Here is a 144,179-nt window from a genome sequence, read left to right as displayed (position 1 = left end):
TATTTGCACTAAAGCACAGCACTAGTGTTCTTAAAAGCTCTAAACCAGTGATTATGTGCATTGAAGCTATAACATGACTTGGTCTGCAAAAAACCTCTAACACATAAAAATCTGTCTACTGCATTGCAAATAAAATTTCATTTCATGATAAAGAAATATTTTTCACCTACTTCAGCTTTACTCTTAAAATTTAATAAACCAACTTTCTCTCACTGAGAGAGAAGCTTTTCACCATCTCAGGCCTTGCTTTCTCTTTATTTGCACTAAACACAGCACTAGTGTTCTTACACGCTTTAAACCAGTGATTATGTGCATTGAAGCTATAACATGACTTGGTCTGCAAAAAACCTCTAACACATAAAAATCTGTCTACTGCATTGCAAATAACATTTCATTTCATGATAAAGAAACATTTTTCACCTACTTCAAGTTTACTCTTAAAATTTAATAAACCAACTTTCTCTCACTGAGAAAGAAGCTTTTCAGCATCTGTGGCCTTGCTTTCTCTTTAGTTGATTAGTTGCACTAAATACAGCACTAGTGTCCTTAGAAGCTCTAAACAAGTGATTATGTGCATTGAAGCTATAACATGACTTGGTCTGCAAAAAACCTCTAACACATAAAAATCTGTCTACTGCATTGCAAATAAAATTTAATTTCATGAAAAGAAACATTTTTCACCTACATCAAGTTAACTCATCAAATTTAATAAACCAACTTTCTCTCACTGAGAAAGAAGCTTTTCAGCATCTCAGGCTTTAATTTATCTTTATTTGCACTAAACACAGCGCTAGTGTTCTTACAAGCTCTAAACCAGTGATTATGTGCATTGAGGCTAAAACATGACTTGGCCTGCAAAAAACCTCTAACACATAAAAATCTTTCTTCTGCATTGCAAATAACATTTCATTTCATGATAAAGAAACATTTTTCAACTACTTCAAGTTTACTCTTAAAATTTAATAAACCAACTTTCTCTCACTGAGAAAGAAGCTTTTCAGCATCTGTGGCCTTGTTTTCTGTTTATTTGCATAGTTGCACTTCAGACAGCATTAATGTTCTAAAAAAGCTCTAAAACTAATGAAGTTCTTACATGACATTGAACATGACTTTAACATGTGCTTTGAAGAACGAACATGACTTGCTCTGCAAAAATACTCTAACACATGAAAATCTTTCTCCTGCATTGCAAATGACATTTTATTTAATGAGAAATTAACATTATTCATGTACTTCAGCTTTACTCTTAAAATTGCATAAACCAACTTTCTCTCACTGAGAAAGAAGCTTTTCAGAATCTGTGGCCTTGCTTTCTCTTTATTTGAACTAAAACACAGCACTAGTGTTCTTAAAAGCTCTAAACCAGTGATTATGTGCATTGAAGCTATAACATGACTTGTTCTGCAAAAAACCTCTAACACATAAAAATCTGTCTACTGCATTGCAAATAAAATTTAATTTCATGATAAAGAAACATTTTTCACCTACATCAAGTTTACTCTTAAAATTTAATAAACCAACTTTCTCTCACTGAGAAAGAAGCTTTTCAGCATCTCAGGCATTGCTTTCTCTTTATTTGCACTAAACACAGCACTAGTGTTCTTACAAGCTCTAAACCAGTGATTATGTGCATTGAGGCTAAAACATGACTTGGTCTGCAAAAAACCTCTAACACATAAAAATCTGTCTTCTGCATTGCAAATAACATTTCATTTCATGATAAAGAAACATTTTTCACCTACTTCAAGTTTACTCTTAAAATTGAATAAACCAAATTTCTCTCACTGAGAAAGAAGCTTTTCAGCATCTGTGGCCTTGCTTTCTGTTTATTTGCATAGTTGCACTTCAGACAGCATTAATGTTCTTAAAAAGCTCTAAAACTAATGAAGTTCTTACATGACTTTGAACATGACTTTAAAATGTGCATTGAAGATCTAACATGACTTGCTCTGCAAAAAACCTCTAACACATAAAAATCTGTCTTCTGCATTGCAAATAAAATTTCATTTCATGATAAAGAAAATTTTTTCACCTACTTCAAGTTTACTCTTAAAATTTAATAAACCAACTTTCTCTCACTGAGAAAGAAGCTTTTCAGCATCTCAGGCCTTGCTTTCTCTTTAGTTGATTAGTTGCACTAAACACAGCACTAGTGTCCTTAGAAGCTCTAATCCAGTGATTATGTGCACTGAAGCTATAACATGACTTGGTCTGCAAAAATACTCTAAAAGATGAAAATCTGTCACCTGCATTGCAAATAACATTTAATTTCATGATAAAGAAACATTTTTCACCTACTTCAAGTTTACTCTTAAAATTTAATAAACCAACTTTCTCTCACTGAGAAAGAAGCTTTTCAGCATCTGTGGCCTTGCTTTCTCTTTAGTTGATTAGTTGCACTAAACACAGCACTAGTGTTCTTAAAAGCTCTAAACCAGTGATTATGTGCATTGAAGCTATAACATGACTTGGTCTGCAAAAAACCTCTAACACATAAAAATCTGTCTACTGCATTGCAAATAACATTTAATTTCATGATAAAGAAATATTTTTCACTTACTTCAAGTTTACTCTTAAAATTTAATAAACCAACTTTCTCTCACTGAGAAAGAAGCTTTTCAGCATCTCAGGCCTTGCTTTCTCTTTATTTGCACTAAACACAGCACTAGTGTTCTTACACGCTCTAAACCAGTGATTATGTGCATTGAAGCTATAACATGACTTGGTCTGCAAAAAACCTCTAACACATAAAAATCTGTCTACTGCATTGCAAATAAAATTTCATTTCATGATAAAGAAACATTTTTCACCTACATCAAGTTTACTCTTAAAATTTAATAAACCAACTTTCTCTCACTGAGAAAGAAGCTTTTCAGCATCTCAGGCATTGCTTTCTCTTTATTTGCACTAAACACAGCACTAGTGTTCTTACAAGCTCTAAACCAGTGATTATGTGCATTGAGGCTAAAACATGACTTGGTCTGCAAAAAACCTCTAACACATAAAAATCTGTCTTCTGCATTGCAAATAACATTTCATTTCATGATAAAGAAACATTTTTCACCTACTTCAAGTTTACTCTTAAAATTTAATAAACCAACTTTCTCTCACTGAGAAAGAAGCTTTTCAGCATCTCAGGCCTTGCTTTCTCTTTATTTGCACTAAACACAGCACTAGTGTTCTTACATGCTCTAAACCAGTGATTATGTGCATTGAAGCTATAACATGACTTGATATGCAAAACAATTCTAACACATAAAAATCTGTCTTCTGCATTGCAAATATTTAATTTCATGAAAATCTATCTTCTGCATTGCAAATAACGCTTAATTTCATGATAAAGAAATATTTTTCACCTACTTCAGCTTTACTCTTAAAATTGCATAAACCAACTTTCTCTCACTGAGAAAGAAGCTTTTCAGCATCTGTGGCCTTGCTTTCTCTTTATTTGCACTAAAACACAGCACTAGTGTTCTTAAAAGCTCTAAACCAGTGATTATGTGCATTGAAGCTATAACATGACTTGGTCTGCAAAAAACCTCTAACACATAAAAATCTGTCTTCTGCATTGCAAATAAAATTTAATTTCATGATAAAGAAACATTTTTCACCTACTTCAAGTTTACTCTTAAAATTTAATAAACCAACTTTCTCTCACTGAGAAAGAAGCTTTTCAGCATATGTGGCCTTGCTTTCTCTTTAGTTGATTAGTTGAACTAAATACAGCACTAGTGTCCTTAGAAGCTCTAAACCAGTGATTATGTGCACTGAAGCTATAACATGACTTGGTCTGCAAAAATACTCTAACACATGAAAATCTGTCTCCTGCATTGCAAATGACATTTCATTTAATGAGAAATTAACATTATTCATGTACTTCAGCTTTACTCTTAAAATTGCATAAACCAAGTTTCTCTCACTGAGAAAGAAGCTTTTCAGAATCTGTGGCCTTGCTTTCTCTTTATTTGCACTAAACACAGCACTAGTGTTCTTAAAAGCTCTAAACCAGTGATTATGTGCATTGAAGCTATAACGTCTCGGTTACGTATGTAACCCTCGTTCCCTGAAGGAGGGAACGGAGACGTAACGTCAGTGTGACTGACTAATGGGAACTCGCTCGAGAGCCCAATCATCTTCGAGTGTTAACAAAACAAGCCAATGACAGTTGGCGTGCGTGTTTCGCCACGCGCACCCCGCCCCGCAGTGCGGGTATAAAAGGAGAGCGCGTGCAAACGCACATCAGTTTTTCGCTGAGGAGCCGAGACTGTGTGCCCCGGCCGTACAGCGGTGGTACAGCAACTATGGCGACGGGACGTTACGTCTCCGTTCCCTCCTTCAGGGAACGAGGGTTACATACGTAACCGAGACGTTCCCTATCAGTCAGTCACGTTCGATGTAACATCAGTGTGACTGACTAATGGGATCCCTTGGAAAACGCCACTATTGCTGACCCCCTCCAGTGCCCTGCGGAAGCCGGCAAGTCCCCCCATACCAGTTGGGGTGGAAGATAGGACAAGGCTTAGGCAGGGATGCCAGCCACTGCTGTTCCGTACAGTGGGTATGGATAACACTGGGAAAGCGTACCACAAGTAGGGGAACGCTACGGAAGCCACATCCTGCGTAAGGAGGTACCACGTGGCAATTACACATATGGACTGACCAAGGGCAGAACTACATATGGAAGTCTCTGAGGTAGACTCAGCCAGCCTGGGGTGAGATAACAACACAGCAGAGACGGCAGAAGGTCTCTGCCAGGGAAAGACACGGGCTCACCGTGAGGGGAACCGTACCGTGGAAGAATACACATGTGGGACCACCCGAAGGGGAATCACTACACACGGGCACCTAGCCCAGCACAAGGGCTGACCTTGGGCAAACACACGAGTGCTGGACCTGGCGTCTGGCGTTCCGCCACGCCTGACTGCCGAGGGTGCGGGAGGAACTTCAACAGGGTTCGCCATGGGGAACTGAACTGAGAAGCAACAAAGCGCACGTATCCGGTCCGTAGAGGGGAATGGCGCAGCAAGCGGGATTGACACCGAGCAGTGTCCCAGTGCTACTGGCCGTCTGAGCCAAGTACACGGGAGGACACGGGCTCTACACGGAGATTATAAAATCTCGCAAACGTGTTAGGTGCCGCCCAGCCGGCAGCTCTACAAATGTCTGCTATCGAGGCGCCCCGCGCCAACGCCCAAGAGGAAGCAATGGCTCTTGTAGAGTGTGCTCTCACACCGAGGGGGCACGGTAAGCGCCGGGCCTGATAGGCCAAGACTATAGCCTCGACTATCCAGTGGGCAAGTCTTTGTTTGGAGACAGCCTTCCCCTTCTGCTGTCCCCCGAAGCAGACGAAGAGCTGGTCTGAGGTCCTGAAGCTCTGCGTGTGGTCCACGTAAGTGCGCAAAGCGCGGACGGGACAAAGCAGAGCAATGGCTGGGTCTGCCTCCTCCCGGGGCAGCGCTTGCAAGTTCACCACCTGATCCCTGAAGGGTGTGGTGGGAACTTTGGGCACATAACCAGGCCGGGGTCTCAGGACAACGTGAGAGTCATCCGGCCCGAATTCTAGGCACGAATCGTCGACCGAAAATGCCTGCAGGTCCCCTACCCTCTTGACCGAGGCCAATGCAGTGAGGAGCGCTGTCTTCAACGACAGAAACTTAAGCTCTACTAACTGCAGAGGCTCAAAGGGCTCCTCCCTCAAGGCCAACAGCACCAAGGGGAGATCCCAAGAGGGTACCAGATGAGGGCGCGGAGGATTTAACCTCCTCGCCCCTCTGAGGAACCTGACGACCAAGTCGTGCTTCCCTACAGACTTACCGTCTACTGCATCGTGATGTGCGGCAATAGCGGCGACATACACTTTGAGGGTGGAGGGAGACAGCCTTCGCTCCAACCCATCTTGCAGGAAAGAAAGCACGACCGCGATCGGGCATCCCCGGGGGTCTTCCCGGCGGGAAGAACACCAATCGACGAACAGGTTCCACTTCAGCCTGTAAGCGTGTCTTGTAGACGGGGCTCTAGCTGAAGTGATTGTGTTTACTACCGATGGAGGTAGCCCACCTAGAACCTCCGTGTCCCGTCCAAGGACCATACGTGGAGATTCCACAAGTCTGGACGCGGGTGCCAGAGGGTGCCCCCTCTCTGAGAAAGGAGATCCCTCCTCAGAGGAATTTGCCAAGGAGGGGCTGTCGCGAGGAGCATGAGTTCTGGGAACCAAGTCCGACTGGGCCAGTACGGCGCCACCAAGAGGACCTGCTCCTCGTCCTCCCTGACTTTGCACAGGGTCTGCGCGAGAAGGCTCACTGGGGGAAACGCATATTTGCGTAGGCCCCGAGGCCAGCTGTGTGCCAGCGCGTCCGTGCCGAGGGTACCCTCGGACAGGGAGTAAAACATTTGGCAGTGGGACGTGTCCGGGGAGGCAAACAGGTCTACCTGAGCGTCCCCGAAGTGTCTCCAAATCAGCTGGACTACCTCGGGGTGGAGTCGCCATTCTCCCGGAAGGGCGGGCTGACGTGAGAGCTCGTCGGCTGCACGATTGAGCTCGCCAGGGATATGAACGGCGCGAAGCGACCTCAGATGCTTCTGACTCCAAAGGAGAAGATGGCGAGCGAGTTGCGACAGGCGACGGGAGCGTAGACCACCCTGGTGGTTGATGTACGCAACGGTCGCAGTGTTGTCCGTACGGACCAGTACATGCTTGTCGTGTAGCAGCCCTTTGAAGCGGCGCAGCGCAAGCCATACTGCTAGCAACTCGAGGCAATTGACATGCCACTGCAACCGGGACCCTGTCCAGAGCCCTGCAGCTGCACGCCCGTTGCACATGGCTCCCCAGCCCATGGCAGAGGCATCTGTTGAGACAACAATGTGCCTGGATACTTGCACTAGGGGAACTCCTGCCCGAAGAAAAGCAAGATCCGACCACGGGCCGAAGGTCTGACGGCAGGACGGGGTAACTGAGACCCGGTAAGTGCCGCGTCGCCATGCCCATCTCGGGACCCGGTCGTGAAGCCAATGCTGAAGCGGTCTCATATGAAGCAACCCGAGCGGCGTGACAGCGGCTGCGGATGCCATATGCCCCAGGAGCCTCTGAAAGTGTTTCAGTGGAGCCGCTGTCTTGCGCTGGAAAGACTCCAGGCAGTTCAGCATCGACTGAGCACGCTCTACTGAGAGACGTGCTGTGAGGTTGACCGAGTCCAACTCCATACCGAGAAAAGAGATCCTCTGCACAGGGGAGAGTTTGCTCTTTTCCCAGTTGACCCGAAGCCCCATCCGGCTGAGGTGGCCAAGCACCGTGTCCCTGTGATCGCACAACAGTGCTCGAGACTGGGCCAGTATGAGCCAGTCGTCGAGGTAGTTGAGAACGCGAATGCCTGCTTCCCTTAATGGAACAAGGGCTGCCTCCACGACCTTGGTGAAGACACGAGGCGACAGGGATAGCCCGAAGGGGAGGACTTTGTACTGATATGCTCGTCCTTCGAACGCAAAGCGGAGAAACGGTCTGTGTCGAGGCAGGATTGAGACATGAAAGTACGCGTCCTTCAGGTCGATCGCTGCGAACCAATCGAACGGACGGATGCATTGAAAAATGAGTCTTTGCGTCAACATCCTGAACGGGAGCTTGTGAAGGGCCCGGTTCAGGACGCGCAGGTCCAAGATTGGTCGTAACCCACCGCCTTTCTTGGGTACAATGAAGTACGGGCTGTAAAACCCCGACTTCATCTCGGCTGGAGGGACCGGCTCTATCGCGTCCTTCGCCAGCAGGACCGCGACTTCCGCACGCAAGAGAGGGGCATCCTTGCTCAACACAGAGGTGAATCGAACGCCCCTGAACTTGGGGGGACGCCGGGCGAACTGAATCGCGTAGCCAAGTCTGATGGTTCTCATGAGCCAGCGAGACGGCCTGGGGAGCGCTAGCCAGGCCCCCAGAAACCGTACAAGCGGGACCAAGGGAGCCACGGACGTACCCGCGGCGGGGCAGCGAAGTGGAGCGCAGGGGCCCGCCTCGGAAGGCAGTGCGTTCCGAAGTGGGGTCTGAGTGTGCAGTGCGACACTTACCTGGCTCCAAGGCTGAGCAGGGGGCGCGGGAGAAGGCATCGCGTCCTCGGACCGGACCCTGCTGCTCATAGGCGAAAGGAGAGGGGGACGGGAGTGTGGAGACGGGGTCTCGTGCACTGCCATCCTCGCCCTCTTGGGACCCGGAGAAAAAGGAAACTGCTCTTTTTTTGAGGTTTTGGGTACCACTGGCTGGAGAGCCAGTGGCGGAACAGAATAAAAAGGGAACAAAAGATTCTCCACCCGGCCCTCCTCCGGGGGAAGGAGTGGTGCAGTCACCATCTCCTGAAGAGCAGGATCCAGAGACTCCGGGTCGCCCGTCTCAGGGCCGCCGCTTGCCCTGGCGCTTCACAGATTTGGCAGGGGCAGAGACGAGCTGCGCCGCTTTCCTGCGGCCAGCTCCACGCTGCGGCCGTTGTGAAGGCTGCTGCTGGGGCCGAGCTGGAGCGGAGGTGGAGGCCGCAGGAGGGCGCCCTCGGCGACGAGCAGACGGAGGAGCTGCAGCCGGCGGTGGGGTGGAGACAGCAGCGGACCGCCGGGGCAGGATGTGTCGAAACGCCTCTGTCTGCTGCTGTGCGGCGGAGAACTGTTGGGCAAAGCCCTCCACCGCTTCGCCGAATAGGCCGGCCTGGGAGATCGGGGCGTCTAAGAAACGGTGTTTGTCAGACTCCCTCATATCCGCCAAGGTCAGCCATAAGTGGCGCTCCTGGACCACCAACGTGGACATCGTCTGACCCAGGGCCCGCGCCGTGACTTTCGTCGCCCGTAGGGCAAGGTCCGTCGCTGTGCGCAGTTCCTGCAATCCGGCTGGGTCAGCACCACCCTCGTGCAACTGCTTTAACGCCTTGGCCTGGTGGACTTGCAGGAGGGTCATGGCGTGCAGGGCGGAAGCGGCCTGTCCAGCAGCACTGTAAGCCTTGGCCGTCAGAGCGGACGAGAACTTACAGGCCCTGGACGGAAGGCGTGGATTACCCCTCCAGGCGGCAGCGCCCTGCGGGCAGAGCTGCATTGCAATGGCGCGCTCAACTGGGGGGATCTCCACATACCCTTGGGCCGCCCCACCGTCGAGGGTGGTGAGGACGGAGGAGGCACTAGGTCTGTTTCGGGCAGAAAAAGGTGCCCTCCAAGACCTAGTCACCTCCTCATGCACTTCCGGGAAGAATGGAACCGGAGGCGGTTGCCTGCGATCGGCCTGCGCCCCCAGGAACCAATCGTCCAGCCTTGAGCGTTCGGGAGAAGGCGGAGGCCTCCAGTGCAGCCCGATGCTCTCAGCGGCCCGGGAAAGCATAGCAGTCAGTTCTGGATCTGACTCGGTCAACGCCACTCTTCCTGATGGAGGCAGCGCAGCCGAATCATCATCTCCAGAACCTAGCTCATCCCCCGATGCAGTGACCGACATCCTGTCATCTGCTGGAGCTCTGAACGAGATGCTGGGCCCCGCCCTGTCCGAGGACTCCACAAACTCGTCCGGAAACCCCAGACGGTGCGATGCGCTAGAGGAGTGAGAGGCCCGCGGAGACGCACTCGACGGGGAAGCTCTCACTGTGATCCTCAAGTCAACCTGACCATGAGCCGAAGTAGCCCTCCGAGAACCGGAGGAACTAGAACGGGGCATGGCAAGGGGGATACCCCCCCGCTTGACGAGGAGGTATCTGGAGCGCAGCATCGCGATGGTCATGTTCCCACACAGAGAACATGAGTCATCCACGAGCGCTGCCTCAGCGTGCTGAAAGCCCAAGCACGAGACACAGCGATCGTGACCATCAGATGAAGCCAGGAACCGGCCACATCCAGAAACACACGAGCGGGAAGCCATCTTTAAAAAGACGCCCGTCGCTCGTGGAGCTCTTTCAGAATTTGCTCTTTTTTGAAAGAAATTCTCTTTTAGAAAAAGTGTTGAAGCGCCCAGGAGAGGTCGCAGCGCGACCGCAGAATGAGAGCTGTAGCACGCCGAGATGAAGCAGCAGCACTGGATCGCAACCTCCGCTGACGCGCCGTAACACCAACACTCATCAAGCTGTCTTGTACACTCTCGGAGATTCGCAGCAAGGCTCGGCTCCGAAGCGAAAAGCTGATGTGCGTTTGCACGCGCTCTCCTTTTATACCCGCACTGCGGGGCGGGGTGCGCGTGGCGAAACACGCACGCCAACTGTCATTGGCTTGTTTTGTTAACACTCGAAGATGATTGGGCTCTCGAGCGAGTTCCCATTAGTCAGTCACACTGACGTTACGTCGAACGTGACTGACTGATAGGGAACATGACTTGGTCTGCAAAAAACCTCTAACACATAAAAATCTGTCTACTGCATTGCAAATAACATTTCATTTCATGATAAAGAAACATTTTTCACCTACTTCAAGTTTACTCTTAAAATTTAATAAACCAACTTTCTCTCACTGAGAAAGAAGCTTTTCAGCATCTCAGGCCTTGCTTTCTCTTTATTTGCAATAAACACAGCACTAGTGTTCTTACACGCTCTAAACCAGTGATTATGTGCATTGAAGCTATAACATGACTTGGTATGCAAAAAATTTCTAACATGTAAAAATCTGCCTTCTGCATTGCAAATATTTAATTTCATGAAAATTTATCTTCTGCATTGCAAATAACGCTTAATTTCATGATAAAGAAATATTTTTCACCTACTTCAGCTTTACTCTTAAAATTGCATAAACCAACTTTCTCTCACTGAGAAAGAAGCTTTTCAGCATCTGTGGCCTTGTTTTCTGTTTATTTGCATAGTTGCACTTCAGACAGCATTAATGTTCTTAAAAAGCTCTAAAACTAATGAAGTTCTTACATGATATTGAACATGACTTTAACATGTGCTTTGAAGATCTAACATGACTTGCTCTGCAAAAATACTCTAACACATGAAAATCTTTCTCCTGCATTGCAAATGACATTTTATTTAATGAGAAATTAACATTATTCATGTACTTCAGCTTTACTCTTAAAATTGCATAAACCAACTTTCTCTCACTGAGAAAGAATTTTTTCAGAATCTGTGGCCTTGCTTTCTCTTTATTTGCATTAAAACACAGCACTAGTGTTCTTAAAAGCTCTAAACCAGTGATTATGTGCATTGAAGCTATAACATGACTTGGTCTGCAAAAAACCTCTAACACATAAAAATCTGTCTACTGCATTGCAAATAAAATTTCATTTCATGATAAAGAAACATTTTTCACCTACATCAAGTTTACTCTTAAAATTTAATAAACCAACTTTCTCTCACTGAGAAAGAAGCTTTTCAGCATCTCAGGCATTGCTTTCTCTTTATTTGCACTAAACACAGCACTAGTGTTCTTACAAGCTCTAAACCAGTGATTATGTGCATTGAGGCTAAAACATGACTTGGTCTGCAAAAAACCTCTAACACATAAAAATCTGTCTTCTGCATTGCAAATAACATTTCATTTCATGATAAAGAAACATTTTTCACCTACTTCAAGTTTACTCTTAAAATTGAATAAACCAACTTTCTCTCACTGAGAAAGAAGCTTTTCAGCATCTCAGGCCTTGCTTTCTCTTTATTTGCACTAAACACAGCACTAGTGTTCTTACACGCTCTAAACCAGTGATTATGTGCATTGAAGCTATAACATGACTTGGTATGCAAAAAAATTCTAACACATAAAAATTGTCTTCTGCATTGCAAATATTTAATTTCATGAAAATCTATCTTCTGCATTGCAAATAACGCTTAATTTCATGATAAAGAAATATTTTTCACCTACTTCAGCTTTACTCTTAAAATTGAATAAACCAACTTTCTCTCACTGAGAAAGAAGCTTTTCAGCATCTGTGGCCTTGCTTTCTGTTTATTTGCATAGTTGCACTTCAGACAGCATTAATGTTCTTAAAAAGCTCTAAAACTAATGAAGTTCTTACATGACTTTGAACATGACTTTAAAATGTGCATTGAAGATCTAACATGACTTGCTCTGCAAAAAACCTCTAACACATAAAAATCTGTCTTCTGCATTGCAAATAAAATTTCATTTCATTATAAACATTTTTCACCTACTTCAGCTTTACTCTTAAAATTTAATAAACCAACTTTCTCTCACTGAGAAAGAAGCTTTTCAGCATCTCAGGCCTTGCTTTCTCTTTAGTTGATTAGTTGCACTAAACACAGCACTAGTGTCCTTAGAAGCTCTAAACCAGTGATTATGTGCACTGAAGCTATAACATGACTTGGTCTGCAAAAATACTCTAACAGATGAAAATCTGTCACCTGCATTGCAAATAACATTTCATTTCATGATAAAGAAACATTTTTCACCTACTTCAAGTTTACTCTTAAAATTTAATAAACCAACTTTCTCTCACTGAGAAAGCAGCTTTTCAGCATCTGTGGCCTTGCTTTCTCTTTAGTTGATTAGTTGCACTAAACACAGCACTAGTGTCCTTAGAAGCTCCAAACCAGTGATTATGTGCACTGAAGCTGTAACATGACTTGGTCTGCAAAAATACTCTAACACATGAAAATCTGTCTCCTGCATTGCAAATGACATTTTATTTAATGAGAAATTAACATTATTCATGTACTTCAGCTTTACTCTTAAAATTTAATAAACCAACTTTCTCTCACTGAGAAAGAATTTTTTCAGAATCTGTGGCCTTGCTTTCTCTTTATTTGCATTAAAACACAGCACTAGTGTTCTTAAAAGCTCTAAACCAGTGATTATGTGCATTGAAGCTATAACATGACTTGGTCTGCAAAAAACCTCTAACACATAAAAATCTGTCTACTGCATTGCAAATAAAATTTCATTTCATGATAAAGAAACATTTTTCACCTACATCAAGTTTACTCTTAAAATTTAATAAACCAACTTTCTCTCACTGAGAAAGAAGCTTTTCAGCATCTCAGGCATTGCTTTCTCTTTATTTGCACTAAACACAGCACTAGTGTTCTTACAAGCTCTAAACCAGTGATTATGTGCATTGAGGCTAAAACATGACTTGGTCTGCAAAAAACCTCTAACACATAAAAATCTGTCTTCTGCATTGCAAATAACATTTCATTTCATGATAAAGAAACATTTTTCACCTACTTCAAGTTTACTCTTAAAATTGAATAAACCAACTTTCTCTCACTGAGAAAGAAGCTTTTCAGCATCTCAGGCCTTGCTTTCTCTTTATTTGCACTAAACACAGCACTAGTGTTCTTACACGCTCTAAACCAGTGATTATGTGCATTGAAGCTATAACATGACTTGGTATGCAAAAAAATTCTAACACATAAAAATTGTCTTCTGCATTGCAAATATTTAATTTCATGAAAATCTATCTTCTGCATTGCAAATAACGCTTAATTTCATGATAAAGAAATATTTTTCACCTACTTCAGCTTTACTCTTAAAATTGAATAAACCAACTTTCTCTCACTGAGAAAGAAGCTTTTCAGCATCTGTGGCCTTGCTTTCTGTTTATTTGCATAGTTGCACTTCAGACAGCATTAATGTTCTTAAAAAGCTCTAAAACTAATGAAGTTCTTACATGACTTTGAACATGACTTTAAAATGTGCATTGAAGATCTAACATGACTTGCTCTGCAAAAAAACTCTAACACATAAAAATCTGTCTTCTGCATTGCAAATAAAATTTCATTTCATTATAAACATTTTTCACCTACTTCAGCTTTACTCTTAAAATTTAATAAACCAACTTTCTCTCACTGAGAAAGAAGCTTTTCAGCATCTCAGGCCTTGCTTTCTCTTTAGTTGATTAGTTGCACTAAACACAGCACTAGTGTCCTTAGAAGCTCTAAACCAGTGATTATGTGCACTGAAGCTATAACATGACTTGGTCTGCAAAAATACTCTAACAGATGAAAATCTGTCACCTGCATTGCAAATAACATTTCATTTCATGATAAAGAAACATTTTTCACCTACTTCAAGTTTACTCTTAAAATTTAATAAACCAACTTTCTCTCACTGAGAAAGCAGCTTTTCAGCATCTGTGGCCTTGCTTTCTCTTTAGTTGATTAGTTGCACTAAACACAGCACTAGTGTCCTTAGAAGCTCCAAACCAGTGATTATGTGCACTGAAGCTGTAACATGACTTGGTCTGCAAAAATACTCTAACACATGAAAATCTGTCTCCTGCATTGCAAATGACATTTCATTTAATGAGAAATTAACATTAGTCATGTACTTCAGCTTTACTCTTAAAATTGCATAAACCAACTTTCTCTCACTGAGAAAGAAGCTTTTCAGAATCTGTGGCCTTGCTTTCTCTTTATTTGCACTAAAACACAGCACTAGTGTCCTTAGAAGCTCTAAACCAGTGATTATGTGCACTGAAGCTATAACATGACTTGGTCTGCAAAAATACTCTAACAGATGAAAATCTGTCACCTGCATTGCAAATAAAATTTCATTTCATGATAAAGAAACATTTTTCACCTACTTCAAGTTTACTCTTAAAATTTAATAAACCAACTTTCTCTCACTGAGAAAGAAGCTTTTCAGCATCTCAGGCCTTGCTTTCTCTTTAGTTGATTAGTTGCACTAAACACAGCACTAGTGTCATTAGAAGCTCTAAACCAGTGATTATGTGCACTGAAGCTATAACATGACTTGGTCTGCAAAAATACTCTAACAGATGAAAATCTGTCACCTGCATTGCAAATAACATTTCATTTCATGATAAAGAAACATTTTTCACCTACTTCAAGTTTAATCTTAAAATTTAATAAACCAACTTTCTCTCACTGAGAAAGAAGCTTTTCAGCATCTGTGGCCTTGCTTTCTCTTTAGTTGATTAGTTGCACTAAACACAGCACTAGTGTCCTTAGAAGCTCTAAACCAGTGATTACATGTGCACTGAAGCTATAACATGACTTGGTCTGCAAAACAATTCTAACACATAAAAATCTGTGTTCTGCATTGCAAATAAAATTTCATTTCATGATAAAGAAACATTTTTCACCTACATCAAGTTTACTCTTAAAATTTCATAAACCAACTTTCTCTCACTGAGAAAGAAGCTTTTCAGCATCTCAGGCCTTGCTTTCTCTTTATTTGCACTAAACACAAGCACTAGTGTTCTTACATGCTCTAAACCAGTGATTATGTGCATTGAAGCTATAACATGACTTGATATGCAAAACAATTCTAACACATAAAAATCTGTCTTCTGCATTGCAAATATTTAATTTCATGAAAATCTATCTTCTGCATTGCAAATAACGCTTAATTTCATGATAAAGAAATATTTTTCACCTACTTCAGCTTTACTCTTAAAATTGCATAAACCAACTTTCTCTCACTGAGAAAGAAGCTTTTCAGCATCTGTGGCCTTGCTTTCTCTTTATTTGCACTAAAACACAGCACTAGTGTTCTTAAAAGCTCTAAACCAGTGATTATGTGCATTGAAGCTATAACATGACTTGGTCTGCAAAAAACCTCTAACCCATAAAAATCTGTCTACTGCATTGCAAATAAAATTTCATTTCATGATAAAGAAATATTTTTCACCTACTTCAGCTTTACTCTTAAAATTTAATAAACCAACTTTCTCTCACTGAGAGAGAAGCTTTTCACCATCTCAGGCCTTGCTTTCTCTTTATTTGCACTAAACACAGCACTAGTGTTCTTACACGCTTTAAACCAGTGATTATGTGCATTGAAGCTATAACATGACTTGGTCTGCAAAAAACCTCTAACACATAAAAATCTGTCTACTGCATTGCAAATAACATTTCATTTCATGAAAAGAAACACTTTTCACCTACATCAAGTTAACTCATCAAATTTAATAAACCAACTTTCTCTCACTGAGAAAGAAGCTTTTCAGCATCTCAGGCTTTAATTTATCTTTATTTGCACTAAACACAGCACTAGTGTTCTTACAAGCTCTAAACCAGTGATTATGTGCATTGAGGCTAAAACATGACTTGGCCTGCAAAAAACCTCTAACACATGAAAATCTGTATACTGCATTGCAAATAAAATTTCATTTCATGATAAAGAAACATTTTTCACCTACTTCAAGTTTACTCTTAAAATTTAATAAACCAACTTTCTCTCACTGAGAAAGAAGCTTTTCAGCATATGTGGCCTTGCTTTCTCTTTAGTTGATTAGTTGCACCAAATACAGCACTAGTGTTCTTACACGCTTTAAACCAGTGATTATGTGCATTGAAGCTATAACATGACTTGGTATGCAAAAAATTTCTAACATGTAAAAATCTGCCTTCTGCATTGCAAATATTTAATTTCATGAAAATGTATCTTCTGCATTGCAAATAACGCTTAATTTCATGATAAAGAAATATTTTTCACCTACTTCAGCTTTACTCTTAAAATTGCATAAACCAACTTTCTCTCACTGAGAAAGAAGCTTTTCAGCATCTGTGGCCTTGTTTTCTGTTTATTTGCATAGTTGCACTTCAGACAGCATTAATGTTCTTAAAAAGCTCTAAAACTAATGAAGTTCTTACATGATATTGAACAAGACTTTAACATGTGCTTTGAAGATCTAACATGACATGCTCTGCAAAAATACTCTAACACATGAAAATCTTTCTCCTGCATTGCAAATGCCATTTTATTTAATGAGAAATTAACATTATTCATGTACTTCAGCTTTACTCTTAAAATTGCATAAACCAACTTTCTCTCACTGAGAAAGAATTTTTTCAGAATCTGTGGCCTTGCTTTCTCTTTATTTGCACTAAACACAGCACTAGTGTTCTTACAAGCTCTAAACCAGTGATTATGTGCATTGAGGCTAAAACATGACTTAGTCTGCAAAAAACCTCTAACACATAAAAATCTGTCTTCTGCATTGCAAATAACATTTCATTTCATGATAAAGAAACATTTTTCACCTACTTCAAGTTTACTCTTAAAATTGAATAAACCAACTTTCTCTCACTGAGAAAGAAGCTTTTCAGCATCTCAGGCCTTGCTTTCTCTTTAGTTGATTAGTTGCACTAAACACAGCACTAGTGTCCTTAGAAGCTCTAAACCAGTGATTATGTGCACTGAAGCTATAACATGACTTGGTCTGCAAAAATACTCTAACAGATTAAAATCTGTCACCTGCATTGCAAATAACATTTCATTTCATGATAAAGAAACATTTTTCACCTACTTCAAGTTTACTCTTAAAATTTAATAAACCAACTTTCTCTCACTGAGAAAGAAGCTTTTCAGCATCTGTGGCCTTGCTTTCTCTTTAGTTGATTAGTTGCACTAAACACAGCACTAGTGTTCTTAAAAGCTCTAAACCAGTGATTATGTGCATTGAAGCTATAACATGACTTGGTCTGCAAAAAACCTCTAACACATAAAAATCTGTCTACTGCATTGCAAATAACATTTCATTTCATGATAAAGAAACATTTTTCACCTACTTCAAGTTTACTCTTAAAATTTAATAAACCAACTTTCTCTCACTGAGAAAGAAGCTTTTCAGCATCTCAGGCCTTGCTTTCTCTTTATTTGCACTAAACACAGCACTAGTGTTCTTAAAAGCTCTAAACCAGTGATTATGTGCATTGAAGCTATAACATGACTTGGTCTGCAAAAAACCTCTAACACATAAAAATCTGTCTTCTGCATTGCAAATAAAATTTCATTTCATGATAAAGAAACATTTTTCACCTACTTCAAGTTTACACTTAAAATCTAATAAACCAACTTTCTCTCACTGAGAAAGAAGCTTTTCAGCATCTCAGGCCTTGCTTTCTCTTTATTTGCACTAAACACAGCACTAGTGTTCTTACACGCTCTAAACCAGTGATTATGTGCATTGAAGCTATAACATGACTTGGTATGCAAAACATTTCTAACACATAAAAATCTGCCTTCTGCTTTACTCTTAAAATTTAATAAACCAACTTTCTCTCACTGAGAAAGAAGCTTTTCAGCATTTGTGGCCTTGCTTTCTCTTTAGTTGATTAGTTGCTCTAAACACAGCACTAGTGTCCTTAGAAGCTCTAAACCAGTGATTATGTGCACTGAAGCTATAACATGACTTGGTCTGCAAAAATACTCTAACACATGAAAATCTGTCTCCTGCATTGCAAATAACATTTCATTTAATGAGAAATTAACATTATTCATGTTCTTCAGCTTTACTCTTAAAATTGCATAAACCAAGTTTCTCTCACTGAGAAAGAAGCTTTTCAGAATCTGTGGCCTTGCTTTCTCTTTATTTGCACTAAACACAGCACTAGTGTTCTTAAAAGCTCTAAACCAGTGATTATATGCATTGAAGCTATAACATGACTTGGTCTGCAAAAATCCTCTAACACATAAAAATCTGTCTACTGCATTGCAAATAACATTTCATTTCATGATTAAGAAACATTTTTCACCTACTTCAAGTTTACTCTTAAAATTTAATAAACCAACTTTCTCTCACTGAGAAAGAAGCTTTTCAGCATCTCAGGCCTTGCTTTCTCTTTATTTGCACTAAACACAGCACTAGTGTTCTTACACGCTCTAAACCAGTGATTATGTGCATTGAAGCTATAACATGACTTGGTATGCAAAAAATTTCTAACATATAAAAATCTGCCTTCTGCATTGCAAATATTTAATTTCGTGAAAATTTATCTTCTGCATTGCAAATAACGCTTAATTTCATGATAAAGAAATATTTTTCACCTACTTCAGCTTTACTCTTAAAATTGCATAAACCAACTTTCTCTCACTGAGAAAGAAGCTTTTCAGCATCTGTGGCCTTGTTTTCTGTTTATTTGCATAGTTGCACTTCAGACAGCATTAATGTTCTTAAAAAGCTCTAAAACTAATGAAGTTCTTACATGACATTGAACATGACTTTAACATGTGCTTTGAAGATCTAACATGACTTGCTCTGCAAAAATACTCTAACACATGAAAATCTTTCTCCTGCATTGCAAATGACATTTTATTTAATGAGAAATTAACATTAGTCATGTACTTAAGCTTTACTCTTAAAATTTAATAAACCAACTTTCTCTCACTGAGAAAGAAGCTTTTCAGCATCTCCGGCTTTAATTTCTCTTTATTTGCACTAAACACAGCACTAGTGTTCTTACAAGCTCTAAACCAGTGATTATGTGCATTGAGGCTAAAACATGACTTGGCCTGCAAAAAACCTCTAACACATAAAAATCTTTCTTCTGCATTGCAAATAACATTTCATTTCATTATAAAGAAACATTTTTCACCTACTTCAAGTTTACTCTTAAAATTGAATAAACCAACTTTCTCTCACTGAGAAAGAAGCTTTTCAGCATCTCAGGCCTTGCTTTCTCTTTATTTGCACTAAACACAGCACTAGTGTTCTTACATGCTCTAAACCAGTGATTATGTGCATTGAAGCTATAACATGACTTGGTCTGCAAAAAACCTCTAACACATAAAAATCTGTCTTCTGCATTGCAAATAAAATTTCATTTCATGATAAAGAAACATTTTTCACCTACTTCAAGTTTACTCTTAAAATTTAATAAACCAACGTTCTCTCACTGAGAAAGAAGCTTTTCAGCATCTCAGGCATTGCTTTCTCTTTATTTGCACTAAACACAGCACTAGTGTTCTTATAAGCTCTAAACCAGTGATTATGTGCATTGAGGCTAAAACATGACTTGGTCTGCAAAAAACCTCTAACACATAAAAATCTGTCTTCTGCATTGCAAATAACATTTCATTTCATGATAAAGAAACATTTTTCACCTACTTCAAGTTTACTCTTAAAATTTAATAAACCAACTTTCTCTCACTCAGAAAGAAGCTTTTCAGCATCTCAGGCCTTGCTTTCTCTTTATTTGCACTAAACACAGCACTAGTGTTCTTACACGCTCTAAACCAGTGATTATGTGCATTGAAGCTATAACATGACTTGGTATGCAAAAAAATTCTAACACATAAAAATTGTCTTCTGCATTGCAAATATTTAATTTCATGAAAATCTATCTTCTGCATTGCAAATAACGCTTAATTTCATGATAAATAAATATTTTTCACCTACTTCAGCTTTACTCTTAAAATTGAATAAACCAACTTTCTCTCACTGAGAAAGAAGCTTTTCAGCATCTGTGGCCTTGCTTTCTGTTTATTTGCATAGTTGCACTTCAGACAGCATTAATGTTCTTAAAAAGCTCTAAAACTAATGAAGTTCTTACATGACTTTGAACATGACTTTAAAATGTGCATTGAAGCTATAACATGACTTGCTCTGCAAAAAACCTCTAACATATAAAAATCTGTCTTCTGCATTGCAAATAAAATTTCATTTCATGATAAACATTTTTCACCTACTTCAAGTTTACTCTTAAAATTTAATAAACCAACTTTCTCTCACTGAGAAAGAAGCTTTTCAGCATCTCAGGCCTTGCTTTCTCTTTAGTTGATTAGTTGCACTAAACACAGCACTAGTGTCCTTAGAAGCTCTAAACCAGTGATTATGTGCACTGAAGCTGTAACATGACTTGGTCTGCAAAAATACTCTAACACATGAAAATCTGTCACCTGCATTGCAAATGACATTTCATTTAATGAGAAATTAACATTAGTCATGTACTTCAGCTTTACTCTTAAAATTTAATAAACCAACTTTCTCTCACTGAGAAAGAAGCTTTTCAGCATCTGTGGCTTTGCTTTCTGTTTATTTGCATAGTTGCACTTCAGACAGCATTAATGTTCTTAAAAAGCTCTAAAACTAATGAAGTTCTTACATGACTTTGAACATGACTTTAACATGTGCATTGAAGATCTAACATGACTTGCTCTGCAAAAATAATCTAACACATGAAAATCTGTCTCCTGCATTGCAAATGACATTTCATTTAATGAGAAATTAACATTATTCATGTACTTCAGCTTTACTCTTAAAATTGCATAAACCAACTTTCTCTCACTGAGAAAGAAGCTTTTCAGAATCTGTGGCCTTGCTTTCTCTTTATTTGCACTAAAACACAGCACTAGTGTTCTTACACGCTCTAAACCAGTGATTATGTGCATTGAGGCTAAAACATGACTTGGTCTGCAAAAAACCTCTAACACATAAAAATCTGTCTTCTGCATTGCAAATAACATTTCATTTCATGATAAAGAAACATTTTTCACCTACTTCAAGTTTACTCTTAAAATTTAATAAACCAACTTTCTCTCACTGAGAAAGAAGCTTTTCAGCATCTCAGGCCTTGCTTTCTCTTTATTTGCACTAAACACAGCACTAGTGTTCTTACACGCTCTAAACCAGTGATTATGTGCATTGAAGCTATAACATGACTTGGTATGCAAAAAAATTCTAACACATAAAAATCTGTCTTCTGCATTGCAAATATTTAATTTCATGAAAATCTATCTTCTGCATTGCAAATAACGCTTAATTTCATGATAAAGAAATATTTTTCACCTACTTCAGCTTTACTCTTAAAATTGCATAAACCAACTTTCTCTCACTGAGAAAGAAGCTTTTCAGCATATGTGGCCTTGCTTTCTGTTTATTTGCATAGCTGCACTTCAGACAGCATTAATGTTCTTAAAAAGCTCTAAAACTAATGAAGTTCTTACATGACTTTGAACATGACTTTAACATGTGCATTGAAGATCTAACATGACTTGCTTTGCAAAAATACTCTAACACATGAAAATCTGTCTCCTGCATTGCAAATGACATTTCATTTAATGAGAAATTAACATTATTCATGTACTTCAGCTTTACTCTTAAAATTGCATAAACCAACTTTCTCTCACTGAGAAAGAAGCTTTTCAGAATCTGTGGCCTTGCTTTCTCTTTATTTGCACTAAAACACAGCACTAGTGTTCTTAAAAGCTCTAAACCAGTGATTATGTGCATTGAAGCTATAACATGACTTGGTCTGCAAAAAACCTCTAACACATAAAAATCTGTCTACTGCATTGCAAATAAAATTTCATTTCATGATAAAGAAACATTTTTCAAATACTTCAAGTTTACTCTTAAAATTTAATAAACCAACTTTCTCTCACTGAGAAAGAAGCTTTTCAGCATCTCAGGCTTTGCTTTCTCTTTATTTGCACTAAACACAGCACTAGTGTTCTTACAAGCTCTAAACCAGTTATTATGTGCATTGAGGCTATAACATGACTTGGTCTGCAAAAAACCTCTAACACATAAAAATCTGTCTTCTGCATTGCAAATATTTAATTTCATGAAAATCTATCTTCTGCATTGCAAATAACACTTAATTTCATGATAAAGAAATATTTTTCACCTACTTCAGCTTTACTCTTAAAATTGCATAAACCAACTTTCTCTCACTGAGAAAGAAGCTTTTCAGCATCTGTGGCCTTGCTTTCTCTTCATTTGCTTAGTTGCACTAAACACAGCATTTGTGTTCTTAGAAGCTGTAAACTAGCAATTCCGTTCATTGAAGCTCTTACATGACTTTCTCTGCAAAAAAAGCTCTAAAACATGAAAATCTGTCTCCTGCATTGCAAATAACGTTATTTCATGAGAAAGAAACATGCACAATAACATTTCATTTCATGAGATTGCAAATAACGTTTCATGTACTTGAGCTTTACTCTTAAAATTGCATAAACCAACTTTCTCTCACTGAGAAAGAAGCTTTGCAGCATATGTCGGCTTGCAATCTCTTCATTTGCACTAAACACAGCATTTGTGTTCTTACAAGCTCTAAACAAGTGATTCTGTGCACCGAACATCTAACGACTTGCTGTGCAAAAAATAGATCTAACATTAAAAACAAAATATTTGTGCATTGCAAATAACAGTTTCAACCAAATTTTGACTTCTGAAAAATATAAGTCCACATCTAATGTGATGGGAAGCTTTCTTAGAATGTTAGAGTATAATGTTCTATCAATAAACATTTTAGAAAGTTTTTAGAGAATGTTATCCTTCCTTTTATCAGAATATCCTGGGAACCAAACTAAAATTTGGTGCTGAAACCATTCCCCAAACACGAAACATTTCTAGATGGGTTATTTTTAAATGAAACATGGCAAATATTGCGTTGGTTTAATCAATGGAAATGCATACAACACTATAATAAGAAAATACAATACACACACACACACTAAAAAATAGTTTTTAATGCCAAATTTAGTCTTTTACATGTAGTCCTTCCAAACATGTAGTCAAAGAAGGTGTGACCAAACCTTTTGGTGTTGATGTCCCCTCCCAGACTGTTTGTTGCATCCAAGAATCTCTGCTTTGATGTCACGGTTTGCTTCATCAGCGAAGGGGATTTTATGTCTTCAGAGTGGCATGGTAAAAGTTTTGGTCCTATTAGACGCTACAATATCAAATTAGTTGTCCTCCAATTCCTTTGTCCTCATTTTCTTAACTTGTATCCTGGTTAGTTAAAATTAAACACTCAAGTGTTTAATAAACTTTTTACACAAAAAATTGTACCAAATAAAATAAAATAATCAAAAATAAAAATAATGACACAACCAGGTGCTTCTAAAATGGTAGAATACTTCTGCAGAGATAATGGTCTTCCACAACTTATGAACTGCACAACATTTAAGAAACAAAATGGCTAAAACTAGATAAGTGATATTTAATATCAATCTAGTTCATGTGCCAATGGGTTGGCTAAAGAGGGAATGATGAAGACGTAGGTTATAATACGTTTCTGTGCAGGCAGTCTTGCAATTAACATAAATTGTAATTAACATAATAAAGACAAGGATGTAAAAAGTATTTTTGGCAGATTGGTTTTGATAATTGTTACGTTATGTGTAATTGTGTTTTATAATGTTTGTATTCTGTTGGATGTTTTCTCTTTTTTTGAGTTTCAAAAGTTTTTTCCCTTTTCTTTCTTTGTTGCTTAGTTTGGAATGTGGTAGAAATGTAGGAGAGACCTGCCTTTTTGGTTTAAACCTCATTTTCATGATGTTTATGTTTAGAGTAGTTTAGGTAAGGTTGGTTGTATTTATTTTTCTTTTCTTTGGGGTAGGTTATTTATATTGCTGTTTTATTTGATTAGATTGGTTTGTGTTTGTTATTTTGGCTTTGGGTCTCTCTTAAAAAAAATGCCACTTCATTAATTCCTTTAATATTTAATTGTATTGCTTTAATGTTATTTTTCTGGTTGGGCTGTGGGTCCCTTTAGGAGATCCACTAATTATTGGTGTTTCCTTTCTTTTTTTTGTAATACACAATAAATTTACTTTATAATTTATTGTGATTTGTTTGGGTTCTTTTTTGATCTGACGGCCTGCCGGAAGTCTTTTTGTTTTTTTTAATTATTTATTGCGTCTACCCCTAGCGGCCGTAATAAAATGGGGGCTCGTCCGTTTGACTGTTTCAATCTAATTTATTCTTTATAGAATTTCCCTTGCTGGTGAGTAAACCTTTGTCTTTTTTCTGATTGGCGGTTTTTATTTGTAAAAGGGGGAGTGTAGGGTAACTATGGAGTTTAGTATTGAGGATTTTAAACAGTTTCCTACTGTAGAGGCGTTAAATATATGTCGTAAATCTGACTTAATCCTTGTCGCAGATTATTATGATATAGCCATCTCTAAAGCGGACACTAAACAGGCAATAAGAGAGATAGTGCCGGAGAATTTAGTGGCGGTGGGGGTTTTGATAATTGAACCGAGTCGAGGGATGTCGACGCTGTGTTGGTGACTGACGGAGATGGGGCAGGGGCTTCAGCTCAATTTTCGATGGTAGATCCGAATTCATTGATTGGTCTAAATACAGTAGATCTTAAATTGGCGATACGACTTAAAGAGCAAGAACATGATACACAGCTACTGCGTGTCAGGCAGTGTGAACTTGAGGCTCGTCGCGTTTCGCCTAGACCGGTGAGTGGATTACAAGCCCCGATAGCATCTGTACCTAGCGGTCCTCCTGTGGATTCTCCTGTTCTACGTCCTTCAAGTACAGGTGAGTTTGACATCAGTAGACAGATTCGTTTAGTCCCTGCTTTTAGGGAAACTGAGATTGATTCTTATTTCAGTGCGTATGAGCGTATAGCTGTCGCTATTCATTGGCCAAGAGAGATATGGTCGCTCTTGTTGCAGTGCAGACTGACAGGTAAAGCTCAGGAAATTTCTGCAGCTTTGTCCATCGAGGAGAGTTTAGATTGTGATATTTTGAAGGCCTCGGTTCTTAGAGCTTATGAGCTTGTTCCCGAAGCTTATCGTCAAAAATTCCGTGGTCATTTAAAGGCCGCCAATCAGACTTTTGTTGAGTTTGCCCGTGAGAAGGGAGCTCTTTTTGATAAATGGTGTCAGTCCAGCAAGGTAAATGATTTTGAGCAACTTCGTGAACTTGTGTTATTGGAAGATTTTAAAAACACTTTGCCGGACAAAATTGTAGTACTTTTAAATGAGCAAAAAGTAAATATGATGGCGCAAGCTGCCATTTTAGCTGACGAATTCGTATTGACTCATAAACATGTTTTTGTTTCGTCGGTGTGTCGTGAATCTTCTCAATTTGGAGCTGAGAAAAATGTGAAAAACGTAAGACGATCATACCAAATCAAGCTGAGTCACGTGAGTGTTTTTATTGTCACGGGGTTGGTCACCTCATTGCTGGGTGTCCAGTTTTGAAAAAGAACCAGTCTCAAGAATGTTGGATTTGTTCGTGTTACCGGTCCGTCAGTTAGTTCTGAAAAGCCAGGAATTGATCCTGGATATGATCCATTTGTTTTCAGTGGGGTGATCTTTCTTACTGGACAGGAGAGAGATAAAGTTCCCAGTCATATTCTTCGAGATACTGGGTCGGCCCAATCTTTCGTACTTGGAAGTATCTTACCATTTACTGGGGATTCGTATCGTGGTTCCGATGTACTGGTTCAAGGGATTGAACTAGGAATAGTCAGAGTTCCTTTACATTATGTAAATATTCAATCTGATCTCGTTTCCGGATTTGTGAAAAGCGGCTGTTAATTTACTTGACTCGTGGCCCAAAGGTCTGTTGTTTATCTGTGAGGCAAAAGGATGCAATTTCTGAGAAACTAATTGCACTGAGAGGGAAGATGCCAAGTGAATTTGCTCGACAACCGCGGGGTTTGCATGAAATTGATAGGTGGAAAGCCACTGAACTGAGGCAGTTTTTACTGTACACAGGTCCTGTGGTTTTGAAAACTGTGTTGTCCCCCGAAAAATACCAACATTTCTTGTCATTGGCAATATCCATGTCAATAATGCTGGAGTCAGATGAGCGGACTCGAAATGCCTATCTACAATATTCTCAGGAACTAATCAAACATTTTGTCATGTGCTGTGCTGACCTGTATGGCAAGACCCTTGCTGTGTATAATGTACATGCACTAATTCATCTCCAAGAGGATGCCAGCCACTTCAACTGTTCCTTAAATGAGATTTCCTGTTTTCCATTCGAAAACTACCTACAACAAGTCAAAACACACGTGAGGAGCGGGAGAAGTCCCTTGGAACAAGTGACTAGGCGTTTGTCTGAAATCGATCAATCAGAAGTGGACAGTAGCCAAAGACACCCTAAAGTGTTTGTCTCTGATAAAGAAAAGGACAGTTGTTTTCTTTTGAGGGACAACAGCTTTGCTTTTGTTCGACAGAAAAATGTAGATGGGACTTTTGCTTGTGAAATTCTGCGCCAGCGTCACACTTCACCATTATTTCAACAACCGTGTAGCTCTGGACTTCTGAACATAGTGTGCATAGGAAATGGTCATGTCAGGATGAAAAATGCACTACTGCGAGAAAGGGGTCTGTTCCGGAAGGCGGCCTGCCTCCCACAAGAAGCTGGTGGTTTTGTCCTCATACCCCTTCGCCAAAGTCTGGAACACACACATTAAGGTTAATTTTGTATTTTTTTTTGCTAGATTCCATCAGGGATCATCATAGCTTATCACCAGTTTCCATCCGTTTGTTTTCTGTATCTTCCTCGGTGACTCCTGCATGTCCTTTCTTAATGCATCCATAAAACTCCCCGGGCCTCTCTTTGTCCTCTTGCCACAATATCCTACTCCCAATGTTACCCTCATAGCCCACGTCCAAACCCTCTCAACCTCTAAACTTTGAACTAAAATGTTAAAAACTTATCCCAGGTCATGTACACGAGGGCAGTTTGGAGGGAGGGTACCCAAGAGGAGGAGGGTGTAGTTCCTGACAGTTGGATCGACAGAGAAATGAAAACCATCAGATGGCTACGTAAAATGAGTGTCACAAAAACAGAAAAAGCTATAAAGGACAAAATTAACCCCCAGGATGACTGGATGACATTCTCATTAATCAAGATAAAAATGACTTCAGTCAAGTTTTGCCTAGATTAATAGAAAATTTAATACATTACCATGTCAAAATATATATTTTTTTAAGGTGAATTTGAAACTAATTATAATTTCTAGATAAGCGTCGTGAATGTGACGCCTACAACCTGACCAGCCAGGCAGAAGAGGATGATGAGGTGATTACATCAACAAGGAAGCGCACTAAAAAAGGAATTCCAGAGGGTTTTGTTAGAAATGGTATGTTTCTCATTACTTTATACATTTGAAATAAAATTGGTTGATACAAATTGGGCCTGAAATTTGAGACATCAATGTTTATGATTTTTTTTTTGTGCGCAGAATTAACGGATTCGGATGAGTGTCAGGGGTAATGGGTTTCTCTTAATGAATTTATAATTCCAGTTTCAAAATGAATCAAAGCTGCAGCCCATTGAAGACACCAACATGTTGCACAACACTTGTGAGTACTGATGACAAATTAAGAAGCATGATAATGTGAGTACAACATGAGTCACAGGATCATTCATGCATTTCAGCCCATGAAGATGGAGCCATGTCTGGCCCAGTGGAGCGTGCGGACAGTCCCTGGGGCAGTGAAATGTCCACTCCTAGTGAGTATTTACTTTTTATTTACCAACCATCGAGTAGTTTCCTCACTGCTTTTTAATTAAGCATAGTAATGACTCAAGTGTTTCATTATTAATTTAGTATATGCAACATGACCGTACTAAATAGGCTGACTCATTTCATTTTTCATTTTCATTTTATTAAGGATAACCCCTTGAGATGAAACATCTCATTTTCGAGGGGGTCCTCAAAATAACGTCAAACAATTACACACAATTACAAACTCGCACATAAAGCTCTTCGGCACATTCAACCAACCAGTCCCTCCTCTATCCAAAACATATTCATATAAACAATATAAAATACTTTCAAAGTATTACAGGAGAGAACCTTATTTGGAAGAAGAAAAAAAAAAAAAAGTCATATAGAGAAACTTTTGCATTGATCACAGGATTGTAAATGAGTTAACAGGGCTGACTTAAAAAGTGAAAAGGAAGAGATGGACCTTAAGGAACAAGGTAAACTGTTCCAATCAGAGGGAGCTTTAAATTTAAAGGCACGTCTTCCAACTTCTTTTAAAATATTTGGGACAGAAAAAAATAGATGCTCAAGGTGTCTGAGGCCATAAGTTGATCTATATGGGACTAAATATTGCTTCAAATAAAAAGGATAATTAAAAAAGATACATTTATAAACAAACTGAAACCAATGTAACTGTCGTCTGGCCTTAGGTGATAAAAGATTCAATTGTTGATACATATGACAATGATGAGTTAGAAACGGACATCTCAACACAAATCGACAGAGACTGTTATAAACAACATTTAAGGGTTTCAGGCATAATTCTGTTGTACTCATATAAACAAAATCAGCATAATCAATAATGGGAAATAATAGCTGAGTTACAAGTCTTAATCTAATCGGTAGTGAGAAACAATTAATTGAACGATATAATAGTTTTAAATTATAGTTTACTCTTCTCACTATGGATTCAATATGAGACCTGAAGGAGAGGCTAGAATCAAGCCAAAGGCCCAAATATTTAAATTTCTCAACATTCTCCATAAGTGTACCATCTGAGAATTTAATTGATAAACTATCGCCCTGGTTATGTCGGGCAGACCAAGTGGGAAATAACATACTATACGATTTACTTTTATTCAATATAAGTCCATTTTCTGAAAAGTACTTTTGAATAGTATTGAAATCGAATTGCAGTGAGGATTGAATCAAGTTAATGTCACGTTTTGAAGAATAAATAACTGTATCATCAGCATACAGGAGAATTTGACTATCAGAGCACATTTGAGGGAGGTCATTAATAAAAATTGAAAATAAAAGAGGGCCTAAACAAGAACCTTGAGGAACACCCTTTTCCATTATCATGAACTGAGAGAGAGAACCATTAACAATTACACAGTGGCGTCTGCAATGAAGATATGAATTAAACCATAAAATGGACTGTTCAGAGAGACCAATGTTATATAATTTATCCAGGAGAATATAGTGATCAACCAGATCAAACGCTTTGGTTAGATCTATAAATATTGCTCCAGTGGACAGATTATTACCTAAAGAAAATGTAACATCATTAACAAATTTTGTAAGAGCAGTAGTGGTGGAAAAATTGGGTCTAAAGCCTGATTGATGTGGAGAAAAAATTGAAAACTCATTAATATATTTAAACAGTCTCTTGAAAATAATTTTTTCGAATACTTTTACTACATTACTAATAATTGAAATTGGTCTGTAGTTGTTAGGATCTAAAGGATCACCACTTTTGTATAAAGGTGTTATTTTAGCACACTTCCACATAATTGGGACTTTACAAGTAGATATAGATAAATTAAATAAATCACATAATGGGTATCCTAAAACATGAGAAGCAATTTTAATAAACTTTATTTCTAGACCATCTACACCGACTCCACTTCCAGATTTAATTTCGGAGATTGCCTGCTGTACCTCAATAGGAAGAATTGTGGTAAATGAAAAAGAACTGTTTGCAACATTACTGTTTACAAAATTAGAGTAACAAAAATCAGGTGGACGTAAATTACAAACAGAAGAAAAGTGTTGATTAAAAGCATCAGCTACAGAAGTTGGATCGCTAACAATATTATTATTTATTCTTATTTTTACTAGGGAACTCTTATTAGATTTATTCAACAGACAATTGAGTTTTTTCCAAAAATGTTTCGGATTTTTAAAATCATTTGATAAAGAGTTTTTATAATAGTCAGATTTGGCATTTCTAGTTCTAACAGTACAAACATTTCTTAATCGCTTATATTCAGTCCAATCTGCTAAATCTTTTGTTAAGTGGTATCTTTCCCAAGCCTTGTCCCTTTGCTTAAAAAGATATATTAAGTCACCGGCAATCCATGGAAGATGTCTACCCTTCACTTTAACTGATACCCAAGGAGCATGTTTATCAATAATTTTTGATACCTCAGTATAAAAAAAATTCCAGGCATTATCAACATAAGGGATTAATTCCATCCTATTCCAGTTAATACATAACAAATCTTGAGTGAACACATCATTATTCATATTTTTAAATTGTCTTACCTTAATTATTTTAGGTGGTAGACGAGGTAACCTTATTTTCCAGGTACAAAAAATAACTGAATGGTCACTGAAACAGTCAGATAAAACACCTGAATCAACAATTCTATCAGGGTGCGTGACCAAAATCCAATCTAAGAGAGACCTGGAGTTCCCCTCCACTCTGGTGGGTTCCCGTATTAATTGAATAAGATTTAGACTTTCAAATTGATTCCTCTCTTTCAGAGAGGACCTATCAAGCCAGTTCCGATTAAAATCTCCCAGTACTATAATTTCGTCAAAACAATTTAAAGAATTAATAGTACTAAGGATATTATTAGTTGATTCGGATAACGAATTCGGGGGTCTATATATATTTCCTATAATCAATCGTTTGTTTTGATGAAAACATATTCTAACAAAGAGGCATTCAAAGTGTACGGGGCTTTCATTTGCAATAATAAGTTCAGAAGATAGGTTTGTGGAAACATAAGTAGCAACTCCTCCACCACGACTGCCTCTGTCTGCTCTATATACATTATAGCCATCAAGACTTATTTCATCATCACTCATGTGTTTCAGACTCTGCAAGTCAAACCTTGGATGGCCTTGTGGAAGCCTGCTCTGGCTCGGAGAAATACGCTGCCAGATCTCGGCTCAAGGAAATGTCCAGTGAGTACTTTATCCATTGCACCAACCAAAAGTCTATTCAGGACAAAGTGTTACTCACTGCTTAAGAAACAAGTTTGGTAATGATTTCTTTTATAGGCTTAATGACATTTTTCAGACTTGTCTGGCTTAGAGGAGCAGAGTGTGCCAAATTTCGTACCTTTTTGTTTCATTTCGATAATTGTACATCTTTGAATATTCTTTGTTTTCTTCGCTCTCAAGATGCAAGCACAGCACTTCGAAGCAGAGACCTGTCGACACCCAGTGAGTATTCATTGCATCACACTTTAAACAGTCACTTTTGTATTTTGTCAGGCCTTGTATAAATGTAAGAATATTCTGTGTTTTTCAGGATCTCGCCATGCGTGGGATGGCTATCGCTCCAGGTAAAGAAGCAGGACAGGGCACAGCGTCAGTAGTGGCTGGCTTCTACTGGTTGGCCTCTAGCCCTTATTTTTGGTCAACCAGTAGGGGTTTGTCTGTATCAGTGTTAAAACATGGCATGTTATTGTCAGTTATAAATGTATGGCCAAGTGATTCAATTTAAATGTTACTAGGTCCAGCAGTGGATCCACCATAAGGTCCTGGCACAGTGATTTTGAGAGGCCGACCTTCAGGTCCAGAGATGATGGGTCCAGGCACAGTGATGGTGCGAGTCACACAGTCTTCATATCACTGCTATATTACATGATGTTTTATTAACAAGGTTCGGGAGGAGCGCGTCAGATACTTAGCCTAATTAACACAGGAGGTTCCCACTCAAGTTAATCAATGTTCGGCTACAAATACAGCTGACTTACCTCTGTTCATTCGACGGATAATCAGCATCTGGTTCGCCCGTTCTAAAACGTCGCTATCATGTCTTTGAGACAAACTGCATCATCAGGAGATTACTCTAACTCTCTTTCGACCCCATCGCCGCAGCCAGCCGGCCCCAGGACAACTTCTCCCCCACATGGCAACGCAATCGAGCCCCAGGCTCCTTCTCGCGGACGTTCTTCAGCGCGAGTAGCCACTCGCCTCCCAAGACGTCCAGGCCTACACTCGCCGTCTCCGGCGAGAACCCCAAGCGACTCCCCGGCTTCTTCCTACCGTTCAACCGGGCCAGCGATTCCGCCTATAGAGAAATGGACCGTGACGAGCCTAAGGCAGGCGCTGACCAGCTCCGACATTCATCCTGCACGCAAGTTAAACAAAACAGAATTATATGACTTATACAAAAACCTACATTCATCTAACCCTCCCTCCAAAACCACCCCAGCACCAAAAGCCGCAAAAAGGCAAAACAAACCTACAGTCACGCCTCGCCGGACTCCTCCACCTTCTTCCAGCACCAAGCCCAGTTCTCCTCGGGCTTCATACCAAGGCGCCCCTCCTAGCACCGAGCCCACAGCTCAAGCAAGCGCCTGGGCGCAATGGCTGACCCATACGGCCCCTCAGCCCGCCCCTGTTAGCTCTGAGCTCGCAGCTCAAGCAAGCGCTGGGCCGCACTGGCCGCCTCACACGGCCCCACAGCCCGCCCCTTTTAGCTCTGAGCTCGCAGCTCAAGCAAGCGCTGGGCCGCACTGGCCGTTTCACACGGCCCCTCAGCCCGCCCCTTTTAGCTCTGAGCTCGCAGCACAAGCAAGAGCTTGGCCATTCTGTCAGCCTCACACAGCCCCGCAGCCCGCTCCTTTCAGCTCGGGGTTCGCAGCCCAAGCAAGCGCTTGGCCACACTATCCGCCTCACATGGCGCCGCAGTCCGCTCCTTTTAGCTCGGGGCTCGCAGCCCAAGCAATCGCTTGGCCACACACGCTGCCAAACTCAACCCCGCCCCCAGCCCCCTCAAGCTCTCACCTCCAAGCGAAACCTCAATACTCACTCTTCACCGCTACTCCAATGCCTGTCCCACCAAAAGCTATCGCCTCGGAGCCCCCCCAAGTGGCTCACAACATCCGAGCTCAGATTTTAGCAGGTGCGGACGTCGACCTTTCCTCACTACTTTCTCTCCTGCCAAATGCCGATTCTCACAGACAGATAGATTGCGGGGATTTCTCAGTCACGCTAAAGAACCCGAACCCCCTTTCATCTCGAATACTTTCTTTTTCCGAATTTTCCATTGCCTTTAGCCGTTTTACGGAAATCATCTGTTCAGTCTTTCCTCAAAGGCGACGTGAACTCAATGACTACCTGGCAATTATAGCCGAGCTCGCTTTATCCTATGGAGGGAGACATTTCTATACCTATCACAAACTTTTTTCCGCAAAAAGCGCCGTTCGAATTGCACAGTGGAATCAGTGCCCTTACTGGGGTGCACTCGATCCAGATCTCCACAGCAGGGTGTTCCTAGGCTGCAGGAACATTTCGTGTGCGGTCTGCAGGTCGGTCGCTCACTCCACCATGACTTGCCCACGAATAAATCCTGCCATAACCCCATGCCAAGAGCCCACCAGTACGAAATCCTCCAGTTACGTCCCAAGATCCGCAACTGCCGTAAATCCAGAGCGATCAACGGGTAGCAGGCAGCCATGCATGGCTTTTAATTCTGGGAGATGCAACAGACAACGCTGCCATTACCTACACATCTGTATCTTTTGCGGCGGAGCCCACGCTCGCATTGTTTGTCTCGTATATAAAGCTGTGAATAAAAAATCTAAAAATTATTTATCGACTCCAGTGAACATTTCTCGTCTGGCTACCGAACTCGCCCAACATCCAGACAAAGAATTCTCCAATTATCTCCTGTCTGGCCTCAGTCACGGTTTTAACCCCGGCGTTGAATCCGCGCTTACCCAAAATTTCATTTGTAATAACCTCCAATCCGCCCATGCCGAGCATGACGTTGTAAACGACCTTATCAAAAAAGAAGTAAAAGCAGGCTTTATGATCGGGCCTTTCGACAAACCCCCCTTCGAAGTGTTTCGCGTCAGCCCCATTGGAGTGGCTATAAGAAAATGTTCGGGTAAAAAACGCCTAATTATCGATTTGTCATCACCTCACAATTCCACGGTTCCAAGCATCAATAGTTTGATTCCTCTCGACGAATTTTCCCTCAAGTACCACGATATAGATCAGGCAGCCGAATTAATTAAAATCGCGGGACGAGGAGCCTGGCTCACAAAATTAGACATCACTTCTGCCTTCAAAGTAATGCCTATCCATCCGGATTCATGGCATCTGTTTGGGGTAAGATGGCTTGGGAAATTCTATTTCGCAGTCCGCCTAACTTTCGGATGCAAAAGCAGTCCCAAAATTTTTGACATGCTATCAGAAGCTGTTTGCTGGATTTTGTCGAACAATTACGCAATTCCACACCTCATCCACCTTCTAGACGATTTCCTCGTCATTTCATCCCCCGACGCCATTCCAGCCGCCCACATCCTCACAGTCCAAAAAGTTTTCTCCGAGCTCGGGATACCCATCGCTCATGAAAAAACTATGGGCCCGCGACATTCATAGAGTTCCTCGGCATCAATCTAGACTCAGCTAAATTCCAGTTCTCTCTGCCTAAGGAAAAGGTAGATAGAATAATCTTAGTCTCCTCTACCCTCCTCGTTAAATCCAGCTGTTCCAAACGCGAACTCTTGTCCTTGCTCGGACATTTGAACTTCGCCATGCGCATCATTCCCCAAGGTCGCCCTTTCATCTCGCATCTCCTCCTACTCGCTTCTTCGGTTCACTCGCTCGAGGATCGCATTTCCTTATCCCACGCTTGCCGCGACGAACTCAGGCTGTGGACCATGTTCCTTAAACAATTGAACGGTCTTTCCCTTTTTTATAATAACCTCGCCTCGTCTCCCGTCGACATACGATTATTCACAGATGCAGCTCCCTCAATCGGCTATGGAGGCTATTACCAAGGTCGCTGGTTTGCATCTCCATGGCCCCCCCAGCTGCAGGGCTCACCGCAGTCCTCTGCTTTCTTTGAGCTTTACCCCCTCGTAGTGGCAGCCTTCTTATGGGGGAACGAATGGTCTTCTAAAAGTATCTTAGTGCACTGCGACAACGAAGCAGCCGTCCAGTGTATTAATAAAGCCCGTTCTCACTCTCCCGCCCTCGTGCCTCTCCTAAGGCGCTTAATCTGGATCTCAGCATGTGACCAATTCATAATAATTGCCAAACATGTTTTAGGCTCAGATAACCAAATCGCTGACTCTCTGTCTCGTTTTATGTTCCAGAAATTCAGGACGCTGGCTCCAGAGGCGGATCAATTCCCAACTCCAGTACCTCACTATTCAGAATTAATATTCCCGTAACTCACCCGTTAAAACCCCTCCTCGACGCATCGCTGGACACTGTCCTCCAAGCAGTTTCCCCCAGAACCCTTCAGTCTTACATGACAGCTTGGAAAAGCTTCAAGTCTTTCCACCTCTCATATAACATGCCGTTCCCCGATTTTCATCTCCTCCCTCAACGTCAAGGGCCTCCAAGTCGGGTCCATAAAAGGTTACTTAAGCGGCGTCCAATTTTTTCACAAACTGTTATACGGCTCTCCCTCGCCCGAAATAAGCAATTCACAAACCTCTCTGCTGATTAGGGGAATCCAACGATCCCGGCCTACCCGTCCCGATTCCAGATTACCCATTACGCTAGACATTCTCACTCAATGCATCCACGCCCTCCGCACAAGTTACAAGCCTCTCAATACCGCTCGCACACTCAAAACTATGTTCATTCTAGCTTTTTTCGGGTTTTTGAGGTGCTCAGAGCTCACCATCTCCTCCAAGTTCGATTCAAACACCAACCCCACCATCTCAGACTTGACAGTACTCGACAGCGAAACCATTTCCTTCCTAATCAAACAAAGTAAGACAGACCAAGCAAAGAAAGGCCATTACATCTACATTTTCAACCTCCGTTCCCCAATCCAACCATACCAATCCGTCCTTGAGTTCCTCCGTCTTCGCAGGCCTCGTCCACCCTCGAACCGCTATTTTTAGACGACTCCAAAAAACCCGTCAGTCGTTTCTGGTTCCAAAAACACCTCCGAGCCGTTCTGCAAATGGCAGGCATCCCAGCAAACAATTTTTCCAGCCACTCCTTCCGAATCGGGGCAGCAACTTCAGCAGCCCAAAAAGGCCTCTCCAAGCAGCAAATCCAAACTCTAGGAAGGTGGTCTTCAGAAGCTTTCGAAAGCTACATCAGGACTAACCAGTTCCATATCAAAGAAGCCCACCAGACCCTTATTGGCCAACAAACCATTTAAACGCAACCACCTCCGCAGCAGTAATCCATTTTTCACCTCAAATCCACACCAAATCCATCCAATCACCGGCGAGGCTTACCCGTCCGTTGCGTGAGTACTAAACTCCCTATAGACACCGCAAGCCTCCCGGCCAGATAACCCTATCTTTCCCATTATTTACGCTCGGCGACACTTACCCGTCTGACGCAGCGAGTACTGACCTCCATTCAGACGTCAGCGAGAGCCTCTCGACCACATGATCGTACCTTCCCGCCTTTTTCGGCGACGCATGCCCGACCGACGCTTCGAGTAATTCGTTCTGCGTAATAGATTTTGTTCTCTTGCTATAACGGCGATGTTTTTTTCCTACGCGCGCCGCGAGTATCAAACTACAACTTCAGTCTGGCACCGGTGAGGCCTAACCATCCGATGCAGTGAGCATTGATCTCCCATCGGATGCCGCGAGAGCCTCCCGGTCAGATAATCCTAATTTTCCCCCTTTTACGTTCAGCGAGACTTACCCGTCCGACGCAGAGAGTATTGACCTCCAAACAGACGTCGACAAGAGCCTCCCGATCACATAAACTTTGCCCTCCCGACCTTCACTCGGCAAATCTTTCCCGACTGACACCGTGAGTCTTGAGCTCCTGTCAAATACAAGAGCTTTCAGAATACGTTTCTCTTGCAATACCGGTGACGTTTGGCCTACTTGCGCCGTGAGAATCAAACCACCGTCAAAAATTCTAAAACTCTTGCAATCTTGGCCTTCAGTCTGTCACCGGTGAGGCTTAACCATTCTGACGCAGTGAGTATTGATCTCCCATCGGATGCCGCGAGAGCCTCCCGGTCAGACAAACCTTACATTTTCCATCCTATGGCCTGCGAGGCTTACCCGTCCAACACTGTGAGTCTTGATCTCCCGTCGGCATCAGTAAGAGCCTCCCGACCACTCATCTTTACCTTTCTGTCTTACCCGTCCGACACAGCGAGTCTTGATCTCCCGTCGGACATCGGCGAGAGTCTCCCGGGCCGCCCTACTTAACCTTCCGTCCGACGGTCAGCGAGGCCAAGCCGTTTGATGCCAAGGGTCTCGTCCCGCCCGCCGAACGCTGTCCGAACCCCTCAGCCAAAACCTCACACCTTTTACCCCGCCTGGCGAGGCTTACCCGTTCGATGTCTCGAGTCTTGATCTCCCCATCGGATGCTGCGAGAGCCCTCCCAGTACTGGTTTTCCTTTTCTCCCTTCCCGCCCGGCGAGACTTACCCGTCTGACACAGCGAGTCTTGATCTCACGTCAGACGTCGGCGAGAGTTCTCCCGGCTGGGCTCCCATACTCGACGCCCGCAAGCGAGGCTCATCCATCCGATGCCGTGAGTCTTGATTTCCCGTCGGATGTCGTGAGAGCGTCCTTGCCGGGCGTCCCAAACTCTTTTTATCTTGTCAGGCCGATAGGACCCACTCGTCCGACATCCGGAGTCTTGATCTCCAGTCGGAGGCTTCATGGGCCCTCTCGGTCAGCTACCTGCCCTCCGTCCTCTGCCTAGCAGGGGCTAACGGCCAGCAGGTCAGGGCCACAATGACGCTGCTCCTCCTCCTTCGGCCGGTAGGGCTCACCCGTTCCAACCCAGTGAGCACACTGTCAAGCATTCGGTTCGAGCCCTCCCGACCTAGCACCAACCACGCAATCCACCAGCGGCCGGTCGAGCCTACCCATCCTATGCCAAACCGCTCCCACGGAGCATGCAAATTTGGCCCATCATACAAGCGACTCTCAAAACTAGCTCCCGCCAGACCTCAGTGCGCATTTGGGGGGTTCTTAGTCTGGCGGCTGTCTATTACTATTGCTTTTTGGGGGGTACTCTGGGTTCGGGCCATTCCTGAGCCCGGAGCCCTTCCCCAGGACAGCACGCCAACTACTCATTACCATACACGCCAAATACGCATTAACTTACTCGTGCTAAATATATGTAAGTGTGAACTCGTTTTCGTACTTGTTTTATTAACAAGGTTCGGGAGGAGCGCGTCAGATACTTAGCCTAATTAACACAGGAGGTTCCCACTCAAGTTAATCAATGTTCGGCTACAAATACAGCTGACTTACCTCTGTTCATTCGACGGATAATCAGCATCCCTCCTCCACCCCTTCTCCACTCAAGAAGGTATCACTAGAGTTCTCACCACACTATGGGGGGTACTCTGGGTTCGGGCCATTCCTGAGCCCGGAGCCCTTCCCCAGGACAGCACGCCAACTACTCATTACCAATTTTGCTATTCAGGTGGTGATCCTATCACCCTGGCTGCCTGTTACGGTGCACACATTGCTTTGATTTTTTTTTTTTTTTACAATTAAGGAAACAGTTTTCATCTAAGTACTTTGCATTTCAGCAAGTTTTATAGATGTTCCTCTAATCATTATAATATTGCAGATTTGTTATTTCTCTTCAAACAAATCTGTTAAGTTTCATTATTTGATAAATTCTAAAACAGATTTTTTTGTGGTGCAGATGCAGTGACTGAGACTGGGAGATGGGCCTTTCCATTGCCTTGCGGTGGTAAGTATTGATCTATTGGCAGTGGAGAAGGCATTTTTAATAGTACCACCTTCTCTCTTCCTGCACTGTTCTCTCTGTTCGCAGAAACTGCTTTTCAATTATAGCCGTGGCTTGGTTTCTATCATGTCAGATGATTACATTTCTTTGGACTTTTGTTTCTTTCTCCAACATTGCTGTACTAATAACAAACACTGAAGCTGATTACAAAAACAATTGTGAGCTAGCTAACCTTGCTATTCTAATTGGAGCATTGTAATCATCAACAAATGTGTTTATTTATTTCAGTGTTCCAGAAAAAGGTCCTGAGCCTACTGGTCGACATCCGCCATCGCCTCAAGGAAACGCAGCCTGCCTCTTCAGCTGTCCATATAGAGAGGATGGACACCATGGAGGACTTTGAGTTACAGGAGCAAAGCCTCTCTGATGCACAGGCCTTTGATACCCTGGTAGGTTTTACAAGTCTTAAAGTAATGGATAGCCTAGAATAAAATAATACAGTGCACTCGCACACTGTTAGATCCCTCTGGGAAGTGACAGTCAAGTTTATTATGAACTTATTCCAACAGGTGCTGCAAATTTCAAGAATTGGTGGGCGGAACACCAAGGACTGTGCCCACAAGTTTTGGACCGGTATCTACAACATTTTTTTGCATGTTCTCATTTGGCTTCTTTCTGAGCATGTCCGAATAGGTGAAAATTAAATGAAAATACAAGTTCACAACCAAATGCATTGTGAGATAGACCAGCTGTGCTTGACAAAGAGATAAGTAGAGGGATGAAAGGAGGACCACCCTAGGGGACACTGATCAAGTAGTGTAAAGGGTTAATTGCATGTGAAATGTTGTTCCTACATACAGTGTTATGCCTACGTTTAGACACCCATGCTAAAGTTGTCTAAAAAGAGGAATAAAAAAAATCATCTTGTGGAAATTGATCTTAATGCCTTAATTAAAAAAGAGGAAAACTCCAACCTTTAAGGACACCATTTTTCTTTGTGAATGACTATGTATCGTAAATAAAGAAATGTTCTTCCTTAAAATACAGGGTGCATAAGTCAGGACACCCCTATGTTAAATTCCCATAGAGACACAGGCAGATTTTTATTTTTAAAGGCCAGTTATTTCATGGATCCAGGATAGTCTGCATCCTGCTAAAGTTCCCTTGGCCTTTGGAATTAAAATCGCCCCACATTATCACATAGCCTTCACCATACCTAGAGATTGAGAGATGATCTTATGTAAAGTACCCCATGCCAATGCAAATCAAACCAGCTATTAGGCTAACTGAAATAAAACCATGCCAATCTCTAGATATGGTGAAGGGTGTGTGATAATGTGGGGCGATTTTAATTCCAAAGGCCAAGGGAACTTTAGCAGGAAACACAAAAAGCTTCCATTCAACATATTTAATGTGTGTAAGATGGAAGAAAATAAAATCCCAAAATGTAAGGAGCACCTTTCAAATTGAAATAAAATTGCAAGGGGTCAAAAGTATGTTTTTTATTCAGATTACATTCAGAAATGTAACCAAGTAAAAATACAGTCATCTTAAATTGTACTTGAGTCAAGTACAAAATACTTAAGTACTGTAATCAAGTAAAATTACTCAAGTATTTTACACTCCTGCAAATGTATTTAATGGATATTACATTTATTTTTACATTTATGCATTTAGCAGACACTTTTGTCCAAAGTGACTTACATTGCATTCAAGTTACAGTTTTTACATTTGTTATTATATATATTATAGTTATATCATATTAGTGTGTTTAAAAAGTTTGCAAAATAATGTATTTTAGATTACAACATTTCCAAATGTTACTAGTGTATGAACTACTGGGTTATTGATGTTAAAAGTCAAAATCTGGTGTATGTTGTACTGTTGTATGTTGTCCTTGAACTTGTGTTTAAAGAGAGTTTGGGATTAGGTAGTAGTTTGGTGCTCTGATATAATCAAAGGCCACACTTTGCCTGAAAACCACTGGTATTTAGCATAAGCAAATTTTTTTTTGTACCAAAATAAGACATTTCTCAATGAAAAAGATTCTCAAAAAAAAAAAACTTCATCATCACATAACTCTGACATTCTGGTGTTATATCATACCAGCCATATGTAGACACCTTTATTAAGCTATAATGATCAGGGTGTGTAGAAAGACTGGGTGAGAGAAAGCAAATGTGTGCAACACTCTGGAGCAGAGGCTGAGGAGAGTACCAGTAGTTAATGCAGAATTAGAGCATAAAATACTTGAAGTACTTACTCCACTTCATAAACTTCACCATGTTCATAAACATTAAGCCATGGACAAAGAGGCATTCTGCATTCCCAATTTACATCAGACTCACAGGGGATATATACACTGAACTATGATAATAAAACATTAAAACAACTGTTCCCACACTTTATGTAAATCTTGAAAATGATTGAGCACATCTCTTTAACTTAAACTGCCACTCACAAGAATGAGGTTTGGCACCTTTAAGTCACTAGTAGGTAAAGTCTATGCTCATAGCATACTGCAGTCAAGAGTATCAATTGTACATTTGCAATCATTCTGGATTAGCACCATTTGTATAGTGTTTTTTTTGGTTGCCAATGGCATTGGTTATGATAAAAGTAATGCAGTTAATTGGCCACCCGATGAAGGCACTAACATCTATCATGCAACACATACTTGGTGAATCTGCAAACACCTACATCATCAGTGCTTTTCTTTCTGAATACTCTGCATAGAGTTTTGCATAATGTACATGCAGTCCATATCTTCTGAATTTACAATGGTGGCTGCTAAGACTCTTTACTCTGCACAACTGGTGTCAGTGTTGGTGTTGTTGGACCAGGTTTGACATAATACAGCGCTGGCTGATTCTGTGGTTTCAGCTGGGTCCTCATATGCAGTTGATTCTCTCTCAGACTGAGCTGTTGTAATCTCTGGAGGGTAAGGAGGAGGTGGGAGATCAAACCATGTGGGTCGGCTGTAAAAAAACAAAAAAGAAATCTTCAAACATTAGATATAAGATAATGGTTGAAGGACAAAGCAAATTATTCATTATAGCCCTGTTTCCACCGCAGGAACTTTCCCCAGGAACTAGGGACTTTGGGCTGGTACTCTGTGTTTCCACCGTTTTAAAAGTATATCAGGCGAGAATGTAGTTGTTTAAAACTCAAATCTGTGGTTTATTTATAAAGACACCGCGTATTTGGAAATGTGCTTCACCGATTTCAGAGACTATATCTATCTATCTATCTATCTATCTATCTATCTATCTATCTATCTATCTATCTATCTATCTATCTATCTATCTATCTATCTATCTATCTATCTGTCTGTCTGTCTGTCTGTCTGTCTGTCTGTCTGTCTGTCTGTCTGTCTTTTTGTCAAATCAAGGATCCAAACAGTCATCCAGTTTCAGATCAATCTAGGAAATCGTTTCAAGGCCCCTTCTGACGGACATCGAGCAAGATTGGACGTGTATCCAAGAGGCATTCTTGGTGAGCACAGATTCTGCCATTGGCTGGCACCACGGGACATACAGGGAGCGATGGATCCAAGGGCGAACATGGCCGATACATGCACTCAAAGCCATCAACCTTCCCTGGGATGAAGCTGGAACCACTGCAGCCAATTGAAGTATTTATATTATTACAGTTATTCTCAGTCTCTTTGGTGCATTTCTCAAATGATCCTTAATATTTGCAAAGAAGTATGTACATTTCTCAAAACAATTTGTACAAACAGCACCACACAATAGATTACCTGCATAAGCCTGTAACTTACTCAAAATCTGTAGTTACTCTCAAAAGTATTTGTCAATGAACATATCAGTGCCATCAGAATGAAAAGTCCTTGTGTCATTGTTCTCTAACAAGATAGTCAAAATGCTTAGTCATGCTGTTAATATAACAGTGCACTCTTTTAGTGTTACCTGATGTATACTATGGCAACAGTTTGGATGACAGTCACTGTACTGAAATGCAGAAGGCTGCACATCTCATGTATGCCATATATGCTTTCAAAAGTACAAATTTACACGTTACTGTACGTGGGATATTGATTGAAAGAGACGGTTTCGAATTGGTTGAATAATTGAGGATATGGTCGATCTCCCAATATTTAGCTGCACCCTTCAGCCATTGTAAGGCCATGATTGACAACATGGTCCACAATGGTGGCTTTTATTTAATCTGATATGCACCTCTGTCCTTGACCTCTTCTGCCTCTTCCTCTGTTTTGCCTCTGTAAACTTCCATGCATCCTTACTCCTCTTCTTTCTCTTGTCTGTTGACCCTGATCGTTTTCTGGATGTTCATCCATCGTCAGAATTTGTAACTTTTGTGTTGTCCTCTGTCTATATGCTTTCCAATTGAAGGTTCATGAGATGCACCTTTGAGAACTGGTATATAATTGGTTGATCTATATTCTCTTTATTAGTCAAGATTCAATTGCACAATTCATGGCAAATTTACAAAAAGTCTAATAGAAATGTGTAGAAAATATGTTTAACAGTTTATGACAACTAGATCAACCATTTTGAATCTAATGACTTACACGATGAAATAATGACTAGATGTTTTGAGGAGAAAGACTATAGCACATAGAAATAATAAATTTTGAGCAACATGATATTGGCAACTGAAAATGTAGGAAACCGCAGACAAATGTATATAATCCGTTGCATGAATGTACCTAAGCAATCGCAATTTGTTCAAAATAATTAGAAACTACTTTTATGATGTGCACAATTGACTAGATTATGTGGAGGTTGAACAAGTAGTTTTGAAAATTTAATTTCTGATCTGAGAAATGCACCAAAGTGACTGAGAAAAACTGTACTGAAAAAAGGTAAATGCTATAATACATTCTCATATAGATCATCCAGCTATGCCCAGATATCAGATTTACCACATTGTAGAGTACACTGTTGGTTAGAGCATCCATTGTGAGACTGCACCAGACAGCCAGCTCCTTAACCTCCTGTCTGTAAGCAGACTCGTCACCGTCCTGGATGAGGCCAATCAGTGTGGTGTCGTCTGCGAACTTCAGGAGCTTGACAGAGGGGCCTTTAGATGTGCAGTCGTTGGTGTAGAGGGAGAAGAGCAGTGGGGAGAGAACGCAGCCCTGAGGAGCTCCAGTGCTGATGGTTCGAGTGCTGGATGTGAATTTGCCAAGCTTTACTAACTGCTGTCTGTCTGTCAGGAAGCTGTTGATCCACTGGCAGACGGAGGTGGGGACGGAGAGCTGAGTTAGTTTATTTTGAAGGGTTTCCGGGATAATGGTGTTAAAAGCAGAGCTGAAGTCCACAAACAGGATCCTCACATAAGTCCCTGGTCTTTCCAGATGCTGCAGGATGAAGTGCAGTCCCATGTTGACTGCATCATCCACAGACCTGTTTGCTCTGTAGGCAAACTGCAGAGGGTCCAGTAAGGGTCCAGTGATGTCCTTCAGATGAGCCAAAACCAGTCTTTTGAATGATTTCATGGCTACAGACATTAGGGCCACAGGTCTGTAGTCATTAAGTCCAGTAATTTTGTGTTTCTTTGGGACGGGGATGATGGTGGAGCATTTGAAGCATGAGGGGACTTCACACAGCTCCAGTGATCTCTTGAAGATCTGTGTGAAGATGGGGGCTAGCTGATCAGCACAGATTTTTAGGCAGGCTGGTGACACACCATCTGGACCAGGTGCTTTCCTTCTTTTGTTCTTCCTGAAGACCTGGCACACATCATCTTCGCTGATTTGAATTGTAGGTGTGGGGGAGAGAGGGGTTGCTGGAGGTGTGAATGGTTGTGTGGAGGGGTGTTCTGGGCGGGTGTGGGGTGATTGTTCAAAACGACAAAAGAACTCATTTAAGTCGTCTGCCAGGTGTTGATTCTCCAGAGTGCTGGGGGGTGGTGTTTTGTAGCTGGTGATGTCCTTCAATCCTAACCACACTGAAGCAGGATCACTAGAAGAGAATTTGTTCCTGAGCTTGTCAGAATAATTCCTCTTTGCCACTCTGATCTCCTTTTCCAGTGTGTATTTGGCCTGTTTGTGCAAGACTTTATCCCCCTTTCTGTGAGCATCTTCTTTGGCCTGACGGAGCTGTCTGAGTTTGGCAGTGAACCATGGTTTGTCATTGTTGTAGAATAGATGAGTCCTGGTAGGAATGCACATGTCCTCACAGAAACTGATATAAGATGTTACAGTCTCTGTGAGCTCATCCAGATCATTTGCAGCAGCTTCAAAAACAGTCCAATCAGTCAGGTCGAAACAGGCTTGTAAATCCCGCTCTGTTTCGTTAGTCCATCTTTTAACAGATCTTAATACAGGCTTTGCAGACTTAAGTTTCTGCCTGTAGGATGGAATAAGATGAACCAAACAGTGATCAGAGAGTCCTAAAGCTGCTCGTGGAACAGAGTGATATGCGTCCTTTATTGTTGTGTAACAGTGATCCAATATATTACTGTCTCTGGTGGGACATGTGATGTGCTGTCTGTATTTTGGCAGTTCACGGGAGAGATTTGGTTTATTAAAGTCCCCGAGAATGATTAAAACAGAGTCTGGATGTTGTTGCTCACTCTCTGTGATCAGATCAGCGAGTTTCTGTAAAGCTGTGCTCACGTGCACTTGCGGTGGAATGTAGACACTCACGAGAATGAACGAGCAGAACTCCTGCGGCGAATAGACGGCTTGCAGTTAATGAAGAGCGTTTCTAGATCTGAGCAGCACATCTTCTTTAACACAGTTACATCTGTACACCACCTCTCATTGATGTAAAAGCATGTCCCGCCGCCGCGCGATTTCCCCGTTGATTCTGTGTCCCGATCTGCTCTGATCAGCTGGTAATTAGGCAGATGAATCGCGCTGTCCGGTATGTCGCCATTCAACCAGGTTTCCGTGAAACACAGAGCAGCAGAGTTAGAAAAGTCCTTGTTTGTCCGGGAGAGCAGAAGGAGTTCGTCCGTTTTGTTGGCTAGGAGCGGAGATTCGACAAATGGATGCTAGGTAACGCCGTTCTAAATGCGCGCTGACGAAGTTTCACGAGCGCGCCAGCTCGCTTTCCCCGTCTGCGCCTCCTCCTGTAGCGTTTGACCAGAGCTACGGCTTCACCAACTACAATGTCCAGCAAAACGTCCGAAAAATCAAAAACCGGTAGAAGATTTTGTGGTGTGTTCTGCCGAATGTTCAGCAGATCGTCCCTGGTAAAACTGATCTTATTTGAAAAACAAAAAACAGGAAAAACAAACAAAAACAATACGAACACTGAAGAGCAACGCACAATAGCTGCCATCAGCGATGCCATTTTGTCTCAATTTTTGGTGCGGATGGGTGGCAGGCCAATAATTTATTTGAATCAGCAGATTCAGGTGACGTTTCAGCTCATCCGCACATCTCTAAGACCATGTGTTATTTGCTACCTTTAAATTAAATAGTGATATCCTACATTTCAGCTTTGTATTAGCCATTGGCCACCTTACTCTCTAAGATATTGGCATCGGCCATCAAAAAAATAAAGAAAATAACGTTGGTCAACCACTATTCTTAGCATTTGTTTTTGTAAGCATACCCAAAATCCAGTACAGCCTGCGAGTATGATGGTGGCAAGTCTATCGCAGTTCTTGGATATTGTGAAAGAGAGAGCATCTGGAGACTATGGGCTGAGTTGAATGCCTCTGTTGAGGATGAACACTGCTGTGAAAGTTCATGGCTTCCAGGATGGGCATGACCTCTGTCCAGTATGACAAGCCGGGAGAGCAGGAGTGGTTGGTGGCAGGCACCTCTGTAGACCCCTTGTGGCAGCAAGACACTTCGCTTTCTCTGATGGTGCAGGACAAGGGCCAGCAATGCCACTACCAGGACAAAGATGATGGCACTGCCTATAACTGCATACATGATACTGGGGTAATAGCGTAGTCGATAGTCCAGTGTCACAAAGTCTTGTCCAGGGGATTCTGAGAGGAATAAAAAATAATTTTAGATTTTTTTAGGAAAATTCCTATCACTGATATTACTGGGTTAATTTTTTTTAATTTTTTTTTTTCCCAAAGGTTTTAATATTACATTAAATGTAGAAAAAGATCTGACATTATTTAAAAAAAGAAAAAAAGAAAGCTGTACCCACTATAAATACAAACTAAACAGTAAGTGATTTGTGATAAATGAGACTGAAGTTGTGTTAAAAAAGTAATTATCTGGATTTAAATAAGTAAAAAAGTAAAAAAAAGTCACTATCTGGATTTAAATAAGAAAAAACTAAAAGCTGCAGTCCGTACCTTTTTTTTTTTTGGTTAAAAATGATCTGAAATCGATTTTTGAGCAAGTACATAACCAGCCAGTATTCAAAACTACCTCCTTACCTAAGCCCGATTCACAACGGTAAGCCTACAATAATGTTATCTAATTTGAGTGGTACCGGGGGAAAATCGAGCATGCCGCCATGTTATTACGTCATGTCTGTAAACATAAAGAAGTTGTCCCGGCTAGTTAGGATCCTGCAGGTGGCAGATCGTTTATAGCCTTTTCTAACAGCAGCTGGAATAATTAAATTTATAATTTTGATGGCAGATTGTAATCCAGAAAGGATTATGTGTTTATGAAACACGTGACTGAAAGTAGATTATATTCCAGTTTTAAATGTGCATCTGATTACGCAGCCTACGTGGGATTACACAAGATTTGTATTTTAAAGAGAACCAGTTCTAAGGAAGGATAATTAGCTTTTTGGGTTAAAAGAATTTTATATGAAATTCAAATGGTACTATATGAAAATCTTGAAATCTATATGTTAATACATACGCTAATAATATTATAACAATAATAATTTGCACAGCTTGATGTGATATGTGCTAACCGATCATTAGATTTAATCACCATTTGTAGTGCGATTTATTGTAATGCATTTTCCTCAGTTGGTCAGAACAAAAGTGGCAGACTTGTTATTAACTTGTTCAGATGACAATATCCAGTGAAAATTCTTATTTGGGTCATATATTCCAAGAAATAGGCTAGAATCTGTGATTCTGAAGTACATTATCAACTTTCGATTTTGAAATGTGCAGTGTTCGAAGTCAAAGCCTTTTGGAAAATCTATTTGTGGTGGTCAGTTTTGATATTGTGGTGGGCGCCACAAATAAATCAATGTATGGGAAACACTGTAGTCTCATAGTTTAAGTGTAAATTCTGCAGATTACATCATTGTCCACACTGTAAAAAATTGCTTTTAAAAAACGGCCATATTCTGACAGTAAGATCCTGTTTTTTCATTACAACAGTAAAATCCCATAGAAAATTATGAATTCTGGATAATATTTGTTGTTTTCGAGAAAGAAAACTTCTGCAGTCCTGTGAAGTAACAGCGCTCAGAGTCGACACTCAGAGGCTTTTTTTCAAAGCATAAATGGCTGCCCACTGCTTCGGGTGTGTGTTCACGGTGTGTGTGTGTTCACTGCTGTGTGTGTGCATGTTGGATGGGTTGAATGCAGAGCACGAATTCTGAGTATGGGTCACCATACTTGGCAGTATGTCACTTCACTTCACTTCAAATCACACCCTAAACCCTCATTCACTATTCCCTACATGAGTTTAATAATATAGTCCACCTGACAGAGAGAATGAAAACTAATGAGTGATTTCAGCCAATGATGAACAGCTGCCGTGAACAAGCAGAATCACTGGAGAAAAGAGCAAGAAATTAAACTACAACTGTGATTTGAGTCCTTGATGATTTTAACAGCTCTACTTTTGCAGCGTTTGAGGTAGATGTCCTGCAGAGAGGGGAGAGCAGACCCTGAGATGCGCTCAGCTAAGCGCACAACTCTCTGTAGTGCTTTGCAGTCCTGATTGGAGCTGTTTCCATACCACACTGAGATGCACTGAGTCAATACACTTTCTATGGTCCCTGAATAGAAAGTTTTTAGGATTGCTGGTGAGACCCTGAATTTCCTCAGCTGTCGCAGATGGTACAGTCTTTGCCTGGCTTTCTTAACCTGTGTTTGGATGTGTGTAGTCCAAGTCAGGTTCTCGTAGATGTTTACACTGAGGTACTTGAAGCTACTCACCCTCTCCACAGGGGTCCCACTGATCATAAGAGGAGTGTAGGGCTGCTGCTGTCTCTTCCTAAAGTCCATGATCAGCTCTTTAGTTTTGCTCACATTCAGAGAGAGACAGTTGTCCTGGCACCATGATGTGAGTCTCTCTACCTCGTCCAAGTATGCGGTCTCATCGTTGTTGGAGATGAGGCCCAGAACCACAGTATCATCAGCGAATTCGACAATAGATGTGGAGCTGTGAGAGGACACGCAGTCATGCGTGTAGAGAGAGTAAAGCAGGGGACTCAGGACACAGCCCTGTGGGGCTCCTACGTTCAGGGTGATGGAGTTTGAGGTGAACTGGCCAACTTTCACCACTTGAGATCTGCAGGTGAGGAAGTCTTGAATCCAGTCACAGAGTGAGGAGTTTAGGCCGAGGTTTGTCAGTTTAGAAGCCAACTTGATGGGGACTATAGTGTTGAAAGCTGAGCTATAATCAATGAATAGCAGCCTTACATAATTTCCATTGTTGCTGTCCAAGTGTGTGTGGGAAGAGTGGAGGACGTGAGAGATGGCATCATCCGTAGATCTGTTTGGGCAATAGGAAAACTGAAGAGGGTCCAAAGTATCAGAGATGGAGGAGCAGATGCGGCTCTTTACAAGTCTCTCAAAAACCTTCATGACTATAGATGTGAGGGCAACAGGGCGATAATCATTCAGGCAAGAGGGTTTATTGTTCTTTGGCACAGGGATAATGATGGATTTTTTAAATGCGGTGGGAACCACGGCGGTAGCAAGAGTCTCATTAAAGATGGAAGTGAACAAAACAGCGAGCTGATCGGCGCAGGACCTCAGAACACGGCCGGTTATCCCATCAGCTCTGACTGTTTTCTTGACGTTCACTTTCTTTAGTGCCCTCCGAACCTCATCCTCCGACACGGTGATTACAGGATCGTCGCTGCTCTGCCTGCTGCTTCCTGACGCGCTGGTCGGCAGAGACGCGCCGCCGCCGTTGCTATCGAAGCGGCCGAAGAAGGTGTTTAACTCGTCGGCCAGCAACAGATCTGCTCTCACCTCCGCGGAGGATTTGTTTCCAAAGGCACAGATGGTCCTCAGTCCCTGCCACATCCGTCGAGAGTCATTGAGCTGGAAATGAGACTCAATTCTCTCTCTGTATCTGTGTTTAGCACAGAGGTGGGTATCAAGTCTTCAAATCAAGTCTTCAAGTCATATCCCAAGTCCTCAAAGAGTTCAAGTTAATGAGATAATTAAGTGACTAATTAAATGATGATTGTGCATTAGTGATGAACACCTGCTGTTATTGAGAATTACAGAGAATCAGATGTTGATGTTTTATTGGTTAAAATGATGCCACCATCATGGAGATCAGTGTTAGCTTTAGTTGGGCTCTTGGCCCTTGACTCCTGTGTTAGATATCTATCTGTAACAACGCATGTGTTGTTGTAAAGCAGAGAGGTCAGTGCTATACAGTGAATAGCTATTAGCTCTTTTTATATGGTGAGACAGTCATGATGAGCTGGCATGATTATAATCAAAATCACTATCGTTTCATTTGTATGTTAAAGTTTTCATAATCAATCCTGTGAAATCACAGCATGCAAAGAAAGTGTTGCTCTAATAGTTATGGTCAGTGAATTTCAAACATATCTAATGCATATAAAATATTGAACTTCATTTCTACTTAAACACACGGAAATCAAGAACCAGCATATGGATCTCAACAATGGTGACAATCAACAAAATGCTTCATGCTGCAATGCATGCTGGGTAACACCATTGTAAAAACTCCCATCGTGCTCTGTAGTATGAAAAATTGTCACCACTGTTGAGGATCGTATGATAAATGTTCATGTCTAAAAGTCTGAGCCAAAAAGAAAAAAAAAAAATGTCCCCCTCCCCAATACTAAAGCATTACTGTGGTTTTGTTTGTTTTGTAGTTTTTTTTTTGCCGATCAGTAGCACTTGAATGTCGATCAATAAACCAAAAAGAGACACCACTTCATGATGTTTGTTCATCATGAGTTATAAGCAGAAAGTGTAAGTTAATCTGCTAAGGTTTGTTCCAGCATTGCACAAACGATTGATGTGAAACAACATTGCATCTACATCAAAACAAATTGCTTTGAATTAGTAAAAGGGTCAAGAGACCAACTAAAGCAAACCTAGACCACAATTATGGTGGCATCGTTTGTGTTTTTTTTTTTTTTTTCAGTTGATTCCATCCAAGGCTGTGACTGAAGATATTTGTAGTTCTTAGGTGCATTCGACTTGAAGTGGCGCTGCGCAGAATGACATCAAAGTACCACGAGAGTGATAAGAGAGCAGACTGATCCTTAAGCTTTCGACTCTCTCTCGCGGTACTTTGATGTCATACACTGATCATTCTGCACAGCGCCGCTTCAAGTCGAACACACCTTATGTGTTCCTCTTTTCTTCAGTGATGTTGATTGTTAACAGCAGGTGTTCATCACTAATGCACAATCATCATTTAATTAGTCACTTAATTATCTCATTAGCTTTAACTCTTTGAGGACTTGGGATATGACTTGAAGACTTGATTTGAAGACTTGATACCCACCTCTGGTTTCTATCTTTAATTTTGAACTCTTTAGGCGCCATGTTTTTTTGGGAAAAATGCTGGATTTTGACATCAAGATTTCAAAAGATTGTGGCTTGAAAGGGCGTAAAGATAGAGATCTACTGTAAAATAGAAAAATGTTGGGCATGACTGAAAGTTTATGAGGGGTGTAAATATACTCATCTAATTGGCATATTATGACGTCATCAAGGAATTTCATAATATTCAGGAAATAGTAGATATTGAATTGATGTTTGAACTTATTTGCATGTTTTTTTGTCTTTTTATCCTCATTCCAAATGATCAGAAAAGAGGAAACCAACAATAAAACAGGAGAAAGTAAATTATTACTACATTACTTTTAGTAAAAGGAATATGAACAGTAGCCTACTTTTTGATCAGTTCGTCAGTAATATTCAGGAACTAATAGATATTGCATGGATGTTTGAACCTTTTTTTTTTTTTTTTTTGTCTTTTTATTCTCATTCCAAATGATCAGGAAAAGAGAAAGTCAACTGTAAAACCTGAGAAAGTAGTAAATTATTACTATATTTGTAGCTGCCTGTCAGTGGCAACTCTTATATTTCAGTTCATAATATGCACTTTACAGTTAAAAGGTCAATAAATAAGTAATATATATATATATATTTATTTCATATTCATGGACTAAAACCATAGGAAAATGGGGGAACCTATTTCTCTTTTGTTTAGCTTGGGAATTATTTAATTGTTGCTCTCCGGTGCGCTACAGTTAGTATAGCCTCACGACACGAGGCCCTGCACTAGTAACATGTTGTAAGAATTACGCCTGTAAGAAGTGCTAAGAAGTTATATTGGTTTTTTGTTTAAGAAGAAGAAACTGTAACCAAGTGTATTCCTCTTGAGTTAGAGAGGCCTATGAGGTATGTGTTTTATCGTGTAAATTGGTTTGCCGTATGTGAACATGTGTAAGTTACGTGACCGTGTGTTAATGTATAATTAGCCAATTAAGTGTATTTTCTTACGTTTTGAATGTGCACTTCATTTATTCGTTTTGCATGTATTTTTTCGTTTATTATTATGAGTAAACACCACTTTTAGAGGGTTAATTTAAGTTTATGTATTTATAAATATTTTGCTAATTTAAGGGTACATCAAGATATTTAAAGGTGAAGTCTTTATTATTTCATTTTTTTATTGAAGAACAAGTAAAAAGTGAATTTCTAATTAGGCTTAAGGTGTTTATGACACACATTTAAGTTTATCTTTAAAGAGTGAAGCAATTTAAGTTAATATAGCCTCTGAGCTTAAAGTTATCATCACTATCCACTTTTCTTCCGTTAAAGCTGCAGCTGTCACCTCTGTAGCAATGCCAAAGAAAAATCTGGCATGAAAATGAATGGAGAAGACTATTTGTTCACACTATACATGGATATACCACAATTAATGCTAAACAAATGCAATGTACAGAGAAGAAGAAGAATACCAATGATATCAATGTGTGTAATAATGAAAACTCTTTAAAGTCTGGTTTTAATTGCTGTTTTTGTTTTGTTTTATTTTTGTGACCAGACATTCTATTACAATTATGCAAATGTAAGATCAAAATAACACATTTAACTGATCTGGATATAAATGTGTTTAACTGTTGTTTAATAATTACTTTGTATATTGTATTAATTTTATATTAGTTTGAAGCTTATGTTGTATTATTTGAAAGTGATAGTGTGTGTTTTGTTGACATTTGCCTAATTTGAACAATATCTAGTCACAAATTCCGTTTGAGGAAAAAAAATGCGATGGGGCCCTATTAGGATTTTTTTTTTTTTATAATTTTGTTTTTTGTTTTTTTTTCTGACTAACGTAACTGTTTTGCAAGTTTGCCAGTTGGTGGCGATTACTATACATTTTTATATGATTGTTGTAAAAACACAGATTTGTAGAACAAAAGCACGAGGCTCCACTCCTAACATTCCCTCGGTGCATCGAGAGAAGATCGTAGAAAAAGGTATGAATTAGATTTTACCAATTCATTTAAATACTGAGACCGCTTTGTTTCTCCTCATCCTTTCATCACTCGACACATTCACTTTCTTGCCTCGCTTTCCTTTCTTCTCTCTTTCCATTCTTCCATATCGGACCTAAACATTCCCACACTCGTCGCTATTTTATACGTGAAGTCAGTCAGCTGTGGTACATGTCAGTTATAAAACAATTGGCGAACGTCAGTTTATTTGATGAATGTGAGAGTGGTAGAGTGTGGCGATTGGAGGACCGGTTGATGTGAGGCGGGGCAGGAGGAGTGTAAACATCGCCTGTGTTCTCACTGAGGTAGTCTTCCCTCAGTGTGACTGTAGATGTGCTCGGAGCACCGGATTATCCAAACAGAACGCTGCACGCGCGCGCTACCAACGCGTCACATCTCACCAAAGTGCATGACAGAACCAGAGCAGAGCGTGAACAAAACACCAACAATTGCCCGTTCCTGAGTCCTCCAGGCTGACAGGTGAGATCTGTGTAGGTTAGTTACACGTGTGTGTTTCACATCAGTGGATATATGCCATTTACTCGCATTAAGATTTCCTAATGCGATCAATGTAATGTGCTTGAAATTGTTCCTGGCACCTGTTTTCTTTCTTTCTTTCTTTCTTTCTTTCTTTCTTTCTTTCTTTCTTTCTTTCTTTCTTTCTTTCTGCGTGACTGTATGAGTAAGAATGATAAAAAACTTTTAAATCAGAAAATTCTTCTTCTTGATCTTTTATTTTATTGAGCTGTAAGTGTGTTAAACTCAGGTACATTCACCTGTCATCAAATGCAGTTTACTCAAGAGATATCTGTCTTTCAACCGGAAATACTAAAATGAAATAGTAATAATCAAAAGGGAAAAAAATAGAAATTTAATTTCACTTTTCAGTGGATTCTGAGTTCATTAGGTGTGAGTGAGTATTTATTTATTTATAGGACTAGGACTGCTTGACTAATGTGTGATTTTAAAAGATATGCGAGAGATCCTTCATGCAGATAATCCAGAGTGCCAAAAGAACAAGTCCCCCATTCATTGTGTTAAGGGACTTGTGTGTGTATGTGCGCATAGATGCATAACGTGTGCACAAATGTGTTTATGCAGTAATAACATCACAGATGAATGTATTTTTATTCAAACCTTTAAACTAAACAAACAGGTTCAAACTGTTTGGACCTGACCTTTATTGAAGCTTAAAAAGGGAGCTTATTTTTGCAGGTTTTTTCATACTTTGATTTGGGGAAATGGTGGATTATGAATTATTCTGTGTCAGATGGAGACCCTTCTGTGATATCCTCCCCCACTCGTGTCATATCAGAGCCGGGAGTCAAAGGTTAGCCGTGAAGGCAGGTGTGATGGGGGTGAAATTAAGGCTGGGGGGTTGGTGTGCTCAGTCAAAATCAATGTAAAGTACATCCCCAGGGAATCCCCAGCATGCTGTCAATTCCTCTGCTATAATAAATAAATAAAATAAATAATAATGCAGGTACCTATGTTTTGAATGGGGGAGTTATATTCGGTTTAATTGTATTGAATATATACGCTGTTACATATAAGAGGAGCAATGACTGAAGGTGAAGACTGGATAATTGGGGTAGGCTTGTGTTTTTGGATACTATGAGCATCATAACCCACTCACATGCATTCTGAACACATTTCCATTTCTGAAGATTTGTTGGCTCACAGAAGACTACTGAGGAGGAAGAAATTAGACTAATTAAAGTGAAAAACAGAATGCTGAAAAATAGTGGATAGATGCTGTGAGAGAGAAATTTCAAACAGCTTAAGGGTTGTTAGAAGTGAAAAGATGAAGGAAAGAAAGGCCGAGAGACAAACAAATGTGTGTGTTTTTAGGCTTGCGTAATCCTCCTGGGAACACGCCTGTGCTGCCAAAGTGCCATCCAACTCCTTTCTCTCTGCGCTCTTCATCATTCCTTTCTTCCTCCCCCATCTCCATCTCCATAGTCTAGGTAGACTTCAAATAAATTTGGTCATGACAATGGGTAAAGATGGCATCTTGCTCTTTTAGCTGTCAGATCTCTCCTCTTCTGAAGTGCTAAAATCATTCCCGTGTGGCACACTGACACAGGATTTCCCATCGCAAGATGAGCGCCTCAGAGCTGGACTCCTAGACACTAGATATCTGTTTGTGTGGTGTTCTGCTGTGTTTAACTGAATCGCTGCGCACTTTTAGCAATGAATTGATTCATTCATATGCAATCTTGTTTTTATTGTAAAAACAAGTACACTTCCTAATTGAATGCTACCCTAATTCAGGAATTTGATATTCAGTGATAGCGATTCCTTTAGCGATTCAGTGATAATGTAACAAGTAATAAATGTACAAAATCAGCCATTTAAGCATGCTGGCGCATGATCAAATATCCACACATTCTGCAAACATATGTATGGTCTCAGGATGAACAAATAGGGACTAGGAAAATCAGACATGTTCCATCCAGGCCATTGCTGTGGCATAAACCCTATTTTAAAGTGGGATAGATGCAGCGTTTTGGTGAAAATAACAAACAGCTCTCTTCTTCTCTCACCGGCTGCATCATTTGAGCATTGCATCGTTTGATAATTGTGATTGTTGTGAGTGAATTCCAGGTCTGCGTGAGGACTGTTGACTTGTCTGGCTTAGCTGTGAATTCTTTGAATGAATGCAGAGGTGCCCAGTGTTGTGTTGTGTAAAGTTGGTTCTTCAACACACGCTCCCGGAATCAAACGATGTGAATCAGTGTGTTCACGCTACGGTTTGTGCATTGTGCAGCCGTTAGTGGAAAGATGAACATTCTGATCCATAAATCACACACTGGAAGAAAGAGGGCTCTCCTCTCTCCTCATCACTTGTTGGCAGTCCTATCCAGCCCCATCCCAACCCCAGAGGCATGAAACCTCTCCTCGCCTCAAAGCCACCATTTCCACTCCAGACTCTAATAGGCCTTTAAGGTAGCTTTGTGAGCATCTTTGTGTGCACTGTCGGAGATCGCAGGGCATTAATTTCACTCTTGAGCATGTAAATAAGCGAATGTGTGGGAGCGTAGAGCCATTACTCACTTCATCCGAGAGAGCTTCATCACCCTCGCCTTCTCTTCACGGACATGCATGAGAATCTCAGCAGCGCACACAATGCCAGCTCTCAGAATGGCACCCTATGCCCATCTCCGTCGGCTTCCGGAGGGCCTCCATCTCTGTCTGTCTCTCCCCCTTCCCATGGCCGCTGGGGGAACACAGGGGCACGTTGTGTTTACCTCCGGCTGTGGCCAACGGAACACAAAACAATCCCGTTCATTGCCTGTTTGTCAACCCCGAGGCTTTTGAAAGCCAACGAAAAAGAGAGATGAGAAAACAATTAAAAGACCCTCTTGAATGCTGCACTAACATTTTCCCAACTCAGGGAGCCTGTGAACAGGGATGGAGCCTCTAAACTGCTCCATTATTTCTCAGTACTTGGCATGATGCTAGAGCTGCTTGTGTTTGAATGGACGACTCCACACAGAGGCCTTTTGTGCGGAAACTTGGCTCAGCACACATGCACTGCTTAATTAAGATCTATCTATCTATCTATCTATCTATCTATCTATCTATCTATCTATCTATCTATCTATCTATCTATCTATCTATCTATCTATCTATCTATCTATCTATCTATCCGATCAGGTCAACTGATGGCCACGTTCCTTCATTATAAAAGTAATAATGTAATGGCAAAATAGTGTTAAATATACCACACAAGGCTGTTTTGACATGTTCACATGCTCAAAAAATATTGTCTGTTTTTTTTATGACTTAAACATTACATACATATAATAAACTGAGTTGAACAATCTTAAATTGATTTCATATTTTGAATTGATCTTTTATACAGATAAATTCTAATTTTCAATCATAATGGTTTAAAAAAAGTGAAAACATAAGCTTTTCCTAAGTGATTTAGTTTTTTTAACATTTGTGCATCAGCGTTAAAATAATATCACATAATGGTTCACCCAGCTGAAAACACAAAGCAGAAATGACATGTATGGCTAGATACTAACAGCATGCACCAGCACAAACCCTCTTTTGGTGTTAAAAAACGATTGTCAGGTTTTATTAAAGACGCACAGTGAAAAATTAGCACTAAAAAGCCAGGAAAGTTATTTTTGCTGCATATGCACTTGTAGAATTTTCCCTTCGCAAAAATGTGAAAGTAGAGTATTTAAATGAATCGTGCAACATAATTTACTAAGGTTTGCACTAGTCAATATACTGGTCTTTGTTCCATTATTTAAAGGGATCACCCAAAAATGATAATTCTGTCATTAATTACTCACCCTCATGTTTTTCCAAACCCTTTGTTCATCTTCAGAACACAAATTAAGATATTTTTGATGATATCTGAGAGCTCTCTTAACCTCCATAGACAGCAACACAACTGAAATGTTCCCAGACCATAGCAAGGATATCTGTAAAATAGACCATGTGACATTCGTGGTTTAACCGTAATTTTACGAAGCTATGAGAATACTATTTGTGCACAAAGAATAAAAAAATAATGACTTTATTCAACAATTCTTCTCATCCCATCTGCAGCGGGATATTTTTATTATCTTTGTTTTCTTTGAGCAAAAAAAGTATTCTCGTAGCTTCATAAAATTACAGTTGAACCCTTAATGTCACATGGACTATTTTAACAATGTCCTTTCTACGTTTCAGGACCTGGGAACATTACAGTTGCGTTGCTCTCTATGGAGAGTCAGAAAGCTCTTGGATTTCATCAAACATATTTTAATTTGTGTTCTGAAGATGAACAAAGGTCTTACAGGTTTGGAACAACATGAGGGTGATGACAGAATTTCATTTTTGTTTGAACTATCCCTTTAACACCCTAATTCACAAATTCATCTACCCATCCAGTCCTGATGGATAATGGTAAATGAACTTGACTTGCTGTCCTCGATGGGGTCTCGAACCCGAGGCTCACAATGACTGTTGCTTATATAGGCTCGTAATGATGATTGACAGCACTGAATGATTAGACTCCTCCCAAACCAACGTTTAAAACCTTTTATTAAGTGCCTGTGTTGTTAGTAGATCACCTGCACTTGATTATCATCGAAATGTGTGAAGTCATTATCCAAAACCATTACAGATTTACTTGAATTGTTATTTCAGAATAGATTGAGATTTCTAGAAAAAAAGCATAATCTTTCAGATATACATGCATAGTCCATAAATATCCATGGCCTGTTTACACTTAGCCACTTCTCACGTCCTCTTTGATTGGATAGCTATTCAATCACAAAAAGACCAGGGGCTTCATGTATAAAACTTAATTTCTTCCTAAAAGTGTGCGTATGCACAAAAGCCCGATTTTGCTTAAACACTAAAGTTTTCAGGTTTGTAAAAGTGCATACTCCAAAACCTGCTCCAGATTCACTTTAGAAATCCTGGTCAGCGGAGGACTGCATCCTCATCCCGTTTCCTCCTAAAATAACCAGATATGGAGCTTACAATGCCTAGTTTTACTATGCAGACCCTTATCTTTAATGCATATTCTATATTCCATTCTGTCTGTGTTGCTAAGCCATACACATTGTCAGAGCTAAGTGTGCATCATTGATCATTGAAGTGCAAAAATATGAATTCTGCTATGTAGAACACAATGTAAAGAGGAATTATCATGCAGTCAAGTTCAAAAGAAAAACAGAGTTTAAAATCCTTTTGGGCGTACGAAACGTTAGGGTTAGGGCCCAGCTGTAAATGTGCCAAAAATAAACGTACTGTATACATATAAATGTGCATATTCTGTTTACCTACTGTTGAAATCTCTATTTAAAAAGCCCGACATGATACACACTTTAGCTAGCAAAAAGTAAAATAAAAAATTAGATGGAGCAAAATTGAAATTTCAACTATATTACCACTATTTTAGGCATTATGGTTGATGTAGTCCTTATGAACACCACCCTATAGACTACAGCAGCCTGCACTTCAACTGAGTGCCGCAAAATGTAAAAATTTGATTATAATTCAACAATGTTCGATCGCGTCTCCTGCCTTCCTAAATGCAATTTAGCGCTTTCAGCTCAAGCCAGCAGACATGAATGGCTTTGAGTATTTGCAGTATAGTGATTGTGAAGTGAGGGGCAGTATTTCACGAGCGACAGGGCTCTGTTGCACTTCTGTACACTGTAAAACCCAACAAGTTAGGGTAACTCAAACTGTTTGAGTAAACAAATTCCCCTTGGTTTAAACCATGTAAGTGTTAAAACTTGCAGTTAAGTAATTAAGTGATTAATTAAGTGCTGATTGAGCATTAGTGATGAACACCTGCTGTTAACAAACAGAATCACTGAAGTAAAGAGAAACACCATCGCCTTAGATGAAATCAACTGAAATAAAATGCATTAAATCTCTCAAAATCTGATTAACGTTTGGAAAGCCCTTCATATTAGCTGACTGTTACTATAATCAATACAACATCCATTTAAGTAAAGATCAGACATACAACCAGTCTATGTCCACTCTCAAGAAAATTAGTTCATAACAGATGATTGCCATTATAAACACGTAATAATCAACTACTGATCACTTTCTCTGGGCTTTTGAGCTGCAGCAAATATGCTAGAGGAACACATGCTTACAACAACCAGAGAAAAAGAAGATACAAATAAACTCAAGGGTCAAGAGCCCAACTAAAGCAGACACTGATCTCTAACATGGTTACTTCAAATTAAAATAAATCAACATCTAAACCTTAGTTAATTCTCAATAAGATCTTCTGTAGATGTCTGACAGAAATAAAGTCAGTCTGGTTATTAATAAGTGGAGCTGGTGATGCTGATTGTTTAGATCTTGAGATTTAATGTATTTTATTTCAGTTGATTTCAGTTAGTTGTTGTTCTTGTGTTTCTCTTTCTGTCAGTGATTCTGGTTGTTAACAGCAGGTGTTCATAACTAATGCAATCAATCAGCACTTAATTAATCACTTAATTACTTAGTGAACAGCTGAAATAAGTTCAGAGCACTCATAATTGTTAGTTTAAAAAAACTTAAATGGTTTAAGACTTAGGCCCGGTTTCATAGACAGGGTTTAGCCTAAACTAGGATTAGGCCATAGTTCAATTAGGACATTTAAGTCATTTTTATAAACATGCCTTAGAAAAAAGCATTACTGGTGTGCATCTTCAGACAAAACAAAGGCACTGACATGTTTTAAGATCAGTTAGTGCAAGTTTATTTCAGTTGAAACAGCTCAGATTTACATTTTAGTCAAGGACTAGGCTTAAGCCTGGTCTGTGAAACCGGGGGAATAAGTTTCATCAAACGGTTTGAGTTACCGTGACTAGGGCTGGGTATCGTTCAAAAAATGTTCGATATCGATACCGATACCTTGAGTTCGATAACGGTTCCTGAACAATACTTTTTTCGATACCAATTTTATGAAAACAGTTTTAACAAGATTACATTATCTCCAAAAACTTTTTTTGAGATAATGATTTTTTTTTGTTGAGATTTTTTCAAAAAATTTTGAGATTTTTTTTTTTTCAGCTTGTTGACATGTATACAGACTCAAAGACTCATCTACTGAGCCACTGCACAAAGGAAGAAAATATAGCCAACACAATAAATCAGTACAAATAATTTTAATAAAGCTCAAATAGTTTTCAGTTTACACTAGTGCGTGCTCGTTTTAAAACGCATAGCTCAGACAGAATCATCATTTCTATTCATTTATTCTAGGTTGTTAAAGACTTCAAGAAATGTAAAATCTTTATCCACTTTCATAAGAGGATGTTTTATTTTCTTTCACAATATGTTTTATTGTTATTAAATTCTATGTTGTAGTATGTCTAATTATTTGAATGCATAAAAACGACTTAGTTTATTCAAATTTATTTTTCCTCAGAAATTCTGTGTTCTGTATCTGGTTTTCAAATGAAGGCATAAAACATTAATTTCATTTTTCTTTTAAACTATTGAAAATAAAACTTTATTTATTTATTTTGGCAAACAAAATTTTACTATTAAAATTAAAACATGGAAGAAATGTTGTGTGATCATTAATTAAAAAATAAGAGTTTTAATAATTGTAATAGTAGCCTAGTAGTAGTAGTATGTACACTCTGCTGAACAATATTAATTTATTTCTGCCTCAGTGTCTTCCAAATTAATCCGAACTTTTATTTTGACGGGTTTTCACACACTTCAGTTGTGTGTGTATATGATATGACGCAAGTTTTTCTCAAATCAAACGGTAAAATGCTCATGAAGTGACTCTCAGAGCAGCTCTAGAGCTCTTGTTCATGTGTACACCCTGGGCGAGACCCCTTTCGAGCGACCCCCCCCCCAACCAACCCCCTCCCACACACACAAAAAAATAACAAACATAGTTCTGCACAAACAGTTATATTTTATTATAACAACATAAGTGATAATCTCTCAACTGCACAAATCCTTCATTAGAAAGCCAGACTTAAGAGAATTAAGTTATTAACTATTGCAATTTAAACAGCAAACACACTTTTTAAGGTGCACAATTTCCACCTTCAACATTGCCAAAGGACAATGAACACAATTCTGCACAAAATATGAGTATAAGTTCTCAGAACTTAAATAAATATACACTATATTAATATGCCAAAAATATATACAATCAGATATATAAAAAGTAACAAAAGCAGAGAGCAACAATATTATTATCAACAAAAAATATTAAGAATATTATACAAATAAAATATAGAATAAATATTCTAAATAGCACAAATTCTTCATCGCACAAATGTGAAAAAACACTAAAGAGGGCATAGGCCCAGAACAGAAAACAAACTAAAACCTGACCTTTCTGGCCTTCCTTGATGCAAAATCATCAATGATGTCATCGTATGCAATCCGCTCCCTATTAAGTGATTGATACTGATGACGGCAAGCAGAGGTGGGTATCAAGTCTTCAAGTCATATCCCAAGTCCTCAAAGCGTTAAAGTTAATGAGATAATTAAGTGACTAATTAAATGATGATTGTGCATTAGTGATGAACACCTGCTGTTAACAATCAACATCACTGAAGAAAAGAGGAACACATAAAGTGTGTTCGACTTGAAGCGGCGCTGTGCAGAATGATCAGTGTATGACATCAAAGTACCGCGAGAGCGATTCGAAAGCTTAAGGATCAGTCTGCTCTCTTATCACTCTCATGGTACTTTGATGTCATTCTGCGCAGCGCCGCTTCAAGTCGAATGCACCTAAGAACTACAAATATCTTCAGTCACAGCCTTGGATGAAATCAACTGAAAAAAACAAAGAAAAAAAAAAACCACACACGATGTCACCATAATTGTGGTCTAGGTTTGCTTTAGTTGGTCTCTTGACCCTTTTACTAATTCAAAGCAATTTGTTTCCAACTAGTTGCAATGTTGATTTACTGCAATCGTTTGTGCAATGCTGGATCAAACCTTAGCAGATTAACTTACACTTTCTGCTTATAACTCATGATGAACATCTACGACAAGATGGCGGCGCGAACACATCGCGAGGCTCAGCGTCTTACCAGATTTTGGAAAATAGTGTTAATTTACCTGGTTATTTCACTCGTGTTCGCGCGATCCAGTTATGCGAACTACAGCTATAGTAAACAATCACTTTTGGACATTAACAAACAGTGTTCCAACATAGTTTTAGATCATCCTTTCGACTTCAGCGAACTCCCGCCGGAGCTACTGAGATCACCGCGGACAAGCGGATCACTCGTACCGACCGGAAGTGCTCAGCGTCGGCGTCGAGACCGTAAACAAAGACGGGGAAAGCGTGGAGGGCTGCGTGCTAAGCTAAGGCTAAACCCACATCGACCAGCTCTGCCCAGCATCTTCCTTGCCAATGTACGGTCTCTGATGAACAAGATGGACGAGCTAAAGATCTGGACCCTCACACAGAAATGGCTTATGGACTGTAATGTTATGTTCTTCACTGAAACATGGCTCTGCAACGATGTCCCAAACAGCGTGGTGCATATGGATGGACGCTCTCTCTTCAGGGCTGACAGAGTAGCAGCAACCTCTGGTAAAAACAAGGGTGGTGGAGTATGCATTTATGTAAATAAATCATGGTGTAAAGACTCTGTCATTGTTGATACCTACTGCTCTGCTGAGCTGGAGTTCCTGATTATCAAGTGCAGGCCATTCTATCTACCACGTGAGTTTACTTGCATTGTTGCTGCTGCAGTTTATGTACCTCCGGACGCTAATGCTAACGTGGCTATGAAAGAACTCTGTGCTGCTATTAGCAAATTACAAACCCTGCACCCGGATGGAGCCTTTATCGTTGCTGGGGACTTCAATCACTGCACTCTTAGATCTGTTCTCCCTAAATTTAATCAAAATGTCTCCTGCACTACAAGAGGACATAAAACATTGGACCACGTTTATACTAATGTGAGTGATGCCTACAAAGTCACACCCCTTCCCCAATCAGAAGCCCTGGATGAACAGAGAGGTTCGCCTCCTGCTCAAAGCAAGAGATGCAGCCTTCAGGTCTGGAGACCAAGAGGCTTACAGCTCAGCCAGAGCCAACCTGAGGAAGGGTATCTGCCAGGCCAAACTCACACACAAACAGAAGATTGAAGATCACTTCAATTCTTCAGACCCCCGGCGTATGTGGCAAGGCATACAATCTATCACGGATTACAAACCACCTAACTCTGTGCCCCCCTCCAGCTCTGCCTCCCTCCCAAACGAGCTCAATCACTTTTATGCTCGTTTTGATCAAAATAATAAGGAGATCTCACTCAAAGCTGAGCATCAACCCAGTGAACTGCCTCTCACACTCTCCACATCAGATGTCTACTCCACTCTGCGTAAGGTGAATGCACGGAAGGCAGCTGGCCCTGACGGAATACCTGGTCGTGTGCTTAAAGCCTGTGCGGAGCAGCTAGCTGAGGTCTTCACGGACATTTTCAATCTGTCCCTGGCCCAAACAACTGTCCCCACTATCTTCAAAACCTCCACCATCGTACCAGTACCGAAACACTCCACTGCCTCGGTCCCTAACGACTTCCGTCCTGTTGCACTCACCCCCATCATTGCCAAGTGTTTTGAGAAACTGGTTGCATCCCACCTAAAATCCTGTCTCCCTGCTACACTGGACCCATTTCAATTTGCCTATCGCCACAATAGGTCAACAGAGGACGCCATCTCAACAGCGCTTCACTCTGCCCTCACCCACCTGGACAGTCAAAACACACATGTGAGAATGCTGTTCATGGACTTCAGTTCTGCATTTAATACAGTAGTCCCCTCCAAGCTGATCTCCAAGCTCAGCCAGCTTGGAATCAGCACACCCATCTGCAATTGGATTCTAGATTTTCTGACTAACAGACCTCAGTCCGTCAAGTTAGATAACCTCTCCTCCTCCATCATCACCCTGAACACCGGCGTGCCACAGGGCTGCGTACTGAGCCCTCTCCTGTACTCCCTCTTCACCCATGACTGTGTTCCTGTTTATGGCTCCAACACCATAATCAAATTTGCAGATGACACCACGGTGGTAGGTCTGATCAAGGATGACGATGAATCAGCCTACAGGGATGAGGTGCAGCACCTGGCTGTATGGTGTGCCACCAATAATCTACAGCTAAACACCCAGAAGACAAAGGAGATCATTGTGGACTTCAGGCGGACTAGGAGTCATGCACACACACCCATCTACATCAACGGAGCTGAAGTGGAACGTGTGTCGAGTTTCAAGTTCCTTGGCATCCACATCTCTGATGACCTCACCTGGTCCCATAACACCTCTACTCTGGTCAAAAAGGCACAGCAGCGCCTTTACTTCTTAAGGAGCCTTAAGAAAGTTCACCTGAATCCCAGGATCCTTGTGGAATTCTACCGCTGTACCATTGAGAGCATACTCACGAACTGCATCTCAGTATGGTACAGCAATTGCTCCGCATCTGACCGCAAAGCACTCCAGCGGGTGGTGAAAACTGCTCAACGGATCACCGGCACCCAGTTAACTTCCATTGAGAACATTTATTATAAGCGCTGTCTGGGCAGGGCAAGAAACATCATCAAGGATGCCTCTCACCCTAACCATGGACTTTTCACCCTCCTTCCATCCGGCAGGCGTTACAGGTGCCTACGCTCTCGCACTAGTAGGCTCAGGAAGAGCTTCTTCCCCGAGGCTGTGACACTTCTGAACGCCACACCACCAATCTAACCTGCACCTGCTTATTACTGCACTGGTCACAGTACTTTACACACATGCATTTGCACTACTCATATTTTGCACAGACTGCACATTGTCAAAGTCATTACACTATAAACTGTCTAAAGTTGTTACTGTACAAGCACAGTAAACTATTTTTATAAAATATTGCACTACTGCTATTTTGCATAGAATACATTGTTCTATCAATACACTCATCCAGCTGTATTTATTTATTACCACTGTTCTCACGTTTCTGCTGTTCATAATGTGTATATATGATCTGTAATCTATATAATCTACATTGCTCTGTTCATAATGTACATACAATCCCATACATTTTATTCCTATTTTATATTCTGTATATACTCTGCTCAATACTGTATATAGCAATTCCACTGTATATTCTGTAAATCATATCTTCACTTACTCTGCACTTATACGTATATAAAACACTATATTCTTGCACTTCTGGTTAGATGCTAACTGCATTTCATTAGCTCTGTACTTGTACTCTGCATAAATGACAATAAAGTTGAATCTAATCTAATCTAATCTAACAAGCATCATGAAGTGGTGTCTCTTTTTGGTTTATTGATCGACATTCAGGTGCTACTGAACGGCAAAAAAAACTACGAAACAAACAAAACCACAGTAAGTGAAATGACATTCAACCAAGTATGGTGACCCATATTCGGAATTCGTGCTCTGTATTTAACCCATCCAACGTGCACACACACACAGCAGTGAACATACACCCGGAGCAGTGGGCCGCCATTTTATGCTGCAGCGCCCGGGGAGCAGTTGGGGGTTCGGTGCCTTGCTCAACTCAGTTGTGGTATTGAGGGTGGAGAGAGCGCTGGACATTCACTCCCCCCACCTACAATTCCTGCCAGCCGGGGACTCGAACCTTTGGATTATAAATCCTACTTTCTAACCATTAGACCACAACTTCCCCTAAAGTAATGCTTTAGTATTGGGGAGGGAGACAATTTTTTTTTCTCTTTTTGGCTCAGGCTTTTAGACATGAACATTTATCATACGATCCTCAACAGTGGTGACAATTTTTCATACTACAGAGCACGATGGGAGTTTTTACAATGGTGTTACCCAGCATGCATTGCAGCATGAAGCATTTTGTTGATTATCACCATTGTTGAGATCCATATGCTGGTTCTTGATTTCCGTGTGTGTTTAAGTAGAAATGAAGTTCAATATTTTATATGCATTAGATATGTTTGAAATTCACTGACCATAACTATTAGAGCAACACTTTCTTTGCATGCTGTGATTTCACAGGATTGATTATGAAAAACTTTAACATATAAATGAAACGATAGTGATTTTGATTATAATCATGCCAGCTCATCATGACTGTCTCACCATATAAAAAGAGCTAATAGCTATTCACTGTATAGCACTGACCTCTCTGCTTTACAACAACACATGCATTGTTACAGATAGATATCTAACACAGGAGTCAAGGGCCAAGAGCCCAACTAAAGCTAACACTGATCTCCATGATGGTGGCATCATTTTAACCAATAAAACATCAACATCTGATTCTCTGTAATTCTCAATAACAGCAGGTGTTCATCACTAATGCACAATCATCATTTAATTAGTCACTTAATTATCTCATTAACTTGAACTCTCTGAGGACTTGGGATATGACTTGAAGACTTGATTTGACTTGAAAGTCCCACCTCTGACGGCAAGTCCAGTGAGCCGTTCCTGGGACATGGTGGACCTCAGGTATGACTTGATCAACTTCAGTTTTGAAAAGCTCCTCTCTGCTTGAGCCACAGTGACTGGCAGAGTAAGTGCAATCCTGAGAGCAGTCCACAAGTTGGGGTAGATCTCCGATAGATCCTTATCATCCATAAAAGTGATAAGCTCAAGGAGGCTCATGGTCTTTGATGGCAGGTCAGGGAAGTTCTTAATTTCCTGCACAAGCTCTCTACTGTCCAAATCAGAGTGCCCCTTAAAGTGCAGTGTGGTGCCAAGTGCCTCGCATTGATCTGTCAGCTCCACACCTGCAAGACTTGGGAAATTGGTCAAAACTCAGAATTTCTTTCCTACATTTTTCAATGTCGAAAATCTCTCTTTGTTGGCTGACGTGGCTGCATCAACGACAACATTGAAGAATCCAACATCCAACTTCCTAAGTGCATCACTGAAAGGCTCATCAAGTGATTCATATGAGAAGTGGCGCTTTGTGGACCTCAGCCTTTTTTGTTTTAATACAGCCTCCACATTCATATCTTCACAAATCTCTTTGGCCACCATCTGTGCAGTAACAAAGCCAGTTGCCCTGTAGCTCTGGAGATCTCGCTCAGTCTTCTTCAAAAGACTCACGGCTAGGTCCACATGCATGTTAGGAGACTGCATGAGTTTGCTGGCATGCTGTATTGCAGATAGCATGTCATACCAAACAACCGTGCAGATGCTGAAGCGGTACGACCCCACCTCTTCAGACAAAGACTGGGCCTGAGCCTTTATAGCAGGGTCTTTGGTGTGGTCTCTCACCTCAATTAAAGCCTCTCTCACGGCAGCTCCCTGGTACCTCATGGGCTCGACGCTCTTGACCTTGCTTTCCCACCTTGTTTCTGCCCACATCTTTAAGGTGATGCTCACATGGTTCTTCAGTATGGCCCATCTTTGGGTGGAGGCTGAAAATAATGTGTACAGCTTTTGCAGGACACCAAAGTAACTTAAAGCATCAACAGATCCCTTAGCAGCATCACACACAACTAAATTCAATGTATGTGCACCACATGGCACAAACAGAGCTCGGGGATTCTTTTCTAAGAGTCTGGCTTGAACTCCCTTATTTTTGCCTTTCATGTTTGCCCCGTTGTCATATGACTGTCCTCTGCAGTCTTCAAAAGGAATTCCCAACTCCTCAAGTCTCGTCAGGATCATGGATTGCTGGCCTGTGGACTCCTCTGCCTCCAAAAATCCCATAAAATGTTCCCTGATATGGGGCTTCTCCATCAGTGACACCACTCTAATGACCACTGACAACTGTTCTGTGTGGCTTATATCTGGGGTGCAGTCCAGAATTATTGAAAAAACTTTGCCTGCTTGATGTCATCCACTTCCCCACTTGGGGAAGTCGTGGGGGGAAGTCGTGGCCTAATGGTTAGAGAGTCGGACTTGTAATCAAAAGGTTGTGGGTTCGAGTCTCGGGCCGGCAGGGATTGTAGGTGGGGGGAGTGAATGTCCAGCGCTCTCTCCACCCTCAATACCACGACTGAGGTGCCCTTGAGCAAGGCACCGAACCCCCAACTGCTCCCCGGGCGCTGCAGCATAAATGGCTGCCCACTGTTCCGGGTGTATGTTCACGGTGTGTGTGTGTGTTCACTGCTGTGTGTGTGCACGTTGGATGGGTTAACACTAGAAATCCCAGAGTTTTTTAACCCTCCTTTAGCCAAGGGGATGCTAACTGGCTAGTCTTTTGGCTATCATTAGCATCTATTCATGTGTAAATGTGGTCATTACCTGAGCAATCTGCAGGGGGGTTGGGGGTGTGTGTGTGAATGGTTGCTGGTGGCTTGTTTGTATGTCTGGGGGAGGGAGGGCTGCTAAAAGCAGAGAACTTGATTGAATATGTCTCACATTGGCATGTAGGGTCTTGCCCAGGTGTAAACAGTTATGAATTAGCCTGACAAGTTTGGGATCAAGTTTTGGGTGGCTTGCGACCTAAAATCCAAGTACATTTGTAATGTCCTCCCATATCTTGGCAAGGACCCTAGTCGTCCCAGTGGAGAGAGACTGTCTGAAAATGTAGTAATGAGGCTGATGGAACCATTCCTAGACAAGGGCAGAAATGTTACCACGGACAATTTCTTCACATCGCTGTCACTTGCGCATAAACTTCTTAGCCGGAAAACCACCATCCTCGGCACAGTCAACAAGATTCGCCGGGAAATCCCTCAATCCGCTAGACACACAGATCGCAATGAATTACAGATCAGATCGCTATGAAAATAACAATTTATCTTATTTATTAGGTGTTTTCAACCACTGCTGCTACGCTGACGGCGTATGCGCCCAAACGGAAGAAGACCGTCTACATTCTTAGCAGCATGCACAGCGTCATTCAGACTGATAATACCACCAAAAGGAAGCCAAACACTGTCACCCTTTACAACACCACAAAGTGCGGCGTGGATGTGATGGACCAGATGGTGCGGGAGTACACTGTCCGCACAGGGACACGGCGCTGGCCAGTTGCCGTGTTCTATAACATGATTGACATGGCAGAACTGAATGCACATGTGCTGTATCAAGCATGCACCGGAAGGCAGGAAAGACGGGTGGACTTCCTGGTGGAGCTTGCAAGAGAGTTGGCTAACTCTCATATGTGTGCGAAGAAGGCAAGAAAAGAACAATTGCTTCGGACACAACCCTCCACACCTAGCCCTGGAAAAAGAGCCATGTGTCAGGTCAAACACCAATGCAAGAAAAATCTAGGGCTGCAGCGATTCCTTGAGTAACTCGATTACAAAAAATTATCGAGGCAAATTCCTCTGCCTCGAAGCCTCTTTTAAATAATTTTAAAGCTCACATCACGTTCATTCGCAATTATTATTTTTTGTATGACACAACGCGCTTACGTCACCCAAAAAGCGGAAGGAGACGCAAGTCGTTACTGTTTTGATTTGAGAGCGCGGGCAGCAAAATGGAAGATGGGAGCGGTAACAATGAGCAAAGAGAAGACTCAAACAAGAGAAAACGACAGAAAATGTCCAAGGTTTGGGATAATTTCAAATTGAAAAGTAAAGAGAACGTCGTGGTGTGTGTGTATATTGCAAGATCGAGCTAGCATACCACAACAGCACGTCGTCCATGCTATAGCACGCAGAGCACGAATTCCGAGTATGGGTCACCATACTTGGCTGAATGTCACTTCACTTTTATAGCAGATATGATTTTGCTGCTCAACAAATCAATCAGCTCATTCTGCACATGATGGCCTAGGTAGCTGTTATAACTTGCTGTTCCTTTTTCGACACGGTTAAGGTGATCTTTCATGATGGGATCAAACCTGGCCATAAGTTCGACCTCTTTGAGAAAATTCCCATTTGATGGTGTGAACAGTGTTTCTGTGTGTCCCCTTAAAGCCAAATTTCGAATGGCCAGTGACTGCACGATAGCAGTGAGACGTGTCAGCACTGCTCTCCATCTCACCCTTTCAGCCTCCAGAAGTGCCATCTCCAGCTTATCAATAGTTGTCCCACTTTTTAACCTCACTGACAGTTCCTTCCATGCTTTCATGCAATTGAGGTGTTCTGGACTGTTTTCATGTGATGTGAGATAATTGCTTGCATGTTTCCAATTTGCCATTCCTGCACTTGTTAAATTGATGTTCCTCTTGGAAAACAATTTGCAGCAGAAGCAAAAGAGGCTGTTGTTCTTAATTGAATAAATCGGCCAACTTCTTGCCATCTTTTCACCACTTACTAATGTCTTCTTAAAATATTGGTGGTGGCAACTTCTCCCATCACTCTCATTCCTATGAAAAACAAAGCCAGGTGGCACCTTACTTGGTCCTCTGCGAACCAGCTCAGTCCGAATCCTGTCAGTCAGATGTGAGGGCCAGTTAGCAGGGTCGGTTGACAGAGGCTCATGCTCACCAGTGGGGCTCAGTGGGGGTTCAGCTCCAGGCATTTCTATCAGACAGCATATTGGCACATTACTCAAAACACATAGCAGTGAAACAACACATAGTCCTACTCATAAATTATCAGAAATATTAAAATTACATTAAATTGCAGTTGTCCAGTTGTCTTGTAGCCTGGACACACACACACACACACAAACACACACACACACACGATATGCACACATGAAGGCTCATGCTGGGCAAAAGTAGAGGCAAAGAGGTCTTCATCCTCAATATCAGATATTTGTGGTGATATTTGTGGAGACATATGTGTAGCTGAGGACATAGATGGTAGCTCATCCTGAAGGGTCGAGACCATTCCAGAAGAGGCCTGTGTAGCGGGGGAGGTGGTTGGCTCATCCTGACCAGTGGCAGAGGATGCTCCAAATAATTTAGAAGTGCCCCTGAAATTGCAATTGAAATCAAAAGACCATAGGATAATGTTTTATACAGCTAAAACAGCCTGGGGTCAAATTGACCCAAAACATAATAGAAGGGTTACATAAACATGCTCTTACACGCTAAATGTGTGTCATTACACGCTATATCCTCCTAGACCCGGAATTTTTATTTTTTATTTATGTCTATTTAGTTTTTTTTTTCATGTCATCACATTGTTTAGAGCATAAGAAACAAATGGTAAAAAAAATACTTAAAAAACAATTTAATTGAAAAATTATATTTTATTCATGTTATGCTATGTAGTGGTCACTGGGACTTTAAAAAATTGTTGTTTAAAAAATAAAATGACATTACATTATATGTATAGGCAAAAACAATGGGATTTTATTTTTTAATCACCAATAACTTTTTGGGTTTCAGGATATTTTTCAACCAAAATTTGTATATTAATCTAACTTTCATGGAGGAACCATTAGCTCTTTGGTTACTGCCTCAAATTCTATGCATGACACACTTTTAGTTATGACTTGTAAAACTATACTTAGGAAACTATACTTAGCATACTGTAGCAAATAAATAGCAACTGTTCGTCTTTAACACTACCTACAGATTTGAAAATTCCGTTGGTTATTTACAGGGTCTAACGTTAACCCAACTGATGGAAATGATAACTGAACTTGTAACAGTTTTATTGCAAAGTACAATATTAGAAATTAGATCTCGTGATTGAGTTAAAAACTAAATTATTGTTGTATAAGCATAGCAAGCATCATAGCAAAAAGGCTAACAAAGAGTTATACCCACCACCAATTAACATTAGCCTTTCATTCATGACATGGATGCCGTAATCATACAGAGAGAGAGAACATAGTTGCATACCTTTATCTTTTGCTCGTTTCTCCTCTTCTTCTTTTCTTTTTTTTCGAAATTGGGCACCTGATGGCTTTGACCTTTTCTTCTCCATCCCTGTTTATTTGGCACTCGACAATCAACAGATTTCCCATCCCCCCAACTGTCACTCACAGAAGTCAAGACTAAACCAATGAACCTTGATGACCGCATAATCATTTTGTATTACCTATTTTTTATTTGCAGGAACTATAGGCCTGTATTTATAATATTATGAATGAAATGTGTGTTATTTGGAAGAAAGTCGAGGTGTGTGACTGACTTTAGCCCATTCATTCTATTAGAGTATTGCTCTAGTGTGGATCCCCCGTCCACCCCCCTGTCCGTTACATTTGAGAGAGACCCAGAGGTGAAATGTCGCCCGCGTCCCTCACCCCACCTCCTTTTCCACTTCTGTGCATGGTACATTTTCAGCAAGCAGGGGCGCCGGCAGCTGCAGGGAGCGCCAATTTGCCAATTCCACACACAGTGAAATGATAGATAATGAAAAACTGCTTCCCGACGCAGAGGATTTTTTTTTAACTGCTCGTGCTGCCGCCCCCAATGTGTCACGAACAAATGAAGCCCCGGGCGGCTGCCCGGTTCGCCCGTGCCTAAAACCGCTACTGTGTGTTTATGTACTCATTTAGTGAGACGGCAGACGCTGAAATGTCATGCGAGCTTCAGTCTGTGTCAAGTAAGCGAAACTGCGCGATATAGAGAGCAGACTGCTCCGTACGCTTTCGAATCACTCTCGCGGATGTCAAACACTGATCAATCAGCACCGCGTCACTTCTAGTCAAACACACCTATAGTGCTGCAGGCTTATTGGCTCACTGACGTTAATGAGATTAACCCCTTAGGTATCGAAATTTGGTACCGAACGACAAGACGTTTTTCGATACTCGGTGGTATCGAGGCAATTCGGTCGGTGCCTAAAAAGTATCGAACTCGATACCCAGGCCTAACCGTGACTTGTCGGGTATATCTTCTTTTAGTGAACTCAGCTGAAATAAGTTCAGAGCACTCATAAATTTTAGTTTTAAAAACTTAAATGGTTTAAAGTAATAAGTTTCATCAAACGGTTTGAGTTAGCTTAACTTGTCGGGTTTTTAAGGCAATCAGTTTACTCAAACGGTTAGAGTTACTTTAACTTGTTGGGTTTTACAGTGTAGGTTCTATTTTAATGTCAAAGGAGGAGTGATCGTTAATTGTTAATAATTGGTTAGCCAAGCCCTTATCATTTTTTTATGTCCTCATCTTTATTTATGTAGTGAAAAGCTATGTAATTAGTGATACAACTGTACACTGTAAAACCCAACAAGTTAGGGTGACTCAAACTGTTTGAGTAAACAAATTCCCTTTGGTTTAAACCATGTAAGTGTTAAAACTTGCAGTTAAGTAATTGAGTGATTAATTAAGTGCTGATTGAGCATTAGTGATGAACACCTGCTGTTAACAAACAGAATCACTGAAGAAAAGAGAAACACCATGGCCTTAGATGAACTAAATAAACTGAATAGACTGAAAGAAAATACATGAAATCTCTCAAAATCTGATTAAACAACCCCATAAACCACATCACCAGCTCCACTTATTAATAACCAGACTGAAACATCTACAGAAGATCTTATTGAGCTTTAACTAAGGTTTAGATGTTGATTTATTTTCATTTGAAGTAACCATGTTAGAGATCAGTGTCTGCTTTAGTTGGGCTCTTGACCCTTAAGGTTGTTTTTTCCTTCTTTTTCTCTGGCTGTTGTAAGCAAGTGTTCCTCGAACATATTTGTTGCAACTTAAAAGTCCAGAGAAAATGATCAGTTGTTGGTTGTTATACATTTATAATGACAATCATCTGTTAGTGAACTGATCTCATTGAGAGTGAACATAGACTCATTGTGTGTCTAATCTCTGCTTAAATGGATGTTGTATTGATTATAGAGAAAGTGATTCTGTGACAGTCAGTTAATATAGAGAACTTTCCAAACAGTTTGTCCCCAAAAAAGTTTTAATCGATGGCATCAGATGGACTCACACAGACATCAAGAGTCAGCTTATGAACCTCAACAATGGTGACCATTAAAAAAAGCCACTGATGGGTTTTGTCCTATGCTAGTACCCAGCATGCATTGCAACATGATTATTATTTTATTTCTATTTTTAAATGGTCACCATGGTTGAGGTTCATAAGCTGATTCTTAATGTCTGTGTGAGTCGAGTTGTTTCTATAGATTAAAACTTTTTTTGTGGACAAACTGTCTGCAAAATCCGTTTTATTAACAGACTGCCACGGAACCGTTGGCTCTTAGAATCACTTTCACTACAATCAATATAACATTCATTTAAGCAGAGATTAGTCATTTAAGCAGAGATTAGACTCTCTGCTTAAATGGATGTTGAGTCTATGTTCATACATAAGACTAAATTGCTTGAACACTGAGATCAGCTCATTAATAGATGATTGTCACTATAAACATGTAACAATCAACTTCTGACAATTTTTTCTGGGCTTTTGAGTTGCAACAAATATGCTCGAGGAACACTTGCTTACAACAGCCAGAGAAAGAAATAAACTCAAGGGTCAAGAGCCCAACTAAAGCAGACACTGATCTCAAACATGGTTACTTCAAATGAAAATAAATCAACATCTAAACCTTAGTTAATTCTCAATAAGATCTTCTGTAGATGTCTGACAGAAATAAAGTCAGTCTGGTTATTAATAAGTGGAGCTGGTGATGCTGTTTGTGGGGTTGTTTAGATCTTGAGATTTAATGTATTTTATTTCAGTTAGTTGTTGTTCTTGTGTTTCTCTTTCTGTCAGTGATTCTGGTTGTTAACAGCAGGTGTTCATCACTAATGCTCAATCAGCACTTAATTAATCACTTAATTACTTAGTGAACTCAACTGAAATAAGTTCAGAGTACTTATAATTGTTAGTTTTAAGAAACTTAAATGGTTTAAGGTAATAAGTTTCCTCAAACGGTTTGAGTCAGCTTAACTTGTCTGGTTTTTAAGGCAATCAGTTTACTCAAACAGTTTGAGTCACCCTAACTTGTTGGGTTTTACAATGCATGGTGGAATTTAACTTCACAAACTTTTGAAATCCAGCATTTAGTTGTTCAAATGAAGCGTTCATTGTCAGTCTTTATGAACACACCTTTGTTTCCTGGCAGACAATTTAAGAGGCTCCCAGAAATAGGGTATAAGTGAGCCAATCGATAAACGTGTTTCCAGTTTAGCGTGCTGTGTGCGTCAGACAGCTAGCACATGTAATATGGCCGGTCTGTGACATCTTGATTTGAAACACTAGCACTATTATCGTTAATACAAATGAAAGATACACACTGACAACACAATAATCAGTGGACAGTATAAAATAATGAATAAGCCAATATACTGCTAGTTCAGTACTGAAATTTTTACCCTAAATGTTCAATAGCAAAATGTCATACGAATAAAAGTGCCCCAAAATTCTTAAATTTCATATAATATGTAAGAATAAAAGAGAATAGATATCATTATCTATCATTATAGATATAATTTTGTTTTACAGTATTACATCTACTGAGGTTTCAGTTTTACATGGTGGGCTTGTAAAAAATAAAAATTAAGGCAAAATTAAATTAATTTTACAAAATTCTACTCTTGTAAAATAGTTGTCATTTTGGTTTCTCTGCAAACATTAGGGATTGTGAAAATACGTTATGATCCTATAATGTTGGACATAATTTTTCAGATTCAGTTACAGAAAAAATGACACCTGCTTCTAAACATGCATAAATGTTGCATAAAAAATTCATGTTTTGTTTCTTTTTTTAGCCTCATAAGACCCGAGAAAAAAGTTTTAGGAAAAAAAAAGTTTTTTTTTCATATCTTTAAATTGTTAAAGATATGAAGCACCCACCATATAGAGCATTTAGAATAATGTAAAAAAATAAATAAAAAAATGATATTTCATTCATAAGTTATGCTATGTCATCTGTTTAGGACATCGGGACTCAATTTCTTTGAAAAACTAAAAAGACATGAATGAACATGCATGGGCAAAAACAACTGATTTTTTAGATCACCAGTACATTTTTAGTTTAAGATTATTATTTTTTTTACCAAACTTTGTATAAAGATGATTCTCAACTATGTTATAACAGAATGATTCGATATACCTTTTTACTTTATGTAAAATGGCCATAAACAGGTTTTCTCATTATATACAATGTATCTATAAACTAAATCTAATTTGAATATTAATGTGTTTTTGGGGCAACATGTAATGCAAAAAGAAGTGTAATAATGGGAGTAATAATTTACAAGATTTTCATAATAATATACAATATTTCATAGTATATTGAAATATAATTTATTTCCCTGTTTATTTGTTATGACTTCCAAAATGCGTAATTAACATGCTTTTAGTCCCGGTGTCCTCATATGAGGATATGTATGAAATCAACGCTCTGTTTCATAACAGAAGGTCATATTTTGATTTGAAACCCCATAACATTTTCCTGAGATGTTGATTTATGACACACAATTGAAAAATTAGACAGATTCAAATGATAATTACAAAATATTATCATATTTCCATAAGATTGTCACTAAATGAATATCAGACATTTTTGAAGATCAAGGAGAGGGAGTGGTCATGGTGAAACATCCAATCATTTGGTATCTCTGAAAAGCCTTGAATGTGCTCTGTACAGGACATCCAGACTTAAAACTGTGGCATGTATAGTCTCAGAGAAATTTACTAAAATATAATGTCCTCATATGAGGCCACAGGGTCTTAAGAGATTAGGAAAATAGCTGCATAGTCAGCTTTCTTTTTTTATTATAGATTGCTGTTATTCTGATTTATTTATTTATTTGTTCAAGTTATTTATTTTATTTTATTCTGTTTATTTATTTTTGTTAATCATATGGGCAGTTAGTGCATTGCATTTACGCAGTATACTGAAGCTGAGAAAGGCGTCCAGAAGATTAAATAGCTTCACACATGTTTCATTCTAAATGGGAATGAGTGTGCATGTGTGCTCTGTTTACAGATGACTGGAATTCATTCACACACATACACAAATGCTTAACTGTTAAACCTAAGGTTCACAAAGTGAATCTAGGAGAGTGTTTTCAGGAAAGTCTGTTTTATTTACTCATATATTTACAACCCGAATTCTGGAAATGTTGGGAGGTTTTTTTTTTTTATTTGAATAAAATGAAAGCTAAAAGACTTTTAGCTAGGCCTGGGCGATATGAGCATATGAGCAAATTCATATCCTGGTATTTTTTGGCTGATTTGTGGTATACGGTATATATCTCGGTTTTGTATTTGGATTAAACAAATAAACAAATAAAGCGAATGTAACCATAGGCATATATTTTAACATTGCAATCTAAAAACAAAAATAGTAATGCTTTTAATGCAGAAGTTAAATTTACTAAACTAAAAATGAAAATAATAAAAAAGCACAGACTAATTGAGTAAAAAGGCTGTTTTGATTACCCCATTACAGTCACTTTACAGTTAGCGTTATCATACAAATAGTGCTATCATACAAATACACTTAGTAGGTTTAAAATTCTACATATTTCACATTTATTGTCCAACTACAAATATTTCAGCAAATTGTATATTTTAGTCAGAATTATTGCACTCCTATTACATTATGTGTCTGTTTGACGCGCGTGCGTGTGGCGGCGCTCGTTCAATGAAGTGTGTGAAGTTCACTTCATTTGTTATGTCATCTATGTTCTATTGTGAATAAAATATTGGCTCATGTGATTTGAAATTCTTTTAGTTTACATTTTATTCAAAAAAAAAATAAAAAATGTCCTAACATTTCCGGAATTGGGGTTGTACTAAAGTTTCATAAATGAGGCCCACTATAAGTATATGTTTGATCATTTTCCAACTTGTTGGATGTTTTAGAGTGACATGTTGTTTAATTATAAAAGTCTTGTTTAATTGTAATGCTTAAATGACTAAAATGAGGTGGAGCTGGGAGAAGACTGCATGACATGTGTCACAATCTCGGTCTGTGTTTCCCGTGTGTTCAAGGACTTTTAGGTTGTGGTTTTGTGTAGTGATGTTACATTCAACACAGAAGCTCCGAAGATTGTATAAAAAAAACAAAAAAAACAACACATTTCAGATTGAAGCACTGTATCAGAGCTTGATTCAGTTTAAGAAAAGCACGTGACTGCTTCAGTATCTGGTTCAAACGAAGCGAACCTCAGTCCTTTACATTATATTACAAATATAATTCGTTAACATTACGAACAAATGAATTTTACCCATTAAATATCTAAGAACTGAGGCAGGGTGAAATTAGTTAAATCAGATCACGGATTTAATTTATGAATTTATGTTTCATTTATTTTACTTATTTTAGTGGCAGTACACCGACACAAATGAATGACTTTGACAATGACCATTTTTTATATATACAATAAAATAAAGAATAATTTGTTGAACAAGATGTGAAACCAGCATCTGCAATGGAACACAGCCCTTTGGTAGGTGCTATTCATTTTTATTACCACTAGATGGCCACAGCATGAACTGTTTTGAAAAAGCTTTGAGTAATGAACCTTTTTCCGATACAAATGTGTTGAAAGCTTCGCTGGCAGAACGCTTCATTTTTCCATCACTAGTTTTGTGTCCCTATTGTTGCCTTGTTCCCCTCCTCCTGACTTTTTGCCAATTGATTTGGTTAAAAATAAACCAGACTTCCTGTAATAAGCCTGGCTTATTTGGTAAAGTTGTTTTATGAAACGGGCCCCTGTTTCCCTACTGCTCTGCTCCCATGTTAGTTGTCATGGACACTCATTGAACCACACCCATTTCCATGTTAGTTGTCCTGGTTACTGAGTAGTTAATTGCTTCAGCTCTCTGTATAAATAGTCCTTGTGTTTCTCTTGCCTGTGATGGTTGCTCTCTGTCCTTGTCTGAGTTCCTTGCTGTACCCATGTTGGATTACTTGCTGCTTCCTGGATTTATTAAACTCCTGCACATAGATTTTCATCTCAGTTTGCCTCATCTCGTCTCTGTAACGTTGCAACAATAGGGACACAAAACTACAAACTTAAAGTCCTTGAACACAGACACAGGAAACACAGACTGAGATCGTCACACATGTCATGTATTCTTCTCCCAGCTCCACCTCATTTTAGTCTAAGCATTATAATTACAAATAAACGGGCATTCAGATCATATCTGTGTATTGTAGTGCTACAACCAACTCACCAGCTTCTACAACAACAACATTCTCCGCTTGACATCAGAAATAAGGTTGAGACACAATCATGAATCGAATAATGAATTGAAATGTTTTGGTGGTATTAGTGCTTTATGATAAAGATATTAACTTTTACGAAGACTTTAAACTAAAGGTCACGTTTGTGCCTCTGGCCCCAAGAAAATGGGACAGGTTCCAGCAGCTCTGGTTTGGAAAATAGATGGATGCTACAGTATGTTTATGGTGGTATTTATATAGAATTACCTGCTGTTATTGTTATTGAAATGCAAGCTTGGCATGTAGTTTTTGGGGATTTCAGTATTGCCCCATTCGGCTTACAGGAAGTATACTTGCATGACTGGAAATAGCTGTCCGAGTGAGTTTCCAAAATGGCTGCCAAGTGAACTGACTCTGCTTGAAAGGAGAGTGTTTTTAATTAGGCTGTGGAGGGCAAAGGCTGTGAGAAATTAGCTAAAGTTTGGTGAAGGACCATCTATCTTCTGTCCTATTATTTCTTTCACAATCTCATTGCTGAATTGTGGTGGTTGTGATGAGCAAGTGTGTGCTTCAAGCAGAAGTGGAGGTGTGTCAATATTCACTGTTTCTGCCGTCTGTGCACTTTGTCTTCTCTGGTTCTCTGTGTGGAAGTGTGGGGGGTGGTGCTTGATTTAATGAGCTCCTCTGAGGTTTAGGCTGAGATGATTAAATGCTGCTCTTCACTACAGTCAGATAACAGATGCACAGCGCTTCATGCTAGCTGAGCTCAGCGTTAACTCACTGGCTACCTCTACATGCACACCGATAATGACAGTATTGCTAAGAATCATGGACGGCATCCAGTTATGATGTTTACGTGACATGCAGTTGTTTACGTGCAGTTCTCATTTAATACTATGATTGATTCAGTGATAAAACTATAATGGGGAAGAAGCAGGTCAGCTTGGCCCAGCTATCCCAAAGGCAGGTGTTGGAAAAGTCGCTGTGCACCATGAGTTTTAATCCCCTAACCCTAGCATTCCTTTTAGAAGCATGCTTTTCGTAGTGGAAGCTTTGATATATTCAGGGTTGGGAGGGTTACTTTTAAAATGTATTCCGTTACAGTTACAAATTACTTCATTAAAAAAATGATTCAGTAATGTAATAAAGGTACCACAATATAAAAGTAATGAAATCTGATTACTTTTTAATTGCTTCAAGATGCATATGTAAATTAAGTCAAAAGCAATATCTAAGTACTTTTATTTAATTATGACTTAAAAAAAAAAAAAAAAAAAAACTATAGTAAAAACTATTTGAAACTATTAAAAATTGTGTCTTGTTTCACCATCTAGATATTACAGCCCCTATATAAATTTTTTCTTTTTTTCTTTTAACATGTACACATAAAAATAAATATAGTTTATACACAACATTAAAAATTTACACCATGTGATGTTTTATAAACAAATTTCGGGAGGAGCACGTACAGATAATCAACACGGCCAATTCATCATTAGTAATTACACCATCTATCCAATCAGCGCAAGAGAGAACCCCTATAAATAATCAAGCATGTCTTACCTTCATCATCTCTAGACTTTCAGCGTTCGGTTTGCTCCTTTGCCATTATATCACAGACCCAATTTGTTTTTACCCATCCAAACAACGAGAACTATACTCGAGATCTTCGGATCCTCTGCAGCAAATCCACCGGCCCCAGGATCACTCCTTCTCCGCAGTCATCGCCGCTGAGCCTCAGGCTCCATCGCGGCAGCCGCTCCGCTTGACCAGCCACAAGATTTCCCCGACACCGGGGCTTAACCTCGCTTCCACCGCCGAAACATCCCCGGCATCCTCACATCATTCCGTCGCGCCATCAATTCCTTTGATCGGAAAGTGGACTGTATTTAAGCCAGAGGCAAACACTGATTCATTTCTGATGCTCTGTTCTCGCGGAGGACAAACAAACGGATCTGTATGATCTATTCGTCAACGAGCCTTCAACGAGCCTGGGCCGCGCCCCAGTTCTCACCACAGCAAAGCCTCACTCGCTTTCCGCTTCGGCTCAGCCTTTCACCGCGGCTCTTCCGGCTGCAGTGCCGTAAACAGCCGAGCCTCTTACTTCTGTTTCCAGATGCTAACGCGAAGCTGCCACCACTAGCGGTGCAGACCACCAGTGTTGCCAAATTATTTTCAGGTAAAAATCGCTAAATTCAGATAATTTGTTGCTAAAGTTGTTTCTTTGAAAAACTAGTTTCTTTGAAAAACAAGTCGCTAGGGTAGTCTGAGAAATTGCTAAGTGTAAAATAAATAAATAAATAAATAAATAAAAAATTGCAGTTGGCAACACTGCAGGCTACCCGGACATTTCAGCATGTCCCGCCAAAGTCACAAACCACTCCCCTTTTTTCTGCAACCTACAGCTACAGCAGCAGAAGGAAGCATGTGGCTGCATCCGCTTGCAACGCAGGCCCTCACATCTCATATTTTCCTTCTACTTCCCCTAACCCCTTTCCTTTTCAGCGGCCTCCAGCTCCCGTAGTGGACACTAGTGAGAGGCCGCCTCTGCTAGCAGTGCAGGCTGCACAGGCTCTACAGCTTTTTTCCCCGAATGTCACCAACCCCCATGACCTGCAGCTGAAGCGAGCTCGAAGCTGCCTCCACTTGCAACACAGGCCCTCACATGTCTCTTCCTCCTGTTACTTCTAACCACTTTTCCTTTTCAGTTGCCTCCAGCCCCTATATCAGACGCTAGCGTGAGGCTTCCCCCGCTAGCGGTACAGACTACACGGGTTCTTCAGGATGTCACAAACCCCATCCCTTCCCATGAGCTACAGCAGCTGAAGCAAAGCGTGTGGCCACCTCCGCTGGCAACACAGGCCCACATATCTCAGTCTTTTCCTGCCACCACTAATAACCCCTTTTCCTTTTCAGTGACCTCCAGCTTCCTCTGCTAGTGGTGAAGACCCATCCATATCAAAGAAGCTCACCGAACCCTCATCAGCTAACCCATTTAATGCCAGTCCATCCCTGTTCACTCGAACCTCAGACCGGCCATAGTCATCCTCTTTAACACCTCCAAATCCACTCATAGCGGCTCATCTCCACTCCATCCCAGCAGTTCCCCGCTCTCACAGGAGACTTATCTGTATTTCTCCACTGCTGCAGCAGTGACTGCTCCCACAGGAGCCTTTTCCATATTCATCCACTGCCACAGCAGTGGCCGCTTCCACAGAAGTCATATTTTTTCAAATGCCGCTGCAGTGCCCGCCTCATTTGATACTGCCGCTGCAGTGCCCGCTTCATTTGATACTGCCGCTGCAGTGCCCTGCTCATTCGATACAGTGCCTGCTTCCGCAGAAGTCTCATTCTCTTTCAGATGCCACAGCAGTGCCCGCTTCCATAGAAGCCATTTTCTTTTCAGATTCCGCTGTGGTGCCTGCTTCCACAGAAGCCTCACATCAAGATACCACCGCAACGATTCTACTCCAAGCGATGTCCAGCACCCCTCCAACCTTAAGCCTTGCAAATTTTGGGGGGTTATCAATGTCTCTGGCTGCTGTCCCACGCTAATTGCATCTTTGGGAGAGCACTCTGAGTCCGGGCTAAACGCCAAGCTCGGACCCCTCTCCCCAGACAGGGGGAGTACCCCAGGCTCAGGAATCTTTACCGAGCTCGGAGCCCTCTCCGTGGACAGCACGCCAAATACGCATAACCTTTACTCAGTTTATTATATGTAAGTGTGAACTTGTGAAATACTTATTAATCTATTTTAAAATAAGCCTACATGTCAAAATGTATGTGAAATGTTAGGATCTTTCTTCAACGATCAACTAATCGTTGACTTTCTTCAAGATCCCAACTAATGCAAACACTGACCACCAAAATGGTGACAAACAAATTTATATTTTCTTCTTTGGTGATTCTGCTTGTTGACATCAGGTGTCTTCAATAATGGTCAATCATCACTCAATTAATCACCTAATTATCTCATTAACTTTAACACTGCTTCAGTGTTTATATGAGTCCAGTGAGTCCACACTCAGTGTTAAATTAATACTGGGGATTTTGTGGCGTATTTAATGTTAACATGATTTTTGCAGCTTCTCATACATAACGTGGTGTAGTCATGAGGTGCTAGTTCAAATTTAAAAATTGCCTCTAAAAAAAGTTTTATCTGCAGATATTCTGTGCATTTTGTGCATACAGAGATCTGACTGCTAAGCAGTGGTTGTGTTTTTCAGCAATAGTGTGCACCCTTAATTTACAGAGAAAAGAAGGTCAGGGAAAAAACTGTAGATGGAAAAATCTCCATACAAGATCTTTGCACATTTTTCTTCTTTCTACTTTATTCAAGTTTTATTTAAGGTATCTAATATTTTGATACTTAATTTCCATTATCTAAATGTTTTTAAAGCTGCAGTCCGTGACTTTTTTTTGGTTAAAAATGGACCAAAATGAATATTTGAGAAAGTACATAGCAGCCAGTGTTCAAAACTATCGCCTTACTTTAGTCCGATTCACAACGGTTAGCTTATAATAATGTTTTCTAATTTGAGTGGTACGGGTAGGTTTTTGCTGGAGATTCGAGCATGGCACTGCGTCATTACATCACGTCTCTAAACATAAAGAAGTTGTCCCGGCTAGTAGGTTAGCTCATGTGAGGATCCTGTAGGTGGAGGATCGTTTGTAGCCTTTTCTCACAGCAGCTAGAATAATTAAATGTATCATTTTGATGGCGGATTGTAATCCAGAAAGGATTATGTGTTTATGAAACACCTGAATAAAATTAAATTATATTCCAGTTAAATGTGCTTCTGATTACAGATAGCCTGGGATTACACAAGATTTGTATTTTAAAGAAAACCAGTTCGAAGGGAGTATAATTTCCTTTTTGGGATAAAAGAAATTCTTAATATGACATTTGAATGGTATGACAATTAGATTAGCCTACTCAAATCAGTATTTCATGTTCATGTAGGCTATTTATTTATTTGGTGAGTATAGGCATGTAATGTATAATGTGCTATCAGTTGGATATTATCTCAAAATAAACTCCTTCAAGGTGATGCAAGACCTTATGACCCTGTATTTTATGAGAATGATTGACTGATTGTACATGATCTTTACTCATGTTTATGTGATGCAAAGATCCTGTCATCTTCTAGACCAACACTTTAGCCAGAGGAGAAGAAATGTGATTAAAGTGTACCTGAAATAAAATAGCAGTATTCCACATATCATACTCTGCTAATGGTGGCTCTGATTATGAGTGTAATTTAACACACATGAAATAAAAAAAACATAGGCTAAGTTGCGTAGGCTCACATCACATTTTAAACAATGTGCTAAAATGCTGGTAAAGCAAAATGTTTACAAACATTATAAAAACCATAGATATATATACGTGTACATATCTAAACACAGTTATTAGTTTCCTTCTCTCCACAACAAATCCTCTAAAGTCTATAAAAACGTCAATTCAAGAACAAATTAATTTAAGGCGAAACTAATGCCTACCTCTCTCATTCAGCACAAATCCAAATGTTTCCATATTCGCCACGTATCTGGATGCTAAAATATTATGTAATAGGCTAGGCTTTTTACTTCACTCACATCCTTCACATCGGCTATGCACGGTTGCAGCACATGAGGCGGTGGTCACGCTGAACCTACAGCGGAGCAGTGTAACTTTTTATTTTTCTTTAACTGTATTTTATTTTGATATTGAACAGGTCGCAAAATAGCTATGTTGTGTCTGTGTGCACGTGAGGCTCTGCTGTGCATGATACAGCCACAACAATGCTGGTTGGGTATACAGCTTTTGCAAAACAAATAAAACTGTAAAATAAAAGCATTTGCAAAATAAAGAAAAGTACTTTCTGCTGTCTTGTTTTCCTTTTCATGAACTTTAGATCGTGTCACAATGAACCGAAACTCAGCACATTTTTTTCTTTCGTTTTGTTAATCTGTCAATGATTTAAGTGAAATACATTTAGTTTATATGCCAATATATGCTATTCCTTTTATCTAAGCTTCTAGTTTTATTCTGATTTGACCTGGCCTGCGCTGCAGGTGCGTGTGATCTGAATCCACACACTATCCTCTAATGCACTGCCATTGCAACTAAGCTTACCTATGAGCTTACAGCTGTGTGCTGGCATTTCACTTGTTGGATGCATCAGCATCACATTTGCATAGGCTGTACTACTTGAATTCATGATTGGTTGACAGAAAATTACACAGATCAAATGGAATGATAAAATAAAGTTATTAACAGGTTAATGGCCATTTCAAATTTTCGATTCTGTCCGGAACTGTAAAATTAGATTTTGTTTCTGGTTCTGTACCTGTCAAAATTTAATTCGTTTCTGGTTTTCGTTTTCATTCCTTGAACCGGTTCAGAGCCCTGTTTGAAACATTTATTTGTGTGCACTATTATATTGTGCGTTAAAATAATGTTTATTGTACAGATGTCTAATATCTAAATGCACACAAATGAGGGAATTGTCTCTGCTAGCACTCCACAGTATGGCACAAGTCATCTCATAAACATTACATTGAAAATATCCTGGAATATGAAAAGCTTTGTGGAATCTGACAAAACCCACAAACAAATGTACAAGAATTACAAGAGAAGAAAATTAAGCATTCAAAGAGTCAAAGAAAATAAGTGAGAAAGAGAAAGACAAAGCATGAGAATAAGAGAAAGTGAGGGAGGCCTGGAATGGCCCTTGGCCCCTGCGGTGCCTCTCTGTGCGCTCACTATAGATGAATGGGAGCTGGGTGACCCTTCATCCAGAATCATTTGTGAACACATCATTACAGCTCACATTGGAAACCTGTGCACAGCCCAGAATTCCCTAATCACTTGCTCATTACAGCCAGAACGAGCTTCACTGCACAATGACAGTGCACCCATGCCCATGGGTCGCTCATGGATTTACATTTTACCTCATGGCTCCCACAAATCCTGCAATATGATGCAGATGGCTGCTTCTGAATAGCAGTACAGAAATTCAATTAAATTCAATTCAATTTTATTTGTCACATACACAATTATACAGAGTATAACCAGCAGTGAAATGTAGGTATTGAGGAAGAAATACAGCATAACATGAGGAAGGGGGAGAGAAAAAAATAACCCCCAGACTGTGCTCCTTTGGGAGTACAGTGTGAGAACAGGAAAAACACCCCAGCAACAAAAGCACATAATCAATATAACATAGACACACGACTTTGCAACAGGGGAGGTAATCCAGCTCCGGCAAGCAGCCATCCGGTCCTGCAACCATTCTCGGCGCTGGTCACAGACCCGCTTGTCAGACTGGCGGTACAAAGCGGTGAAGGCGAGGGATCGAGGGAGGAGAGGTGAATGCATATCTGTATATATGTGCATATGTGTGTGTGTGTATGTATGTAAGAGTTCGTGTATTTGTAGGCCTGGAGAGCCGCCACGCTGGCATTCAAATCAAGTTGTCTCAGTCCGCAGAATGTGATAGTGACACAGCAAGTTGCCATGGAGACAGCCTTGATCAGGACCCAGACAGAGTCAACAATCAGCAGGTGTCTGTGGAAGGGGGGGGAGGAACGCAAGAGCGTCTCACTGCAGTGCTCTTCCCGGGGTTGTTTTTTCCCAACAGCGGCCTTGGCCGAGGCCAGTGCTGGTGTAGGGGAACCGAAAGAAGATAAGATTGCAATTGTTTGGTCTTGGGGCGAGTAGCCGCATTCTAATTTTCACGGCTACTCTCTTTGTCCATTCTGGTCTCCAAATGCATCAATTTTCCTTTGCAAAGCCGTGAGCTTCTCTGTGATGGTATCCATATTGCGGTTAATAGTCTCAGTGCGGACCACTCTGCCCACTGCTTCAATCATGACGGGCAGCCTTGTGAGGCTTTTGACAGCTGTTCCCGTTTCCTGAATTCTTCGATAACCCAGGGCAAAGCCTAATCCAATCAGCAGAAGACCTGTTATCATGGTTCTGAATAGAATAGGTAGATATCTTCAATGTCCTCCACGGAAAGAGCCGCCAGACACACGACCCGCCACCTTTCGCATGCGTCCATCGTGTAGCCAGCTGCGAACGTTCCGGCAGGGCAGTCAGGTTCCCCGAATCCAAGCTTCTCGTCGAGAAGATGGTGTCAATTGCGTTGAGAGACCAGTTGATCAAATCCATGATTTTTCAGTTTGGAGAGAAATGCAGAGAGAGTCTCTCAAGTATTAGACAATAGACGAGACGAGACGGGGGAAGGTAAGGGGAGGAGAGGGAGGAAAAATGCGTCCGCCTTCGTTGAGAGCCAAATGAGAAGAGCAGAAGAGAAGAGAAATGACAATAAATTGGTTATTTATTTATTGTATGTGGAGAACAGTATACATTGGTAGGTGACTTGGAACATTTCTCAGAAGTTAAGGAACCAGGGGTTCTCAACTCTGCTCTGCACATTTTGTGTGTCATCCTTATTTAACGCTCCTGATTCAGATCATTAGCTCATTAGGAATTGGAAGGAGCTGGATGGATGTTCTGAGTGATGTTCCACAGTCTGACCTGTGTTGCAGCCTGGAATTAAACTGCTGGGTTCGTCTGGCCAGAGGAGAACTGGTCCCCCGATTGGGCCTGGTTTCCCCCAAGGTTTTTTCTCCATTTCTGTTACCGACAGAGTTTTGGTTCCTCTGGCTTGCTTAGTTGGGGACCCTTCATTTCTGGCAGTATTGTTTGTGCTTGATTGCACAGACGCTATTTGAAGAGAACTGAACTGAGCTGGATGATGACATCACTGAATCAATGATGAACTAAACAAAACGAGCTGAAAAGAATGCATGTCACACCTCTGTTCATCAATTTACAATGGCTACCAATAGCCACTTGCGTAAAATTCAAGGCATTAATGTTTGCCTACAAAACCACCGCTGCATCTCTTTACCAAAATTCACTATTTCAGACTTATGTGCCTCTAGAAGCTTGCGTTCCGCAAGTGAATGGTAATATAAAAAAAAAAAACATGACTCTCTAAGACTAGCTCTATCTATTCTGTGGCTTCTTCTATCTAGTTTTTATACTTTTTAACTTATTAAAAAAACCACCTTACTACGTGTAATGTGTTGAATAACTGGGATTTCTCACACCATATATTGTTGCTCTTTTGTTGGTTTTGATTGCGTCTATTGTCCTCATTTGTAAGTCGTATTCTTAAATGATTAAATGTAAATATCAGTGTAAATGAACTGACTTTAACTGAAACGTTGACTGTTTACTATTGTCCTCTTTTATGAGCTGCCGTACAGAAGAATTGAATTTTGTTTGCATTTTTGACACCCTAGTTTCCACTAGTTTTTTTTCAACTGCTTGTACACATTTTTAAAATGTTGCCTCTTTGAATTGCACACACAAAATGCCTCACATCTCTTGCAAAATGAAGCACTGCGTTCAAAATATCACTAACACATCTAAAAAGCAAACATTTGCAAACACCGTAATATTAATTTCTGTTAGATTTTTGTGTGTTACATAGAGAATTCTGTGTTGTGTTTTGCAAAACGTATTTTATGAAATTGAAACTGAGTCAAAGGCTGAGAATTTGCGTATGGTTTTGGAGATATGGTGTGGGGTCCTGGTGTTTCATTGTCAGCTTTCAGAAATTGTGTGACAAGTAAAAAGTGAAAATTTAAAGTGAAGTGACGTGTGGCCAAGTAAATAAAGGTGACTTGACTTGTGACAGGTTCTGAGTGTCTTCAAACTGAGTGTGTCAGATAAGAAAGACAAGAGAAAATGTGCAGAGCAGTACTATATTATTTTTCTTATTTTATTGATTTTTTTTACAATTTAATTTGCATGCAGTAATAATTAAAATTGAAATACTTAAAATCACTTATGTATTCTGAAATGTTATCAGTTCTGCTGTATATGCAAATTTAAGACGATGAGTAGGCTAAGGCAAAAAGTAAGGGATAATGTGAAGGGATTTATTCTGCAATTACAACCGGCTGGATGTACATTATCCTATTTATTACACGGCTGATTGCTACATAAGTAAACTAAGCTGAAATATGAACACAGACCAGTCGGAAATGAGAGAGAGCTGTGTAATAATCAGGAATATTCTTGTGATTGTTACATGCTCGGTCATGCTTACTTCCCCCCCCTATGTTTCCTACTTTATTAGTCAGTATGCTTTGAATTGAATTGCATCGTTTGTGTGATTCAGTCCTTAAAATGTAAATGCTTTATTGTCCTTACTATTAGTTTTGACCTGATGGGAATGTACGTGTGTGTCCTTGTGTGTGTCCTCCAGCAAGGATTTGACCTCTGTCTAGACATTCACTGTTGCCCCGAGTCTTGACCCTGGATTGTGTGAGTGTGTGTGTGAGAGTACGCTATGAGCTTATGTCACCGCTGTCGTGACTTTAACCCATACTGGTCAGTTAGGAAACTATGATGATGCTTGTACTATTTTCTGCTAACTTAACCACAATGTATTATGAAAAGAAAATCTGGATTGTGATTAATTTTGTATGATCAGATCTGAGAGCTGTGTGTGTGTGTGTGGGTGGGTTTGGTTCAAGAAGGGCCAAAAGGTTGTAATAGCTGTCAGAGAGAGAGACACAGGAAGAAAGAGAGTCAGAGAGAGAATCTTCTCATTCTGGAAGGTAGCATAAAATTGGGATAATCGCCATCAATTGTGCCTCACAGTGGGCTGCCATTCCTGAAAGAGTGATTCATCCCAATAGAGAGCAGATTGAGAGGAGAATGGCTCTTCGCCCCTCTGCGGGTCCATCCGCTGCTCTCCCACGGTGGGCATATGCATGACATCAGTGGGCTGAATGGGGCTGGCATCCTCTCCATGCCAGATTAAAGCCAAGTCTTTGCCTGGGGGAGTGAGAGGGGGCACTGCCACTTTTTTGGGGAAGGACAAAAGCCCTCAGATGGGTAGCCGGGAAACTTCACATGGTCCTGGCCAAGAGAGAGAGAGAGAAAAGAGTGAATACCTTTCACTGGCCTCTTTTGGCATGGCATTGAGTCACATCAGACACACACACACACACACACACACACACACACACAAACACACACCCACACACTTTGTTAAATGTGAGCCTAAATCATCACAATTCAAGTCAAGTCAAGTCACCTTTATTTATATAGCGCTTTTAACAATGTAAATTGTGTCAAAACAACTGCACAATATCAAAAAAGGAAAACAGTGTGTCAATAATGTAAAATGAAAAGATAAAAAAAAATAGATTTTCAGTTAAAGGCATTTCATTATTGAATTCAGTTAGGTCATCATCATTCGGTGGATGTCATCATCCAGCTCAGTTCAGTTTAAATAGTGTCTTTGCAATCAAGTCGACGATATTGCTGGAAATGAAGTGTCCCCAACTAAGCAAGCCAGAGGCGACAGCGGCAAGGAACCAAAACTCCATCGGTAACAGAATGGAGAAAAAAACCTTAGGAGAAACCAGGCTCAGTCGGGGGGCCAGTTCTCCTCTGGCCAAACGAACCAGCAGTTCAATTCCAACTGCAGCAAAGTCAGATTGTAAGGGCTCAACTGGTTCCAGTGGTCTTTCCCGATGGCTGTCTAAGTGGCGGGGTCCTCACTGGGGATCTGTTTCTGGCGCTCATCTCGGTGTCCTGGTCTTCGCTGACGTTCAGGGCTGTAGAGGTCGTCTCTGGGTGCTGATCCACCATCTGATCTGGATACGGACTGGATCTGGTGACTGCAGTGACCATCTGGGCTGAATACGGACCGGATCGGGTGGCTACGGTGACTGGGGATATGTCCCCGGGTCTCATCCAGGTGTCCGGCCTCTGCCGACGATCAGGGCCACATACATCATCTCCCGGCGCCGAGCCACCATCTGATCCGGACACGGACTGAGAAACAGAATAGAAACAGACAAATATTAGCGTAGATGCCATTCTTCTTATGATGTAACGAGTACATCATGTGTTATGGGGAGTGTTCCTGGTTCCGGTTGATCTAATTAATACAGCCTAACAATCCTTTAACGGATTTGAATAATAGAAGTGTATTAGTGTGTTATGTGTAAGTCAGGTTAAAGAAATGTTTCTTTAATCTAGATTTAAACTGACAGAGTGTGTCTGCCTCCCGAATAGCGATGGGTATCGTTAAGGTTTTAACGGTATTACTACTCTTACCAATACTGCTTATCGATCCGGTACTTTAACGGTATTCTTATCGGTACTTTTTGTTTTACTTTGTTTCTTTGTTCATATTCTTACAGTATCTTATCTTATGTATATAAAACACAAAAATGCCTGCACTTCATCAATTTGTAAATGCACCAGTGTGCAGGTATTTTTAGTATTTTATATACATAAGATAAGATACTGTAAGAATATGAACAAAGAAACAAAGTAAAACAAACTGACAAATACAATAAAACAAACACACAAACGAAATGAAATAAACAGTGCTTTCATTTTTCTATGAAGGTCTACTAATATTAATGTTCAGGTAAGTAATAGTTACAAAAGTAATCAAATGTAAATGAGCACTGCATAGTTTTCACTGTATGTACTGATAGATTCATGCTTATTAAAGCTATAACGTTGTTCAGATTAAGAGCTGTGGGGGATTTTCTCTTTGCATTTTGTTCTTTGATTAACATTGATAGCTCAAGCTCCAGTCTGACACTTTAAGACAATATACTGACACGCATCGGATTTTCTCCCAACTGTTCTCGTCCAATTAAAACATAAAAGTGAAGACTCTCATAACCGGCCATTTTGACACATTGTGTGTGTATTTTTTGGCATATTTTTGTGTTATTTCGACGCGCCCGAAGCTCAAAGTGTACTTTGCTTGTCCATTTTGGAGCACGCCGCCGCGCAGGCACACGCGCGCACACACATTTCAGCCTGAACAGCATCACTTGTGCACATTGTACTTTCAACGTTTTACTATCAAATATGTCCTGCAATGTAGCAACAGTAAAGACGGCATTTTATAACAATCACTGATTGAGCTGATTCAGATGTTAAGTTTTGGTTCGGAGGAACGAATCCGCGCCGCTATGAAGGGAAGGGAGTTGTGCTAGAAGAAATGCGGCTATAATCCTTGGAAGCCAAAATCGAAAAAAAAAATACTTAGCTAAATATAACAGCCACAGGCCTAAAGTGTGAGCAGATGTTTGAATAGTTGGTTCTCTCTTCTTTCATAATCAAACAGGACTTTCATGTTGCGTGTGCTGAAGCTCCTCCGCGTGAGCGCGATCTGGCTTCTGAATTGCGCATAGCAAAAATGCATCATAGACAAATGTTTGAATATTATTGCACATAAAAACAGCTGGCAACATTATATATATACAAATGCTAGAAACATGGCTTTCAAATGAAAGATTGCAATCAAACAGCACACCTAGGTTCCTAAGTGATGAAGAAGAATCGACAGAGCAGCCATCAAGTGTTAGATAGTGTTCTAGGTTATTAAATGTGGGGTTTTTAGGTCTGATAATTAACACCTCTGTTTTTTCAGAATTTAGCAGTAAGTTACTCGTCATCCAGTTTTTTATATCGACTATGCATTCCGTTAGTTTCTCAATTTGGTGTGTTTCACTGGGCCGCGAAGAAATTTAGAGCTGAGTATCAGCATAGTATCAGCATAACAGTGAAAACTAACACCATGTCTCCTGATAACATCTCCCAAGGGTAACATGTAAAGCGTGAAAAGTAACGACCCTAGTACTGAGCCTTGAGGTACTCCGTACTGTACTTGTGATCAATATGATACCTCTTCATTCACTGCTACGAACTGATGGCGTTCAGATAAGTACGATTTGAACCATGCTAATGTACTTCCACTAATGCCAAAAAAGTGTTCTAGTCTATTTAAAAGAATGTAGTGGTCGATAGTGTCGAATGCAGTGCTAAGATCCAGTAGAACTAATAAAGAGATACAACCACGATCAGATGATAGAAGCAGGTCATTTGTAACTGTAATGAGAGCAGTCTCAGTACTATGATACGGTCTAAATCCTGACTGGAATTCCTCACAGATACCATTTTTCTGAAAAAAAGGAATATAATTGTGAGGATATTACCTTTTCTAGTATCTTTGACAGAAAAGGAAGATTTGAGATTAATTAACTAAATCTTTGGGGTCAAGTTGTGTTTTTTTAATGAGAGGCTTAATAACGGCCAATTTGAAGGTTTTGGGCACATATCCTAATGACAGTGATGAATTAATAATAGCCAAAAGAGGATTTATTACTTCTGGAAGCAGCTCTTTTAGTAGTTTAGATGGAATAGGGTCTAACATACATGTTGTTGGTTTAGAAGATTTAACAAATTTATACAATTCTTCCTCTCCTATAGTAGAGAATGAGTGGAATTGTTCTTCAGGGGATCTATAAGTGCTCTATCTGATGTGATATTGTTGCTGACGGCTGCATGCTTACAATTTTATCTCTGATAGAATCGATCTTGGAAATAAAGTAGTTCATAAAGTCATTACTGCTGTGCTTTTGCGAAATGCCAACACCTGTTGATGCTTTATTTTTCGTTAATTTAGTGACTGTAATGAATAAATACCGGGGGTTATGTTTGTTTTCTTCTAGAAGAGACAAAACGTAATCAGATCTAGCAGTTTTTAATGCTTTTCTGTAGGATAGGGTATTTTCCATCATACCCATCTAGGATGGCTTTCATTTTTGGGTGACTATCCCTTTAAGTGTTGTCAGCAGGGACACCTGCTTCTAGAAAGCTGCGATGGTCTCAGACGTTTGGGTGGAGGTTGGCAGCTCATTCCTCCAGAGAGGAACAGAGAGAGGGTTTTGACTGGGAGCCAGTGGAGTGAGATCAGGAGGACTGTGACGTGGATCTGACTGGTCATGTTGTGGTCAACTGATGGCTTTGCAGCCATTAACAAGGGGCTCTGTCTTCACAAGCTTGAGCTGCAGTTGTCTGAAAGCAGGCAGAGACACAAGCTGAGATGGTGGGATCATCAGGTTAAAATGACACGTGTAAGCTGTGTTATGTGTCATTATTATTGTGCTCAAATGAAGAAAAAAAGATGCATGCAGTGATTTAAACTCACCTGGGCTACTATGTATGAAAGAAAATGTAAGACGAAGCTGGGAAGAATAACATGTTAAAAAAAAATCTTGTCCAGTCTAACACATGAACTCCGCTAGTGTTAGATGCTCAAGCAATTTGTGTGCTCTTTCTCCTCAGCTTCACAAAGAAAAGGAGTGCATCAGAGTGAGGACGGTCCTCATCTGCCTAATGGGCTGGCGTGTAGAATTAGTCTCGAAGAATAAGTCACACAGGTCTAATAGAAGTATAATTACTTGCCATGCTTATATTTGTAATAAATTGATACATTCTGTTAAATAAGCATTTCAGTTTTGATGATATTTTTTATTATATATATTGTCCCTGTAATAGAAAAGGGCCTTGAACACTGAACTTGGTAAAAGTGGTGTTAATGTGATATTTGGATGACAAATTTTCACTTAGACATCAAAAATAAAACTTTGGGATCTCCATCTGTGTTGCTTGATTCTGATGAGACTCTGAGATCTTCCCATAGGGAAACCAGGATTGTCTCATTAAGACAAGCATGTGTGCCCATGCTGCCAGCTCCTTTAAATACGCATCCAATTAAAAATGTGTAATTACATAAGATCACACATGATCAGCCAACGTGAACACCAGAGTGTCGTGTCTGTTAGAAGAAGCAGTGCTAATGCATTTGTAAGGTCTACATCTTCATTTGTCATGTTTGTACCAATTTTGGGACCTGTGCAATTATGAGTTTGTTTATTTATTTCAAAGTGTATTTGCTTAGATGTCAATATGTGGATTAAACAGGTTTTTTGGAGATATGTGGAGCTCATTTGAAACTCTGCTGATATCTGACAAAAACTCTGGATGATCACAGACAAAACTCACTTGATTTTTGATTTGAGAACCCCTTTGAACCCTACTTTTTTTTTACTGCAAACAAACAAACAAACAAAAAAAGGCCTACACTCTGAAATAAGACAAAGTGGAGCTGTCATATTTAGGCCTGATTTTTGATGCTGTCTTCTTACTTGTATCTTGTTACTAAAAAGTATCCTTTGATGTTGTACATCGCTTGACTTGCTTTTTCTGATAACACTAAATCCTAGGGGTGGGCGTATCAATCCTAATATCGATAGTATCGATACCAACGTTGGTATTGGTATCGGATCGATACTAGCCTGATAAGATTGATACTCTAGGTTTTTTTTTCTCCTATACACCTAATACATTGCTTAATACATTCAACAAAGTGTTGGCATGTCTATAGGTGTATATTCCGCTCTTTTCACATTTCATAGCATTGCTGCTATGCTGTGTTTGGCTGTCATTACATCACGTGACTCAGCAGCTCCAAGCACAAGCAGATACTTTTGGCTACAGATCGAACGGTAGAACTCCAAGCTACAAAAGAAATGAAAAGGGGAGGAAGGAAATCCTTCACATAGTGCATATTGTATATAACTGTATACCAAAATTGTCCTTTACCTTTTTATGCAGTATCACTGTAAGCTGTATACTGAGTTTGGCCTTTTAATATTATTTCTTAATGCATTAAGCCACTTTAAATGTTTTCATTATAATGGTTTTCTATGGGAGTTTAACGTAATTTAGCATGTTTGCATATATTCTGGGCTCAGCTGTTTGCCACATATTATATTTTATTAACAAACTGTATACTGAATTTAGTCTTTATTTATTTATTTGTTCTTTATCACTGTCTTCCTCCATTGCACCATATTAAATGTTTTTATATTGCAATGAGAGAAAATGAAATTCAGCGTGTTGCATTCATGTTCTGGGTTCATTTGCTTACCTGTACATACATAGTAGGCCTATATATTTTCATAAACTATACTGAATTTGGCTTTTTCATATCAGTTTTTTATTGAGATAACAAACAAATATTACAGTATGTATAAAACAGAAAATACAGTACGTACATAACATACGAAAATCCTTTCGATAATAAACGAGTTATGGCTTAACAGTTCTTTTTCATTCAATAAGCCACTTACATTAAACTTTTCGCTATACTGGTTTTCTATGGGAGGAAAATGTATAATGTGAAAACTTTGAGCATTGCTTTTGTATTCTGGGCACATCTGCTTACTTGTATATCTAGTTTGCAACATTAATAAGGTGTATACTGAGTTTTGTCTTTTAATATTATGTTCTTAATTTATTAAGCCATGTTAATTATTTTTATAACTCTTTTTATGAGAGGAAAATACTTAACATGAAACTGTGCATTGCTTTCAGGTTTTGGGCTGCTCTGCCTGCAAAGTCCGTTTAGAAAGGCAAATAATATCCACATACCTTTAAGGTGAATATAATATTAGTCATATCAGCATTAGTATTGTTAATTTTTTTAATTGTTGTTGGTCATTGAAATGTATGTTTTTTTTTTAAATGACAAGTATCGGCATCGGCGATACTAGCCCTGTATTTACTCGGTATCGGATCGATACCAAAATTTGCCTACTAAATACTCTTGAGAAGCTATGTTGTAGTCTCCTTATGAGCGAACACATGATGCCATTGTTTCAGCTTTTTCTGTCTTCAGTGCACAGTTTTCTCAGCCTGTTGTTCTATGACATGAAGTGGAATAAATCCCCTTTTGTGTGCCGTCGATGGCTTTTAGAAAGTCTCTTTGTATGCGTTTTATCATCTTTGATGATTTGCGAGGATTAAAGCCCTGCTTTGCTTCTTCATCAGTGTGGATGTCCTCGCAGCATTGATTCTCCTGTCTGTCCACATGGCAGTCGTCAGAGAACGTGTCAGATTGGGTTATTTAAACTGTAAATCATGGTTACATCATTCCGTTTCAAGTGAACCCCGGTGATGTTCAAAGGGGTAACTCATACAGCGATATCTCTTCAGGAAACCCCTTTTCCAGGACGGGAAATCCATTCTCTTCTGGAAAGGGCAGCAGAGGAGGTTCCCCTCATTAGAGAGAGTGTTTTACATTTTCTTGTGCCCAGAAACGATGACAGTATGCATACTATTGTGGATCTTAGATATTTGAACTTAAGCTGTTGATAAAATATCTTTTCAGAAAGCTAATGGCAGCAGAATTATATTATGTTGCAAATACATAAGGGGGAACAGTTTGTGATGATAAACATGAAGGATGCAGATTTCTCAGGGTGACTTCTACCACTTTTGCATCCTTCAGTTCTGGCTGACCCTAGACTCTCACACCTTTATGAAATGAATGCATCCACATTTTGAACCTGTGGATGCCTCGAATGATTGGTTGCTGCTAGCACACGCTGAGAGCATTGAAACCGTGTCACACTGATCACATGTTCATGCCATGGATCGACTTATTTACTCTTCTGGCTGTTTCTCTCTGCAGTTCTGGAAACATGCCGAAGCACGTAGAGGTAAGGATGCACGAAAGCCACCTGGAGCCCATCGAGGCAAGGCCAAGCTCCAAATGTGGAACAATATGCCAGAAGATGCGCAAGAACCTGCTGCTCACGCTGACTGTGATGGGTGAGTGTAATTCAGCAATCCACAGTGAGGAAAGGGAACAGCAGACAGAGAAAAGAAGACAGCACACATAGCATGGTCTGATGCCGAAAATCAGAGGTATCTGGACAGTAAAGGCTCAGAAGAGAGCAGGTGACAGTACATTTTAGTATTTATATTCTGTACTATTTTAACTTCAAATGAAGCATGATAAATTGTGGGAAATGAATATTTCTGAAGCTCTGTTGGATACAGGGCGAAAACAGAGGAAGTTATTTTTATATTGCATTGTTGCAGTAATTGAATAGGTGAATATATTCCTCTGGAGCCTTTGGAAGATGTGGATAGCAGATAATATCTCCTTGAAGAGATCCTGAGTGGGCGAGTGTGATGCGTGTGTGATTCTGTGTGTTCCAGGATGTAAAAAACAAGCTTATTTTTAGGATTATCAAGGCAGAAAGTGCAGTGCCTCAGCAGGGGTGCATCAGTACTGTAGAGATTGTTAGGTACAGTAGGTGGTGGCACAATATCTGAAAATGTCCCGTATGACTGTCTGGACCTGCATTCCCTGACTCAATAAGACACTTTTTTTTGTTTTCCATGACCCAGACAACATCAAATGGGTGGTATGATTTATTTGTTTGGAATCACATTATATATATACTACATTGCCTATACTATATTGGGTTACATATATATATACATACATACATATATTTATACATATTCATATATACATATTTTATATATATATACACTGTATACACACACACACACGTATACATATATACACATACATGTATACATATACATATACATATATATAGTGGTAGGCTATACATGTATATATATATATATATATGCTCGGGAATATTTTCCAACAGAAGGAACGCTTTTTTCCCCATCATAGGTGTGATTTTGGGAGCTGTTGCTGGTATGCTGCTGCGTGTGGCTTCTCCAATCGATGACAACATTGTCATGGTAATTGCCTTCCCTGGAGATATTCTAATGAGGATGCTAAAAATGCTCATCCTTCCCTTAATCATCTCCAGCTTAATCACAGGTAACACAAACTTCATCTTTTAATAAGCTGCCAACAATAAGATTGGAAATGTTAAATACATTGGTGAAACCACGAACAACTAATTCTGCCGATAAGTCATGCCTGTGTGTGTTATATTATACAGTGAAAGAGAAAGCCAGGTCATCCTTAAACCTTAGGCCTTTTCAAAACCTGCTCATACCTTTTATTTAATTAAGCCAATATCTACTGATATAGCGTGATGTGAGAAGAATTGTGTTCCATCTTTTTAAGATTGTCTTCTCACAGATTCTGTTTGCTGTTGCTTCTGCTTTATAGTTCTTTACCAGTGTTGGGGAAAGTTACTTTTAAAAGTAATGCATTACAATATTGCGTTACTCCCTAAAAAATAACTAATTATGTTACTTTTTATGGAAAGTAATGCGTTGTTACTTTTGCGTTACTTTCACGTTACTTTTTAAATATGAGCAGGGCTTGATTGTTTTCACACCAAAAGGTGTAATGAATAAACCTCAGGCTGAAGGAAAAGTAAATTCACATCAGAAGAAGGTTCAACACTCTTCAGCAATAAAAAAACAATGAAGCACAATTGTTAGTTTATCTAAAGTCATTTTTGCTTATTAGTATGGTTGAACTGGATCATTAAAGGTCAGCAGCATTAGTTAATAAAACGGGATTATGCATTTGTGTTGTTTAACATATTTAATTATTGCAGGTTTGTGTCATATTCTGAGTTTGCATTTCATAGTTTTAACTCATTTTGATGAATACTAAATCTGTTTTTTGAGAGTGAGATGAATTAATGCACATTCACATAGTCTAGAACTACAGTAGCAACATGTTCACACAACGCCTTTGTACTTCCGATTTCTCCCAACATGGGGACAGGAGAACTGTCAGGCAATAAATGGGAAAAAAGGAAAAAGTAACTCAGATATTTCCTTGTAAATTGAAAAGTAATGCGTTACTTTACTAGTTACTTGAAAAAAAGTAATTCGGCTCCTTGAATTTGTGGCAGTCTAATTCTGTGTTTTCATTTTGAAACGCTTCATAGGTGACATGATCAAACGGACACACGTCCAATATAGGGCACAACCAATGGCCTTTCTTGACACAAAATCTAATCACTGATCACTTCTCTAAGTATTAAATTAAATGAATGCACAGAAATTAATGCAGAATAAGACATCCATATGTGCTTTATAAGTACTAATAAACAGCTGATATGTTAGTAATATGCATGCTAATAAGCAACTAGTTAATAGTGAGAACTGGTCCCTAAAGTATACTCGTATTTCAATGATTACATTTATTGTGGACATATTCAGGATATAGTTGACATCTATATAATAAGTGAAGTGACGTGTGGCCAAGTATGTTGACCCATAATCGGAATTTGTGCTCTGCATTTAACCCATTCAAGTGTACACACACAGTCGTGAACACACACCCGGAGCAGTGGGCAGCCATATTGCTGCAGCGCCTGAGGAGCAGTTGGGAGTTCGGTACCTTGCTCAAGGGTCTCACCTCAGTTGTGGTATTGAAGGTGGAAGAGAGCGCTGGTTATTCACTCCCCCCACCGACAATTCCTGCCAGACCTGTGACTCGACTCCACAACCTTCGGGTTACAAGCATAGGCGGAGTTTCACATTTTTGCCTGGGGGGGCACCTACCGGTAGACCATGAGCTCTGATTTTTAATTTTTTACACACCATATATACCATATTTTTATTATTTTTTTGCACACTGCATATACCATATTTTCTACATTTTCAATTATTTATAGCCTATATATTTTCTTCTTCATTTAAAGGAGTACTGCGTAAGTTCTGAAATTTCTAACAGTTACTGACACCAGTGGCCGTTAGAGGAACTGCAGCCAGTCTCATGCTCGTTCTCGGTGCGCACTAAATGAGGCTTTTTTGTTTGTTTTTTGTTTTAAGCTAACGATGAGCTTTTGTGGGTGTCTGGGTTGTGCTGGAGGCTGGTCGCTTCTTTCCGTCCACAGAGTCCATTTCAAACACTACCGCTAGCGATTGCCGCTGTAGACAAGAACGCGCATGACGTCACATTTTGTGAATTTTCACGCCAATTTGGACCCGACTCCTCCAGACACAACTGAGCCTACAGGCTGATAGAGGCAACCGTGGTGGACAGTCAAGGTGTCATTCTTCCTATTACATTATGGTTGGCTCATAAATGGACAAATGAAAACTCTTATCTTAAAGATTTTTTTAAGTAAAAACCTACACATAGCCCCTTTAAAATACATTTACAACAACGACTGGTTGGCTATACAAAGAGTGGAATAAAAACTTATGTCTTACCTAATGTAGAAGAATCCGCCTCTTTTGAGAAGTGTCAAAGTTAGAGACCTCCACGATTTTTATTGTGGGTTTATTAAAAAAACGACGAATATACATTTTGTTCATTTAACGTTAGCGTATCTTTGCAGAAAGCGGGAAGAGAACGAGAAGAGAGTCCACTCACGCGATACTTTGAGATTCGCGAGTTGTGAGAGTAGGTTTTTTTTTTTTTTTTTTACATTAATTACAAATAATTTAGCCTTAACATACTCATTAAAATAAGATAATGCAAATAAAATGAGACAATCTGAAAATATTTTTGTATTCATAGATCTGACAAAATCGATTGGCTCTGATCTGGGGGGGCAGTGCCCCCCCCGGCCCCCCCAAACTCCGCCTATGGTTACAAGTCCGACTCTAAATATTAGGCCACAACTGCTCCGATAAATTAATAAATGCACAAAATCCCAGATTTACCAAAGTTTTGTTTATAAAATCCAGGCAAACTTGAAGGCACCCACAAGAGCTGATTTGCTAATCATCTACGTTTTCTAGTCTATTGAGGATGGTCTTTCATGCACAAAATAGCTCACCCAGCATTTTTCTGAGGGTTTTCCCTAATTAATTAATATTAATTATAAAATTATCGAAAATTTTAATGATTTGGGGCTTTCTTCCATTCATGCTCAAAATATAGGGCAGTGCAAAAATGTTTTACTATGCTGTAAATCCATTTAGAAAATGAAAATTGGGAGAACAAATGAATACAGTTAAAAGCTGGGAATCAAATAGATATCCAGCAGACAATACACATATCTCTGTGATGCTGACTGGGTGATTTAAAACAATAATATTTGATATTCACACAAAAGAAGAATTTTTTTTTTGCTTGTGTGTCATATCTTTATATACAGTCAGGTCCATATAAATTCGGACACAGGCACAATTTTTATTATTTTAGCTGCTGACCAAAACATATTCAAGTTACTGTTATATAATAAATGTGGGCTTAAAGTGCACACTCTGAGCTTTAATTTGAGGGTACTCTCATCTAGGAAAGGAATTACAGCTCTTTAATACAGCTCCCCCCCCCCCCTTTTTTTTCAAGGGACCATAAGTAATTGGACAGTTCACTCAAAAGCTGTTTCATGGACAGATGTGGGCTATTCTTTCATTATTTCTACATGAATTAAGCAGGTAAAATGTCTGAAGTTGATTCTAAGTGTGTCATTTGCATTTGGAAGCTGTTGCTCTGAACCCACATCATGTGATCAAAGGATCTCTCCATACAAGTGAAACAGACGATTGTTAGGCTTCAAAAACAAAAATCCATCAGAGAGCTAGCAGGAACATTAGGAACAGTTTGGTTCATTCTGAGAAAACAAGAATGCACTGGTGAGCTCAGTAACATGGGACGTGGGATATCTGGACGTCCACAGGGGACAATAATGGTGATGATCGGCGAATCCTCTCCATGGTGAAGAAACACCCTTTCACAACACCCAGCCAAGAGAAGAACATACTCAAGGAGGCAGACATGTCTACAATCAAGAGAATACTTCACCAGAGCAAATACAGAGGCTGACATTATGATCAACCTGAACCAGTATGTAGCGTGTAGAGATATACTCTCTGCCCAGATTCAGTCAAATGCAGCAAAGTTGATTGGACAGCGCTCCATTGTACAAATGGACAATGATCCAAAACATACACCAGTTTTTAAAGGTAAAAAAGTGGAATATTCTACAATGGCCGAGTCAGTCTCCTGATCTCAACATGAGTAGAATTTCACTTTCTGAAGACAAAACTAAAAACTAAAGGCAGAAAGACCCACAAACAAACAACAACTGAAGTCAGCTGCAGTAAAGGCCTGGCAAAGGATCACAAAGAAGGAAAACCAGTCACTGCTGATGTCAGTGAGTTCCAGACTTAAGGCAGTCATTGCCTGCTAAGGATTCTCAACAAAATTTTATTTAAAATTACATTTACTTGTCCAATTGCATTTGAGCCCCTGAAAATGGGGGGATTTTGTATAAAAATGGTTGTAATTCCCAAGCATTTTATGTTATATTTTTGTTCAACTCCTTAAATTAAAGCTTAAAATCTGCACTTCAATTTCATCTGGTTTTATTTTTAATTCTGCTCTGGGGGCATTCTGGTGGAGTCGAAATTATGAAAATTGTGCCAGTGTCCAAATATACATGTATATGGACCTAACTGTATATCTATCTATCTGACTGAGCTAGAGTGGTACAAAAAAAAATTAAAAATTTTGCATTAAAATTGAATATGACAGAATGATTGTGTAAAATAATATGCCACGTCTCCCTAACTAAGGTCTCGCTGGTCTGGATGCAAAGTCAAGTGGTCGCCTGGGTTCCAGAGCCATGATTTATTACATGACCACTACTATCATTGCTGCTGTGCTGGGGGTTATCCTGGTGCTCCTCATCCACCCCGGAAACCCAAAACTCAAGGAGAATCTAGGAGAAGGAGCAGTGAATGATGAGGTTTCCAGTCTTGATGCCTTTTTTGACCTTATCAGAAACCTCTTCCCTGAGAACCTGGTTCAGGCTTGCTTCCAGCAGGTAAGACGGGATGCCAGTAAATTACTGTAAAAACGGTTACAGTATTATTACTGTAATTGCATTTACAGTATAATAATGACTTTACTGTATTTTCATTTACAGTATCAGTGCTGTAGTGTTTATTTTCATGTAATTAATTTTTTTTACCTGTAAAAAACAAATCAAATTGTGGTACAGTACTGTAATCCATGATTTTTACCACCCTAACCCCATTAAAATCACAATATCTCATGAGTATTAGTTCTGATAATATTATTTTTAATTGTTGAACATTTTCTTTTTAAAAGTACAAATTACAAGTCTTGATCTCTAGGATGAACTAGCTGAAAAAAGGGCTTCACCACAGTCCCCTGGGCACTTTGTATCATGGCAAAACATACACATACTGAAAATCAAAAACAAGTAAGTACACTAACAGTCAAACGTTTTTGAACAGTTAGACTTTTGATGTTTTTAAACAATTCTCTTCTGCTCACCAAGCCTGCATTTATTTGATCCAAAATACAGCAAAAGCAGTAATACTGTGAAATATTTTTACTATTTAAAATAAAAGCTTTCTATTTGCATATATTTTAAAATGTAATTTATTCCTGTGATCAAAACAAAATTTTCAGCATCATTACTCCAGTCTCCAGTGTCACATGATCCTTCAGAAATCAGTCTAATATGCTGATAAACATTTATTATTATTATTATTATCATCATAGATATTTAAAACAGTGGAGTACATTTTTTTCAGGATTCTGTGATGAACAGAAAGATCCAAAGGTCAACATTTATCTTTTTTTTGGGGGGGGGGGGGGATTACTTTTTATTTAACAAGGATGGTTTAAATTGGTCAAAAGTGAAGATAAAGACATTTATAATGTCACAAAGGATTTCTATTTGAGATAAATGCGGTTCTTCTGACCTTTCTATTCATCAAGGAAACCTGAAAAAAATAGACTCTGTTTTCAACATAATAATTATAATGATAATAGTTTTTTTTTTTTTTTTTGCAGCAAATCAAAATATTAGAATGATTTCTAAAGGATCAGGTGACACTGAAGACTGGAATAATTCAAAAATTCAGCTTTGATGACAGGATAGTTTTCGAATAGAAAAGATTTTAAATAGTAAAAATATTTCAAAATTTTACTGTTTTTGCTGTACTTTGGATCAAATAAATGCAGGCTTGGTGAGCAGAAGAGGCTTCTTTAAAAACATTAAAAATCTTACTGTTCAAAAACTTTTGACTGGTAGTGTTAATAAAATTAAAATACAGTAAAAATGTTGTGTTAAATTTCAGTCATTTTGACAGTCAAAGTTGACAAGCTCTCCGATGAGAAACAGCAGGATGGGATTCAGGCAGATCCTTTTTCTTTGAACCCTGTTTCCAGAATTCCAGCTGATCTGTGACTTTCAATGCATTTGGTGCCACAAAGATTGACTGTATGAATGAACTTGCAAGCACAAGAAAAAAAAAAAAAAAAATTCAAAGCAGTGTTTACAGAATTTGCCTCAACTGTCAAACTTGGTGCTGTATGCACTATGATGTTAATAGTTAAATCTGAACGCACCTACAAGGGAAGGTACATAATTAGTTCATAATCCATCACATTCAAATTATTAAAGCTCCATTTTAGAGGAAAGTGCTAGAATGCTGAATTGATGGGTTTGATTCCAGGGGCGGTTCTAGGGTGAGTGGATATCCGAGGCTTAGCCCAGAGACATTAATTTATGTATCAGAATACACGGGATTCAAGTAAAATAAAACAGGCTATGTTGAAAAGTTACACTTAAAAGTGGCTTAATTTTTTTTTTAAAGCGACAAGTATAATTAATTATCATTTGGACTTAAAAATTGCATAAATAATATTATGAAATTAATGTTTTAAATATAAACACAAAATTTGAACAAAAATATGTAATGATAGAAAAAAAAAAATAGAATGATACTTTTAAAAATGAGACTAAAACCAGTACCAGTAGGTGACAGCAAGCCACTGTCTTAATGACTGAGCCATTGAGTCATTAAAAACAAACAGAATCAATTCATTAAAAACTGCTGATTCATTCAGGAACGAAGAAAGTGTTTTATGAATGGATCAGTGAATCACTGATTCAAGACATTCAAAAAAGGTAAAGTCATTCAGTAATGAAACACTGTAGTGTGCAGAGACACACAACATGGCTGTTTAGAACCATTTTTGCGGAATAGAGCAAAAAGACAATATTTTCTTCACAATTTAAATAACTTAATATTAACTTTTTGTTTATTGAATTTTGTTGCCCTGACACTCACCTGTCTGCCACAGACCATGCTAACCAATCTGTTCATATAATCTAGTCATTCTACATGTGTGTGTGTGTGTCCTAGAAAATATGTGCTTATAATACCATGATTTAAAATCTATATTTGTTGCTATACAGTAACAGTGATCTAATTTTGTCAGATGGGGATATCGGTATTATGAATTTATAGGCTACAGTAAGTTAAAGATACCTGAAGCAGCTGCATTTTGCTGTTTAAGTGCTGGTTTAATACATTTACATTTACATTCATGCATTTAGTAGACGCTTTTATCCAAAGCGACTTACACTGCATTTCAGTTTTTTTTCATTTACAGTTTCTACATTTGTATCAGCTCTTGCTTTCCCTGGGAATCGAATCCATGATATTGGCGTTGCTAGCGCCATGCTCTACTATTTGAGCTACAGGAAAGAAATAGAAATAATAAGTATAAGAAATAAGAAGTAATAGAAATTATTTTAATGTGCATGAAAACTCAATCTTGATGTGCACAAGACATGGTAATAAAAACATTCTGGGCTTCAGCCCCCTTAGTGCTGCCCCTGTTTGATTCCCAGGGAATTAATAACTTAATGTGTAGGGGAGCGCAAGGCACAAACTAACACGGGGTTAGTTGTAACACACATGGTTTAAATATTTCCACACATAATAGCATAACCAAATGTACAGTATTTACTAGCTGCCATATCAATGATCCGATATTCAATGATCTGCCATATATTAGATCCGATAACATTTTAAGCTGTCATATGGTTATGTTACAACGTGCCCCTCACATGTTGCAATGTACCCCACCTATAGGGCATGTTATCACATTTCACTCCCATTCTTTTGAGATAAATAACGAAAAACATATACACTGTAATTATGAAACAATTCTGTAATGGTACTGTAATTATACTCTGAACCCCACGTGGATTTACACAAACTAAGAAAGTCAAACAGTGTTAGGTTGTGCTCCGTGCTCCCCTACTTTAAATACAATATAACTTGCTTTGGATAAAAGCATCTGGCAAATGCATGAATGTAAATGCAATGTAAAACAAAATGTATTTTGGGTTACCTAATTTAGCATTTCTGTAAAATTGGACAGCTGCCAGTATTCTGCCCTCATATTGAGGATCATGTTTTTGCTTGGAGAAATCTCCTGAAACGACACCCTTTTAGTGTTACTATAGTTTATGACCAGAAAAAAACAAAACACAACTACCGTACAGTAATACAAACATTTTTAATAAAATAAACATTTTTGGTAACACTTTACAATAAGGTGTCATTTGTTAACATTAGGTAATGTATTAACTAACATGAACAAACAATGAGCAATGCATTTATTACACTATTTATTAATCTTTGTTAATGTTAGTTAATGAAAATACAGTTGTTCATTGTTTATTCATGTTAGTTCACAGTGCATTAACTAATGTTAACAAACACAACTTGTGATTTTAATAATGCATTAGTAAATGCTGAAATTAACATTAAGATTAATAAGTGCTGTAGAAGTATTGTTCATTCTTAGTTCATGTTTACTAATGTTTTTAACTAACGTTAATGTTAACTAATGAATGAAAAAGTAAACGGTTCTGGAGTTATTGGAGAATTTGGCTACTTTAGTAACATTAGTTAAGTTGATGAAAGCTCACCTTTTGTTCTGACGGCAATCACAGGAAAAGACGCCAGTACTCCTCCGATGCACACAACATGACCACACGACCACAAACTTGAAAATAAAATACAAAAGATGTACTTTACGGTGGTATTTCTTAACTCAGTTTTCCTCAGTATTTGATGTTAGCTCGCGGTTTTATTTTTCATCCCTCACTGAATAGGGACCGTCTCTAAAGTTACATACAACATTGGTACACACGTTTCTAACTTAAATAGCATTTAAAGAGTATTACACTTGTGCTAAAGAGGCAGTGTACAAAAGATATTATGCTTCTCCGTTCGTTAACTTTGGCTAACTGACATTATTAACTTACCAGCTGATGTTATCATCAATGACATTCACAAGAAGAGGTTCCAAAATACACCTCCGACGTTGCAGACAAAATCTAGACTAGAAACTTGAAAAGAACAAACAAAAGTAGTACTTGAAAATACTGTTTAAAATCTCGACTGAAACAGTGTTGTTGCCTACGCACTTTACCTCAGTAATGTTATTTCATGTTAGTTCGTTGTTAAGCTTAAGTATGACTTGCCAGATTAACTAACTTGCATTAAAGGGAACCTACAGCAGAACCTAAAAATGTGTTTCTTGGTTTAACTAAGGTTTATTTTGACTAATATAGGTGACCTCAATTTACTCACCAGTCGATGTTATCACCGTTATGGCGGTGTTAATCGGCCGTCAGTCTGAAAAAAAGGCCCCAACTCCCGACAGGAAAAAGGACACGATGAATAATGTTAGTTTGCTGTTAACAAGTTAAAACATCTTAAAATATCTTAGTTTTGCATAAAACAAAAATAATATACTAACCATTTGTCCAGTTAACAGTACAACGTTTCTCTTTTGTCCTTTTACCACTGCTTCCACCAAAGAGTAAATAAGAAATCTCCCTTGCCATTGGTCAGTTTTTCGCGGGTAAGTGCACTACTGTAAATTTACAGTAGTTTACTGTAATATATATATATATATATATATATATATATATATTCCCACAATCCTTCGCAGTTTACAGTAAAATACTATATATACATTTTAAAGTATCTTACTGTACATATTACAGTAAAATACTGTTCAAATTACAAAAATCGGTTACAATGTACATATTGTGTAAATACATAGTAATTTCTGCTGTTTTTAATATTTATTATGTATTTAATATTTTAACACATTTGTTGCTGTTTAACATGTTACAAATAATTATGATAGCCGTGCTAATGTTCTTTCCTATTGCTTTTGGTTCACATTGGTCATTAAAGGAATAGTTCACCCACATGTGTGGGTTTTCAAATTTTCAAATGTGGATTTGCTGAAAATGTCCTCACCCTCAGGCCATTAAAGATGTAGATAAGTTTGTTTCTTCATCAGAACAGATTTGGAGAAATTTAGCATCGCCAAACACAATATACCAAAAAAGGAAAATACAGCTAAATGTGGCATTATAATGGGTTTATGTGGATATTATTTTAAATTCACTCCAATTAAAAATTGTTTTAATATATTTAATGTAAAATCAATCAATCCATTTAGGCCTGGTTTACAATTATACTGTTATGTTGAATGGCTATAATATGTAATTGCTCATTTTATGCAATTACTAGGGCCGGGACTCGATTAAAAAAAATAATCTAATTAATTACAGGCTTTGTAATTAATTAATCGAAATTAATCGCATTTTAATCGCATATTAATATTTGACCTGAGAACAGTGAGAAGTAAGTTTTTTCATATGGATTTTAAAATTTCCCATCCACAGGGCCAACCAAAGCGGTCTCATCAGCTTCTTTGTCCATGTTCACTGTGGTTTGTTTTTGTCTGAACGCTAGTTGGTGCTCCAGTATAATCGGAATAAAAATAAGTGCGATTAAAATGCGTTAAAAAAATTTAATGCGTTATTTTTGTGTAATTAATTAATCTAAATTAACGCGTTAAAGTCCCGGCCCTAGCAATTACACAAGTATTTAACATGAAATATTCAAAATATTATCGTCATGTTGTTTCCACATTCTTTTGGTGATTCAGTGTGAAATTATATTTATGATACAATTTAGGTTAGGTTGTCATTAATAGCGGAATTAATTACAGAATTCTGTGCAATTTATGAATTATTCTTAATCGATCAACAATCCCAGTACTTTAGTTGTATTTACATTTACAAGTACCTGCATGCAGTTATCAATGTATTAAATGTTTAATTTAATAACGTGCATTGCAGCTAAAGACATATGATATAAAGTGAGAGTGGAAGAATAAATTGGTGTAATTTATTGACGTGATGTTGAAATGCACAGATCCAGACCGTCGTGAAGAAGGTAGAAGTTCAGCCTGATTTCGAAGACACCAACAGCACTGACTATCTGTCCAATGCCACCAAACCACCCCCGATTTTCATAGACAAGAAATCTCTCCAGTTCAAGAGCGGAATGAACGTGCTGGGTAGGGCGACCATACTCACAGATATCTATAGATAATGCCTTCACTTTTCATTCATTTATTGATTGAAATCTTTGTCTTTCATTATGTTCCAGGTGTAATTGGATTCTTCATTGCTTTTGGAATTTGTATGGGCAAGATGGGAGAGAAAGCTAGGCTCATGATTGACTTCTTCAGCATACTCAATGAGATTGTGATGAAGCTGGTTATCATGATCATGTGGTCAGTTGCACTTTTTATGTCCTCTAGCTGATTACGAAGTCCAGTAATAATACGTTTTATACCGATGGACTCACATAATGGACTGACTGTATAGGTACTCTCCCTTTGGCATCGCCTGCTTGATCTGTGGAAAGATCATCTCTATCAAAGATCTGGAGGTGGTGGGCAGGCAGCTGGGGATGTACATGGTGACGGTTATTATTGGTCTGATCATCCATGGTGCCATATTCCTGCCATGCATCTACTTTGCCATTGTACGGAAAAACCCCTTCACGTTCTTCATGGGCATCTTCCAGGCCTGGATCACGGCTCTGGGCACAGCCTCTAGGTTGATATATTCATTCTATGCAGCCATGCATTTGTAAATGTTATCAAAGTGTAATATTACATGACCTGAAAGATTTTTTTTTATTATTGTTCTAAGGCTTCTCACAAAACACGCAACATGACACATAAGAAACAGTCTGGTTTGGTGTTACTGACCAGTCACCACATTTGATTTACTGTAGACTGAATAAGGAGTGAAATTTCTTTCTGTTCATCACATGAAGAGGTTGCTTCAGAAGATTTGGATTTATTTAGTCACTTTCATTTCCTTTATGGAACCTAAAACTGTTGACTTTCATTGTATGGACAAAAACAGCTGAAACATTCTTTACGTAGCTTTTTTTTTTCTTCTTCGGAAAAACAATTATACTGGTAATTGTATTGGCAAATATCATCTAGCACTATTTATCATTGCGTGTCTGTGCGTGCTTCAATACATGGTATATGAGCACACAAATGTTAAATGGGTCATGAACTACCTTTATTATTTTTTACTGTTCTCTGAGGTCCACTTATAATGTTATCAAGATTTTTACATCGAAAACATCATAACTGAGAAGTAATAGGCTATTTTCTGTCCTGTTGTTGACCTCCTCATCAGAACGCTCTGTTTGAATAGATGTGGAGGATTGTAGACTATGAAGTAAACGCCCACTCCTATGATTGGCAAACACTTCTGTATGTTTGACAGCGTACATATTTCACAGATGGACGCTGCTGTGATTTAGGCCAAAAACGCATAAATAACTCAATACATATCAAACGATTTGTAATAACAGACAAAGCAATAGTGATCACGTAATGAAAACAGTTACTCACTTGTGTTGTGACATTACTGCTGGATTCAATATAGTCACACAACATCGTCTTTTAGTTTCAATCTTTCTGAAAATCCTGCATCCAATTGTTCCTTGTTTATAAAAGAATCTGCTTCAATCAGTAACAGATCTTACTGACACGGTCTGGATCTTCATTAAGAATAAAGTTCATCCACACTTTCCTAACGTTGGGATCAGAAGGAAGGCAATGCATATACTGTTTTTCCACAGCTTGGCACTGTATAACAACACAGATTAATATTTAAACCAATGATAGTTATATATATATATATGATTTTGGGTGGGTTTCCAACATAAACGATGATTAATTCTGCTTAAAATAAGACAGCCACACAACTTCTTGTTTTTTTTTACTTGTATTTCTTTCATTTGAAATGATAATAGAGAAACAATACACATTTGGCACCAAACACATCAGTGATAATATCAATCACAGCCCACTTGTTCATCTGAAATGAAATATTGACCCATTTTGATCAAAATATTAATCAAGTCCTTGTGTGCGAAAACACTATATGTGTAAGTCAATGAAACCAGTCTTATCTGCGTTTATGTTAGACACTGAAGGAGTCCAGTAGAGGTGTCGACTGAAGTAAACGTTGTCCTTGAATCACAATTATAATGTGTATTGTAGAGCGGCAAAGCACTCCTTAACATAACTCCATGGAAGAGAAAGAATCAGGTTGACTTTAGTCCTTGTCAACGCCACCAACGAAGATTCCAATTCAATCCACAACACTGTCATATGTATCAAGCATAACATAGACAAAAACCCTTCTACAAACATTTGCCTCTCTCTTAAACACTATAAACAGGCAGTGATGTAGAATTGGTATGCATATCTAAAAAGGCAGTGATGTAGAATCGGTGGGTGGGGCTAAATAGGCAGGAATGTAGAATCAGTGGGCGGGGCTAAACAGACAGTGATGTAGAAGCAGGCGTTTATCTTCTTCTGTGGAGGCGGTGTTTATACACACTATTACATCAAAGAGTAGAACATTCCACAAGCTGTCGTTTTGGCAGACAGCCTTCAATATAAGCTGTTTTTAGATTAATGAGAAAGTTTTGAGTTCTGAAACTTACAGGATCTTTTTTTATGGTACTGTGACCTCTTTATATGTCAAAAGATCAAGGGAATTTTGGTTTCTCAGTTCATGACCCCTTTAAAGTACATACATTTATATATATTGCAACATAACCACAAGCAATAATATATTATCTGAGTAAGAATTGTTTTCCTCTTCTTCTTCTTCTAGCGCTGGCACTCTGCCCGTAACGTTCCGGTGTCTTGAGGAAAACCTTGGTATTGACAAGAGAGTTACACGTTTTGTGCTTCCTGTTGGAGCAACGATTAACATGGACGGAACGGCCCTCTATGAGGCTGTGGCTGCCATTTTTATTGCCCAGATGAACGGAATTTATTTAGATCCTGGTCAAATCATCACTGTCAGGTAAGACAGAAGAGGCTACTTTTCAAAAATATATAATATGACGTAACATCCACCTAATTACTTAATGTACTGTGCACCAACTGAATGTTTCAGATAGGTGGAGCTGAGAATAAATCATGTATTAAGCATATTTTCCTGGGTTTTTGTTGGTAATTATAATCAACTATATTATTTCCTATCCACAGCAGTGACATAGCACCAATTATTGCTGCTGCTTCTTCTTTTTTAACAAAGCAATAAGTTAATCAAATCTAGCCCACTATCAAAACAATACACATTCTGACTGCTGACACATTACATTGGTGTATAATTTATCTACATGCTGTTAACATTTCTTCTACAGCAGGGGTGTTCACATCAATGATACTACAAGAGTTTCTTGTAATGATTTTTACATTAGTTGGAAATGTCTTATCAGAAGTTTATGTTGGATGCCTTTCATAGAGTCTGAAGCTATGGGATCTCCCTCCAGGTGTGATGATTTTCTAAAGCCTCTATATAGAAGCATGTCAGTTCTTTGGATGATGGCGCTAACACCGCCCACTGAGACATAGTGTCACTGATGCCTCAAAAGGACATGCTAGTACCGTCACAACTCTAGAATGCTGTGCTTTCATGGACTTGTTGAACTGTTCACACTTTGATCCCAGATAACAAATAACCGTTGAAACAATGTTGAATGAATGAATGAGGGATTTATATAGTGTTTTATTGTGTATTACTGTACACCCAAAGTGTTTTACAATCATGTGGGGGGGATCTCTCCTCAACCAGCCACAGAGCTCACGACACACCAGCTACAGGTGGAGAGGAGACAGAGGGATAGAGCCAATTAAGTGGATGGGGATTATTAGGAGTCCATGATTGACAATGGCCAGTGGAGGGAATTTGGTTACACCCCTACTCTTTACGAGAAGTGCCATGGGATTTTATTTTTTAGGTGTCCCCAAAGAGTCAGGACCTCAGTTTAACGTCTCATCCGAAACAGTGTTTTTTTTACAGTGTAGTGTTTCTGTCACTATTCTGGGGCATTAGGACCTACACAGACCAGGGTGAGCACCTCCTGCTGGTCTCACTAACACCTCTTTCAGCAGAATGTTGATATGTAGACGCTAACTGCATTGAATTAATGTTGCAAAGTGATATTGGTTTAGTATCACTTTTGCACCTGCAATTAATGATGAAACAATGTCGAACCCTAACCCTAAATAAAAAAGCAAAAAAAAAAAAGCAATGAATCAATCTTACCTTTTTTATTACTCAAATAATTATTTTTGTATTTTTTAGTGCTCAAATAAATCTGTCTATTATTTTATAATTGAAAAACTATGCAGGAACATGTATAATGACTAAAATAGCTTGTATAATTCTGCAATCCATTTGGTGGTTATTTTTCCTCAAACAGGGGGGTGGGGGGACTATAAATAGTTTCAGAAAAAATATTGCAGGAATCTCATTTTTCATGGTATCTTCTTCAAATTTGAAATATGAACTTATGAGACACATGGCTTTCGATCCATTACTTTTCTGGATTGCTCCAGGACTTATTTCATGTATTTGTATATGAAATAAAAAAACATTCAGTGTGGAAAAATATTTTTCAAGGCACGTCAGTGCCTATAACTTTTTATCTTTTTGAGCATTATCAACTCTGGATGATAGATAGTAAAGCCCAGAGTCTCTTCTTTCCAAAGATACCTAATTTGTTTGTGTAAGCACACTTTGTCACAAACTGTTACCATTTTAATTTAGGTAGGTTATTTTCACCTGCGAGGCCACAAATGGGGGTGAAGGTTAACAGGATACCAGAAGGCGTGTGAAATACGTCACATTATTAATCAAACAAGACTTATTTCATCAAAATTTTTACATCAATCTCAACCAAGATGATGGGATGAAATCTCAACATTGTATCAGTGTCACCTTGCTATCTGGGATATTATTTAAAAACGAAAGTGCTTCACTGAGGCTCTTTTTTCCTGAGGAAAGAAGGGCAATTGGCTATCCTCTATCACTCTAGTTATGCAATTATTCAGGCACTGCATTAGCTAGAGTTTTGCAGATCCGATGCTGAGCTCAAGGCTATGAAGAGTCAGTCTCTGGCTCTTCCCAGACCGTCGCTCCATGATTGTAAATTCCTGTGTTAAGGCAGATACTCATTCTTTGTTGGAGAAAGGAGCCAAAGGGAATGGAAATGCCTCTTTCCCAGAAACAATCCCTTAATTTTCAGTCTGTATTTTCTTGTGCTGAAAAAGGATGACTGATTGTGGCCAATCCTGCGCTTGCAACTGCTGGACTTCACACTCAAGATGTGGAATTGAGAAAAGTTGACAAAAGATTTTATAGGTCTGTGTCATGCTCTGTTGGTTTTTATGGCAGCAGTTATACAGGCGAATCTAATCCATGTAATCCATGTTCAATGGGCATCCGTTCCTATTGGCATACACACTGCAGACTCAGAGTTATGTGCATATGTTATATGACTGTTCGACTTATATCGTGCAAGCATCACCAGATTTTGACTTAAAGAGTCCGAAAAAGTCACCGCAAAATGATGATGACAGATGCCTCATTATTGTGTTGGGACAGGTTTGCAAAGGGTGCCTGGCCTGTGGAGTCTGGAGGGAATAAATTAATACATTTGGGAAATTCCTCTTCTCTTGAAGTTTAAGGGACAATCTTGTACCTTCTCCTGGAGAAGTGGAGGTTGGACTTGGGGCTCCCAAAGGGGCCATGTCAATGGTCTGACTATCTCTAAGTTAAGAATGTCTCTTTGGCTAGTTTCAGTGATCCAGTGTCTTATAAGTTACAAGAGTTGCCCTGCCTTGTGATAACCCAGACTTATTCTACTTAATAAAATGGCCCTGGGCTGTGGAGAGGAGCTTAAAGCAGCATCTGTCAATTAACTGTTGTGATTCTTTATGGCTTTAGATGTAGTCACTCCTGGGTGGAGTTCTTTAAATGTGAGTTACTACCACAGTGTCTTGTCCCCTAATTTAGGTAACTATGGTTATAGTCTTGACCCAAACATTTTACTTTGATACTAGATATGGTGATGACAGTGCCATAATGATCTGTGCATTTTGCTGTTTGTTTATACATAAAAATAAATAAATAAATAAAATATACTTAAAAAATGACAATGTATATTTAGAATGCAACAATGCAAAATACAGTTTGATGGTCTGTTTCAGTTTCAGTTTCATTTTACTACTGTTCTTCCAAAATGGATGTACCACAAAGCTTGTATTTTAAAAAGGCAAGACTCTTATACTACATTTTAAGGTGTACTGGAGAAATGAGGCCTATGTGTTCAGTAACGTTTTAGTCAAAATTCAGAACATCGTTGTCCTTTTTTAAGCAGTAGGTTGTTCTTTTAATTTTTAGTTGTTCTGGACAAGATTTTCTACTAAATGCTTTATGTGTAAATCTGAATGAAACTAAAGTGCTTGCCTTCCCATCATTTAGTCTTACGGCAACACTTGCCAGCGTTGGGGCAGCGAGTATCCCCAGTGCCGGACTGGTCACCATGTTACTCATTCTGACAGCTGTTGGACTTCCTACTCAAGATATCAGTCTGCTGGTGGCTGTTGACTGGCTTCTGTGAGTAGTCTGATTCTAGAACTATTTGATCCCAATTGGGACTTTTAAATATTCGATGACAGCACTCCCTGCATATTTCATATTTAAGGTGATCCTACTCTTGTTCAGGAAATGTATGTGACTGCTGAACAGAGCCTTCCATCTTTTTTTGTTTTTTCTCCTCAGGGATCGTTTCCGTACCTCAGTTAATGTGGTTGGAGACTCGTATGGGGCTGGCATCGTCTACCATCTGTCCAAGGCAGAGCTGGATGCTCTAGACGCCCAACATGGGAAGTCTGATGACATAGAGATGATGACCAAGCCCCAGTCCTACTATGATGACCTCAAAAACCATCATGAAAACAACTCCAACCAGTGCGTCTATGCTGCTCAAAATTCAATCTTATTAGATGATTGCAAGGTACAAGTCACGCTTATGGACGTAGAGACATCTACATAACACATCCCTGCATGCTCTACATGTCTCTTTTCTGATATCTTTTGTATGTTTGCACATATGTATATGCACAAACATGTATGTGTGCATGTACATACATGGTAGCTACAGTATAATTGCATATGTACTCATATTTCTTTGCTTCTTTTCCTGGAGCATATTTTGAGCATATTACAACATAATATTGTATGTTTTTGTTGTTTTTTTTTGTTTTTTTTTTATCTCAGTGCATCAAAATCTATATCAAATCAATGAATTCATTATTATTTTAACCATGAACTCTGCAGTTAGTAGCTTTTTTCCTACATTAGTTATTTAAATGTTATGTGCAGTTGAACTAAATTCAGTTGAGATAATCAGCTAAAAGCTATACCAATCAAAGCTCCTTTCCACCAGCAGGCCGAATATTCAGGGTTTGGTGTGGAGCGGTTTTACTTGAGCATGATACGAATGCAAACCATTAGCAAATCTGGCTGCATAAAACCTGCAGTGATGTGATAATGTGTTTAGTGCAGTACACTATTATTCTACAAGGCTTTTTCTTCAATTAGCTAGCTCATTAAAACTCATATATCAATATAGGACTCATATAATATTGTGTCCCTACGGGGGGCAAAGAGGGGGCATTGCCCTCCCAGAAATAATTTTTGCCTCCCCAGTTTTCTTAATCAGCTTTAATTATTTAGATTGGGAATAGATCATTATTTTGAGGAGCATGTGCACACCGTCTGAGCGCAAATGATGCATTTTGATTTGCGCAGATTGATCAGCGTCTGACTTGAAGCAGTGCGTGTCATCAAATTAGGCAACAACAAGAGCGATTCGAGCAGACACTGATTACGGTCATCACAGTTTCTCTGGCCCGGCTGGCTACATAAGCTCTGATGACCTCTAATTCATGATTTACCAGACTTAGCGTTTTTCATTTTGTGCTTTAAAATAACAAACTCTTAAAAATGATAAAACTATAAAAATGATAGTTATATTAATATCATGGGCGCCTGCAGGATTTCTTCCGAGGGTACGCACTTATAAGAATTACCCGAGCCTGTCTTCCACTTCTCCCAAAACAGCTTATACTAGCTACTGTTATTAATATAGTTCAGTTTTGTATGTAATGGAAAAGTGATTGTTTAGTTTTTTTTCATAAAGTTAATTTAGGAAAATGATTGGAGCATTTTTTGTTTGTTAAATGCATTTTTTAAGCAAGGACCAAGCAGCCAGCAGCAGCAGTGAGTTAATCATTGTGTTTGATTAATTTAGCCGTATCAAATCATCACGACTTGCCTAAAATAAAATCTTTAGATATAAAACAGTTCAAGCATATCACAATATTAGTTTAAATATTTAACCTACAGTATATAAATGTGTGCTGTTAGACGCATATCCAACAGTTTGTGTGGAGAGTGTAAGCCGCGCTCTGCAGGACACGCCAGCACTTGCATTTTTTTCTTACAGTAGAAACAACTTAAAATAGCCTACACCGTAATTTTAGCTCATTATGGTAAGAGTAATACATCATTCGGAACTTTAAATGGTCTACTTTTATTTGTGTGCATTCACAATATCAACAAAACATTGTGCTTTTATAAAATAGCCTAAATGGGAAAACAGAGGATGCGCTTTCTGCGCTCTTGAACAGGAGCGCTTCACAATGATGAACCGAAACTCAGCAAAATTAACTCCCAGATATGATAAACATATCTATAGAAAGCTTTAACTTACCATTTTAAAATGAAATAATTCAAATCAAAAGCAAAAACCTTTTCATTATGTAATCCATGAAGACGCATTTCTCTCTAAAGGCACTTACAATGAGGAGAAGGCGAGTCATTTTTTTCATCACCATGACACCGTCTAAAATATAAAAAAATGGAAAAGCCTAAAACAGGCCCGCTTATAATTTGCGTTTATTTTATAATTTTATACAATTAAAAAATAAAACTGAAATTATAATGGCATATGTAAAACTTTGTCCTTTAATTGTATAGCTGCGTGTATTTTCTGATATTTATGTTGCTCTGTCCTGAATACCTTAAAATTTAAAGGATTAGTTTAACTAGCTACTTATAGCCTACTATTTCTACAAACTAAACAAAAGGGGAATTAAGAATGAAAGAGTAGACCAGTCCTCCTGAGTCTATCTTTTTTTTTCTTTTTTTTTTGTGTATAATAGACAGAATGCCTGCTCCTGTTTTCTGCTGTCTGTTGTGCTTGCATGCTCTGGAAGCAAAAAATAACTTAACAAAAACTAACCCAGTTTATCAAAAATGCAATCCATTGTAGAAGCCTTGCAAATTAACCATTCATAAATGCTTGTATTATTGTTGTACCTTGCTATTTATATATATACATACAGGTCCTTTTCAAAAAATTAGCATATTGTGATAAAGTTCATTATTTTCTGTAATGTACTGATAAACATTAGACTTTCATATATTTTAGATTCATTACAACACAACTGAAGTAGTTCAAGCCTTTTATTGTTTTAATATTGATGATTTTGGCATACAGCTCATGAAAACCCAAAATTCCTATCTCAAAAAATTTGCATATTTCATCCGACCAATAAAAGAAAAGTGTTTTTAATACAAAAAAAGTCAACCTTCAAATAATTATGTTCAGTTATGCACTCAATACTTGGTCGGGAATCCTTTTGCAGAAATGACTGCTTCAATGCGGCGTGGCATGGAGGCAATCAGCCTGTGGCACTGCTGAGGTGTTATGGAGGCCCAGGATGCTTCGATAGCGGCCTTAAGCTCATCCAGAGTGTTGGGTCTTGCGTCTCTCAACTTTCTCTTCACAATATCCCACAGATTCTCTATGGGGTTCAGGTCAGGAGAGTTGGCAGGCCAATTGAGCACAGTAATACCATGGTCAGTAAACCATTTACCAGTGGTTTTGGCACTGTGAGCAGGTGCCAGGTCGTGCTGAAAAATGAAATCTTCATCTCCATAAAGCTTTTCAGCAGATGGAAGCATGAAGTGCTCCAAAATCTCCTGATAGCTAGCTGCATTGACCCTGCCCTTGATAAAACACAGTGGACCAACACCAGCATCACTGACTGTGGGTACTTGACACTGGACTTCAGACATTTTGGCATTTCCCTCTCCCAGTCTTCCTCCAGACTCTGGCACCTTGATTTCCGAATGACATGCAAAATTTGCTTTCATCCGAAAAAAGTACTTTGGACCACTGAGCAACAGTCCAGTGCTGCTTCTCTGTTCAAAAGTGGCTTGACCTGGGGAATGCGGCACCTGTAGCCCATTTCCTGCACACGCCTGTACACGGTGGCTCTGGATGTTTCTACTCCAGACTCAGTCCACTGCTTCCGCAGGTCCCCCAAGGTCTGGAATCGGTCCTTCTCCACAATCTTCCTCAGGGTCCGGTCACCTCTTCTCGTTGTGCTGTGTTTTCTGCCACACTTTTTCCTTCCCACAGACTTCCCACTGAGGTGCCTTGATACAGCACTCTGGGAACAGCCTATTCGTTCAGAAATTTCTTTCTGTGTCTTACCCTCTTGCTTGAGGGTGTCAATGATGGCCTTCTGGACAGCAGTCAGGTCGACAGTCTTCCATGATTGCGGTTTTGAGTAATGAACCAGGCTGGGAGTTTTTAAAAGCCTCAGGAATCTTTTGCAGGTGTTTAGAGTTAATTAGTTGATTCAGATGATTAGGTTAATAGCTCATTTAGAGAACCTTTTCATGATATGCTAATTTTTTGAGATAGGAATTTTGGGTTTTCATGAGCTGTATGCCAAAATCATCAATATTAAAACAATAAAAGGCTTGAACTACTTCAGTTGTGTTGTAATGAATCTAAAATATATGAAAGTCTAATGTTTATCAGTACATTACAGAAAATAATGAACTTTATCACAATATGCTAATTTTTTTAAAAGGACCTGTATATATTAATTAAAAAAAGACGTTTTGTTATAGAGTCATAGAGCAGTTTGTGTATTTGTCATTGAGCATTCTATATATATATATATATTATATATACAGGTCAAATGGTTTTAGTGTCAAGGTATACGGTATGTATCTTGGAGCACAGAATTCTAAATGACAGAAACAAAACTATTCATCACTATGCAATGTTTTATAGTAAAAATTAAACAACTGCATATACTGTATATTTCCTGAATGAAATAGAGTTAATCTAAAAAAGTGGCCAAAAGCAGAAGTGTTTGCCACTGTAAGCAGAGCCTGTAGTTTACACAGTGAGTTTTTAAAAGCTCAGCTGTCAATGAATTGTGCTCATAAACGGCTGTTGAGATGGTATTCTCACTTGAAACTAAGTCGAAGCTTTGACCCAGAAACATTACTATCGGTCAATATCGGTCAATATGATGGTAACAACACAAAGGAGCAATACAATATTGTTCCACTATCCGGATCACTTTCAGAACCGAAAGGTAAAAACAGCCAACTGTCCGACTTTTACATTTTACATTCAAAATATCTTTTTGGTTGCATTTGTTTGCTGAAAGGAGTGTACACTGTAAAAAATTTACCTGTAAATTAATGGTAAAATACTGGCAGCAGGGTTTCCAGCTGTGTACCGTAATTTTACATTTTCATTACCGTAATCTAAATTACAACTTCTCTGTAATTTAACAGTAAAATACTGGCAGCAGGGTTTCCAGCTTTGTACTCCTTTGTAATCCTGCAGTTTCATTACTGTATTCTAAGTTACGTATTATTTAACTTTAATATCTATATATGTACTTGTACAAATAAACTGGTATTGCAATATTTAATGTATAATATTTTCCCAAGAAAAAAAAAAACAGGATCAAGAGGGTACAACTTACAGCACAACTTTTATTGACATTTTAGTGACAATCTGAATACTTTTACAAAAAAGCAAATCATAACTGAACCAATAGAATAATCAGTCTTTTTGTGATTCAAGATTCAAGATTTTTATTTGTCACATACACAATTATACAGAGTATAACCAGCAGTGAAATGTAAGTCAGGTCCGCTCCAAGGACAGTGCAATTATATAGAATACAATTATTAAGAAAAAGAAAAGTAGAAAAATAAAAGAAAAAAATATAGATATAAATCTAAATGTGCAGGTCAGTATGTTGTTGACTTAAATAGTAATAAAGAGGAATGTGCAAAAAGAATGTGCAAAAACATTGTACAGGGTATTTAAATAGCAGCAATATGAGGTAGAGAAAAATTATGAATAGTGAAGTGAAGTGAAGTGAAGTGACATTCAGCCAAGTATGGTGACCCACACTCGTAATTCGTGCTCTGCATTTAACCCATCCAACGTGCACACACACAGCAGTGAACACACACACACACTGTGAACACACACCCGGAGCAGTGGGCAGCCATTTATGCTGCGGCGCCCGGGGAGCAGTTGGGGGTTCGGTGCCTTGCTCAAGGGCACCTCAGTCGTGGTATTGAGGGTGGAGAGAGCGCTGGACATTCACTCCCCCCACCTACAATTCCTGCCGGCCGGAGACTCGAACCCGCAACCTTCGGATTACAAGTCCGACTCTCTAACCATTAGGCCACGACTTCCCCCATTGATATAGTGGTATATACATGGAGTCAAGTGATGTTATGACACAGAGTTAGAGTTTAGGAGCCTGATGGCCTGGGGAAGAAGCTCCTCCTAAGTCTCTCAGTTTTTGCCATCAGGCTACGGAAGTGCTTACCAGATGGAAGCAAAGTAAATAGTCGTTTACCAGGGTGATTAGAGTCCTTGATGATTTTGACAACTCTATTTTTGCAGCGTTTGAGGTAGATGTCCTGCAGAGAGGGGAGAGCAGACCCTGGGATGCGCTCAGCTAAGTGCACAACTCTCTGTAGTGCTTTGCAGTCCTGATTGGAGCTGTTTCCATACCACACTGAGATGCACTGAGTCAATACACTTTCTATGGTCCCTGAAAAGAAAGTTTTCAGGATTGCTGGTCTGACCCTGAATTTCCTCAGCTGTCGCAGATGGTACAGTCTTTGCCTGACTTTCTTAACCTGTGTTTGGATGTGTGTAGTCCAAGTCAGGTTCTCGTAGATGTTTTACACCGAGGTACTTGAAGCTACTCACCCTCTCCACAGGGGTCCCACTGATCATAAGAGGAGTGTAGGCCTGCTGCTGTCTCTTCCTAAAGTCCACGATCAGCTCTTTAGATTTGCTCACATTCAGAGAGAGACAGTTGTCCTGGCACCATGATGTGAGTCTCTCTACCTCATCCAAGTATGCAGTCTCATCGTTGTTGGAGATGAGGCCCAGAACCACTGTATCATCAGCGAATTTGATAATAGATGTGGAGCTGTGAGAGGACACGCAGTCATGCGTATAGAGAGAGTAGAGCAGGGGACTCAGGACACAGCCCTGTGGGGCTCCTACGTTTGAGGTGAACTGGCCAACTTTCACCACTCGAGGTCTGCCGGTGAGGAAGTCTTGAATCCAGTCACAGAGTGAGGAGTTTAGGCCGAGGTCTGTGAGTTTAGAGGCCAGCTTGATAGGGACTATAGTATTGAAAGCTGAGCTATAATCAATGAATAGCAGCCTTACATAATTCCCATTGTTGCTGTTTAAGTGTGTGAGGGAAGAGTGGAGGACGTGAGAGATGGCATCGTCCGTAGATCTGTTTGGGCGATAGGCAAACTGAAGGGGGTCATAAGTATCGGGTATGGAGGAGCAAATGTGGCTCTTTACAAGTCTCTCAAAAACCTTCATGACTATTGATGTGAGGGCAACTGGGCGATAGTCATTCAGGCAAGAGGGTTTATTGTACTTTGGCACAGGGATAATGATGGAGGTAGGAACCACGGAGGTAGCAAGGGACTCATTAAAGATGGAAGTGAACAAACCAGCGAGCTGATTGGTGCAGGACCTCAGAACACGGCCGGTTATACCATCAGGTCCGGCTGCTTTCCTGATGTTCACTTTCTTTAGCGCCCTCCGGTTCGACACGGTGATTACAGGATCATCGCTGCTCTGCCTGCTGCTTCCTGACGCGCTGGACGGCAGAGACGCCCCGCTGCCGTTGCAATTGAAGCGGCCATAGAAGGTGTTTAACTCGTCGGCCAGCAACGGATCTGCTCTCACCTCAGCGGAGGATTTGTTTCTGAAGGCACAGATGGCCCTCAGTCCCTGCCACATCCGTCGAGAGTCATTAAACTGGAAATGAGACTCAATTCTCTCTCTGTATCTGTGTTTAGCGGATCTTACTGCGCGTCGGAGAGCATAGCACGATCCTTTGTAGTCGCTCATATTCCCGGACAGAAGAGCCTCATTGTAAGCGGCAGTGCATGTGTTAACCGCAGCACGGATTGTTCTGTCCACCCACGGTTTCTGCTTGGAGAATGTCCTTATCGTTATTGTTTCTGTAGCTTGCTCGGTTAGCGTGTTTACAAAGCTTAATGCTACATCCGTGAACTCGCTGACGTCAGATGAACTCGCCCAGAACATGTCCCAGTCGACGTCATCAAGAGCCGCCTGCAGCATAGCCTCTGAGTGGAAGGACCAGCACGTCACTACTCTCTGCACCGGAGGATCTTGAACGAGCCTTTGTTTATATTCCGGTGTGAGGAAAATGGCGGCATGGTCCGATTTGCCAAAAGCCGGGTAGTGAGCGGGCTTTGTAGGCATTCTTGAACTGAGTGTAGCAGTGTTCGGTCCTCTAGTAAGTTCGAAATGACCTGCCTGAGGTTGGCTTTGTTAAAGTCTCCCGCGATGATAAAGGCAGCGTCAGGATGTAGCCGCTGAGCACATCGTGAAGTTTAGACAAAGCCAAGCTGGTGTCCGTCTGTGGTGGAATGTACACAGCAGTAACAATGATCGATGAAAACTCCCGGGGCAGATAAAATGGGCGGCAAATAATCGAAAGATGTTCCAGATGAGGCGAGCAGGAACGCGACAGAATGGAGATATTCCTGGGGTCACACCATTTCTTTGTAATCATGAAACATACTCCTCCACCCCTGGATTTACCGGCCTCTGCTGTTCTGTCCGTCCGAAAAACAGAGAAGTTATCACTACAGCATTACAGCAGTGTCCGGGACCGAGCGCGTGAGCCATGTTTCTGACAAACAAAGGATGTTACAGTCCCTAATGTCCCGTTGGAAACTAATCCTGGCTCTAAGATCGCCCATCTTATTCTCCAAGGATTGGACATTTGCGTGCAGAATGCTCGGAAGAGGAGGACTGTGAGCCCTTTTCCTGAGTCTATCTCGAATCCCAGCGTGTTTCCCGCGGTGTTTCTTGATCCTTTGCCTCGGGGGGTTATTGTTCATCTCTGCGTTCCGAAGAATCTCCAAAGGCCATGCTGGATTCGTGGCTAAAGTGTCCTGAAACAGGTTGGTGTAGCGGTTTCCAATGTCCAAAAGTGTTTCTATGTTATAAGTGATCAGTGCCGACATGAAATGTGTTAAAAGAGAAAGTAAAAGTAAGTAAAAAAGTAAGTTAAAGCAAAATCTCAGCAAAGCGGCCAGTACGGCGTCCGAACACAGCGGCGCCATTTTGAACACTCAAAATGTTTCCATAAAAACAGCCTTTAAGAAATAGTAAACAGTGTACTCCATGTGACTCCAGTGGCATAAACTCAATTTTATGAAGCCACGTGAGTGCTTTGTTTGAAAAAAATACGTTGCGTCCGGGGTACGTGCTGATGATCTGGTGGACAGTCCAGCGGAGTGGCAGGAGGCGTTGGGGTGGCGACTGGTGGAGAAGTCCATTGGATCGGGCTGGTGATGAGCTCTGCGGGAATGATTTTCTCTGTCTGTTCCGGTGCCTCTTCGGGTGCATGAATACGGGATAGGGCATCAGCTTTGACATTACGTGGGCCTGGGCGATAGGAAATCTTAAAATGGAATCGGGTGAAGAATAATGTCCATCGGGGCCTGACGGGGATTGAGTCGTTTAGCATCACGGAGATATTGTACATTTTTATGGTCGGTTAGTACCAGAAAGGGATGTGCTGCTCCCTCCAACCAGTGCCTCCACTCCTCTAGAGCCAACTTAATAGCCAGGAGTTCACGATTGCCGATGTCGTAGTTTCTCTCCGCTGGGCTGAGTTTCCGGGAGAAGAAAGCGCATGGATGGAGCTTAGGAGGAGTCCCCTGCTGCTGAGAGAGAACCGCTCCTACTCCCGTGGTTGAGGCGTCAACTTCCACGACGAAAGGGAGTTCCGGGTTGGGATGGACAAGGAGCGGTGCGCTGGTGAATGCCTTCTTGAGAAAATTTTCAGCTTTGAGGTACACGTGGAACTTTCTTAACTGTTTGAGGACCTCTGCAACATGCTGGCGATGTTCGGCCAGGCTCCGGGAGTAGATTAGGATGTCGTCAATATACACGATGACGAAGTGATGGAGAATGTAACCTTGCTTCAAGGCCTCCTCAATGTACTCCTCCATGGCCTTCTGTTCTGGAAGTGACAGAGGATAGATCTTGCCGCGGGGCACTGACTCACCCGGAATGAGGTCGATAGCACAGTCCCATGGCCGATGTGGTGGTAGCTGTGCAGCTCTCTTAGGGCAGAAAACGTCGCTAAAGGGGGTATAACATGATGGAATCTCGACAGACTTCTTCTCAACGGGACTCTCGATGGAGGTGGAGTGAATGGGTAATGGAACAGGAACCGAAGGCTAGGGCAGAGGGAGGTCCGGGAAACATCGAGAGAAACAGCTGTCACCCCACTTTACGACTTCACCCGTGCTCCAAGAGAGGATGGGGTTATGCTGCACCAGCCAAGGACGTCCGAGAATGATATCCACAGTGGAGCCCTCCAGAACCAGCAAATGCAGTGTTTCAATGTGAAGTAGCCCCATCTGGAGTTGAATGGGCCCCACACTGGTTTTGACGTGACGTCGAGTGAGCGGTTTTCCAGTTATGGATTGGATCTGATAGGTGGTTTCAGTGGCCGAGGTCGGGAGTCGGAGCTGGCGGCAGAGACTTCCGGCAATGAAATTGCCCGCTGAGCCGGAGTCAAGGAGGACAGATACTGAAAGAGTGACATTAGAGGCAGTAAGTTGAGTGCATGTGGAGAGAGGATTCATTATCCTTAGAGAGTGTTGAATAGCACTCACCATGGGCCGCGGAGGACGAAGGGCACACGCCAGGATCATGTGTGCATTAGCTCCACAGTATAAACATAGCCCCTACCTAAGCCGTCTCTGCCGCTCAGCCGGTGATAAATGGGAGGAGTCGGTTTGCATAGGTTCTGGAAGGCTACTGTTCTCTGGCCGGCGATCGGGAGGAGTAGCAATGGCTATGAACAGGTCTGGCTTACATGATGCCATGCGGTTGGAACAGCGAGTGGTAAGTTGAATGAATCGCTCGAGTTCCATGGAGTAGACTGTTCAGTTGAAAACATCTGTGGCTGTAACTCAGTGATTAGAGAACACTGCAGTAAGAAGCCATTGTACTCCTCCGCCGCGCCAGAGGAGGGCGCTGGTCGGGCCATGGGACTGGCGAATACGGTGGGTGAAGGAGAGCTGGTGATGTTGACAGAAGACAGTGGTACTGGAGCGGAGGGTGCCGGTGGTGCTGGTGGGTTGAGCAATACCCATTTAAGGGAATCCACAAGCTCCTGGAAGGGATCTTGGACGCTCATCCTGCCACTTCAGTCTTGGTCCGATCTTCTGTTACGTGAGTACAGATCTGGACACAGGGGTGAGTATGAACAATGAATGGTTTATTAAATAGGTAGATCAGAAATGAAGACGGGGAACTTGAGGTGAGTAATCCAACACTGAGTTTGTCCAGGGAGGTGAATACTGGGAGTAACAGGAATCCTTTGCCTTTCAGGAACTTGTGGAGATGGGAACCAGGAGAACGGGAGGACCAGAGAACTGGGAGCACACACCTCAGCGTAGGGGATGGAGCTGCAGATGGAATGCACGACTGAAGGAAGAGAATTCAGGTAAGTAACACAGGTAAGTCACTTGGTTAGTATCAGGCGATAGTACCAGTAGGTAGAGTCCACTTCGTATTAACGAGATCGGACAATGGATGAAGCTGAGGTGAGTGCTTATAAACCGTGCTTGATTGGTGAGGTGATGTGTGACAGATGCAGGTGATTAGTACTCAGGAGAGGTTGTGCGTTGTGACTGGTTGAACCTGACCGACTTGTAACAGATGACTGGACACACTCACAAATAACACGGTCCTCTAGGCTTATCATCCATCGTACAACATTTTCTCTCCTCTGCCATACCCAGAATAAAAACAGCAAAAAATAAATAAATAATAATAATAATAATAATTAATATCACTGCTATGCTGATGACACTCAACTCTACCTCTCATTCCATCCTGATGATCCGACGATAGCTACTCGCATCTCTGCGTGTCTAACAGACATTTCTTGCTGGATGATGGACCATCACCTTCAACTTAACCTAGCTAAGACAGAACTGCTTGTAATTTCAGCTAACCCATCGCTTCATCACAATCTCAGCTTCCAGTTAGGCTCATCTACCATAACTCCTTCAAAAACAGCCAGAAACCTTGGAGATGTGATTGATGATAAGCTGAATTTCTCAGACCACATTGCTAAAACTGCCCGGTCCTGCAGATTTGCATTATATAATATTAAGAAGATCAGGCCCTTTCTCTCGGAACATGCAACACAACTCCTTGTTCAGGCTCTTGTTCTGTCCAGACTTGACTATTGCAATGCTCTCTTGGCAGGTCTTCCAGCCAATTCTATTAAACCTCTACAATTAATCCAAAATGCCGCTGCAAGATGAATCTTTAATGAGCCGAAAAGAACGCACGTCACGCCTCTGTTCATCAATTTGCACTGGCTACCAATAGCTGCTCGCATTAAATTCAAGGCATTAATGTTTGCCTACAGAACCACCACTGGCTCTGCACCCCTTTACCTAAATTCTTTACTTCAGACTTATGTGCCCTCTAGAAGCTTGCGTTCTTCAAGTGAACAACGAATTATTGTACCATCCCAAAGACACAGAAAAACACTTTCAAGGACTTTTTCATTAACTGTTCCCATCTGGTGGAATGACCTGCCCAACTCAATCCGAGCAGCGGATCTTCAAGAAACGGCTAAAAGCTCATCTGTTCCATCTTTACTTGACCCTCTAACTCTAGCACTATCTATTCTAATTGTATTTTATCTATGTCTTTTTATTAAAAAATAACAATAATAATAATAATTATCTGTACTGCGTTAGGCTAACCAAGACTTGTAATAGCACTTGCACGTTGTTGCTCTTTTGTTGGTTTTGATTGCTTCTTATGTCCTCATTTGTAAGTCGCTTTGGATAAAAGCGTCTGCTAAATGACTAAATAAATAAATAAATAAATAATAATAATAGAAGAAATATATATATATATATATATATATATATATATATATATATATATATATATAAATAAAAATAACGAAAACATTAGCACAACTAATTTCAAGATTTGCCTTTGAGAAGACTATATTGTAAAGGGTTAGTTCACCCAAAAATGAAATTGTCATAATGTACTCCACACAAACGAATATATCTAGAAGAATGTTAGTAACCCAACAGTTGTGGGGCAGAATTGACTTCCATAGTAGGAAAAAATACAACAGTGTGGAGCATTCAGCAGTGCAAAGAAATTTATACAGGTTTGGAACAACATGAGGGTGAGTAGATGACAGAATTTTCATTTTTGGGTTTACTATTCTTTAACAACTGTATAAAATAGAAATGTTTTTATTTTTTTATTGCATCCTCCCCATATGTCAATGTTTAGTCTTAAAGAATTAGTTTAATTTCAAATGTAAATTAGCCCAAGTTTTACTCACCCTCAAGCCATCCTAGGTATACATGACTTTCTTCTTTCTGATGAACACAAATTTAAGTGAATTTCATCTGTTATAAAGACGGTTCAATGTACGTAGTTGGAGCAAATTTATCGAGTGAAAAAATATGCTGTTAAGACGGTTGTGTTCATATACTGTACAAAGGCAACATAATAATACAATTTAGATTACCCTGAGTTGCTTTTGACGAGACTTGACATTTAATCAGTGCAGATAACGTCCAGTGAGAGGGACATGTGCAATTCACTCGTGCTAAAGAACCTCACTCTACCGTGTAAAAAAAAAACATACTGTCAAAAGGCGGCAAATTCAAAAACCTACTCAATAAAATAATCCAACGAATGCACTTATTTTACATTTCCTCTATATTAGGGTAACTTTTGCACAATAAAAGAACAAAAATATATGCAACACACGCGAACACACACACTTAACTTTGAGGAACAATAAATTTAGCTGTCTTAAAGCGTAAAATTAAAAGTACATTAATAAGTTTAAAATTGAACACACATATTTTAGATCCACCTGTGGTCTACTACCTGTAAATTAGATTTAAGATGAAAACTGTGCAGATAACTTCCACTGAGAAAGACATGTGCTATGCAATTCGCTCGTGCTAAAGAACCTAGCTGTTCCACCAAGACCACCTTCCCCCACTGCATAAAAAAAGCATATTGCCAAAAGGCGGCAAATTCAAAAACCAACTCAATAAAATAATCCAACGAATACACTTATTTTCCATTTCCCTCTATATTAGGGTAAACTTAACTTTTGCACAATAAAAGAACAAAAATGTGCCAGCTGCAAGCAGGCGCGCGTGCACGCACACACACACACACTTAACTTTGAGGAACAATAAATTTAGCTGTCTTAAAGCGTAAAATTAAAAGTACATTAATAAGTTTAAAATTGAACACACATATTTTAGATCCACCTGTGGTCTACTACCTGTAAATTAGATTTAAGATGAAAACTGTGCAGATAACTTCCACTGAGAAAGACATGTGCTATGCAATTCGCTCGTGCTAAAGAACCTAGCTGTTCCACCAAGACCACCTTCCCCCACTGCATAAAAAAAGCATATTGCCAAAAGGCGGCAAATTCAAAAACCAACTCAATAAAATAATCCAACGAATACACTTATTTTCCATTTCCCTCTATATTAGGGTAAACTTAACTTTTGCACAATAAAAGAACAAAAATGTGCCAGCTGCAAGCAGGCGCACGTGCACGCACACACACACACACTTAACTTTGAGGAACAATAAATTTAGCTACATCCACTGTTTTAAAGCGAAAAAAATTATTAAATTAATAGCATTAAAAGTGAGCACACTTATTTTATATTCACCTGTGATCTGCTACCTGTAAATGAGCTTCAACTTCACACTTGATGAAAACTGCAGATCCCACTGAAAAGTCGTCTCACTCACTCTTGCCGTTCCTCCCCTCCCCCACAGATCACGTGCTAATTTACGGTAATAAACTGTAATTTTAGAAAACGGTTCAATACTGTAAATTTACAGCATTTTTTTTACAGTGTGCGTTTGCTAAAAGTCTCAGAATTCTTTGCTCCAGAGAGATCTTACATTTACTGTTGAACGTTCACATGGATATGCACTCAAATCTGTCCATAACTCTTTCAGGTAACCTTGGCAGCCACAAATGGCTCAACCGTGGAGTGCACGCTCGTTGAGGAAGAACCTTGGAAAAACGATTAATGCAAGCACACAGACCCCAAAAGAGAGAGAGAAAACAACCTGTATTCATGCACATAGAACAAATGGGTTTTGTAGTTTATTTGTATGGTTTCTATTCTTTTCTAACATGTTTAACAATATTATATTGTCTCATGTAACACAAGAATGTGAGGCCAAAAGCTCACACATGCAGCTGACATAATGGTATTTAGGCAGTTACATAAATTATTTGCAAGGTTAATAAATATATATATATATATATATATATATATATATATATATACATACATAAACTTCCAAACGTATGTATTTTGAAAAGGGGTGAAAATGTGAATTGTTCAGAGGGAGAACAGACAGATAACAAAGTTTCTTGCAGAGCCATCGCCCACTGCTGTTTATATGACAGAAACCTGCTCATCTGCCTCTAGATCTTTTGGCCTCACGCTGAGCTACCTTGCACGACACCTTAGCACCACTCGGTCCGAACAAATCTTACAGCCCCTTCTCAAAAGGCAAATATGGTGTTGCTAGGACACAAAAGTAGGGACGGAGGCGAGTGCACACAGATGGAAGGAAAAGCACAAGTCGTGTTTAATTGGAGAGCCTCCTCCCCTGGAGCTGCTTTTGTCACATCGCTCACAGGAGTGGGGGGTTTTCTGTCAAGGAAACGGATGGTAGGGTGTTTCTCGTATGTATGTTGGTGAATCAGTGGCACAATAGCACAAAAACCTTTCAGGCCATTATATTTACCATTTCAGGTCTTACAAGAGCCCTTTGCATCATCCAGATGTACTGAAATATGCAATGCATGCCTTACGTTTTGTTCACAATCAAACACATATTGTCTATTTATATTTTTCAATCAAAACATTCAGTGAAAATACAGTTGATGCCTTCAGTGTTAAAAATCATCAACCTTTGAGATTCCAGAAGTACATCATTTCAAATAGCATGCCTATTTGTATATGATTTGGTGTGGTGTGCACTATAACCGGGACTGGCATTATTAATAACTCCATTTTGATTACTAATATGTCCAGTATGCTGAGAGCGCTAAAGTAGATCAATGCCTTTGCCCACACACAGTATATATTCGATTTATATTCTACAGTTGCTCTAAAGATTTTCCTTCCACTGGTGAGATATAGAGATATACTCAGGCATATATATATATTTTTTTCCCAGGAAATATTTTTGTCAGGGAAAACAAAAACATTGCTAATGCTAAAGCCCAGTTAGCCTGCTGGAGAGAAGTGTTTACCTGTTTTTATAATCCAAGTATATTTAAATGACTACTGCCTTCATTTCTTTCACTGCTGACCTCTTTTTTTTACTTCTATTTTAAATGAGCTGAAGTTCTTACCTCAGCGAGACATCGCCAAGGCTATTGTAACTATTTTTAAGCAGTTTTTCTTTTGAGCTTTGGAAATCACATCTAAACTAACTACGAAGCCAAGTAGTATTACAATGAAAGGGTTAAATCATCATAAAGAGGAGGATTTTGTAACTGAGCTGAGCCAAAACGCTACCTCTGGATGTACTATCCTCTTATTCATCTCTGAAAGCATCTATCCCTCATATTGCAAACGACTGTTTCTTAGCCCCTTAATGCTGCAAAACACTCATAGGCCCAACTTTCCGTCACTTCCTGTCAGACTTACCAATCAACATGCACATTCCACATACCTCACTGTGCCAATCAGAGATTCAGACAAAAATACTTTTTCTTTCAAACGAGTGATAAATCCAGATGAAAACACTTCTTCCCTGTGTATGATCTTTGATCACAAAATTCTATATATATATATATATATATATATATATAATTTTTTTTTTTTGTGTATTTGTTTGAGAATTATTTTAAACACTACCCTGTGTCTGACAAATTTAAACAAAGATAACAATATAATTCTACCCCTAGTATGTCTAATTTGAGCACAGAGCCCTGAGCTATTGTGGGGCCCCTCAGGGTCTTCTCACCACCCCACCCCCTCCCTCCCCAATCCACCCCCCACTGAGGGGACCACAGTCCATAAGACCTGTCGAGGGATATCGACCCAATGAAATGTGCTATACAGGTGGCCCAGAAAACCTAGCGAAGCCACTGATTGTAGGTTAGTTCAGATAGTGTTTAATTGATGTGACAGTTTTAATGGTGTTCTTGTAATCCTATAGAAATTATACCCTCTCTGTGCTGCATAAGGTACAATTCTATAGTGAAATAGAAAGGTAGTACTTTGCTTGAGTTTAATTCAGACTAGCTCTCTCAGCAATTTCATATCAATTATTCTATATTGATCTGTTTAGAATGTTTTTTCCTACATAAATTTATGTGTTCCTACATTTCTATGTAATCTAACATCAGACTCAAAAAATAAGATATTTGTATATTATATATAGCATCTCAAAATATTGAAGCTATGTTTTTGAAGATGTTATACAATAAACATATTGTCTTATATATGCTTATGTGTTATATGTACATCAAAAATATGTAACAATAAAGTTATGATAAGATATGCTGATTTGAATATACTTGATGATATAAAGCACACTGTATTAAGTCTGTGGTGAGCCACATCCACAGTCTCTGTAAAACATTTATCAGTTTCATGCTGTCTGTCTTGCACTTGACTTTCCAATGTTTCTTTTCAGTGTTTCTGATGTATTTTATACACGCACACAGACACACACAAAAATTTACAGGCAATTGTGATTTTTTTTTTTTTTCTAGAATAACCCAGGTTTATTATTCTGACTTAATTGAGTACATCTGAAACCATCATTAGTAGATGGTTTGCATTTCTTATATTGGTCTTATACGTAAACCCATCTGTTCTTCTCTCTCACCCTTTCTGTGATGTGATTTTTTTTATGTAAAGGGAGAAGAAACTATAGTCAAAAGGAAAGTGGTAAAATAAATGATTTCTTGTGTCTTAGCTATGAAATAAAAGTGAATTCATGCATATCAATATGTGTTGTACTATTGGTGTACATACAGTTATTATAACTAATAAATGTTGATTCATAACTAATTAAAGTCTTTTTTTATTGACATGATTGGGTGTTTAATGCATGCACATGAGGATCTACTGGGGAAGTGGGATTGCAACTAAACTCACAGAACAGAACTCTGAGGAACACATCGAGAAACCAAATCTATAGGGAGAGAGTTTTCAGGCTGTTCCTGAAGCTGTGGGAGTGTTAGATGGCACCTGTTATGGACATTCACCTTAAATTTTACTTCAAGTTTGTTTAATTTAAACACATTAAAACACATTTAATCACAGCCACAGGCTGACTAAAGTGCTGGACAATAATTACAAAACATAGATTATAAGATTACAATAATTACAAATACACAGAAAAAAATCAACAACGAATTAGAGACAATAAAAATTACATGTTAAAAGCCGAGACAAACAAATGAGTTTTGAGACTGGATTTAAACTCTGGTAAAGTGGAAGCCATTTAACTTGAGTTGGGAGATTATTTATTTTTTACAGTGAGGAGCCAGTCAGTGCATGTCATGAACAATTCTGCATGTTCTGCGTGTCTCTGTGTGAATAAATGAGATGGTTTCGTCTATTACACAATCTCAAAGGCACATTAATGCTTACCATCTTGATAAATAAGAATAGTACACATGAACTTTATCTCCAGAGCTGCTCTGAGAGTCACTTCAGCAGCTTTACACCGTTTCATTTGAGAAAAACTTAAATACACACTGAAACTGAAAGATCTTCACTACAAACCATCAGAATAAGATTTTGGCTTAAAAAAACGCAATGTTTTGATGTAAATTATGTATTATGTTTTCATCTGATTATAAATATGATTGAATAAATTGTTAAAGTTTTATTATTTCATTTCATTAGACATTATCTTTTTATTGACATGTTTTTTTATTGGGGGGGGGGGGGGTTATCTGGTGTCTGGGGGTATCTGTATCTATTTTTTTGGTATCTGTACAATAGATTCCATGGGACCCTGAATTAAAAGGTAGGTTACTCTGTAAAGTTTCATTGTGAACAGACAATCTATAATAACATTCATTCTTGAGGCCTAACAAACATGTGGAAAGCATTTCCTTCCCCATTAATGGTAAACAAATTTTGTGAAAAATATTGACGTTTTATGATATGAATGAATATCTAAAATGCTATTATGATATAGTGATTTTTGATAATGATTTGGGCCAAGTTGCCCTGCCCTGCTCAGAGCATTGTGTGTCTGTTAATGTCTCCTTTCACAGAGGCTGGAAACTCAGAACATGGAAGCTGTTAAATGTCCCAACAATCCTTACAAGATGGAGACTCAGAACAGGTTTGTATCTGTTGTTGCTTCATACCTCTAAATGTTATGTCCTCCACTGCATGGAGACTCAGAATATTGTTGGTCTGTGTGCATTTTGAGAGTTTGTTTTTCAATTTGAAATTAAATAAGCAGAAATTCTAGGAATGAAGCAACCGCTCACAGGGGTGCATGGCCTCGAGATGCAAGGTCTCATTCCCTTCAGGGAACCGGGGTTACATACGTAACCTGAGACGTTCCCTTCCAGGATTTTCGAGCTGCATCGACAACACTACGGGAACGAGATGCCCATGCCACCAGACTTCCAAGTCCCTGCCCTGTGTGTATCCCTCAGGAGCACTACGAGGGCGAAAGAACAGAATAGCCCGGAGTGGCCCTAAGATCAAGGTCATAGAACCGAACAAAGGTGAGGGGCGAGGACCAACCCGCAGCATTGCAGATATCCTGCATCGAAACCTCTGCCAGAAAGGCCTTGGAGGTCGCCATACTCCTTGGCACATACAATTAAGCTTCTGGTCGGGCTTCCCAAAGGGAGGAGGACTGAAGGCCTGCAGCACGAGAGGCCGTGGTATAGAAGAGGGGATCTAGGAAATAACCCGCTCGAGGGTAGATAATTGGCCAGACCAGGGGAAAAGACGAGATAAGAAGCTGAGATAAGAAGCTCTCTTAAGAGAAGATATCGCCAAAGGAAGGAAGTCTCAAAGTGAGAATGCGATCAAAAATCTCTTCAATAGGCTCGAATGGAGGTACAGAGAGTTTCTAAAACCACAGCCAGGTCCCCGAGGGACACGTCGTACAGGAGGCCTCAGCCTCAGCGCACCATGGAGGAAACATGTAACCAGGGGGTGTCCACCCACTGTAAGGCCACCGAGAAGGGTGTGGTAGGCCGATAAAGCCACCACGTAAACCTTCAAAGTGGAGTGAGTAACCCCTGCGGAGAAACGGGCCTGCAGGAACTCCAGCACTGTACCAACCGGGCCGTTAACTGGGTCAAGGTGGCGGTCTCCGCTCCAAGAAGTGAAAAATTTTCACTTCAGGGCATACAGTTTCCTCGTAGAGGGAGCTCTGGATCGGAAGATGGTCTCAGCAACCTCGGTTGAGAGACCGGAAGCTATGAGCTGCGCCCCCTCAGAGGCCACAACCACAGCCACAGCTTCCCCAACTCCGGGCGGGGGTGAAGGAAAGTGCGAGGAGATCTCTCCTGACGGGAATCTCCCATGGAGAGCCGTCGAGGAGAGAAATCAGATCAGAGAATCATACTCGGCCCTGCCAGAACGGTGCTACCGAAAGTAGGCTGACCTCGTCTTAGCGCACTCTTGCCAGAACTCCCGGGAGCAGAGCGATCGGGGAAAAATGTACAGACGAAGCCTCGGCCAGGTCTGTACCATAGCGTCCAGTCCAGAGGAGCTGGAGGAACTAGAGGGGCATAGCGCTGACTCTTGAGTCGCAAAAACCTCCATATCTGCTTCACCACCACGGGTGAAGCATCCATTCCCCGGGCCTCGGCCCCTGTCTCGACAGGATGTCTGCTCCCTGAAATACCCAGGGATATAGTACGGCTCTCAGTGAGCGAAGTTAGCCTGGGACCACACGAGGATCTGATGCGCTAGCCGTATGAGGGGCACAAATGCACACCCATTGAAGGGGTTGAGACTGAATGCCAAGAAAGTGTGCTTTCTCCAGTATAGAGAACCACTTATCTAGGCATGGTGTGGGATTCGACCACGATGCAGGCACGTATGTCTCCTGCTCGGATCGAGTCGATCCTCACCTCAGTCAAGAGAGTGAAAGAGGGCCAGTCACTCACTGTCAAGCAGTTTCAGAACTGCTGGGGCTCATGGCAGCTGCGTCCAACGTAATACCTTTTGGCCTGCTGTACATGAGGCCCCTACAGTGGTGGCTCAAGACCAAGGGGTTCTCCCCGAGCGGAAACCCGCTTCGCATGATCAAGGTCACGCGGCGATGCCTACGTGCCTTAGACATATGGAGCCAAGCTTGGTTCTTGTCTCAGGGCCCGGTGCTGGGAGCTCCTTGTCGCCGCGTAATGCTAGAGACGGACGCATCCCTCACCGGTTGGGGAGCGGTCATGAGTGGCCACCCTGCCCGCGGTCTGTGGAGCGGTCGCCACCTAATGTGGCATATCAATTGTTTGGGAATGTTGGCCGCGTTTCGTGCACTCAAGCACTTTCTCCCAGACCTAAGAGATCACCATGTATTGATGCGCACCGACAGCACAGCGGTGGTCTCTTACATCAACCACCCCGGGAGACGCACGTGGGAATCACCCTGTTGAAAGGTGGTGGCGGAGCGCCGAACTGAATACAAAGGCCTTTCTCTACAGTACGCAGGACCCAATGAGATCCATTTGGCAGTAGTTTCCACGCTGCCTAAATGGTCTACTAAGGGAATCAGTCTCTCGAGACTGGCCTCTGATGTACTCAGAGCTGCTGGCACCAGGAGCTCTAGAGACCCCCACAGGGGTGGCGAGCTTCTCAGCTCCGCTGCACTTCGGGGAGGAAGAAACTGAGAACATCGCTCGCTGGAGCCAGCTGCACCCTGTAACTCTGGCAGGGTTAGCAGACTGGTCTCCCGAGGGCACTGGGAGGGGGAGGGGGGGGAGATGGACACCGTATAATGAGGTGTAACCCACTCTGCCCTCGTAAGTACTGGCCATAGCATCAGGACTGCCTCAGCCGAAGCCCCCTAATGAACGACGGTCCTCAGACCCGCGTCATTCCTAGGAAGATCAGGCTGATAGAACCAGACCCTGCAAGGCAGGACCCAAAAAGACACATTGGCAGTAGTTTCCACGCTGCCTAAATGGTCTACTGAATGGTCTACCCCGTAGGGCTTCTTGGCCGAGGACCCCTTAGGCTTAAGAATGGTCTGCAGATCCGGCTTAGCCTTAGAGGTCCCCGACCCAGAGCGTTTGCCACCACGGCCCCACCTCGGTGGGGTACGAGTAGCCACGCTCTGTTTTGTGCCTCTCTGAAGAGGGGCTGGCACGCGGCGAGGGCTGCTCCTGCCCAGCAGCCCCGTAAGCTAGAGATAAGCGAGGGAGAAACCGCTGAAACGCCGCCGCCTGTATGCAGGCCTCTTGGTACCTGTCGACAACGGAAATGATGGCGTCGCCGAACAGGCCAGAAGACGCAAGCGGGAAAGACCCTATCTTCTCCTTCATGTCAGATAGGGTCAACCACAGACAGCGTTTCTAGGGAGCTCAGAGATCAGTTTATATTCCAGTCAAATTGAGCCCCATCCCTCATCCAGCTCTCTAAGCAGGTACGTCAGCTTGGTGCGCCTGTAACACTGCCATGGTGTGCAGACACGCACCAGCCTGACCTGCAGCTGCGAGCCTTCAGAGACAATGCCACGCAAGGGGACAGATAGCTTGCGAGCGTCTGTTCCACCCGTGGCATCGCTCTGATATGAATGAGAATACATAATGCACACATCGCCTCGGCAACGCGCGCAGCAACAGAGAGCTCTCACTCAAAGGGGGAAGAACCGCACATGCGGGCTTCCACGAGCGAGAGCGCTAGATCTGGGGAATGCAGGAGGAGATAGGGCGAACCCGTCTCCAACCCGTTCGCCAGATCCATGTTGCAATCCCTGCAATCTCACTCACTGCCGTGCCTCAGCAGCGGCGGGAATGCGAGATGTACAGCAGGGAGAAGCACAATCAGCCCCTTTTCTTTTTTTTTTTTTTAGAGCTGACTGCGTGCAGTTCTCATTCATAATATGCTTGTGCAAACACTGTTTCATTGACGCGTCCACCTCATCGGAGGAAGACAGGTCTAGGGAAGGGAAGAAGATAGGGGCTCGCCCGTCTTCATTCAACGCTAGTGAAAACTCACTCCTCTCTTTTCTTTTTCAAAGAGAGCCTTCAGAGAGCAGGCATAAGCAATGAAAAAAGCTCACAAAACGGGCAGTCAGCTCCCTTGAGAGCTGAATCTGCGTGCTCTGCTCTCAAGCAGACCACACACAGACTGCGTGTATCCCAAGCAGTGATATAACGTGTGCAGGGATGAACACACAGCCCGTAATGCGATCTGCTATCGCCCCAGTGCTTGCACATATTGCTGGAGCCTATTTCAAGTGATTGTGCCAGGACAAACAACACTAAATAAGACTCACAAAAAGCAAACCCCGGCTCCACCGCACGTGCTTTTATGCTTCCCGGTTGGTGATGTCACCCACCTATGACGTCCCGCCCATCCATTGGACAGATTACACTCTAGTTCAGAGCGCGGTCACGCTGAAGGCGTTCCCGTAGCGTCGTTGGCGCAGCTCGAGTTCCTGGAAGGGAACTCCTTTTTCTCCGATAACTGAAGCCTTTTCAATAACACAGTGTAACCGCATGGCCATTGGTTCGTGCAGTGAATTAAAAACGAACCTATGGCTCAGCAGCGGACTTTAACCCACTTGCTGTTCATGCACCACGCTTCCAGCCCAAGCCGCTTTCAGTGCCCGTGCGGCTCTCAGCCTGTCCCCAGCTTCCATCCAGTGAGTTCTAAAATAACAAATTTCTAGCGAATTTCACTCGAACCAATCCAACCCCTTATCACACGGGCCAAGGCCTGGCAGGTGTCAGATTGGGTTTTTGGAGATTATAAAACAAGGCTACTCACTTCAGTTCGCTTGAAGACTCCTGCGAATCAGCGGCATGGATGCTCATGCCCTGTGCTCAGAGGTGATAAAATTACTGGCAAAAGGAACTGTAGAGACGATTCCGCCAGCTCAGGGCGAGTCAGGCTTCTACAGCAGTTACTTCCTCGTCCCCAAAAAGGATGGCAGTCTAATGCCCATCCTCGATCTCCTGTGAGTCTATGTGATCTTAATCTAAAAATTTATGTATAATGATCTAAAAACTTACAAAATTTCAAAGCAGGACAACTCTTCTAAATGTGAAGCATATAACACTCCAGATGTGATTTGTGATCATTGCTTGACGATAAAATCATCTCATTAAGTTTTCTCGAGCACTTTCAGCTGCATCAAATGTACTTTAGAAACGCGCATTTACAGCAACCAGAGAAAAAAATAATACTAAGAAGTCAACGATCAAGCACCCAACTAAATACAACTTATCTCCATAATAGTGACTTCAAACTTTAGAATTGTCAATAAAACATCAACATATTCACTTAAGTAATTTTACCTAACTGAAGAAATCAAGTTACATCTACTAACAGTAAAACTTGTTTTTTTTCAGGTTGGTTGAATTCAGTTATAATCAGTAATCTTAAATCATTTATTTCATTTAAACACAACCAGTTATTGTAGATGTTACCAGTTGACGTACAATTTCTAAGTTGAACTGACTAAACATTTTTTTCAGTGTATGCCCAGGGGACTGGTTCTTTTTGCTGGATCTGAAAACTTATTTTCAGCCTACTTTCACATCCAGATTGCCCCCACCATGGACAATTCTTGAGATTCGCCTTTGAGGGAGTGACATATCAATACACAGTCCTTCCCTTCAGACTGTCCCTAGCTCCTCACACTTTTATGAAGTGCATGGATGCGACTCTTTCTGAGACAGATGGGAATCCGCATTCTGAATTACCTTGATGATTGGCTCATACTGGCCCAGTCAGAGGATGAGCTACTATTTCACAGATCCTTCATCCTCAGCCACTTAGAATGCCTGGGACTCAGGGTCAATTTTGCCAAGAATGCACTGTCCCCCAGCTAATGGATATCGTTCCTGGGAACAGTTCTCGACTCAACACAAATGAGAGCGGTAGTTGTGCCAGAACGTGCACTGGCCGTTCAGTAGCTCGCAGCCTCATTCAAAGTTGGAGCCTCTCGCCCTTTCAAGGTGTCCTCATGGCCTCTGTGTCTCCAGTACTTCAGTTGGGGCTGCTTCGTATGCAGTCCCTTCAGTCCCTGGCTGAAACCACGAGTTCTGTCCCATGCCTGGCGCCTCGGACGCTTCCGCAATACGGTGGACCAGGCCTGCGTAGCAGCTCTGGCCCCTTGGAAAGATCCTCAGTGGATGGAACGGGTCGTTCCCCTGGGAATGGTCTGCAGAAGGAAGGTGGGCTCGACAGACGCTACCAACACAGGTTGGGGAGCGCTGTGTAATGGCAAACTGGCTTTCAACCATTGGTCGAAAGAGGAGGGTGGCTTCACATCAACTACCTGGAAATGCTGGCAGTATGTTTGGGCTTTCACACCATTCAGCCGGTCCTAAGCGGACGCCATGTCTTAGTCTGCTCACACAGGATGACGGTAGTGATATAAATCGCCAGGGCGGTCTCTCCTCGAAGCACCTCTTCATTCTGGTAGAGCGCCAATTGGATTGGGCTCAGCTCAGCTTGCGTTCGCTGAGAGCAGCGCATGTGCTGGGCAGGTTGAACCAAGGAGCTGACAGGCTATCTTGGAGCAATGTCCCCTCAGAAGAGTGGATGCTCCACCCACAAATGGTTCAAAGAATCTGGGAAATCTTCTTACTTTTTAAATCCTATATAATTCTTGTATCCTTGACAAGGTTTATATAGGTAAATTAAATACTTTTTTTAGAGCAACTTACCCAACACTGGCCAACAAATAACCCCGACGGCTTTTTCATCATAGCCGGTGACTTCAACCCCGCAAACTTAAAGACAGTTTTGCCAAAGTTCTACCAACATGTGAACTTTGAAACAAGGGGAAACAACACACTGGACTTTGTTTACACAACAGTAAAGAACGCTTACAAGGCTGTACCCCGCCCCCACCTCGGGTACTCGGACCACATCACTGTTATGCTAATCCCAGCATACAGACCACTTCTCAAACTCGCCAAACCGGTTCAAAAGCGGATCACAGTATGGCCAGACAATGCTACCTCAACACTACAGGACTGCTTTCAGTGCACAGAGGCTGGAACATGTTTCAAGAGGCAGCCACCTACAACAACCACACAGACCTGCATGAGTACACTGAAACTGTGACTGCTTACATCAAAAAGTGCACTGATGATGTGACAGTCACCAATACCATCACCACACGTGCAAACCAGAAGCCATGGATGACAGCAGAGGTTCGTGAGCTGCTAAAGACCAGAGATGAAGCATTCAGATCAGGAAAAAAAGCAGCCCTCAAAACAGCAAGAGTCAATCTGACCTGTGGCATTAAAAATGCAAAACAGTCATATGCTCAAAAAAATCAACAATCCCTTCACAGACAGCAGAGACACACGGAACCTGTGGCAAGCCATTCAGACCATCACTGACTACAAGCCCCCGCCACAGGCCTGTGATGATGACACATCCCTCTCCGATGCACTCAACCACTTTTATTCATGGTTTGAAATGCAGAATGGCACACCTGCACAAAAACTGCCCACACCTCCCAACGACCGGGCGCTCTGTCTGTTTCCAGTCGACGTAAGGAAGACCCTATCTAGGATTAACCCACGCAAGGCTGCGGGTCCTGACAACATACCTGGCTGTGTTCTGAGAGACTGTGCTGCACAGCTGACAGATGTGCTTACAGATACCTTCAACACCTCGCTGAGCCAGGCAGTCGTCCCCACATGTCTCAAATCCACAACAATCATACCTGTACCAAAGAAATCACCTGTGTCCTTATCCTGTCTAAATGACTACCGTCCCATAGCACTGACTCCAATCATGATGAAGTGCTTTGAGAGGTTAGTCATGCACAACATCAAAACCAGACTCCCCAACACACTCGACCCGCTCCAGTTTGCATACCGTCCAAACGGCTCTACGGACAATGCAATTTCCTCCACCCTCCACCTGGCTCTTACCCACCTAGAAAATAAAGACTCCTATGTTAGAATGCTGTTCATTGACTTCAGCTCGGCATTCAACACAATAATCACACAACAGCTCATAAATAAACTAAAGCCTTAACAATTCCCTGTGTAATTGGATCCTGGACTTTCTAACCGGAAGACCTCAGTCAGTCCGTGTTGGCCAGAACACCTTGAGCACTAT

At 40.3% G+C, this 144,179-nt stretch overlaps 1 protein-coding gene across 1 annotated transcript; it reads left to right on the top strand.

Moving 5' to 3' along the window:
* Positions 1–53,703: 53,703 nt before the first annotated feature.
* LOC306868042 (excitatory amino acid transporter 2-like) lies at positions 53,704–131,934 on the top strand (the record flags this gene model as incomplete). The annotated part of the gene is made up of 11 exons (XM_079414029.1): positions 53,704–53,836; positions 98,096–98,235; positions 99,122–99,274; positions 103,897–104,147; positions 110,401–110,545; positions 110,638–110,764; positions 110,859–111,092; positions 113,187–113,381; positions 116,850–116,984; positions 117,150–117,384; positions 131,860–131,934. Exons 2-11 carry the CDS (start codon positions 98,106–98,108, stop codon positions 131,932–131,934), a joined length of 1,680 nt encoding a protein of 559 aa, XP_079270155.1. The 5' UTR covers positions 53,704–53,836; positions 98,096–98,105.
* Positions 131,935–144,179: the final 12,245 nt, after the last annotated feature.

The sequence above is a fragment of the Barbus barbus genome, assembly GCF_936440315.1.
Source record: "Barbus barbus genome assembly, chromosome: 50".
Lineage (NCBI taxonomy): Eukaryota > Metazoa > Chordata > Actinopteri > Cypriniformes > Cyprinidae > Barbus > Barbus barbus.
Note: the sequence above shows the minus strand (reverse complement) of the source record. Positions and strands in the feature narration are given on the sequence as shown.